This window comes from Eucalyptus grandis, chromosome 11 (genome assembly GCF_016545825.1).
Source record: "Eucalyptus grandis isolate ANBG69807.140 chromosome 11, ASM1654582v1, whole genome shotgun sequence".
NCBI lineage: Eukaryota > Viridiplantae > Streptophyta > Magnoliopsida > Myrtales > Myrtaceae > Eucalyptus > Eucalyptus grandis.
In genome coordinates this window covers 41,861,999-42,006,177 of record NC_052622.1, presented here as the reverse complement: position 1 = coordinate 42,006,177, position 144,179 = coordinate 41,861,999, and the positions used below count along the sequence as shown (strand labels likewise).

The following is a 144,179-nucleotide window of genomic DNA, read 5'->3' as shown; positions in this document are numbered from 1 at the left end:
CGACTTTTCTCTTCTGCCTTTTCTCTTTGGCTTTTATTTTTTTTTTAAAAGCAAAACGACGACGTTTTGCTCTTCAGTGCCATGTCAGCGTCGACAACGCCGACCGGCGCTGACTAGAATGCCACATCAGATTTTTCCGACTATGCATGGCTGGATGGACTGAACTGGAACAAAAACAAAATGTTTAGGACTAAATTGGCAAAAAAAAAAGTTTACTTCATTACTCGAAACCCTTTTAACCTCATCCAAAACACACTGCAGTTCCCCCCTGAACTGCTCCACAATCTTACAATCTCGACCCATGAAAAGTCCCACAATGCGGCCACCCTCAAGACGACGATGAAATAGAATTAGATAAAACTCCCCGGCTCCCACGTTGGCGGTAAATTCATCAATCATGCAACATACGTATCACACAAAAGCCAAAAGTATCCCTCCGAAACTAGATTTTTAATCCAGCACAGACATTTCAAGACTCTTTAGTCCATCACATTTCGCCTGTCCTGCACAAACTCCTGCCTAATCTCAAATATCCCGAGAGGAAGGGATCCGCCAATTCATCACCACTCTCTAATTGGCGACTCGAGACGCGAACGATTAGAAAACGTGACAAACCCCTCAAAGAATCTCCATCTGGCAACGGGCTCGCAGATCTAAGCGAGAAGGACGTACCTAGGGCAGAGACGAGAGGCTGAAGGAGGAGGAACTGGCAAGCGAACACGAAGAGCAGAATGAACGCCGCGCCGTGTAGAGCCATCTCCACGCGATGCCTTCCGTGGCCGAGGAGAAGGTTGACGGATTCATCGCAAGATTTTCGTTTCCCTGCGCGATTCGTGGTAGATAACTTATTATGGCGATTCCGATTCGGAGACTTCGAGAAGAGGAGAAGGCGAAGGGCACAAGGCAGAGGAATTTGGAGGACAAAGAAGAAATAGTTCTGTCGCTACTGAGTTTGTGCCGGGACGAGGGAGGAGGACTTCGCGAGAAGTTACACGTAGCTCGGGCCTATGGGCGAGCTCCACGTGGGCTCTGGTTTGTTGACCTGCCGTGATCAGATCCAATCAAGAGGTGCCACGGCATGGCAGGGAGGGCCACGTCAGTTGGCTTTGAACTTTCGTTAAGCAGCTCATAAGACCCGAACAGGCTTCTTATCCCCGATTAAATTTCATGGATTAGCACGCTTGGATCAATGTTGTTGATCAAAAACAGTGGAAAGGCCGAAGTTATTGAGAATGACCAGTATTACCTAGCAAAGTTGAATTTTGAATGTCCAAATATCTCGACTTTTTCTTTTGATAAATATATGCCTCGGAATGACCTCGGTGGATGCTTAAGAATGTGCAGGTTAAGAGTATTAACCTAGGACACATTAGAAGTCACTAGGAAAAATCTGAACTAACCAATGATGAAATTCTCCCGTTATGTGCTCGCAGAATGAAGTAAAAACATAGTCTATTAACCTTGAAATTGAAGTAAAAACATAGTCTATTAACCTTGAAATAAGGAAGGCATGAAAGGTAAAGCCATTGAATCCGAAGGATATTAGGTGTTGGAACCAAAAGGCAAATCAGATTAGGATCCATGACATGGTAAAGCTACCAAAGGATATTATCAGTAGCTAACTAGTATTTTAGCAGCTCTTTACGCAAATGACTGAGTAGGTTCCCCCTTTTCCTAGACTAGCACGCAACAAAATTGAGCACCATTTGTTTTTATATAAGTAATAAAACCTAATTCCAACATCCTAACCAAGTCAACTCACTTGCAAAGTGAAAACGAGAAATGATAACATACCACAGACTTTTCTTTGGCTTGAAAAGAGAATGCCAAACCAGACTTTTCATAGTTTGAAAAATTCAATTGCCTACACATTCTACCACTTGGCATGTTAGGAAGAAAAGTTCTTATAAATTTGCCAAGTCATCGTGGACCACTTAGGATTGAGGGTAGTAATGCAACAGTAGCATTGAATTTGACATCCATCAGATCGAATCTTACTGCTCCATTAGTAGAAGGTTGAGTAGAGAAGTTGTAATCCAAGTCTTCTTGAACTTCCATGATGCCTTCTAATGCCTTGATGACCATGGATATAGAAGGCCTCTTTATATGGTCTCCTTGCAAGCACCATGTGGCAATCCTCATCATATTCATCGCATGTAGTCCATTTAGTTGCATGTCATCGCTAGACTTATTCACAATGTCCAACAATCGTTCCTCTTCTGCCTTTATCTTAAATAGGCTTAGTAAATACATGTCTTCTTCATCTAGAGAGCGATCGAAGATCTATCTCCAAGATTACCACGCCAAAGCTGTACACATTGACCTTTTCAGTGATTGTTGCACTCTGCCACTTGAGGGCCAAATAACCAGGAGTTCATCTCATAATTGTGATGACTTGGCGTTGGTCCCTGTCGATCAACTTGGATAATCCAAAATCAGCAACCTTAGCATTGAAATTTACATCCAAGAGAATATTTTGGGGTTTAATATCTAAGTGAACTATCTTCTGTCTACACTCTTTATGAAGATAATTAAGTCCTTTTGCTATATCAAGAATGATCTTCTTCCTTTGTTGCCAATTGAGAATACATTCATTGGATGTGTAAAAAATCCATCTATCTAGAGATCTGTTTGACATGTACTTATAGATAAGGAGCTTGTGGGATTTCTGAGTGCAAAAACCCAAGAGTCTTACTAAGTTTATGTGATGGAAGCTGCCAATAGTCTCAACTTCAGCTATAAAGGATTTCTTAACCTACCCGAAACCATCAAGGCGTTTTACTACAACTTTTGTGCCGTCACTTAGAGTACTTTCGAAAACAAAATCAAAACCACCTTTGCCAAGCTTTTTACTGAATTCATTTGTGATGGTTTTCATATCGTTGTATGCAAATCTAGTGGGCATTCCAGGTACTTGATCAAGGTAATCCTCCTCTGTTTGATTATCATCTCTCTTTTGAACAAACAAAATTGTGGCTTTGATAAAAAACGTCATGGCAAAGAGAGCTCCAAGGCTAGACCCAAGTATTACAGGGAGATTGGTTGCTCATACGAGTGTCTACCGAAGTATAAGGAGCTTCATTGGCCACATTTTGTATTTTAAGGTAAGTAGTAGAATTATAGAAAAATGTTTCCCCGTGAACGTTTATAAGTGAAAACACATGAGTTGGTAAGTAACAACTGCTGCTAATGCGATCCGATTCATACTGAAATGTAGCTGTTTTGCATGAACGTTCTTTGCGTAGGCCTCTTTACAACTTGAAGCATCTATGTCCTCGAGATTTGGAGTGAAACTGAAATAGGTGACATTTTCGAGCTCCAAAAGACTTTGTTGTTGTGAAGCCCCACAAGACAATGGAACATTTTTGGAGCACCCAAGATTAGGCCGACTATCATCTACTCGTTGGAAATAGCTCATCCCCCAACTCGAAGTCGGACAACTACATTGACCATTGGAGCAAATTTCATATTGTCCACACACAGTCGGATAGTCACAGTCGTTAAGATACTTTTTGAAAAGATCTTCTTTAAAACCATATAACCAATCATACATTGTCAAATGCCCATTCGAACCCAACTTCATGTATTGTGCAGAAGATGCTTGAGGGATTGAAATCAAACTCCAACTCGAGGTAGAATTTGAGAACCTAGACAAGCTTCCATTTACAAACTCAACATATAAAAACTCAATGCTTGCATTCCAAGATGGGCCATTACTCTTGACATATCTTTGAGGAGGATTAGTCTCCACTTGAGCAAATAAACCATTGCCATTCACGGAAAGCTTAATCATACTGTCAACGGTCCAATTTGTCTCGGAAACACTCAACATCAATCTTTGCCCTTGCCTCAACTTTTTTCTGAGGACAAGTGAGTCGATTGGGTGATCAAAGGACTGCCAAATGGTTGCATTGTCTTTATCAAACAACATAAGGTTGCCCAAGTCTATCAAATTCAAGTCTACAACGGACTTTGCAAAAGTGTTTGTGGACCAAGCAACTGTGCCATCAGCATCCTTCAACACCAAGTCACCTTTGGACATGAGCTCCAATGTCACACCGATCCTTACAAGATTGTGTCGCTTGCCAGACCACACTACTTGTGGAATATCGTACTTAGCAATTAAGCCAATACCGTCAAATTGGACGATGAAAATGGCAAAGAGGTAAGAGTTGCAATTACCATTACAATAGAAGTCGTAGGCATAGGCAAGGTCCAGAGTTTCTTTGCCTTGAAGTAGAATTGCCTGCAAAATAGATCCGTCTTTAAATTGGAAGAAGGGAGTGTAAGAGTTTTCCTAATGTGGACTACATTAATTGATATTGTAATTTACCTTTTTACGGTTATTGTAAAACGGGGTTAGTCTAAGGTGAGATAGAAGGTTTCTTAATTAGTCTAATATGAGAATGACTAGTGTGAGCCAAGTTGAGCTTGGCCCGTAATAAGGGAGCCTGGTTGTAAACTTTATAAATAATACTCAAGTCAAGTATGGGGCGTTTACCTAGCGCTAAAAAGTGAAGGGACGTCTCATTGAACCAGTGATAGGGAGGACAACAGAGGAGAAGGACTTGCGCGTGGAACATCAGTTTTCCACTTCCGCTTCAAGAACAATGGATCCCAAAACAAGTGCGTTAATATTTCTACTCAATTATTTATGTTCTTGTTCTAGTTATGGAGATTATGGGATAATGTAATTTGCGTCCAACAGGGAGTAGTTGTTGTGTTATTCGTCCACCGTGTTGGAAGCATGGCGGTTGAATAATTATAATCTTGAGCTTGAGCATCAACAAAGTTTGAGAAGGGCGAAAGCAAAATGAAGGAAAAGGAAAAAAAGAAAGTAGGGAGATTGTAGAGTGAAACCATTGAGAGTGCTAGTATGAACAAAATAAAGGAGTTAGGGAAGAGAATAAGAACACAAGATTTATAGTGGTTCGGCTTAATCCAAGCCTACGTCCACTCTCCCACGATAACAGCCTTCTTGGCTGGATTCCAATATGCAATCAACAAGAGATTACAACTTCGAGTGCAAACACTTAGTAGATCACACTATCTCACTAAGTCACTCTCTTGGTATTTCTCTCACGATTACAAACGTTTAAGCTCTCAAGAGACAAGTATATGATCTAAAGTCGCTTAGACTTTGGAATTATAAATTCTACGCTCCGTCTCTTACTTGCTCATCGGTCCATGATCTCCTTAAATACTCCTCCACTTCCAAACTACCCGTTGGACAGCATCCCGGAGAATCGTCTTCCAATATACCCATTGGACAGCTCTGTATCTAGAAGATTTGGTAGCCGTTGAGTGACAAAGGTAAAATCCCAAATTGATTCCGATCGCCCATACAAACGAAATCTTGGTTTCCATAAGTAAAGCTTCTTCGTATAGAAAGATCTTGTCTTCAACATCCAATTGTCAATCAAATAGATTGAGTCAATCAAATCAATCTTGATATGGAATCCAAACCAGATCACTAGCCGTTGTATGATTGGGCTTGAGTTACGATTCATTGAATCTGGATGTAAAGTCTGAGTCTGTAGACTTTACAATATGAGTCTCTAGACTTTACAATCTGAGTCTCTAGACTTTACAATCTGGGTCTGTAGACTTTACAATCTGGGTCTGTAGACTTTAAGTCTTGAGTCTGGCAGTCTTCAGACTTTGAGTCTTGAGTCTAACAGTCTTCAGACTTTGAGTCTTGAGTCTAGCAGTCTTCAGACTTTGAGTCTTGAGTCTGGCAATCTTCAGACTTTGATAATATCCTTTACATGTTCTATTATCTGCATGGTCTATTACTCAACCATTAAACATGTTAGTAGCCTTTGATTTATTTTGTCATCTTCAAAACATCATAAGGGATTTCCCTAACAACCATGGCCTGCAGTGAAACTTTGAGTAGAGAGATGATTGAGAAATGGAAGAGAGGAGGAGAGAAGATGGAAATAAGAGACCAATGACTTCGAGTCAAGATGAAAGCAAAATAGGAAAAAGTAGCAAGAAAAGACTCACAAGTCTTCCTTTAATTTTTTGATTTTTTTTCTTTCTGGCGGTTTGAATTAAAAGGAGAGACTTGCAACCCGTCAAACAAGAAATGAAGTATGCATCTCTGCCCAAACGCAAAAAAAGTCAGAAAGACAAGAAGAACGGCCAAAAGCAAAAGGTCGAAATTGGTACGATAGAGGACGGAAAATGAGAAGGGGAAAAAATACTGGGTCCCAAATCTTACACGAAAAATTGGCTCAAAATCTACGATTAGTAGAATCTTGAAATTTTTTACTGGAAAGAGTATCAGAATTTTTTTTCGCTTATACATTATTTGATTTGACGTATGCGCACTTAAACAGTTTTTTTATAGTAACAATGGCAAATTTCCGGTGGGACGATTTCGTTGAACTTTTCTCCTTATAGAGGATTTAAAAATTGATCATACAAAACCGAAAAGTTTATCGGTCTATTACATTCTTTGCATATTACTTGGAAATTTCTAGTAGGTTTTTCTTCTCGAAGAACTTACTAACTTGAGCTCAAATAGTGAAGTTATTTTTTAAAGAGCATAAAAACTCGATATAAAAAGATTTACTTAAAAAATGCCTTGAAAACACTCGTTAAGCAACTAAATAAGAAAAGCAACTCACAATACATTAATTGTCATCGTAATATACCCGATTACACATTGAAGATCGAAGATCCCCTTAATAAAAATATTTAATAAGTACCCAGAATATTCATTAAAATGACCATAAATCAAAATAAAGTTTGTTGATATAAAATACTAGTTCAAGTTTGAAAATGTACCCTTACCTTCGCCATACATGAATATGGCACCTATACAATACACATCACAATCAATAGAGGAGCCACCAAGTGATCACCCCTCCTCGCCCATTTCTTTATTAAGAATAAGATCAACTCATCATTTGTTTTCCTACTAAGAAATTAACTTTGTTACTTTCTTCATCATGTTTCTTTGCATTTAATTTTATCTCGTTTTCTAAGATTGGTTAATCGAATTCTGTAATATATCATTGTTATTTATTATCAAAGGTTGTGTAAGCTATGTTGGCCGTCAAAGTGGCTTCCCAAGATCGTCGTAGCTAGAAAACCGAACATGTAGGAGGAGAATACAGAGTTTTGTGTACCTTATTTGGAATCCATCGTTCTTTATGCGGAATGATAATGATCCAACAGCAATCCGAGCCTTTAACACTGAAGATCTTCTCCTCTATGACCCTCAGTTCCTGGCTCGATGAGACCGCCACTCACAACTCACAGCTTGCCTTATGTGAGGTAAGAGAGAGTTCGTGGAAAAGAATGAGGACTAGAGAAGGGACCTTAGCGCTATTTATAGAGTTTTGGACGGGCCCTCTCATCACGGGCCAAGCCCAACTCAGCCCACACAATGCCAGGCCCATATTCAACTATTAAGAAAACTTTATGCCTTACCCTATTCGACCAACGCCGTAAAATGGTAATTACGATCTCAATTAATGTAAACCCACATAAAGAAAACTCTTACATTCTCCCACTTGGGCTATATTAACTGAGACTGTACTTTATGTGAGCACCTTTATGTTGATCTAGTGGCAATTCTTAATAATCAATCATATTCCATAAAGTCTCCAACACTGAATCATGGCGGTAACTGCATGTATTCATACAAAACCTTTCATGGTCACGAATGCTTTCAACTTTATTGATATAGATTCAATATGATTGTGTGGCAAACGGATAACACATCATAAAGAGTTTTACCTTATGTGTTATCTCCCTTGTCGGTCACTATTCTCTTACCTTAAATGTCACAGAAAAGCGGATGTGCCACTAGAGAATATCCTTATGGTTCTAATGAACCTACATATGTCTTATCTTTATGGTTAACCTTTCTTTATGTGTAATCAAGACATATGTTCAAGGCTGATAACCAGATGCCCCAGCCTTCACTCAAGGCTTACACAATACCTTGAAATTTTCATTATATATAATCAATTCAATATGGTGACCACACATTCATGAACACTTTATTGAATGTGCAACATATATAAGCTTTATTAGAGCAAAATCAAAACAACTCCCACTAAATAACAACATCCAATGATGCTCCTTAGCTCATGTCACGACATGTCGTTCAAGTACACAAGGGAAAAAAACATTAATTAGTGGGTCTAAAACCACATCATCTGTGGAAATATGCTCTACTGTAGTGCCACCATTATGTATTATTTATTTATGGTCATAAACCTAACCGTCATAAATCTAGACCCCTCGAGACCCTTATTGTTGTTGACAAACAACACTAAAGAGTTATTGTCTCGATACAACCGTATGGGTCTATTCATAGTCAACTCCTTAATGAGGTTCCGAAGTCAAATATCTTGAGCAGCAACTAAAAGGCATGCTATAAACTCCGTTTATACGATAGAAGATAACATAAATTTCTGTTTAACACTTTTCATAATACCGCACCTTCTACTAATACAAAGATATATTATGTTATCAACTTCTTGTTATCCTTATAGCTAGTAAAATTTGCATTCGAATACCCTACTAGCTCTAGATCCTGAACATATTTGTCAATATATGGTTTTCTTGTCCTTTTTAGAATCTCAAAACCTCATAGGCAACAATCCAGTGATCATGTCTTAGACTTGACCGATATCTACCTAAAAATCTCGCCACAAAAGCAATATGTAGTCTAGTGCAGATTTAAACATGTATGACACTTCTAAGTGCACTAGCATAAAGTGTATCATTCATTTGGATTTGCCCAAAATTTGAACAAGGACGATGTCAGATATTCAATCTATCAGCCCTAACAACAGCAACAACTCCTGGCTTATTGAATATTTTCAAAATACAAGCAGCATATGCAATCTAAGATAAATCTAACGTGCACCAAAAACAATCTCTATAGATCTCAATGCCAAGAACAAAAGGTACTTGACCAGGGTCTTTCGAGTCAAAATTCATCGACAATATCTATTTTATCTTATGTAGTAGTCCAATATTATTATCACAAGCAAGTTATCACTTACATGGAATCTGAGAAAACTAAATTTTCTTCCACTGATCTTGTAGTATATACACTGATGTACTCTATTCTCAGCAAAACTGAATGAAGTGATAACATTATAAAACTCCAAGCATCATTTGATCTATAGATTCTCTTAAGGCCATAAATAAGGGTTTTCAGTTTACACACAAGCTTACCTGAATCATCCGCTGTAAAACCTTTGGGTTATACCACATAGACTTTTTTTTTATTAAGGTATTCATTGAAAAACACAATAACAATCATATATCTAATGTAACTCCATATAAAAAATGAGTCTGTAATACTATATTCACTATGAAATAGTCTTTAGAAAAAGACTAAACTTCTCTCTGAGTGAAAACTTTATATTAGTAATTTGAATTTAAAATTCTCAATGTTTCCCTTGAAATTTCTCTTAGTCTCATACACCCATTTGCAGCGGATGAGCTTGTGACTTTCAACCAACTCAATAGGCTCCCAAACACTATCATATTTTATAAATTACATCTCGTCTTTTCATTATGTCTAACCACAGATCAGACTGAGGACAATAAACAGCAGTTGCACATACAAGTAACTAGTTCGATCACATAGTAGATATCGTAATTATGCTCTTATAAATAGACTATATAGTATGGTAATATAACTGAACATCTTTCGGTAACAGATCTCTTGAGTGGAGCTACTATCATTCTATCTAACGCTTGAGAGGCTTGAAAAACTTCATCAGGAATCGTATTAATAACAATATCCTGAACCTCACAAGCTTAATATATGGAGTAAAAGACTCCACAATTATCTGTATAGGGAAAGACAAAACCAAAGACACAATGGTCACCACCATACCATTATCTTTAATAGTCTAAGAGTAACTATCCTCTACATTTTCGTCGAACTCTAGATACTTTACTGTTTGTGATTCCACAATTCTTATACCTCAATTGGGATAATAAAACCTGATATCCCTTCAAATGATCTGGGTTTGATATCGAGTGGTTATGGATTCCAACTTATTTAATGTTGGATTATACAACCAAACTTCTGCAGGACGCTCCAAACCTTAAGATGATTTGAGTCAAGTTTACGTCCGATCCAAAACTCAAAAGGGAGCAAATGGAACACCTTTGGTAGTAACACGGTTTAATGCATATTGAGTTGTTTCGCCCCATAGAAAACCTGATAAATTAGTCCAAGTAATCATACTCACTGTCATGTTCATCATGGTGGAATTATGCCTTTCGGCCACACCAATTTATTCCAAGATTTTTGGATATAGTAAACTAAGTTACCATCCCAGAATCTTTCTAAGTATTTGACAAATGGCCATTTAAGCTATCCAGCATTGCCATAATTAAAACACTCACCACCATGATCATATTTGACAATCTTTAAGACTCATCCCAATTGTTCCTTAACCTTAATACGAAAGAATGAATAAATCTAAAGATTCAGACCTTTTTTTTTTTAAATCAAGAGAAAATAGTTGTCAATATTTCTATAAAACTTTACCATATATGGTTACCAATATCAATATGAATGACTCTTAATAGTTCAAAACTTCATACTGTAGTTTTCTTCTTTTTCTTAATCATCTTTCTTATACAATGCATAAGACTATTCTTCAGGTAAATCTCTATTGGAAACAACATTTTCAATTGTAAAACTACATACATATCCTTAGGAGATTAGCACAATTGGTACAATTTATTTGACCAATTATAGCATCCAACTTCATTTGACTTATAAAACATTGAAACAACATTGTTTTTTATCTCAAAAGAATAGCCGTACACTTCCAGACATGATACGGAAACTAAGTTTCATCTAAAGGAAAGTACATAAAAATGTTTTTCAACGTCAAATGCTAACCAGTACCTATAGTCAAAACAATATTTCCCACTAAAACGACGTTAAATGTTGTTTTAACGTCGTTTCCCATGATGAGTTATGATTTATTCTAATTTGGCTTCCTTAGATTTATGAATCCCTTTATGATAAACAACATAATTTGTTGCACCGCTATCTAGCCACCAAGAACCAGATGAAGCTTTTGATAGGAATTGAATTCATAAATAAATGCCAATGAATCATTAACTTTAGACTCACACTTGGACAATCAAGCTTTATATCATTACAATATCTTTATATGTCATATCTTCCCACAAAAAACAATGAATGACACCATTTCTCTTAAGAGCGATACCTTAAGATCAGATTGTCAGAAAGACCGATGGTTTCATGAATTCCTTCATGAATATGATTCTGGATTTCAAATCTACCATCCTTAGGACGTAATCCTTAACCTCATCAAAACCATCACACCTTATGTTGAAGAGTCATTGCATTTATACCAATCTCGGTAATAGACAAGACACATTTTCAAGCCATTAGGGCTTCTATCATCATTTTAGCAGTGTAGTCAGCTGATAAATCATTTTCAAGTGTTCTTAAATGGAATGCCTTATGGATGATGAACAAATTCAATTATCATTTCCTAAGCAGTAAGGAATACATTCTAATTCCATATAACTAACAGTAAGATTCTTAGCTTACTCAAAGCAAGAATAATATCAACATCTACCACTAACAGAAAATCCTCTTCACCACTTCAAATTTGACCAATAGAAACCTCAATAACAATGGAGTTGTCATTACAGATAATGTAACTTAATAATAAGTAGCATATATAATTGACACCATGTGAGTACTGTGTAACTTGAAAACCTTATAAGTACACATTCTGAGAGTTACATACATCATCATATAAACACCTTTGGGCAGAATACATGACATACAATTGTATACTCTCCACATGACAGCGGTCATGAGAATATATTATGACCTTTCGCGAATTCACCACCTTTGGGTGTATGAACCACTAGGGTCAGTCACTCCTCAACCAAATGCCGTACATGCATCTCTCCATGAACTAACACACAATCACCTCCTTTAGGAGTATGACCACACATTAGAACATGAGACATCCCAACAGAATACAAGATTGATGTTTCTCAAATCCAATCAAGTGTGCCACTTTGGCGGTCACAACCCAATTGAATCATTGAAACTCTCTTATAGCAAGGATGTAAACTTTATAACTCACATTTGCTTTATACATGTGATTTTAGACTGGATGACAGGGGCAATTCGTCACTAAAATCACATATCATGCTAATCATATTACTCTATTCATTAATACATAGTGAACCTTATCCATGTTATCAATGAATCGATACTCTACACATTCCTTATGTGATAATATACATGTGACCTTGCAACGTATTTCCAAAACCATAGAGAAATGCATGAAATATACGCAAAATTTACCCCAAAATCACGTACCTTAGGGTTTCACATGCATTTTCATATCCTTAAAGGCATCAAAAAAATTCAAATAAGCACACCACAAGATAGGAAATTCACATACAAGCACGTCTGACATCAACCACACGCTCAACGGAGGTCACACGCGCCCTCACACGCCGCTAGAGTGTGCGGCGCATGAGCGGCACGCGCTGGCGTACCGATCCGGTCCGAAAGCCGGTTTATTGGTCTGACCGGTCAACAATCAACCGGTTCGACCGGTCAATGGGTTGAACCAGTCAATGGTCAACCAGGTCGGGTCAACCCGGTCAACGATCAACCGGGTTGAGTCAACCCGGTCAACCCGGGTCGGGTTAATGGTGACGTCATTGATGACGTCACATGCCACGTGGCGGTCGCACGTAAGGCGGCTTACTTGACGTCACCACCGCGCGGCGGCCACGCGTCAGTGCACATGAGCGTTCGAGCACGCGTGCGAGCTGCATGGCGATCTATGCGTCGGCTCGCATGCGCGTGCGTACGGGCGCGTGAGCCACGCGTCGTCGTGCATGCGCGCGTGTGAGGCGGCACGGCGGCGCATGTAGCCGTTTCCGGCATTGTCTAGAGACGTTATACCCATCAAAATGCTCATATGGAAGAGTAGAAGCCGTTTATACAATCAAAATTCACTTTCACCGGACAAAAATTTACAAAAACAGGCGAAATGTTCCATGGATAGGTGAAATCCGAAATTCTCATCGCTCGCATATTTGGCCTCCGCCAGAGGCGTGCCACCCACTGAAACGCTCAGCTCGACGAGAAGAATCAAAATGTGTTTTCAAAATGAAGTTTCAAAGGGCAAAATTTATGAAAACAGGCCAAAAGCAACAGTTCGGGTTCTAGGCTACGAGGCTCTGATACCAAATGTTGGCCGTTGGAGCGGCTTCCCAGGATTGTCGTAGCTAGAAAACCGAACATGTAGGAGGAGAATACGAAGATTTGTGTACCTTATTTAGAATCCATTGTTCTTTATGCGGAATGATGATGATCCAACAGCAATCCGAGCCTTTAACGCTGAAGATCTTCTCTTCTATGACCCTCGGTTCCTGGCTTGATGAGACCGCCACTCACAACTCACAGCTTGCCTTATGTGAGGTGAGAGAGAGTTCATGGAAAAGAATGAGGGCTAGAGGAGGGACCTTAGCGCTATTTATAGAGTTTTGGACGGGCCCTCTCATCACGGCCAGGCCTAACTTGGCCCACACAATGCTAGGCCCATATTCGACTATTAAGAAAACTTTATGCCTTACCTTATTAGACCAACGCCGTAAAACGATAATTACAATCTCAATTAATGTAGCCCACATAAAGAAAACTCTTACAAGCTATTCTTATGAAAATAGTGAAAATTCATACAATTTTTTTCTCGATAAAGAGTGTGAATTATGTTACATAATCTCTTAATCTAATCTAATCTAAATATTTCACCCAAAAAAAAAAGATTCACTAATTATTAAAGAGCAGATAGGTATTCGAATATGTATCCCGCAAGAGAGAATACAGTAGCGTCTGGGCAGAGCAAACAAATTCTCTCCTTTTTTTTTTTTTTTTTTAATTGTCATCTCCGCAGCGCACCCAAATTCTTCTATAATCACCGTCTGGCCGGACAAAATCCCCCTCTCTCGCAGCAGCGACCTGCGATGGAATCGACCTCGAAGGTACTCTCTCCCGCGGAAGCTCTTTGAACTTGCTTTGATCGACCGCAGCCTCCTTTTAATTGATCGTTTCATGCATCATAAGAAGTTTTTCCTCCCACTGAGTTGGCGATCGCTGGGCTGAGGTCGGTTGATCCTATTGTGTCGCGTGGATGGCGATTCTAAACAATGTCTGTCGGTACTTTATTGTCATAGAAGTTGCTACTTAGAATCCTTCACCTCGTTGTTTTCATCTTTCTCCTAGGCTCTGCTAGAGCTTCGCTGTTATGAATACTTAAGAAGTTACACCATCATTTACGAGTTCCTTGCTCTCTCTATATATCTCGGTCTCTGTCTTTGAGCTGTAGTCAGGGTAGGTTTCTATGTGGGAATGGTTGAATATTACAATAGGATTACCTTACGCGATGATCGATTCAGATAACTGAAATATTATGGGTCAATTGATGCTACAATGAAGGTTGAAAGAAGGGAGGGGGGAAGGACGGGGGGTTGACAAGGACAGCTGTTGCTCTATGTATCTTTATTTCCAAATCTGTAATACGATTGCAAAAATGGAAACACGTGGATTAACACAACCAGTACTATTCATTCTAATTTTCTTCATCTAACATTCTCTTTCCATTGTCTTTATGCAAAATCAATGGCAACGATGATTAATAAATTTCTCAAGAGGAAAGCCAATTGCTTAGGCTTTAGACCATCATGTAACTTTCAAGAGTTCTCCAAATTAGCAGCGCCCACTGAGCGCAACTTGTGCTTTCTTCTGAACATCTGCGGGTTTATCTTGTCTAATATGGACATTTTTTTTCCAATTAGATACCCAAATAGAAAGTCCTTCTTTAGTCTTGAGAGTATATTAACATCTTCACATAGGCCAACAAGTATATCGCAATGATTATATATAATAAGTACCTGCGCAGAGCTTGTGGTTTTTCTGGTTTTCTACCAGTTTTATATCAATTCAAGTGGACGTAGTTTTTACTTAATCATTGTTTTATGATGCACATAATTTGATTTAGTTTTTCGTAATGCCTGAAGAATGTAATTGTAGAAACACTGAAGTCATTGAAAAAAGAATCACACAGGGTGTCATAGTGCTTAGACTAGGCTTATGGTATCTCCCAGCCCTAATGTTGTGAGGGTGATGGCTTGATATCATTGGTACCTAGAGTTAAATTGAATTACCTCTGGCATCGACTAGGTTTGCCTGTTTCTGTTGTGCAGTTTTGTTGGGTACGGGTGGTATGATTTTTCTTGCTTGACTTTTATTATATGGAGAATTTGGAAGGACATGTCTTCATATGCAGGTGAGGATTGTTGGATCGTGTGGCATCCACCTACATGAGTCTCTCCCTTTCTCTCTGTGAGAAATTCTTGTCTGAGTCCCCTTTGTCAGTCATGTTTGAATTGATAAATACAGGTTCTCAAGAGGTTATGTAGCCTTCTCTTCCTTTTTCAGAATAAAACAGGTTATATAATCTTCATTTTACTTTATTTGGTAGTCATGTTTAGTTAGATGATGATGACTAGTTTTAGCTTAGTCATAGCCTTTGCTATATACATTCTGAACTGCAGATGGCGATGCAGGCCCTTTTTTGATTCATCAGGTGATTGAAGAAGCTACCTACTTTGATTGTGTGATCCCATCTCCTGGACTTTATGATGCCCTGCTTGCTTGGAGTGCTTTTCAATGGTCTGGTGCTCGTAGAGGCTGCAGAAGGAGAAACTATCTAGCGACCACGAAGTGCAGAATGGACACCGTGTAGAGCCATCCTCTCCAAGCGATGCCTTCTATGGCCAAGGAGAAGATAGACAGATTCATCGCGAGATTAGCGTTTCTCTACGTGATGGATGATAGATAAATTACTATGGGACTCCGATTCGGAGACTTCAAGAAGAGGACAGGGCGAAGGCCACAAAGCAGAGGAATTGGAAGAAGAAGAAGAAGAAGAAGAAGAAGAAGAAGAAGATATAGTTCCGTTGCTACGGAGTTTGCGCCGGGAAGAGGGAGGACTTTGCGAGAGGTTTACACGTAGCTCGGGCCTATGGGTGAGCTCCATGTGGGCTCTAGTTTGTTGACCTGCCGTTATCAGATCTAATCAAGAGGTGCCACGGCATGGCCGGGGGCCACATCAGATCGCTTTGAACTTTCATTAACTGTGTAAGCACAAAGCAATTCCAGGACCAAATAGCACCCGAACAAGCTTCTTATCCCCGGTTAAATTTGATGGATCAGCAAGCTTGGATTATGATGATTAAAAACAGTGGAAAAGCAGAGGTTATTGAGAATGATCGGTGTTATTTAAGGATTGCAAAGTTAAATCTTGAATAATAAGATATTTCGATTCTTTATTATCGGCAACATTTGCCTTGGAAAGACCTAGACAGATCGTTAAGAAGCTGGAAATTAAGATTATTGACTTAAGATACATTAAGAGTCACTTGAAAAAATCCGAACTTACCAATGATGAAATTCCCCGGTTGTGTGCTCGCAAAACGGACTTGAAAGTAGCCCAATAACCTTGAAAAGAGGAAGACATGGAAGGTGAGAGCCGGTGAATCCAAAGGATAGTGTGGGAACTAAAGCGCAAATCAGATCTGAATCCACAACATGGTAAAGCTACCAAAAGACATTACAAGTAGCTGATAAGTCTCTTAGCAGCTTTTTACACAAATGAGTTGATTAGGTTCCCCCTTTCCCTAGACTAGACACGACAAACTTGCGCACGACTAGTTTCTAAATAAACAATAAAAACTAATAGCAATATCATTACCAAGTCAATTCCTTGCCAAGTTACGGCAAAGTCCACTCATTTGCAAAGTGAAAACGAGAAATGATATCATGTCACTTGCTTTCTTCTAGGCCTGAAAAGAGAATGACAAGCAGAAGTCTTCATAGTTTGAAAAATTCAAATGCCTGCACATTCTGCCTTTTTGACATATTGGAAAAAAAAGTTCTTATAAATTTGCCGCGTCATCGTGGACCGCTTAGAACTGAGGGTAATAATGCAGTGGTAGCATTGAATTCGATGTCCATGGGATCGAATCTTGCTGCTCCACTAGTGGAAGGCGGAGCAGAGAAGTCATAATCCAAGTCTTCTTGAACTTCCACGGTGCCTTCTAACACCTTGATGACCATGGACATGGAAGGTCTCTTTATATAGTCTCCTTGCAAGCACCATGCGGCAATCCTCATCATATTCACCGCATGCGGTCCATTTAGTTGCATGTCATCGCTAGACTTATCCACAATGTCTAGCAATCGTTCCTCTTCTACCTTTCTCTTAAAAAGGCTCAGTAAATACATGTCGTCTTCATCTAGAGAACGATCGAAGATTTTTCTCCCACACACTATCTCCAAGATTACCACGCCAAAGCTATACACGTCAACCTTTTCAGTGATTGTTGCATTTAGCCACTCGGGAGCCAAATAACCAGGAGTTCCTCTCATGGTTGTGACGACTTGGCTTTGGTCCCTGTCTATCAACTTGGATAATCCAAAATCAGCAACCTTAGCATTGAAATTTCCATCTAAGAGGATATTTTGAGGTTTAATGTCTAAGTGAACTATCTTCTGTCTGCACTCTTCATGAAGATAATTAAGGCCTTTTGCTATATTGAGAATGATATTCTTCCTTTGTTGCCAGTCGAGAATATATTCACTGGACTTGTGAAAGATCCATCTATCTAGTGACCCATTCGACATGTATTCATAGATAAGGAGCCTTTGAGATTTCTCAGTGCAAAATCCCACGAGTCTTACCAAGTTCACATGATGGATGTTGCCGATTGTCTCTACTTCAGCTAGAAAGGATTTCTTAACTTGCCCAAAACCATCAAGGCGTTTTACTGCAACTTTTGTGCCGTCACTTAGAGTGCCTTCGAAAACAGAACCAAAACCACCTTCGCCAAGCTTTTTACTGAATTCATTTGTGATGGTTTTTAGATTGCCGTATGCAAATCTATTGAGCATTCCAGGTGCTTGATCAAGGTAATCTTCCTCTCCTTGATTGTCATCTCTCTTTTGAATAAATAAAACTATGGCTACAATGAAAATCATCATGACAAAGAGAGCTCCAAGGCTAGACGCAAGTATTGTAGGGAGATGGCTACTCATATGATTGTCAATCTGAGTATGATTGTCAATCGGAGTATGATTGTCAATCGGAGTATAAGGAGCTTCATTAGGCAAATTTTGTACTTTAAAGAAAGTAGTATAACTTGGATAAACATACTCGGCAGCATTTACAAGTGAAAAGACCTGAGTTAGTAAGTAACAATTGCCGTTAGTGTGATTCCATTCATACTGGAATATAGCTGCTTTGCATGAACAATTCTTTGCACAGGCCTCTTTACAACTTGAAGCATCTTTGTGCGTGAGATCTGGAGTGAAACTAAGAGACGTGATATTTTCGAGCTCCAGAAGAATTTGTTGATGTGAAGCCCCACAAGACAATGGAACATTTTCGGAACACCCAAGATGAGGCTGCTGATCATCTACTTGCCGGAAATAGATCGTCTGCCCACTCAAAGTTGGACAACTACATTGACCATTGGAGCAAATTCCATATTGTCCACACGCTGTCGGATAGTCACAGTCTTTAAGAACTGCTTCGAAAAGTTCCTTTTCAAGCCCATAAAACCTATCATATATTTTCAAATGCCCATCCGAGCCCAGCTTTATGAATTGTGCAGAAGATGTTTGAGGGACTGAAATCAAACTCATATTCAAGGTAGAATTTGAGAACCAAGACAAGCTTCCGTTTACCAATTCAACATATGAAAACTCGATACTTGCATTCAAATTTGGACCCCTTGACTTGAAATAAATCTGAGGAGGATCAGTCTCCACTTGAGCAAATAAACCATCACCATTTACGGAAAGCGTAATCATACTGTCAATGGTCCAATTTGTCTCGGAAACACTCGGCATCAATCTTTGTCCCACCCTCAACTTTTGTCCGAGGACAAGTGAGTCGGTTGGGTGATCAAAGGACTGCCAAACAATTTCATTGTCATTAAACAACACGAGGTTCCCCAAATATGTCAAGTTCAAGCCTACAACGGACTTTCCGGAAGTGTTTGTGGACCAAGCAATCGTACCATCAACATCTTTCAACACCAAGTCGCCTTCGGACGTGAGGTCCAACGTTGCGCCGATCTTTACAGGATTGTTTCGGTTGGCAGACCACACTACTTGTGGACTGGCCGAAGCAATTGAGCCGATACTATCATCAACTTGGACGATGAAAATGGCAAAGAGGTAAGAGTTGCAGTTACCATTACAGTAGAAGCCGCAGGCAAAGGCAGGGCTATTAGCTTCTTTGGCTCGGAGAAGAATTGCCTGCACGATCGATCCATCTCTATGTCGGGGGAAGTCACTAGCTGCGTTATTTGTCCACCGTTTTGAAAGCGTGGCAATTGGATAATCATAATCTTGATCTTGAGCGCCAATGAAGTTTGAGAATGGCGATAGCAAAACGAAGGAAAACGAAAGGAAGAAAGAAGGGAGACCACAGAATGAAACCATGGCCTGCAGTGAAACTCTAAGCAAAGAGATGATTCAGAAATGGAAGAGAGGAAGAGAGCAGGAAAGAAGATGCAAATGAGAGGCCCACAGTTAACTTTGAGTCAAGATGAAAGCAAAATAGGAAAATTGCACAGGAAGTCCTTACAATAATGTGAACGGACTGTAGTCAAGCGTGATCTTGCAACTATTTCTTTAATTTTTTATTATTTTTATTTTTATTTTTTTGTGGTTTGGCTTGGAAGAAGAGACTTGCACCCCGTCAAACAAGAAACGAAGAACGCGTCTTTGTCCATACGCTCCAAAAGTAAGAAAGAAAAGAAGAAGGCTAAAACCAACCGGTCCGACCGGTGGTGTCTAGCCTAATCTTCCCTTTGTCACACCGACCTATGCGTGACGCATCCACCTGCCTTTCTTTCTTCTTCTTCCCTCTTTGTACTCAAAATTGGTACAACACGAAGACAGAAAACGAGAGGGGAAAAAAAGATACCAGGTCCAATATGTTAAATGAAAAATGCAATCATGCTCTAAATTTAGGTTGAGTTGAATCTTGAAATTGTTTTTTATTGGAAAGAGTACCAGAATTTTTTTTCGGGTTATGCCTTTTTTGATTCGACGTACACGCACTTAAGTGGTTTTTATAGTAACAATGGCAAATTTCCTATGGGAGGATTTTGTTGAACTTTTCCCTTTATAAAAGATTTAGAAATTAATCATACCAAATCGAAAAGTTTACTGGTCTATTGCATTCTTTGCATAATACTTGGAAATTTTCACTAGGTTTTTCCTCTCGAAGAACTTACTAACCGTGAGCTGAAGTAGTGAAGTCCTTTATTTTTTTATGGACCACTGGCTGTTGATATTAAATATGCTGTATTTCTGATGCTTATGCATTGCAGACGGTCTTATGTAATGCTCGAGATGTCTCAGGAAGTCATAGGCCTTATGTCGTCTTCTTTCTTCCTCTCAGCCTTCTTTCTGCTTGCGTACATTTTTTATTTTTATAATCACATCAGTTTTATTGTCTTGTCTTATACTTTTTTTGGATGTTATGTGCAGATTATCGTTTCGCTGTGCGATTTGCGATGACTTACTGTGGCAACTCTGATTCGGAGACTTCAAGAAGAGGAGAAGGCGAAGGACGCAAATGCAAAGGAATTGGAAGAAGAAGAAGAAGAAGAAATAGTTCCGTCGCTAGTGAGTTTGTGCCAGGAAGAGGGAGGACTTTGCGAGAGGTTACACATAGCTCAGGCCAATGGGTGAGCTGCACGTGGGCTCTGGTTTGTTGACCTGCTGCGATCAGATCGAATCAAGAGGTGCCACGGCATGGCAGGGGGCCATGTCAGATCGCTTTGAACTTTTGTTAATTGTGCTCGGCACCAAATAAGACCCGGACAAGCTTCTTATCCCTGGATAAATTTGATGGATCAGCACGCTTGGATCATGATGATTAAAGACTGGAAAAGCCGAGGTTATTGCGAATGATCAGCGTTTTTTAAAGATTGGAAAGTTGAATCTTGAATGCCCAAACATGTTAGCTCTTTATTTTTGGCAATCATATGCCTCGAAACGATCTCCATAGATCCTTAAAAAGCTGGTAGTTAAGATTATTAACCTAGGGTGTATTAGGAGTCGCAAGGAAAAATTCGAACTTATCAATGATGAAATTCTCCTGTTATCTTTATTGGTTTTAATTGTACGCTCGTAGAATGGACTAAAAAATAGAGCATTAATTTTGAAATGAGAAAGTCACGGAGGTAAAGTCATTGAATCCAAAAGATAATAAGTCTTGAAACCAAAAAGCAAATTAGATTTGGAACCATGACATGGTAAAGCTGCCAAAAGACATTACAAGTAGCTGACTAGTCTTTTAGCAGCATTTTACATAGATGACTTAGACACAACAAACTTGAGTATGATGAGTTTCTACATAAGCAATAAAACTTAATTGCAACATCCTAACCAACTCAATCCTTCGCCAAGTTATGGCAAAGTCCACTCATTGGCAAAGCAAAAATGAGAAATGATATCATCCCACTCTTTTTTCGAGGCCTAAAACAGAGAATGACAAGCTAGAGTCCTCAAAGATTGAAAATTCAATCGCCTACAGGTTCTACAAAGAAAAGTTCCCATAAATTTGCCGTATCATCGTGGACCGCTTAAGACTGAGGGTAATAATGCAGTGGTAGCATTGAATTCGACATCCATGGGACCGAATCTCACTACTCCGCTAATGGAAGGCTGAGCAGAGAAGTCATAATCCAAGTCTTCTTGAACTTCCACGATGCCCTCTAACGCCTTGATGACCATGGACATGGAAGGCCTCTTCATATAGTCTCCTTGCAAGCACCATGCGGCAATCCTCATCATACTCACACCATGTGGTCCATTTAGTTGCATGTCATCACTAGACTTATCCACAATGTCCAACAATTGTTCCTCTTCTGCCTTTCTCTTAAAAAGGCTCAGTATATACATGTCTTCTTCATCTAGAGAGCAATCGAAGATTTTTCTCCCACACAATATCTCTAAGATAACCACGCCAAAGCTGTACACATCAACATTTTCAGTGATTGCTGCACTAAGCCATTCGGGGGCCAAATAACCAGGAGTTCCTCTCATGGTTGTGACGATTTGGCTTTGGTCCTTGTCTATCAATTTGGATAATCCAAAGTCAGCAACCTTAGCATTGAAATTTCCATCCAAGAGGATATTTTGGGGTTTAATGTCTAAGTGAACTATCTTCTGTCTACACTCTTCATGAAGATAATTGAGTCCTTTTGCTATATCGAGAATGATCTTCTTCCTTTGTTGCCAGTCGGGAACACATTCATTGGATTTGTGAAAGATCCATTTATCTAGAGACCCGTTCGACATATACTCATAGATAAGGAGCCTTTGAGATTTCTGAGTGCAAAATCCCACGAGTCTTACCAAGTTCATGTGATGGATGCTGCCAATAGTCTCAACTTCGGCTAGAAAGGATTTTTTAACTTGCCCAAAACCATTAAGGCGTTTTACTGCAACCTTTGTGCCATCACTTAGAGTACCTTTGAAAACAGAACCAAAACCACATTCACCGAGCTTTTTATTGAATCCGTTTGTGATGGTTTTCAGATCGTCGTATGTGAATCTATTGAGCACTCCAGGTACTTGATTAAGGTAATCCTCTTCTGCTTGATTATCATCTCTCTTTTAAACAAACAAAACTATGGCTACGATCAAAACCATCATGGCAAAGAGAGCTCCGAGGCTGGACCAAAGTATTACAGGGATCATATGATTGTTAGCTGGATATAAGGAGCTTTATTGGTCAAATTTTGTACTTTGAGGAAAGCAGTAGAATTATAAGGGCTTGTTTCGTCAACGTTCATAAGTGACAATACCTGAGTTGGTAAGTAACAACTGCCGTTAGTGCGATTCAATTCATATCGAAATATAGCTGCTTTGCATGAACAATTATTTGCACAAGCCTCTTTACAACTTGAAACATCTATATGCTCCAGATTTGGAGTGAAACTAAAATACTCGATATTTTCGTGCTCCAGAAGACTTTGTTGTTGTTGTGAAGCCCCACAAGACAACAGACCATTCTCGAAACACCCAAGCTGAGGCTGCCTATCATCTACTGGCTGGAAGTAGCTCGTCGTGCCCCCACTTGAAGCCGGACAACTACATCGCCCATTGGAACAAATTCTATATTGCCCACACACCGTCGGATAGGCACAATCATTGACATACCCTTCGAAAAGATCGGCCACTTCTACCCCCCCAGACTCATACACTTTCAAATGCCCATCTGAGCCTAGCGTCATGTGTTGTGTTGAAGATGCTGAAGCGATTGAAAACAAGCTCCCATTCGAGGTAGAATTTGAGAACCAAGACAAGCTTCCATTTACAAACTCAACATATGAAATCTTGATACTTGTATCCCCAGTGTTAGGTTTGTAGTTGAAATAAATTTGAGGAGGATTAGTCTCCACTTGAGCAGATAAACCATCGCCATTAACGGAAAACGTAATCATATCGTCAACGGTCCAATTTGTCTTGGAAATACTCTGCGTCAATCTTTGCCCATGCCTCATCTTTTGTCCGAGGACAAGTGAGTCGGTTGGGTGATCAAAGGACTGCCAAACTGTCGCATTGTCCTTATCAAACAATACAAGGTTCCCCAAATCTGTCAAGTTCAGGCCTACAACGGACTTTGCAGAAGTGTTTGTGGACCAAGCAACCGTACCATCAGCATCTTTCAATACCAAATCGCCTTCAGGCGTGAGCTCCAATGTCGCGCCAATCTTTATGGGATTGTTTCGATTGGCAGACCACACTACTCGTGGACTTTCGTCCGGTCTCCTATATAAAACATCGACCGCTGGGATGATTAGAACAGCAAAGAGGTAAGAGGTGCAGTAACCTTTGCAATAGAAGCCGCAGGAGTAGTAGGCAGTAACTCCTGTGCCTCGGAATAGAATTCTCTGCACAAATTCACTATATTGGGTGGAGTGATTAGCTGTTGCGTTATTCGTCCACCGTGTTGAAAGCATGGCGGTTGGATGATCATAATCTCGAGCTTGAGCAATGAAGTTTGAGAATGGCAATAGCAAAACGAAGGAAAAGGAAAGGAAGAAAGAAGGGAGACTGCAGAGTAAAACCATGGCCTGCAGTGAAACTCTGAGCAGAGAGATGATTGAGAAATGGAAGAGAGGAGGGAAGAAGATGCAACTAATAGACTGACGACTTTGAGTCAAGATGAAAGCGAAACAGGAAAATTGCACTGGAAGTCCTCTCAATAAAGTGAATGGAATGCATTCCAGCGTGATTCGCATGTTGCGCATCAAGAAGAGACTTGCAATCTTCCTTTAAATTTTTAATTGCTTTCTTTTTGGTGGTTTGGGTTGGAAGAAGAGACTTGCAACCCGTCAAACAAGAAACGAAGCACCCGTCTTTGCCCAAATGCAAAAAAAAAAGAAATAAAAAAGTAAGAAATAAAAGAAGAAAGGCCAAAAGCAACCGGTCCGACCAGAGGTGTTTATCCTAATCTTCCCTTTGCCGCACCTACGAATGCGTGACGCATCCGCCTATCTTTCTTCTTCTTTCCTCTTGTACTCGAAAAAAAATACCTTTCGCTGGTTTAGTAAAAGATTTAGAATTTTTCTTTTCAAAGAGCATAAGGACTCGACATAAAAAAAGATTTACTTAGAAAGTACCTCAAAAACACTTATTAAGCAGTTAAATAAAAAATATCGTGACTCCCAATACATTGATTGTCATCATAATATACTCGATGACACATCCAAGATCAAAGATTCTCTTAATAAAAATATTTAACAAGTACTCAAGATATTCATTAAAATGACTATAAATCAAAATAAAATTTGTTGATATCAAATACTAGTTCAAGTTGTACCTTATTTGAATCAACCTACGCTCACTTAAACAGTTTTTTACAGAAACAATGGCAAATTTCTGGTGGAAGGATTTCGTTAAACTTTTCTCTTTATACAAGATTTAGAAATTGATCTTACCAAACCAAAAGTTTATTGGTCGATGGCATTCTTTGCATAATACTTGGAAAAATCCACTAGGAAAAATCCACTAGGCTTTTCCTTCAAAAGAACTTATTAATCCAAGCCGAAGCGTTGAAGTGTCTTGAAAAAGTATAAAGATCCAAGATAAAAAAATATTTACTTAAAAAGTCTCCGAAAACACTCATTAAGCAACTAAATAAGAAAATATTGCAACTCCTAATACATTGATTCCCATTGTAATATATCCTATTACACATCGAAGGTCAAAATCCCTTTAATAAAAATATTTAATAGGTGTCCTGGATATTCATTAAATTGGCCATAAATTGAAATAAAGTTTGCTTATATCAAATACAAGTTAACGTTCAAATATGTGTCCTCGCCTACGCCATTCATGAATATGGCACCCATGCAATACACATTATAATCGGTGGAGGAGCCACCCAGCGATCTTCTCTCCCTGCCTATTGTTTTATTATAAAAAGTATAAATCAGCTCATCATTTTTTTCTGCTCAAAAATTAACTTTGTTACTTTCTTCATCGTGTTACTTAGCATTTAATTTTATTTCTTTTTTAAAGATTGATTAATTGAATTCTCTAATATATTAACGTCGATTATTATTTGGCGATGGTTGTGTAAGCTATTCTTATGAAAATAGCGAAAATCCGTACAATTTTTTTTTCTCAATAAAGACAGTGAGCTATGTTACATAATCTCCTAAATTAATCCAATCTTAACACCCTATTTTTTCTCAATAAAGATGGTACCACATTCCATCTCACAAGAAACGACCACGTGACTTCTTTTTTTTAATCAAACTGTGACTTTCTTCTCCAAAATGCTCCTAACACTTTGCTATGCTCAATCACCAGGAAACCCTAGACCCACTTTCCACTCTAAGCTTAGCGCCCTAATACCGTTTTGCTCACCGACACCACTGACACAGAGCTGCTCCAACATCGATGCGGGTGGGCACTTCCGACTTCACGATCGTTGCTCCAGGCCGAACACGGCTCTCATTGCATGTGAAGTGGAGATCAATGATGTAAAGTTATCGTGATTCATTGGGTCATGGGGACAAGATAAGATTAGGGGTTAGCATATCAGATTGCCCAAACTGAGAATCGCTTGAATCGGACCAAACCGGCCAGCGTGATCTGGTTCCCAAAGGGATTGGTCCAATTCCCAGTTCCATAAAAATGGAACCGGTAATTGTTGGGGTTCATAATTCTAGGGTGGAACCAGAACGGATTGGACTAGGCGGCCGATCCATTTTTTTTAAATTGATTTTTAATTTCTTAAAGTAGCAATAAAACTTAAAAATAGTAACAATTATTGTATTTTTCTTAAATTTTAAATTTTCTTACTAAGTAATCCGTTTCATGGGACCGGACCGGACTAGACCGGTCCAGTTCTCGATCCTAAATCGATCCGGTCTAATTTTTTATCCTAAAAATTGGGAATCCATCCTTCCGGTTCGATTCCTAATTCCTAAATGCAACTAGATCAGATCGAATCGATCACTCTCGGGGAGAGAGACCGAGAGTGAGACAGAAAGCAGAGGTAAAATGGAATTTCTTTTTCCCTCTTTTGACAGAGCCCGGATTAAAGAATTAAAAAGGAATAAAGGTGGTCCCAGTGCTTCCCCGATGGGGAGAAAGTGGACCGCCCTCCGTGTCCCCGAGGAAGACGCAGCAAATGAAGTCGGGCATTTTCACTCAATCCAACGTGCACGGCACTGGTCAAAAGTTCCATTACGGTCCCGAGGAAGACGCAGCAAATGAAGTCGCATTTTCACTCAATCCAACGTGCACGGCACTGGTCAAAAGTTCCATTACGGTCCCGAGGAAGACGCAGCAAATGAAGTCGCATTTTCACTCAATCCCACGTGCACGGCACTGGTCAAAAATTCCATCACCTTTTGCCAGGGCAACAAATAAAGTCGAGAACAGAGAAGATTGCCGATGACTGACCTAAAACCAGAACAAGTGGAAGTGATTCACCATGACCGATGCTAATCGACGACTCATTATTTGATCGGGTTTGGACAAATCTTTTGCTATCAAGCGGGTTTGGACCAAATACAAAAACTTTTTGTCGGGGCCTGTAGCTTTCATGCACGATCTGGATTTCTTTAGGGTTTTTGATGTGATGAACTTGCACGAATCCGGCTCTTCTGAATCCAGGCTCAATCCAGCCCCGAAGTCTCATCATCAAGGCTTGGAGCTTTTCAATGCAAAGCCTAAGCCCAAGCCCAAGTTTCTCTGTTTGGTTCAATATTTGGAATGGACTTTAGGGCTCTAAAGTCCTTTGAGCATATGCAAATGCCTTTAAGAGACTGAAAAATTGGAGGTTTCTTAAGAATTAGCTTTTTCAAAACTCTACTTGGTTTAATGAAAATATCTTAACTTCCCATCTCACCATCATTTATTAGACGTAATTCCATTTTTGCCTTTTTATGAAGCAAAAACCCTAAGAACGCTTCTCTTTCTTCACTCTCCTCTCTCATGCCTCACGACTCCCCCTCTTCCATGCCTCAAGCCACATTCCCTCATGCTCACTGCCCTCGAACTCTCTTCCTCACACCGTGTTCCATCATGCCTACCACCCTCAAGCTCTCTTCCTCATGTGGCTTTTTCTCACACCCGCCCTCGCTCTCACCTCTCTTTCCAATATTTTTCTATTCATGTTGAGCATGATTTTTTTTCTTTTTTTTTTTTTATGTAGAAATTTGTATTAGTAATTGCAAATTTTGCTTATTTTCTTTAGCTACAAAGTGGCAATCTTCACTAGTGGTTTCGCAATGTCTCCTTGTTTTTGTGCTTATGCTGTTATTTGTTCATGTTAAAAATCATGGTTCAATTCTCAACGGTTTGTGACATTACTTGCTAGAACTAGAAACTCTGGCCTTGGAATGGAGTTATAAGGTTCCAAGATTGAGGATTTCATGTATTGTTTTGTACAGTGAAAATATCTTTTGCTCCCAGGGCTCATTTTTTCATTTACGTTTATCCTTTCAAAGTTATATTTAGTCACTCTAATGCCTACAATCCAAAATCTAAACTCATTCGAAGCAGGGAATTGTCTCGAAGCATGCAATGAACCATCACCTCAAAATGATGAAAGATGGTCGTCTAGAGAAATTGTTGAACTCAAATCGGTGGACCCAAATCCAAGAAAGAAATTTTCTTCCGATGAAGCTTCACCCCGATGACTTCCCTATTTATTTAAATATATTAGATCAAGGTCTTCCTTAAGGAACTGTCTCTAAACATAACTAGTGCTAATACTGTTAAATATCCCAAATTCTACTCTCATGACACCTTTATCCCAAATTAGCTTTTGTCTCATAAAAATCCTAAACTAGCACTCCATGACACATTTACCCTAAATTGATTTTTTGTGTCACAAAATATACCAAATTGGTATCTCTAACCCAAATCTATCATCAATCAGTATTAAGTATAATATTATGTTAAAATGCGTGCGTGTCAACACAAACAATAGATAACTGTAAGATAGATCTGACATGGAGAATGATAGATTCGGCATGAAAAATCTACGCATTTTATAGAAGGTAGATTGGATTAGGAGTAACATTTGGGGTCTTTTATGAGACAAAATTAGGTTGGGGGTAAATATATCATGAGGTATTAATTTGGGATTTTATGTGAGATGAAAATTAATTTTAGGTGAATTGTCATAGGGTATGCGGATTGGGTTTTTGTAAAACAAAATTAGTTTAAATAACTATGTCATGGAGTATGAAATTTATAACTTTTAGTGGAATTATCCCGTAACTCTAAATTGGAATGGATTGATCCCTCTCCATTCAAGGACTTCTTTTTCGCACTCGCCACTCATTTTTCTTTCAACCAAAATCTGTACTTTGCCTCATTCAATAACACAAGTTTTGTTCAACAAAAAGGAAAATAAATTAGTTTTAATGAGTTTTAACGTTGCAAATTAGCGATTGTTGAAAATTCTTACATTTTGTTTCAACTCTGCCTATCAAGTTCCTTGAAAGATTTTTATTATTTTCTCTCAAATTTACACTGGTTTCGTTAATTACATATGAATTCTCCCTACGTCATAAAATAACAAAAATTAACAATTTCCTAACTGTTATCAAGTCTTATATTTTACATTAACACATCATTTGAACTAAGAATTATGCCTTTGTTTTATTCTAGATAGGGAGATTTATTTGAAATATGATACAATTTTGCAAAAAAAATTATGCTGAAATATATATGTGTACTAATTTCCCACAAATGGAAGAACGGACGCTATTAAAACACACAAATTTGCTCTTGAATTTTATAGTGTGTTAGTCGAGTGTTCTTAGAGTGGTTATAATTGGACTCATAATCCATTGCCCTGCACAATTCGAGCCAAACTAATGCATGTAATCTTATGCCTATCTAATAAAACATCGCTTGTTTCTACCGCGTCAAACAACAGCAAAAAGAGGCTCGCAACTCTCATTTTTATTTTCAATTTTTTTGGTGGTTTGGATTGGAAGAGATCTGGTACTCGTCAAACAAGGAACGAAGTATCTCTCTTTACATACACAACACTCAAAAAAAGAAAAGAAGAAAGGCCAAAAGCAACCGGTGCAACCGGCGGTGTTTATCCTATTGCTCCCCCTTCACGCATCCACCTTCGTTATTCTCTCCTCTTGCGATATTTATAAAAAAGAAAAGAAAAAACACCCAAAGACTGCGCTTGATGAATACTCGAATTTGATACGGCACGAGGTACGGAATGCAAGAGGAAAACAAAAATGCTGTATCCTATTGTATAATATTGTGTTGCAAATATATAATAGAGAGAATAGAAAGATTGAGTAAAGAAAGCAGATAAATACTAAATACAGTAGAGAAAGCCATAGGAGAAAATTTTATTTCCAATATATCACTCTATATTTATGACAAAAACTAAGCTCATATTTCCACAATCATTATCCATAATTTTATGAGCAACTGAGAATACAAAAGTATCATCGATGATAATTTCATTTCGATCACAAATCTCATTACAATATGTAATGGAATTCTTAGTATTCCTAGGGTTGGTGTTCCTTTCATGGGTTTGTACCTCTTTAGGGGCAATAAGCTCTTTGGGAGCAAGCACAACACCAGGTTCTTGGAGCGGATTCTTGATTCTTTCATCTTTGTTTTCAAGGAACAATATCTTTTGATCCCGTTGATCTACCACGCTTCAAGTGGGGGGTTGATCCATTTTAGCTTGTCGTTCGAGAACAGCTATCCTAGTTTGAGCATTTGCAGCTGGAATATGAGACTTCGTTCCTTAGTAACATCATTAAATGTATCGGGAAGTCTATTGGCCATAGCCTGTAAATGGATTATGCACGCACCTTGTTTTTGCACTTAGGAGTCCTTGGGTCTAGTTGAAATAAAATTTTCTCATTCCAGGAGAAAAGCTTAACTGGTTTTGTTTTGTAGTCATAGAAGTTTTAGGTGTCCCAATTAATGGAAACATAGTCTCATCGAAATAACAATCTACGAATTTGGCGGTAAAAAGATCACCAATAGTTGGTTCCCAAAACCTAATGATGGAAAGTGAATTAAACCCAACATAAATGCCCAAATGGCGTTGGGAACCCATTTTTGTTCTTTTTAGTAGTGCTACAGGCACCTCTACTGCACAACCAAAGATGCATAAATGTGAAATGTCTGGTTCATAATCAAGAACAATTTGAATGGGAGATTGTAAAAGACTAGATGTGGGGTGCAATCTTATTAGGTCTGCTGCATGCAAAACTGCATAACCCCATGCTGTATCGTTGAGATTCATTATGGATAATTGAGTTCAGGTAATGATTTCGATATGTTTAATCAATGATTCTGCCAATCCATTTTGGATATGAACGTATGCGATTGGGTGCTCAACCTCGATTTCGAATGAAGCACAATAGATATCAAAACTCTTTGATGTAAATTCACTAGCATTATCCATCCTTATGCTTTTAATTGGATAATTAGGGAATTGTGTCCGGAGTTTTATAATCTGCGCAAGTAAACGTGCAAAGGTGATATTGTGCATAGATAATAGACAATTATGGGACCATCTACACCACTAGTGCCATAAAATATCGAAATGGTCCACTTGGTGGTTATATTGATCCACAAATATCACAATGAATTTTTTGCAGGAATTAAGGACATTCAAGATTAATCTTTGTTATAAAATGTTCAGTAATGAGTTTTCCTTGTGAACAAGCTTCACAATTATAATTTTTGGACAATAATATATTTGCATCATTTGAAGGGTGCCCTTTTTATATTCTAAATTATTCTACTTGGGGCAGTAAAGTGTAATATCAAAAAGATTTATTTTAAAAGTGTCTCAAAAACAATTCCTAAGCAACTAAATAAGAATATATTGTGATTCTCAATACATTGATTATCATCATTACATACCCAATGATACACCGAAGATCAAAGATCCCCTCAATAAAATAATATTTAACAAATAATTAAACTGTCCATAATCAGAATATAGTTCATTGATATCAAATACGAGTTATAGCTAGAAAATACATCCTTACCTTTGCCAAATATGTACATGGTACCCATACAAGACACATCACAATTGATAGAGTGGGAGGGCCACCCGGCAATCGCCCTTCCCTAACAATTTTTTTCAAAAATAAAAAAATCGACTGATGATTTTTTTTCTTGCTCAGAAATTAACTTTGCTACCTTCTTTTTCTTAGCATTTATTGCATTTTCTAAGGTTAGTTAATTGAATTCTCTAATAATGTCAATTATTACTTTATTGATAGTTATACAAACTATTTTTAACTTCTTTTTTTACGAAAATAGTGAAAATCCATACAATTTTTTACTCGATAAAGAGCGTGAGTCATGTTACATATTGAATTTAATCTAAGCTAATTTAATTTTTTTCACAGTTTATTCTAATCAAATTCACTTAATTATCAAAAAGCAAGAAAAGTATTTGGATACCTATCCAAAACAGCAAAATACGATAACGTCTAGGCAAGGCAACAAATTTTCTCCTCATATTTTTGAAGTCATCTTTACTGGGCGCCCAACTGCTTGTATAATCACCGTATGTTCGGACAAAAACTCTCTCTCTCTCTCTCTCTCTCTCTCTCTCTCTCTCTCTTTCTCTCTCTCTCTCTCTCTCTCTTTGTGGCTCTATCTTTAAGCTGTAGTCAGGTTAGCGAATTATTGATACCGGGAAGGTTTCTATGTGGGGAGGATTTAACATTTCAATAGGATTGCGTTATGCAATGATCGATTTAGATGTCATGCAATGTTTAAACTGAACATTCTGGGTCAATTGACGCTACAATGAAGATTGAAAGAAGGGGGGACAAGGACAGCTAATTTTCTTCCAAATCGGTAATATGATGGCAAAAATGAAAATGCATGGATTAACACAGCTAGTACTATTCATTCTGATTTTCTTCATCTAACATTCTCTTTTCGGTGTCTCTATGCAAAATCAGTGGCCACGATGATCAATAAATTACTCAAATAGAAAACCAGTTGCTCAAGCTTTAAAGCACATTGCAACCTCTCAAAGTCTCCACTAGGCAATGAGTTCACAGATCTAATCCAGAATTAGGAGTGAGCATGATCCGAGTTGAGCCAGTCCACCCCCTAACCCTAAGAACAATCCGCACAATGTTGATTCTCAGTTTTTAGTATCAAGAACCAACCTTATTGAGCTTGGGACCGAGGACCGGACCAACCCAGTGGATTTAGTTTGGTTTCAAGGTCAACCCAAGACCAATAATTTTTTTATTTCATTTTTTGTACTCCCTAAAAAGTCGACCGATAACCGGACCGACCCAATGGGTTCGGTCTAATTCCAAGGTCAACCCGGGACCAACTAATAAGTTTTGATTTCATTTTTAGTATTGTACTTCCTGAAAAGGCGACCAATGACCGAACCGATTCAATGGGCTCGGTGATAAGCGAGGTTAGCTAAGAGAGGCGAGCGACGAGCGTCGAGTGGGGTGAGCATTGAGCAAAGAGTGGAGAGCAACAAGCTAGGTGAGTATCAAGCGACGAGCGGCACGAGTGACCCAAAGCGAGCAAGACGAGTGTCAAGTGGCAAGTGGAGAAGCTGTTTCTTTTGATTTTAGCAAATTGAAGACTAAGAGAACATATAAAATACAAGAGAATAAGTACTAAAGGAAGATGCTGTGAGAAGTTGTTTATACCATTTTGGACGCCATAAGGATTCCTTATAAAAATGTTTTTGTCTTTTGTAAATTATGGTTATTGACGCCGTAAAAGATATTAAAAATATAAGTTATTAAAGAACGGTGTAAAATTACTTGAACTCCTCACTAATGAGTTGTTTAATGTTATTGACACCGTTTATTTTAGGGTTTTTTCTACATAAAAAATTATAAATAATATATTAGATATACAATATATATATATATATATATATATATATATATATACATATAGAGAGAGAGAGTTAGGGTTGTTTCGGGTTGGACTGATTCTAAACTCCCAGAACCGATGACCAACTTGCACAGTGCTGGTCTAGGAATCCCAGGACCAAAGACCAATCCAATCTCCCTGGGAACCGAATTAGGATCGGCAGGGTTGGGCTGGTTTAGGGCCGATTTAAGATTGACCCTAGACCGATGCTCACCCCTATCCAGAATGATGTACCTAGGGTAGAGACGAGAGGTTGAAGGTGAAGGAACTGGCAAGCGAACACAAAGTGCAGGATGCACAACGTGTAGATCCATCCTCACCACGCAATGCCTTCCATGGCCGAGGAGAAGATAGACAGATTCATCGCGAGATTATCCTTTCTCTACGTGATTTGCGATAACTTACTATGGCGACTCCAATTCGGAGACTTCAAGAAGAGGAGAAGGCGAAAGGCACAAAGCAAAGAATTGGAAGAATAAAAAGAAATAATTCCATCGCTAGTGAGTTGTGATAGGAAGAGTGGGAAGAAGTACACCCAAGTGCCAAAACATGGCACGAAGGGACACTTAAGTGCGAAAAGTTAAGAAAGTGACATTTAAGGCCAAAATCAGAGCAAAATTGATCACTTAAGTGCTAAAATCAGAGGATCACTTAAGTGCTAAAATCATAGCAAAATTGATCACTTAAGTGCCAACGGCAAGAAAATCCGGCCAAAATGCTAACGTGACGATTTTCCGGCAAAGCATGTGCAAAACGGCGTCATTTTGCACGCTAACATGACTAGACAATGCAAAAACGATGTCGTTTTGCTACCGACGTGGTAAAAAATTAAAAATTAAATTAATTAAATTAAATTTAAAACTAAATTTAATTAAATCATTTAAAAATAAAAATACAAATATTTCCAAAAATAATTTTAAAAAAGGCCAAGAGAGAAAGAAGGCGGCGAGGGTTGAGCCCTCATCGCCGCCACCGCCTACTCACTACCACCGGAAGGGCCGGCGACAATGGGGGAGGGTCGGCCGGGGTCACCCGGCCCTAGCAAAGGGTCGGCAACCGCGGCCAACAGGCGAGGGCTTGCAAGCCCTCGCCCCAGATTTGGGCAAGGGTTGCAACCCTCACTCAGCCCAGGCTAAAGGTCATGGCCCTCCCCAAATCTAATGAGGGTTGGCGGCCCTCGCCGGATCTAATGAAGGCTGTGACCCTCACCCGGATCCGGGGCAAGGGCTCCCGGGCCCTCGCCACCGAGTCGGCCAGGGTCGCCGGCCCATGGCCGTGGCCCGACGACCCCGTTGACCCTCCCCCACATTCACCGACCCTTCCCGGCGACGGCGAGGAGGCGGCGGCGGCGGAGGCGAGGGCTCAGCCCTCAACCGCCTTCTTCCTCCCTCCTCCTCCTCCTCCTCCTCCTCCTCTATTTTTTTGCTATTATTATTATTATTATTATTATTATTATTATTATTATTATTATTATTATTATTATTATTATTATTATTATTATTATTATTATTATTATTATTATTATTATTATTATTATTATTATTATTATTATTATTATTATTATTATTATTATTATTATTATTATTATTATTATTTAATTTTATATTAAAAATTAATCCACGCAAAAACAATGTCGTTTTTGCTTTTCTTTGATGAGTCAACTCTTTGACGTTACCATATAGGATTTTCGGCGGGGTTCACCGGAGATAACACTTAAGAGTCACTTTCCTAACTTTTGGCACTTAAATATCCCTCTATGCCAAATTTTGACACTTGGGTATACTTCTTTCGGAAGAGTGAGGACTTTGCGAGAGGTTACCGTAGCTCGGGCCTTTGGGAGAGCTCCATGGGGGCTCTGGTCTGTTGACCACCCGTGATCAAATCCAATCAAGAGGTGCCACGTCAATTTTTTTGGGTGTTGTTTTGAGGGGGGTGGGGGCGTTAGATCGCTTTGAACTTTTGTTAATTGTGTGAGCAGTTGGGGACCAAATAAGACCCGAACAAGCTTTCTATCCTCAATTGAATTTGATGAATCTATATGCTCAGATCAATGTTGATTAATGAATGTGGAAAATATGAGGTTATTGAGAATGATTGGTATTATCTAAAGATCGCAAAGTTGAATCTTGCATACCCAAACATCTTGGTTCTTTATTTTTGGCAAAAATATGTCCCAAGACGACCTCAACGGATCTTTAAGAAGTTGTGAGTTAAGATTATTGACCTAGGATATATCAAGAGTCGCTAGGAAAAATTCAAACTCATAAGTGATGAAATTCTCCTGTTATCTTTATCGATTTTAATCGTGTGCTCATAGAACGGACTAAAAATAGCCCACTAACGTTGAAATGAAGAAGACATGGAAGGTAGAGTCATTGAATCTAAAAGATATTAGGTGTTAGGAACCAAAAGGCAAATCTCATTTGGATCCACAATATGGCAAAGCTACCAAAAGAAATTACCAGGTGTTGACTAGTCTTTTAACAGCTTTTTGCACAAATGGTTCGGCAAGTTCCCCCTTTCCCTAGACTAGCACACAACAAGCTTGAGCACAACTGATTTCCACGTAAGCAATAAAACCAAATTGCAATGCCGTAACCAACTCAATCCTTTGCAAAGTATGGCGGAGTCCACTCATTGACAAAGTGAAAATGAGAAATGATATCACGCCAAATGCCTTTTTTTGAGCCTAAAAAGAGAATGACAAGATGGAGTCCTCATAGTTTGAAAAAATTCAATCACATGTTCTACCACTTGACATATTGGGAAGAAAAGTTCTTACGACTTTGTAGCGTTATCGTGGACCATTTAGGATTGAGGGTAGTAATGCAGAGGCATCATTGAATTCGACATCCATTCGACTAAATCTTGCTTCTCCACCGGTGGAAGCTCGAGCAGTGAAGTCGTAATCCAGGTCGCTTGGAACTTCCATGACGCCCTCTAGCACCTTGATGACCATAGACGTGGAGGGCCTCTTTGTATAGTCTCCTTGCAAGCACCATGCAACAATACTCATCATATTCACCGCCGTTGGTCCATTTAGTTGCATGTCATCGCTAGACTTATCCACAATGTCTAGTAAGTGTTCCTCTTCTACCTTCTTTTAAAAAGGCTCAGTAAATGCATGTCTTCTTCTTCTAGAGAGCGACCCAAGATTTTTCTCCCATGCACTATCTCTAAGTTTACCATGCCAAAACTATACACACCGATCTTTTCAATGATTGCTTTACTCCACCACTCGAGGGCCACATAACCAAGAGTTCTATCATGGTTGTGATGACATGGCTTTGGTCTTTGTCTATCAACTTGAATAATCCAAAATCAGCAACCTTAGCATTGAAATTTCCATCCAAGAGGATATTTGGGGATTTAATGTCTAGGTGAAATATCTTCTGTCCGCAATCTTCATGAAGATAATTTAGTCCTTTCACTATATCAAGAATGATCTTCTTCATTTGTTGCCAGCAGAGAACACATTCATTGAATTTGTGAAAGATCCATCTATCTAGAGACCCATTCGATATGTAGTCATAGATGAGGAGCCTATGGAATTTCTCAGTGCAAAATTTGATGAGTCTTACCAAGTTCACGTGATGGATGCTATCAATAGTCTCAACTTCGACTAGAAAGGATTTCCTAACCTATCCAAAACCATCAAGGCGTTTTACTGCAACTTTTATGATGTCGCTCAGAGTACCTTCAAAACAAAACCAAAACCACCTCGCCAAGCTTTTTACTGAATCCATTTGTGATGGTCTTCAAATCATTGTACGCGAATCTAGTGGGCACTCCAAGTACTTGATCAAGGTAATCCTCCTTTGCTCTCTTTTGAACAAACAAAACTATGGCTGTGATGAAAATCATTAGGGCAAAGAGAGCTCCGAGGCTAGATGCAGGTATTACAAGGAAACGATTGCTCATACAATTGTCAACCGAAGTATAAGGAGCTTCATTGGCCACATTTTGTACTTTAAGGTAAGCAGTAGAATTATAAAAAATGTTTTCTTGTCAATGTTCATAAGTAATAACACCCGAGTTGGTAAGTAATAATTGTCGCTAGTGCGATTAGAGTGATATTGGAATATAGTTGCTTTGCAGGAACAATTCTTTGTGCAGGTCTCTTTGCTACATAAAGCATCTATATCCTCAAGATCTAGAGTGAAACTGAAATACATGACATTTTTGAGCTCCAGAAGAGTTTGATTTTTTGGAGCCCAACAACACGATGGAACATTCTTAGAACACCCAAAATTAGGCTGCCTATCATCTACTTATTGGAAATAGCTCGTTCCCCTAGTCGAAGCCAAACAACTACATTGCCCATTGGAACAACTACATTGCCCATTGGAACAAATTCCATATCGCCCGCACACTGTTGGATAGGCACAGTCCTCGCCAAACCCTATGAAAAGATTTTCACTTCTTTATGCTCACCAACCAATTGTACACATACACTCTCAAATGCCCATCCGAGCCCAACTTCATGTATCGATTAGAAGATCCTAGAGGAAATGATATCAAGACAAAAAAAGCTAGAATATGAGATCCAAGACAAGCTTCCATTTACAAACTCAATATATGGAAACTCGATGCTTGCATTTGTAGTTGAACCTTCACGCTCGAAATATATTTGAGGATGATTAATCTCCACTTGAGCACGTAAAATATCGCCAATCATAGAAAGCGAAATCATATCATTAACGGTCCAAGTTGTCTTGGAAACACTCGGCATCAATATTTGCCCCTGCCTCAACTTTTTCTGAGGACAAGCAAGTCGGTTAGCTCATCAAAAGACTGCCAAACAGCCACATTGTCCTTACCAAACGACACGAGGTTCCCCAAATCTGTCATGTTCAAGCCTACAATGGACTTTCCAGAAGTATTTGTGGACCAAGCAACCGTACCATCAGCATGTTTCAACACCAAATCACCTTCGGACATGAGCTTCATTGTTGCTTCGATCTTTACCGGATTGTTTCTATTGGCAGATCACACGGCTTGTGGAATAGTGTATTCAACAGTTACGCCACTACCATAAACTGTGACGATGAAAACAGCAAACAGGCAAAGTGTTGCAATTACCATTACAGTAGAAGCTGCAAGCGTAGGCAGGGCCAGAACCTCCTTTGCCTCGGAGTAGAATTCTGCACAATCGATCCATCTACATGTCGAGTGACGTGAGTAGCTATTACGTTATTCACCCACTGAGTTGAAATCGTGGCAGCTAGGTAATCATAATCTTGAGCTTGAGTGTCAATGAAGTTTGAGAATTGCGATAGAAAAACGAAGGAAAATGGAAGAAAGAAGGAGGAGACCGTAAAGCGAGACCATGGCCTGCGGTGATACTTTGAGCAGAGAGAAGATTGAGAAAAGGAAGAGGGCAGGAAAGAAAATGCAAATAAGAGACCGACAACTTTGAGTCAAGACGAAAGCAAAACAGGAAAATTGCACAGGAAGTCCTCTCAATAATGTGAAAGGAATGGAGTCAAGCGTGATTGGTATAATTACATGGTGTCTTTCCCCTTTATTATCGCAATAAACAACTACTAATCCATATTACTATTCCTACCATGTCAAACAGCTAGGAGAGACTCGCAACTCTTTCTTTAATTTTTTTTAATTTAAAAAATGGCGGTTTGGGTTGGAACTCGTCAGACAAGAAACCAGGTACGTCTTTGCCCAAACGCAACAAAAGTAAGAAAGAAAAGAAGAAAGGCCAAAAGCAACCGGTCTGACCGGTGATGTTTATCCTAACCTTCCCTTCGGGTACCCATATATGCGTGACATATCCGCCTATCCTTCTTCTTTCCTTTTGTACTCGGTACGATACAATGACCAAAAAGAAAAATACTGTGTCCAAAATCTTACACAAAAAATGCAATCAAGCTTTAAACCTTTCATTAGTTTAGTTGAATCTTGAAATTTTTTTGTTAGAAAGAGTATCTATACCTTATTTAATTTGTCATATGAGCACTTAAGTGATTTTTTTATAACAACAACAACAAATTCCTGATGGGAGGATCTCGTTGAACTTTTCCCTTTATGAAAGATTTAGAAATTGATGTACTAATCCGAAAAGTTTACTGGTCGATAGAAATTGATGTACTAATCCGAAAAGTTTACTGGTCGATTGCTTTCTTTGCATAATACTTGGAAATTTCCACTAGGTTTTTCTTTCTGAAGATCCAAGCCGAAGCAACAAAGTGTCTTAAAAGGTATAAAGACCAGATTTATAAAGGATTTACTTAAAAAGTGCCTCAAAAACACTTATTAAGCAACTAAATAAGAAAATATTGCAATCGTAATATACCCAATCACATATCAAATATCAAAGATCCCCTTAATAAAAATATATGATATGTATACTACAAGTCCTAAAAATTGTCACAAAAGTACAGTGGAACCCTAAAACTTTCAAAAAGTGCAATTAAATCTTAAAACTTGTCAAATTAATGCAATCAAGTCCTTGCGTTAACACCGTCAATTTATCTAACGGAATATGCTAACGTAGCATTTTTAAATTTATTTATTTATCTTACGTGGAATTTTATAGTAAAAAAATTTAAAAAAAAAAAAAAATTTAAAAACAAAATTGAAAACAAAGAAAAATGAAGGCAGGGATTGTGTTGGGCATGACGCCGCTGCCACCCGTCATCAAGGGGGCCAATAAGGTTGTCAGCCTTAGGCGGCAAGGGGGAGGGACCTCGTTGGCCCAGTGAGGCCATCGCCAGCCTAGTCAAGGGCCGATGAGGCTCACCTAGATTTGGACGACGCCTCAACTTAGGCCTAAGTGAGGTTCGCCCAGATCTAGGCGATGCCTCAACGCCGAAGAGGGTCGCCTAGATTTGGGCGATGTCAATCCTCCCCATGACCGGTGAGGCCTCGCCAGCCCCAAGTGAGGCCTTATCGGTTAACCCCAGACAAGGGCCGGCATCACTTAGATCTAGGTGACCCATAGGGTGTTGTCTAGATTTGGGCTAGCCTCGCTCGACCTTGCTTGCGCCAATGGTGGCCTTGCCCGACCTTGCTCGGGGCCAACGGTGGCCTCGCTCGGGCTGGAGAGGGCTGCCCCCTCCACCACCTAGGGCCAACGAGGTTGTCGGCCCCCTCCAACAATGGGCGGTGGCCGCAGGCCTAGCATGGTCCCTACCCTTTTTCTTTTCTTTGTTTCCAAATTTGTTTTTGAAATTATTTTAGCTTTTTTTTTAAAATCTATTATTTAAATAAGATTTAAAAAAAGTAATAAAAATGCTACGTTATTTCGTTAGACAAATTGATAATATTAATGGAAGGGGTTCGATTGCACCCGTTTGACAAGTTTTAGAACTTGATTGAAATTTTTAAAAATTTTAAGATTCAATTGTATTTTCGTAATAAGTTTTAAGATTTGTTGTATACATATCCCTAAAAATATTTAACAAGTGATCAATATAAACATCAAAATGGCCATAAATCAAAATACAGTTTGCTACATCAAGTACGAGTTAAAGTTTGAAAATGTGTCCTCACCTTTGCCATGCATAAATATGACACCCATATAATATGCATCACAATCGATAGAGGAGCCATCGGCAATCGTCTCTCCCCGCCCATTTCTTTATAATAAAAGAAAAAGAATAGATTTTTTTTCCTACGCAGAAATTAACTTTGTTACTTTCTTCGCCACGTTTCCTAACATTCGATTCTAATGCGTTTTCTAAGATTGGCTAACCAAATTCTCTAATACAATAATGTCAATTGTTATTTTGTTGATGATTGCTACGTAAGTTATTCTCTATGAATCTATGAAAATAGCAAAAATCCATATGGTTTTTTTTTTTTTTCCTTCGATTTTGAGGGTGAACTATATACGTAATCTCCTAATTTAATCTAATCTAATTTACTAATCATATTCGACCAAAAGAAAAGATTCACATTGATTGGTAAAGTGCGAGAAAAGTATTCGGATACGTAGCCCAGAAGAGGGAATACGATAACGTCTCGGCAGAGCAAACAAATTTTCTCCTCTTGTTTTTCTCAATTGTCATCTCTGCAGCGCACCCCAAACCTCTTATATAAATCACCCTCTTGTCCGGACCCAAAGACTCTCTCTCTCTCTCTCTCTCTCTCGCTTGCATCCTCGCTAGCTTGCTCTGGCTCTCGGCGATTGCTCCTTGGCGCGGCGGCGACCGGCGATCGAATCGACCCCGAAGGTAGTCTCTCTCCCCCCGCCGCAGAAGCTCTTTCTAACTCGCTCCGATCGATCGATCATCGCCTTTAAGATTGTCGGTCTTCTCTTTTAGGCTATATGCTACATCTTTGCTGTTATGAATACTTAAAAAGTTACACCATCAGTTACAAGATCCTTGCTCTCTCTCTCTCTGGCTCTGTCTTTGAGATGTAGTCAGGGTGGTGGATCATCGATTCTGGGAAGGTTTCTATGCGGGGAGGGTTTAACATTACAATAGGATTACTTTACGTGATGATCACTTCAGATGTCGTGGAATGTTTAAACTGAAGATTGATGGCACAAATGAAAACGCGTTGATTAAGACAACCGGTAGTATTCATTCTATTTTTCTTCGTCTAACATTTCTTTCTGGTGTCTCTATGCAAAATCAGTGGCGACGATGATCAATCAATTACTCACATAGAAAGCCAGTTGCTCAGGCTCCAAGAGGCCTTAAAATTAGCAGCACCTATTGCACACCAAGAATGCCCACTTGTGCTTTTTTTCTGAACATCTGCTGGTTTATTTGTCTAATAAGGACATTTTTTTCCAATTAGATACTCAAATAGAAAGCCCTTCTCTTTGGCTTGAGAGTATATTAACATCTTCACATAGGCCAACAAATATAAGTACCTGCCCAGCGCTTATGGTTTCGTGGTTATGTACCAGTTTCATGTCAATTCAAGTGGACATAGTATTTACTTAATCAGTGTTTTATGATGCACATAAAAGTGTACATTTGATTTAGTTTTTCATAATGCCTGATGAATGTAGAGTTGTAAAAAATACTGAAGTCATTGAAAAGAAAATCACAGAGGATGTCATGGTGCGTGGACTAGGCTTATAGTATCTCCCAGCCCTAATGTTGCAAGTGTGATGGCTTGATATCATTGGGACCTAGAGTTAAATTGAATATCCTTTGGCATCGACTAGGTTTGCCTGTTTCTGTTGTGCAGGTTTTGTTGGGTACGGGTGGTATGATTTTTCTTGCTTGACTTTTATTATATGGAGAATTTGGAAAGACATGTCTACAAATACAGGTGAGGATTGTTGGATCGTGTGGTATCCACCTACTTGAGTCTCTCTCGCCCCCCCTTCTCTCTTCCCCCTCTTCTTCCTTCTTCTTCTCTCTCTCTGTAAGAAATTCTTGTCTGAGTCCCCTTTTCAGTCATGTTTGAGTTGATAAATACAGGTGCTCAAGAGGTTACGTAGCCTTCTCTTCATTTTTCAGAATAAAACAGGTTATGTAGCTTTCTTGGTAATTATTTTAGAGGCGCTTTGTTTAGTTAGATGTTGATGACTAGTTTTAGCTTAGTCATGGCCTTTGCTATATACATTCTGAACTGCCAATGGCGATGCAGGCCCTTTTTTGATTTATCAGGTGATTGGAGAAGCTACCTAATTTGATTGTGTGATCCCATCTTCTGGACTTTATGGTGCCCTGCTTCCTTGGAGTGTTTTTCACTGGTCTGGTTCTTGGGATATCAATTGATCTTTATTGTAGTAGGACTTTCCGATTTCCTTTGATCAATATAGATCTCCACAACTCCACTTAACTTCTCCACAGGGTTCTAGTTGTACATTACTACTGTCTGCTATTCAAAGGAAAGCCTATGACAATGACAATGAGGATTTTGCTGACTAGCCCTGGTCCTTCAGATCTGTGTGCACTCCTATGGAAGTTCCACTTATTGTGGCGACACTCTCCTGTAGTGTTGAGGACTGGGAGTTAGTAATCCTTTAACAAGAAGTGGAATAATGCTTTCCCGGCATGCTCCCTGTTAGAGGGCCTCGTGAGATCCAATTGAGTTTCCAATGAGCAATTGGCTTTTGCATCAGTTTGATCATTAATTCAAAATCAAGGGCCTGACGTTGTGAGATGAGATACTTATCGCCCTCTAAGGAGATGCATATGGTCTTGATTGTAGGATATATCCTATTGTTTAGCTAGGACTTCTCAGAACATTGGGTCTAACGGTTCATCAGATTTTGACTTAAACTAATCTTGCAGGGGCGTTTTCTATTAGCTTGACGATGGTTGTATAAAGGAAGTCCAGTTGACCATGTTCACAAGGCTCCCCCTTTCTAGGAGTTTCTCTGTCTCTTTGTATTAGTGAACACACGCTTGAAGAAAGATAGGGACCACCCTGACTCTGCTGGTGGGCTTTTTGATGGTTGTTTTGTCAATATTGGAGAGACACGTAGTTAATACTATGCGCTTCTCACGGAGAATAGATGTACCAATCTTACAGGGAATGAAAATGTGTGCGGTATTTGGAAATTTCGTTATTCTCTATGTAAGTTTGTCAATTCCATTATCAGGTTACTTAATAGCCTGCTTCTTCTGTCTGCACTCTTCATGAAGATAATTAAGGCCTTTTGCTATATCGAGAATGATATTCTTCCTTTGTTGCCGGTCGAGAATACATTCACTGGATTTGTGAAAGATCCATCTATCTAGTGACCCATTTGACATGTATTCATAGATAAGGAACCTTTGAGATTTCTCAGTGCAAAATCCCACGAGTCTTACCAAGTTTACATGATGGATGCTGCCGATTGTCTCTACTTCAACTAGAAGGTCTGTCACAATAGTAAATAACATGTATGAATTTCATATTACTTTTTTCGTTAAACTTCAAATAACTTAAGTAATCGACCATATTAAGTCCTTTTCCATTGGCCATACAACAACTGCTTAGCCAAGTTGGAACCCAGTTACAATGACATACAACTATTCTGGGTATAGTTTGAAGAATAGTATGCATCAACTTTCAAGCAAGGGAAATTTTGAACCGCAGGAAAATCTCAAAGTCTGCAGTCATGAGGTGCCACACAGAATTCCAATGCTATATCGCATGAGACATTTACAGGAACAGAATAATTGAAACTGCAGAAAAATTGTCTAATGAGAAAAAGGATGGTGAAAAATACCATCCAACTACCAAAACCTCACTAGAAAGAGGAAAATCATGAAAGGATTTTGAAACTGCAAAAAGAAAAACAAAAAGACTAATTCCTGTTGTGGGGGAAAGGGAAGGGGGTCCAAGGTTGTATCATCATTAGCTAGCAAAGGACATCAACCAAATGTAATACAAGACATCTAACAAGAATGAGCGAATCTCATATAAACACCAACCTGAGGGTTCCGTGAAACCCAATACATATCCCCATTGAAATCCCCACCAGCTATTTCATCGGCCAAGGAGCGCGGTCCACTAGTAGGGAAAAATATAGCATACTTTGAATTTCCAACTTTTGTTTCCAGAGCTTCCACATATGCAGCGTTCAAAACATGAATATCTCCGAAGTGCAAACCAGGATTGCGGTATATTAATACCTTCCCTGAAATTTGTCCACTGTCACTGCATTGATGATTCAAGCAAACTATTAAATAGTAAAGACACCCGAAATAGCATTATAACATCAAAGGCCAATAGGTAATTACACCTTTTCCCCAAAGTTGTGAATGTCAAACTCAAACATGGGTTAACAAGAACAGAACCAGAGGTGGGATGTCATCAAAGCAATATAACACCATTGATGTCTAAATCCAAGGACCACATATGGAGGCATGTAACTAAATTAAACATCTAAGCCCCAGACAAGCATAGGTACAGTTATTAATTGGCAAGCCGATTAAATGAATAAGCAAAAGCACTTACAAATGGCATTAGAAAAGTAGGATAGGATGATGATTATTTTAACAATTAAAAAAAAAAAAAACTATGCATATCTAATAGTTGTGAAGACTGACCTTTTACTTAAACCATAAAACATGATTTATTTGGAAACATGAACAATAGCAAATCTTTTAATCAGTTGCCTTATAAGACAAAAGACCTATAAAACAGAATACTCTAATGGATCGTAATGAAGATACTAATCAGTTAGAGCTGCTTGTTTACTAGAGAAGACACTATTTGCATCTCCCAGAGCATTCTCCACCATGTCCAAAAGAAATTCATTAGGGACCCCACCATAGCTTAAAAGTGCAATCAAAATCTTTGAAAGATATGCAGGCTTTGGTTTATTACTGCATCAATGAGGACCAAGGTCTAATCAGTTCTTCCGAAAAGGTAAAATTTGATGGCAGAAAAAGCTCCAAACAAAAAGCAATGGGATTTAGTAATTCACAAGAAAACATGTCCCATGTTCAAATTAAACTGCTGAAAGAACAAGAAAGCCGCTAACTTTTCAGTCTGTTTATGTAAGGGTCTTTAATCAGCTAACTCCAAAGGAAAAAAAAAAGAGCCTAAGTTTCTGGGACGAGAAAATTTTCTTTCCATGTAAGCTGTATGATTGTCTTCAATAAAAAAACATCATTAAATGAGGCAATTGTCTTCAATATATATATATATAAAATCATAAAATGAGGCAATGGCAAATCAAAGACTATTATCCTGGTGGTGGCAAACTAGAAAACCAATAAGGCACTAAACTTGCCACACCGATAATTTAGTGAATGTAGTTCATGCTAATGCAGAGGAGAACACACATACAAGCAGAAATGTCACATATAAAAGTTTGAATCAATAATAGATCATTACAGCTACTCTTAGGCAGGTATTATTATATTCTTTTTTACTAGGAATTGAATTCAAAAAATGTTTTGGAATTGATTCAAGTTGATCAACTGTATTAAGTATGAACACCTTATGTATGCCCAAACGTATTTATATGAAAGAGGAAAAATTGGTCCAAGTTCTTGCGGTTCTACTGTAAGTTTTTCTTGAAGAGGTGATCTAACCATTATAGCAAACAATGTTTAAGAAAATATTCAACCAAAGAAAAATTTAATCTACAACCTACGCACATGATTACTCTGCCCAGCTAGTGATAATTTTTTTTTCTATTTACTTGGATTAGGCAATCTCCAGAGCATGCTATTACTGCTTAACATATTAATGAGATGCTACTAGCAATTACCCCATGCCATCTACTTTTCGTGTATACAGTCCTACTCAAATATTTGGAAACAACTGCAGGCCACTAATGCAATCTTTAATTCAGATGACAAGCTATCATTAGCATAATACAAATCACCCAACCAACATCTACCTGAGATATCTTGAGCTTTAAAGAAGCGCGGCCATGCAATAATTTGCTAGGTTTCTCATAGGAATCGAATTCGATTCCATCATAGCTTGTCAACAGCGGGGCTTCATCATCACTGGTTTCTCCACCAGTGACCTACTGTTAGCATACAAAAGTGAAGCAACAACCTACCAAAAAAAGCACAAAAAAGTCAATTATTAACAGCACCTTATCTATGATTTTTTCCTTTTTCCTTTTTTCTCTTATGATAGTTGTTTTTAGGTGGGGTTGGTGAGAGAGCGAGAGAGAGAGAGACAGCCACAGTAAGAAGCAAGAAGAAGCAAACCTCCATTTCCTTGTTCACAATCTGGCCAAAGGCATCTAGCAAGACAACATCCAACGCAAAGTTCCTCCGACACGATGCCTGCAATTCAGTAAACCAATTGTCACTGCATATTGGAAGAAGGCCGTAGCTAGAGTGGCACCTGACTTTTAAGGAGCAAATTGAACATTACATATAAGGAGCCTATTGGGTTTCAAAGAAGGAAGAACAGACTCATACAACCACGCTGAATGTAAAACACCATTGAGTAAGCTTTCTCCGCCCATCTCATTTCCCAGACACACTTGGAAGGAAAGCTATGACCCAGTCAGTCAATCATTAATATAAATTCATTTTGGATAGACAATTACAAGAAATCTCCAATTCGCAATCTTGCTTTGGAAGCACAACGGGAAACAATTGGAAAAGCTAAAATTGCAACTACTTAAGCCATATCAGAAATTGATACTTTTTCCAAAGAGGCAAGCTTTAGAGCCAACTTTTTTCTATTGAAAGAAAAACAACAAAAAAAGTCAGAAGCTATTAACATAGAAATATCGCTTCCTGACGTCACAGAAAAAAGATTCAAGTTCGTCAAGGCAGTTCAACGACAATGCTTAACACTGAAGGTGACACTCAATTAGATTTTGTCAACAAAAAAAAAAAATGTAGTGGTGATAGGATTAAAAGGAAGATACGACTTACCTTTCCACCCACGATACTCCAGATACCATCACTACCTTCTTCTATGTCAGAAGGAGATGACTTGTCAATAGCTAAGTGTACAGGTGAGTCCAGGCATTACAGGAAAATATTCATTAAAGAAATCATATCCACATGAATAAGGTCAAACAAACTCAACAGAAGGTACCTTATAATGATCCTCAATGGATGAAGAAGGGTGCAAGACCTTTGGACTATATAAATAACCTTCTATACCATCATTAGTTCCACTGGTACTAACCAAACTTATTTTCCTTAAAAGGGCTAGATTCTCCATCTTTTAAGGCACTTAGGGGCTTCTCATCCACCGCTTCCCCGTCAATGTGAAGCCGTAAAAGTTAAGACTTGCCATGAAGATAGAACTTTGAGCAATTTACAAAGGGAAAAAGGCCCTAAGAGTAAGAAACCTAGGAAAGACAATGACATCATAAGATTGACAAGAGACTTTCGGTTGAGCACCATTTATGCAATCTAAAATTCTACTTTATCTCTTTCATCAGACCAACAATGAGACATAGACTTACATGAAATTTTGCAGATAACAATTCTTGTCCAAGATCCTCCAGATAATGCATGCAATTAGTTAATCACAGGCACTCCAATGAATATGAATAGAATCATACTCCATGTATGTACTCTATAAAAGCTTGTTCTTTTCAAGTCACATTGAAAGTGCAACAGTTCTACGTGCTATATGAATGTCCATCCAATACGCCTTACTTTTATGTATTTGAAGATCATGCACCATTCATACAATTCCAATTACATCTGAAAATGATTGGTTAAAGGTAAAACATACAGATAAAATGTTCAGTAACAACTTGCTTCAGCTCGACAGCTCGAACCAATAAGTGGTAAACATGACAGACATTAATGTGCTCAGCTATAGCCATAAAAATTTCAGCAGTTATCAACTCAAAAGGAACGAGCAATTTAAAAACCATGTGTAGAAAGAGTAATTCAGACACTTGATATACATACCTGACAGCCAACATGGACCCATTTTCCAAATGGAAACTCGCTATCTGAAGAAGTGTATGATTTTTCACTTGAAAAAGGAGAAACCTCAAGGACAGGAGATTCTTTTTGTGGAGGAAGCGGCGGCAGAAGTTGATAAGGATACAAATGATTGTCTCCCACTAGGCTACTAAAATGGTAGTCAAACTCGACATGTTTTCCTTGAATATGAAAGCAGGCAATTTCCATGAGACATAAAGCCAATCAAAGGAGTGTATGAAGTAACCAACAACTTGGGCCTAAATCTCTCAGACTTTGCGAGTCACTATCATTACTATTTTATACTCTGCCTCATAAGTTGATAAGGATACAAATGATTGTCTCCCACTAGGCTACTATACCAAAAAAATTGCCCAGAACCCAAATTAAAAACTTAACAATTGGTTGATAGACAAGTGCAAAAATCCTACATTGTTAGCATCACAACATCTGTCAAACTTTTGGATTTCACTACTTTTTGGTTAAAAAAAAATTACCACACTCTAAAGTTCCCTGCAGGTTTAAGATTAGTTCCACAACTAGCTAATGAGGTTTCATAAAATTCTACATGAACGTACTTTATGAGAAGTGAGAAAATTTGTGGCAACATCAAAAGAGGTTCTCAGAATCTGCATGGTACTACGCATGCTGAGGGGGAGAGCATGGACATATAACAATCGCAAAGTCCTATGAGAAAGTTCCTCATTTTGAGTGAAACGAGAAGGTATAATCCTTTCGTAGACCCACATGCTATTACATCTATCCAACACAACACAATTAATCATAATGCAATGGATCGAGGCATGGAAAATATAAGGAAAAATATCCATAATCATTTGGCAAAAAAGAAAAGAAAAGAGAGAGATCAAAACCTGCTATCACCACATGTACTGGAAATGTTGCATTGCTGTATTAGTGGAACAACACTTGAATTAAAATTGCCAATGTCATCACTAATAGAGCTGACACCAATAAACTATATCCGTGCTTTGGGGAAAAAATCTCAGTTCCTATAGAATAAGCACAAAAAATTCTATTCATTAAAAGGCTTCAGAATTTTATAAAATAATAAAATACGGGCTCGTCATACAAGTGCAGAGAGATAGAGATAAATGCATGCAGTTCGAACATATTGGTCAATTTACTTCATCTCTTTATCACACTGGTTTTCAGAATGGTCTTCCTAAACCATCTGACTATGCAGTTCTTATCAGGAAAAGGAAAATGAAAAAAAAAGAACAATCAGAAGATGTAGGGGCAAGTGACACCATAGATGGAGTCATTTGGCACCTCGATGTTGACTCGTCTCATCCGGGGATAATATAGATCACTTTTTGGGCTCATTATCAACTAAAAGGCCAACCCATTATCCCTCACCGCCTCAGCCTCCGAATCTAGATTATCAACCGCAATTACAACCCGTCAAGGAAGGCCCTTATCAAAATTCAACCAGCCACCTCGCATCTAGCAATCACTAAACACTATCATAACAATGTTTTCATGATTTCAATTAACAAGTCAAGGACAGGCCAAGAGGCTTAGAGCAAGACAGAGCCTGCATATCATGTCCTACGAGAGATGCCTTATTCAAATTAAAAAGTCTAAGCGACCCTCAGCATGTCCTGGCTGAATAATATTAGAAACAAAGAGAACTCATGAGACATAGTAAAACAAAAAAGAAAACAAACCTCTTGTCTAAAGGAGTTTATCAATTCTTCTTAATATTCTTGCATCGAGAATACCTTCACCGCCACATCCTGCTATTGGATTAAATGCAGAGAAAGTTAAAATCCAAAAAAAAAAAAAATCATCATCAGGAGATCGCATAGGTCTATACCAAACAGTGAGATAAAGTAAGAAGCCAAATGCATTGCACTAAATCTCCTCTTTCATTTAGCAAAACGCATAGGTCTATACCAAACAGTGAGATAAAGTAAGAAGCCAAATGCAGCGCACTAAATCTCCTCTTTCATTTAGCAAAATAAGTAAACATTTCTCCTGTGTTTCATGTCGGCAACATGAGTAAAATTCACTCCACCATCATGCATTACATATTATAAAGAGAACTTGAAGTCCGTAAGTGAATAGCATAAGTGTTGACACCTAAAATTTTGATTAGGTTATTAATTAGGCCTTAATTTCTTTTATATTTTCCTTTTTCTAGATAATAAATAATAAATAACAAAAACAACAAAAAAAATCAATAAAAACAAAAGAAAACAAAAAATGGCAGCTAGGCCCAGCCCCCTCCTTTTTCTCTCCCTTTCGCGGGCCCAAGCCCAGCCTCCTTCTCCTCCAAGCCCGGCCCCCTTCTCCTCTTCTTCTTCCTTCTTCTTCTTCTCCCTTCTTCTTCCAACGCCTCTGCAACTCACGCGCTCGAAGGCAACCTACGACCGAGGAGGGTAGGCCGACGTCGGCCGGAGATGACAGATCTCAGGCGCCATTAATGGCCGCCTTCAATGCCGAGCACGCTTTGTTGGAAGAGCGAGGATGGGACGCCGGTTCGGCCGCGGGTGTCCGTTCGGCGTGCGAAGACCGGCGGTCGAATCCCCGTCGATCGGCCGCCCCCTCGCCTATAAATAGCGGGGCACCACCTCCGTCGAAGGGCACGGCGAACTCGGAGATCTTCCCTTGAGAGACTTCAGGGGAGGATTAAAGAGCAAGCACGCGAGAGATCGGGTCGCGAAGCTCGAACGACCTCCCTCCGAGAGACTTCGGGGGAGGCCGGGCGCAAAGCGAGCCCGAGGGGGAGAGATCCGAGTGGGTGGAGGCTTAGCGAGAGGGAAACAGAGTAAAGGGGCAGATCGAGTGTGAGGGGTTGAACGAGGTCAGAGCGGAGAGAGGAGGTTCCGGAGGACCAGATCTGGGGAGCCGAAGCCTCGCCTTCGCCGACGCTGCTGCTGCTCCGCCACCGTTCCAACGCCGTTGCCGTGACCGATTCGCCCAAGCCGCACCAGATCCGGAGCTGAGGAGCTGTTGTCGCTACCCCGCCGTCGTCACCTGCACCTCGTTACAGACAGGTAACCGTAGCCGCACCACCGGTCGTGTCGTCGCCGTCGCGTCTCCCCCTTTCGAACCGTGCCGCCACTGAAATCCCCATCACAGACCCGTTGTCGCTTGTCCTCGCTGTCCTCATAAGTGGATTGTCGTCGTCGTCTCCACCGTCGTCACCGTCATCTCCACCGTCGTCGCCGTCAAGCCCGTCGTCTCCGCCGTCGCCGCCGTCCGCCTGGTGACGCCACAGTCCCTCTCATCAGCACCGCGAGAGAGCAACGGATAGAGGAGGCCGGGAACCGGGTCAATTCGCGGGTCTGTCGCGACCCGGTTTCCCTGTTTCCGGGTAGGGTTTCCCCGGGCCGGGTTGTGCGCGTGGGCCGGGTAGCTTTTGAACAGGAGTTTTTTTAAAACGGGCCAAGAGTGGTTTGGGCTTATTTTTTAAATGGGAGGAGAAAAAAAACCTGAGTCGGGCCCGTGTTGCGGGCCCGTCTGTGTCTCGGGCAGACGAAGCGGGTCGGACCCAACCGGGGATCCGACCCGGTTCGTTTTTTAAAATATTATTATAATATAAAATAATATTTTTAAAAAATAATAATAATAAATAGAAAAATAATTTATTTTCCGAAAAAAAAAAAAAAAAAAAAAATCAAAAATGTCCATATTTTCCCAAAAAAGCCAAAAAAGAAAAAAAAAAGCCAAAAAATGATTTATATTTTCAGAAAAAGATCCAAAAATCCAAAAAATGCTTTTTATGTCCAAAAAAATTAGAAAAAGACTAAAAATGTTTTTCCTCCAAAAAAATGCATGGAAAATCCCTTAAAAATCCAAAAAGCCTTAGGGTTTAAATAAGATTAGGTACCGAAAGGGCATTAGTGATTAACTAGTGTAATCAAGTCCCCGATCCTAATTTCTCTCGGTTACGCAGAGTGAGTATTTCTCCCGATATTTCGCTTGGGTTTCTAATCAACCCACCCCAAACCGATTAGTGGCGACTCCGTTTTAAAATTGACTTACGGGTTAAAAACTTGGACTATTAAGTCGTGAATTGGTGGACTTGGGAGAGTCCGGGCTTAATAAATTCAGCCGAGCCATTAGCCTCATTAGGCGCTCGTACCCGATTGCGGGCGCCGAAAAAAAAGAGGTCGCGACAGCTTGGCGACTCCGCTGGGGACTTTGAGGACTTAGGCCATTTTATCTTTGTTTAAATGCTTTGCTAACTTGGGTTTTTTTTTTCATGCAGGATAATAGCTTAATTTTTTTATTCTGTTAAAATAAAATGTTTTGTGATTATAAACTGTTGTGCATCTTTAAATGTTTTAAACACTACATGGCACACACAACCCGGCCACCGGACTCCGGGCCGCCATAGGTTTTAGGATGGTGTTAAGAAAGATACGGCTTCGGACGCGAGACTGCGTCATGAGGTTGCCTTTCTTTTCTCCGAATTTCTTAGCCGAGGTTAGGAGGGTATGCTGCTAACGAGAGACTGCGACGGGCGGATATCCTTTTAATCTCACCAAGCCTTCTCAGTTAGAAATCGAGCCACACGTCCCATGCGCATGTCTTTGTGCTTGCCATTTTTCTTTAAAAGCAAAGTTTTTTTTACTTAGTCTTTTTATTGGCTCATGGCAAAATAGGGTCGGGTTGTGTAACTCCCTTTCTTATATGTGATGGGAAAGATCGATATCCAGTTTATTCTTACCCCCAAGAAAGAGCTCCTCAGATGGTGGGATCAATTAGATCAACTTGGCCAAGAACGTGTCAAAGCAAGGATCGGCCATCTCCTCCCATTACTCCAAATCAACATCCACTCTGGGGTCATGCAAGCATTACCACATTTCTGGTGCCTGAAACATCCACCTTTATATTCGGCAAATTTGAACCGACTCCGACTTTGGAAGAATATAGTCTCGCCATAGGAATGCCCCCGGGAGGAGCTTGCCAAGCCACCGATCGGCATTGACCCTGTGGTTAGTCTATCACGGTTTTAAAAAATCATTCGGTAAAAGAAATTGTTCAAGCCAACAATAATACTTTCCGCTATCATCTTTAATTGAATGCTTTGAAAAACAATCAATGACCCAAAAACCAAGATCTTCCTCTTAGTGTTCTTTGGATTTATTATTTTCCCTATCGAAAGAATGCTATAAATCCTTCAATCACATGGGTGATAAATCAAGTCATTTTGGAGCAGGATATGTGAACATGGTTTTAGCCGAAACATTTTTATCCCTTAATCGTTTTAAGGAAAACAAAGAAAAATCATGAGAGCCGCCCAGAAATTTTACAAATGTGGTTCTTTTCCCATATCAAAGGATTTGGGCACCTCATGCAAATATTTGAAATCAAGGAATTCAAACACCCACTACAAAAGTTTCAAACCTTGGAAAAATATTCTCCCAATGAGGAATATTCTCGATGGATTAACTTGCTAAAAAACCCGGTCCCCGAAACATTCCTATGGCGAACTAAATGGTTCATTGCAGGAGAGGCGCGCTTTGCGCTTAATTACTACGACCCCATCCGTTTGCTGGGCCTCTCCGGAGCTACCTCATATTATCCATATAGGGTGGCTCGTCGATCATGTGGTCCCTCAAGAAATCCCACCACCGCTCAAATCAGGATTGTTCCGAATTCTTTTCACCCATGCGAGCTATGACTACTTGGAGGAGATCCGCATAATTCAGAATGCATGGAGTAAATGTCACACCAAGAAGATCATCATACCCGGAAGGTTGAAGGGGCAAGAAAAAGCTCATCATGCGTCTACATTCTACATCCTCAACCATATAATTCCCGAAGAGTTGCAACCAGTAATCCCCGATGTAGCTGATAAACCAACTCCTCAAAGACAAATTGAATCTCTTGAAAAAAGTTTAGAGACAAGCAGGAGGCACATATCAAAGCTAGTACGAAGGAACAAGCAGCTTCACAAGACTGGAACTTCCCATCGCATATAAAAATGGGCAGCGGGACTTTTGATGTGAATATTTCTAATGTGAATATCTAGGGTCGTTCTGACTTGTGTAAAAAGCCCTTTTAGCATTGTATAAATCTCTTGTAAATAAATAAGAAAGACTCGACCCTTGCCATGAGCCAGTTTTCCATGTGTTTCCCTCGTTTACGTTTTCTCCATTTTCTGTGCTGACAGGTAATCACATCATAGTCGTATTTGCCAAATCCAAAAGCTAGAATGGCTGAAGAAAATGTACCAAGCCGTGTCGAGATTATGGAAAGTGAAATGAAGCAAGTCTTCAATGTGCTTCAACAACTCTCAAAGCAAGATAGATTCCATCCAAGGCAAATTGGCTCCCGCCCCGGCCTCAATGAAGTATTGTTACCGCAATCGTCTACCCGAGGTGATCAAGGAAGAGATATCGATGATAACATGCCCGAATTGGAGGATGATGCGCACCAAATCATAGTCGAGAAAGCAAAGCCCAACGGTTTGTCTAAGGCTGAACATGACAAACGCCTTGAGAAACTTGAAGAGAGGCTAAAACAATTGCGGGGCCTCAAGATCCTACTCCAACAGACCTCTCCATCTACTCTAAGGTCAAAATGCCGGAAAAATTCAAAATGCCTGAGTTCGAGAAATACGATGGCACGACCTGCCCAAGAGCTCACTTGCAGATGTATTTGGTTCGAATGACCTAGTACATTAATAATGTACCTTTAATGATCCGTTGTTCCAGTCAAGTCTAGTAGGTCCCGCCCGAGGTGGTACATCACAAAAATATAAACCTCCTCGAAGCATGGAGTGAAGCAAGTGAAGCATTTCTCAAAGCGTACAAGTTCATAATGGATATTACCCCTTCTCGTGAAGATCTCGAGCGCACAGAAAAGAAAAAGCATGAATCTTTCAAAGAATATGCTATCAGATGGAGGAATCTAGCCGCCCAGATCAGTCCCGAACCAACTGATTTTGAACTAAGAAAAATGTTCATCAAAACCCTCCCCTATGAATACCGCAACCGAATGGTGACTACGATCGCCGAATCATTCAATCAACTCATTCCAGTAGGAGAGCAGATTGAGATAGGGTTAAGGGATGGCTGGTTCACTTTGAACTGCGCTGTCGCCAGAGAAGGCTCGCCTGAAAAAGACAAAGAACCCCGGTAGATGTCAATGCAACCTACACTGCAAATACCGGTCACCTCCCGACCGTTCAGACAAGCACAGGCCAACAACAGACCACTAGTCGTCAACCACCCCAGCGCTACAACAACAGAAGACAATTCACTCCACTTCCTGGATCTCTATCACAGGTTTTGGCAATCCTCCGGAACAAGAACCTCCTCTCAATTGAGCCAAAACGACCCAACGCTGAAAGCTTCTCCAGTTATGACCCGTCCAAAAAATGTGACTATCACATGGGAGAAGTAGGCCACTCAACTGACGAGTGTTTCATCCTTAAGCATCGGATCCAGAACTTGCTGGATACTAAGGCTTTCTCATTCCAAACTACAAAGCCAAATGTCCAAAGCAATCCGCTCCCCGATCACACTGACAAAGTAAACGCGATATTCAGTTCTGAAGCCAGCCAAATCAGAAATGTCAATGCACATATTGTTGACATCTATCGAGGGCTAGTAGAAACCAGGTATTATTCGAGCGATGAAATACCACCCTTAGCAACAATGAAAGAAAGGGTATCAAGAATGATAGAGGCAGGAATAATTGTGTACGCTGGCCACACCGGCACGGTCTCTACTATATCGCAAGTCGTCATCAATTGGGATGAAGAATTTGCCACACTAAACGAAAAGAGAGAGAAGAAGGATTCCACCCCACTTGAGGGCGTCTTTAAAGGGAAAGGAGCCATAGTTCAAGCATCGACATCAGAAACAGCTATAGTCATTGAGATCCCCCAGCCCTACAAATACGAAGGCAACAATGCAGTACCATGGTCTTACAACCTTGATGTTGGCTTAGTCACGAGATCTGGGCGAACCTATGCTCAAGCCAATACACAGCCCGCCAAGCCCGTCACTGACGAAGAAGCCAAGGAGTTTTTGGCCGTAGTTAAAGCCAGCGAGTACAATGTGGTGGAACAATTACGGAAATCACTAGCACAGATCTCTTTGCTGGAATTACTTCAGACATCTGTCAAGCACCAGAAATCCCTCATGAAGGTACTAAGCGAAGTACATGTCCCTGAGACGATTGAACATGACAAACTCAAGGAGTTTGTCAGTATCATCCTTTTAAAAGATCAAATGGCATTTTCTGATGAAGAAATCCCCGAGGAGGGTAGAGGACACACCAAAGGCCTCTACATATCAGTCAAGTGCAACGCATCTCACGTTGCTCGAGTACTGATTGACAATGGATCTGCTCTTAACATATGTCCACTAGCAACACTCTGTCGTCTTAAAATAGAGACATCACGAATCCAGACACCCAAGACTTCTGTTCGAGCATTCGATGGAACAAAAAAGGAAACGGTGGGAGAGATCGAGCTTGACGTTCAAATAGGCCCAACCATATTCAAAATCTTGTTCCAGGTGATGGATATCCCCACTGCGTTCAATTTCCTCTTAGGCCGCCCATGGATCCACGTCGCTGGAGCAGTACCTTCAAGCCTCCACCAAAATGTAAAGTTCGTGATTGGAGGAAAACTGATCACGATCCGCGGAGAAGAAGATCACCGCATCTACCATGAGACGGCCATCCCTTATGTTGAACCTAGTGACAAAAATGAATCCAGTTATCAATCATTTGAGCTTGTGTCTACTATACACGAAACTTGAGGGACTCCACCCCTTGTCCCCGAAATATCAAGCACTGCAATCATGGTAGGGAAAATCATGACTGGATACGGTTTTATCCTGGGTCAAGGGCTTGGCAAGGGAAACCAAGGCATCCGCGAGCCTATCAAAGCCTTGAGGAGACCTCACACCATTGGTTTAGGATATCAGGAGCAATACCGGGAAGGAAAGGCAAAAAAGAAGACCGGCCTTGTATACCCACGCCTTGAGGAAACCTTCCCAGGCCCTGCGAAGATGATGCATGAGGAAGAAGAAATGATCGGCATTCCAAAACAATTCAACCATGAAAGCTTGAAGTTTCCCATTTACTTGGGCATGGACCAGAAGAGCATAACCCAACCCGTACTTACAAAGAAAGAAGGGCCAGGTGACGTGACCACCATGTTTGGGGACCTTTTCGTAGGTGCCATTAAGAAGGAGCAGCTAGAAGAAACAGGCGATAACTTCTCATTCACCCAACTTCAACGTCAAGTCGATGAACTACGCGATAGCATATACCACTTGACAGAAAATTTTGTTCAAGCTGCTCGTACATTTCGCTCTCGTCACAATGAGGAGTTGGTAGCCAAAGTAAGTGAAGAAGACCCTATTGACACAATCTGGCAAGGAGCTCGGCTACCACAGTCCTCAAGAAGCACGCAGTCATATTCGCTTCTTCCTAAATCGATGGTCATTATTTTCCCCATCCTCCTAGAGCAAGGAATAATCTCTAGGGAACTGAGGCGTCCTACTCCCGAGTACTTCCTTGATTATAATCCATCCAAGTACTGTGACTATCATTCGGGCGAAGTAGGACACTCGTTAGATGACTGTATCATCTTGAGAGACAAGATTCAGGATCTTTTGGATGCTGGGGTGTTCATGTTCCGTTCCTCGTGGCTATGTTATGGTAAAGATGACTTCCTCGTGGTACCTAGCACCCATACCTTGCTCCCTGAGCATGCTAAGGAAGTGCATAGAGGAAAGGCAATCATGGACACTTTGGGCCAACCAAGTGGCAAATTCGACTATTATGTCAACTATTCAATTCCCAAAGGTTTCTATGACAATCGTCAGAGGATCGTCCCTGATGGATGGGGAGGCATGGACGACCTGAAATTCACAAAGCTGGGAGCACAAGGAGGCGTGACTGGAGACTGGTATGAAGACTTCTTCGTGGGCGCTATCAACGAAGGACCGTCAGGGGAAATGGGTGCAGGCCCGCTCGAGTAGAACCCTTTTTAATTCCCTTGCATACTCCCCTACGTGGGAGCCTGTACATATTTTTTAAAGTCTGGCTTGTTTTGTTTTCAACATCAGTTCCACTCAAGGAACTATTTTTTGAAATCACCTTGTAAATCCGTCTACTAATAAATAAAGTTGAAAACATTTTGAGGGCATGAGGAGACACACCAAACCAGCCCGTTGATGATAGCCAGCCGTCAAATGAAAAAAGAAATCTGAGGCCCGGGTCTCCTCATGTTTCCTTGTCCTAAATCTTCAAGAGCAATTTATCACCTTTTCAAAAGAAAGAAGCATGCATGCTACTAACCTTATTTATCTACTCTATGACGCAGGAATAATCTAGTAGCAGGTGAGGGTATGGGAACGGTCCAAACCAACACCGTAAGTAGCCATGATAGCAATTCTGAAGACTCGGATGATGATTTTGATGATTCCAACGAAATTCAATGAAATTGGGAGCGCCACGAAGAAGCAAGGCCCCCTACTACTGAAGACACCATCATTGTCAATTTAGGCAGCTGAAGGTCCAAGGAGATAAAGATCGCGCGAACCTTCCTAAAGAAGAAGCTGCAAGCTTAATTGCCCTCTAAAGAGGTATCAAGACGTATTCGCATGGACATATGCCGATATGCCAGGCCTTGATCCAATGATCGTGGAGCATAGCTTGCCAACCAACCCTGATGTAGCCCCCAAGAAGCAGCGACTAAGAAGAACCAAGCCGGAATTGTCAAAAAAGATTGAAGAAGAGGTAATGAAGCTCCTCGAAGTCTCACGATACCCCAGTTGGGTAGCAAACGTTGTACCAGTAAAGAAGAAGGATGGTCGAATTCGGGTTTGTGTTGACTACCGCGACTTGAACAAAGCAAGCCCAAAGGATGATTTCCCGCTACCCCACATAGACGTTCTTGTGGATAGTACTGCTGGATTCAAACTTTTTTCTTTCATGGATGGATTCTCAGGATACAACCAAATAAGGATGAAAGAAGAAGACAAAGAAAAAACGGCATTCATCACTCCATGGGGAACCTTCCACTACAAGGTCATGCCTTTTGGCCTGAAAAATGCAGGAGCAACTTACCAACGTGCCATGGTCACCCTTTTCCATGACATGATGCACAAAGAAATTGAAGTATATGTCGATGACATGATCGCCAAAACCAGACATGGAGAAGACCATGTGAAGACCCTAGAGAAATTATTCGATCGGCTTCGTTAGTTCAAGTTGCGCTTGAACCCGGCAAAATGTGTGTTCGGGGCAACTTCTGGCAAATTACTTGGGTTCATTGTGAGCTGTGAAGGGATAGAAGTAGACCCGTCAAAAACTAAGGCGATATTTGAGATGCCTCCTCCCTCGACTGTAAAAGAAGTCCGGAGCCTCCTGGGAAGATTAAATTACATTGCACGATTCATTTCCCAACTTTCAGAAACTGCAAAACCTTTCTTTAAGCTTCTTAGGAAGGATGCACAAATCAAATGGGATGACGACTGCCGGCTGGCATTCGAAAATCTAAAGCAGTACCTGATGAAACCCCCGGTTTTAGTACCTCCGACTCCAGGACACCCTTTGACTCTCTACCTTACCATCAACAGTGAATCCCTAGGTGCAATGTTGGCACAGAAGGGCCCCCATGATGGGAAGGAGCGAGCCATTTACTATTTGAGTAAAAAGTTCACCACGTCAGAGCAAAACTACTCCAAATCAGAAAAAACATGTGCTGCGTTGGTATGGGTGTTGCACAAACTCCGGCAGTATACCTTGCATTACCAAACATTCCTTGTAACTGAGAGTGATCCAATCAAGTATTTGCTTGGTCGCCCGGCCTTGGTGGGAAAATTGGCCAAATGGCAAATCCTGATCTCAGAATTTGACATCCAAGTGATGTCGCAAAAATCAGTTAAAGGTCGGGTGATTGCTGATATGTTAGCAGATTGCCCTAAAGAAGTACGCGAGGATAATTCCCCAGATGATCGAATTTCAACAGTAGAAGAGGACACATGGACTATGTTCTTCGACGGAGCTGTAAATTTGTCAGGTTCCGGCACCGAGGCGGTCTTGATATCCCCAAATGGCCAGCATTATCCTATGGCTGCAAAATTGATATTTCCATGCACCAACAATATAGCCGAATATGAAGCATGCATCCTCGGCCTGCAAGCGGCTATTGGAATGGAAATAACAAAACTAAAAATGTTCGGTGACTCCACATAAATTATTCTCCAGACTGTGGGCGAGTGGAAGACAAGAGACGCCAAACTTGTACCTTATCACGAATACTTGGAAGAATTGGTGGGAGAATTCCAAGACGTCTCATTTGAATACCTACCTAGAATTCATAATCAGTTCGCTGATGCGCTGGCAACGTTATCATCTATGTTACAAGTAACAGAAGGGTTAGAAGTGGAGCCTTTGAAGATTGAAGTCCTGGCAAGACAAGCTCATTGCATGACTATAATTGAAGAACCCGATGGGAAACCCTGGTATTATGATATCATGAAATACGTCCAGAAGCAGGAATTCCCTAAAGAAAGCACTCCCTCGGATCGAAAATACCTAATGAAAATGGCTTCGAGGTTCTTCGTCAGCGGTGAAAATTTGTACAAAAGATCATATGACTCGAGCCTCGTTAAGGTGTGTGGATGCAAATGAAGCCACACAAATAATGCAAGAAATACATGAGGGAGTATGTGGCCCTCACATGAATGGACGTATGTTGGCCAAGAAAATAATGAGATTGGGTTATTATTGGCTCCCCTTAGAGGGCGATTGTGCCCGGCATGTGCGAAGCTGTCATCGTTGTCAGATTCACGGGGACAAGATAAATGTCCCTCCAACTGAATTGCATAGTTATCTGAGCCGTGGCCATTTTCAATGTGGGGCATCGATGTAATTGGCCCAATCAATCCGAAGGCATCAAACGGGCACCGGTTCATTTTGGTCGCAATCGATTACTTCTCAAAATGGATCGAGGCCGCATCCTATGCAAGCGTAACTGCACGAAATGTTGTGAAGTTCATCAAACGTGACATAATTGCCCGTTATGGCATACCAGAAGCTATCGTCACCGACAATGGGTCAAACCTGAACAACAAGTTGATTGATCAATTGTTTTTTGAGTTCAAAATCCAACATCTGAACTCGTCCCCTTATCGTCCACAAATGAATGGAGCCGTGGAAGCCGCCAACAAGAACATCAAGAGAATCCTAGCCAAGACAGCTGAAAATTACCGCAACTGGCATGAAAGGTTACCCTTTGCACTAACAGCATATCGAACTTCGATTCGAACTTCCACTGGGGCAACGCCTTTTTCCCTGGTTTACGGCATGGAAGCGGTTTTGCCCGTGGAAGTAGAAATCCCTTCCCTGCGAATTTTATCCCAAGCAGGATTGTCCAAGGAAGAATGGACACAACAAAGGCTTGAGCAACTGAATATGATCGACGAAAAACGACTGAAAGCCCTCTGTCATGGCCAGTGTTACCAGCAGAGGGTAGCTCGATCGTTCAATCAAAAGGTGCGACCCAAGCACTTTGAGGTAAACGAGCTAGTCTTGAGAAAGACACTGCCAATCTTTCCAGAGTCCGAAGGCAAGTTCGCCCCAAATTACAAGGGTCCTTATGTAATAAAGAAGATACTCCCGGAGGAGCCTTGATCCTAACCGAGATGGATGGGCGAGAATTCTCTAAACCAGTTAATTTCGATCTTTGTGAAAAGTACTACCCTTGAAAGATGTTCATTGTCTGGCATTGCCAAGCACTTCTCTATCAGAATGAAAATGCCTATGCACCTTTATATACGAGTGATGTATTTCCACCATTATAAAAACGTGTGTTTGGTTGACTCGATGAAGAAAAATGAATGATAATCACCAGCATTTAAAGAAGTGTTGAAAATCAAATAGCAAATTCGATGGCATAACTTGAGCAAATAGACATTACCCAGGCAGACTCGTAAGAGTAATCCATGTCAATTTCGCCCAACTCGGTGTAAATGACGCGTCATTCAAAAGCCGGTCTGGTTAGAAGGAGCCTTCTGTCCCAGTCAACAATCTTAGAATCTGGAAGCTTCACTTTTTGTTCCAGACGCAGGCTCTCGCAAGAAGTAATTGCCATCAGAAAAATTACAGAATTCCACAGAAGGAAGGCGTTGCAAATCATCAATCACAAGGCCACAAATGAGGAGGGCCAATCAAAGAAAGGCATTATGCCAAAATAAAAAGGCCGTCATTGACATTCAAATATCCCTAGGAGTAGCAAATATAAACTTTGGAGAAGAGTAATTTGGTATCGTTTCCAATACTCCTAGTATCTGAACTCACCTTTGACATATTTTCTCCTATTGACAGGAAGCATAGGATTCAAGAAGCAAGCTTAATGATTAATTTGGACAAATCAAATGACCCATATCGATTTACCTAAATTGGTATGAAAGGAAGTGTCATCCAGGAGCCGGTTCGGTTAAATAAAAAGGAAGCGCCCTACGGACACCATCGGCGCCTCTAGCCGAGTGGTATCCGGGAAGAAGCAAAAAGGTCCGAAGTCGGGGGTTCGAATCCCCGACGCGGCAGTTAGCCGCTTGGTAAAAATATAATAAAATTTTTTGCTTCTCTTGCGCTTGCAAATTACGAGAAAGCAGGTGATCTAACGAAGCAAAAGACATAGGACTTCGTGTCCCACTCGCATTTTGGGTCCATCCAATCATCTGCAAAGCAGTGAAGGGTAATGTTGTATCGCTCCCAGTTGTTTAAACTCCTGTAAAAAATCGTGATTGACACATTCTTTCCTATCTGTTGCAGGATCACTTGACCGTAAAAAATGCGGATAACAAATCAAGGAAAGACATGTCAAACTCTGATAAGCTCTCCTAAGCAAAATGACATCCTGAGTAATCGCCAAAGCAAATGACAGAAAATCTTCAGGCCTCAACTCACAGTTTAATTTTGGCCAGACTAATTGATCTACTTGTACATCTTCTTTTCTGCAGGGGCAAAAGTAGAAAGAGATGCAAATCCATGATCAAATCCCCAACCCCGGCTGATCCTTCATGTCATATCCCTAATCAATAGGGATAACTATCGACACCCATTTGCAAATAACCCTTTTGATGTTCAAAATTTAACATATTTGGAAACACCATTATGTTAACTCCTAAAGTCGTCAATAGGGCCTTTTTTGAGTGAAAACCATTCACTTGTTTTGAAGAATTCAAACTCCATCATATTCAAAATGTTGCATGTCACTTCCAGATGAATTCTGCATGATGATTTTGTCTGTCTAAGTCACTGATTCCACTGAGGATTATTAGAATAGATAGCTAAGTGAAGAATACAAGATCGATTGAGCATGCTGGATGAGGCGCGTCAGAATGATGACAGGCAAGCTATATCCTACACACAGTCCCCCCATCTATACACTTGTGAGATGAGTGCAGAAGATTCCATGACTGCAGGGTAAAGAGTTCTCTCGCGAATGGTACGATGACCAAAACAGTGAGAGGCATTTCATTGCTCACCCCATTGAGCCCTATACACTGATGAAATTTCTGTCCTATCCCTGTCAAGAACCACCCCATACTGGGGCAGATCGGAGGCAAAGCAACATCACAAGGTGAGAAGAGAGATAGAAATTTTCTTGCTCGCACTTGCATCAATCTTCGGGTGTTCTTATTGCATATGAACACTCATGTTAATTTAAGTGCCCTAGAGTCATGAAGAGCAATTCTTTCTTTACGCACTTGTATCTATTGTATAACTCAATTGAGTCTGTAAATTCACCCTCACGTGGAGGCAAAGCAGAAGCTACTGCCATTTGAGCAGCATAATCAGAAGTGCCGGCAAAAGATGAAGACTCAATAGTCTAACAAAGGCGTTTGCTTGAACTTGTCAAGATCAACTCTCAAGCAACAAGAATGAAAAAACATGGGCATAAAAAAGCAGTGTACCTGGTAAAAGCAAGGTCAATGCCCATAAATGAAAACTGGAATAAAAATAGGGGCATGAAAAAGCAATGTGCTGGTAAAAAGCAAGGCCAATGTCCCCAGTCAAAAATGCAACCAAGAAAATGTTGCTGTTGTGGTCCATAGAACCTCCATTTGACAAAGTGAGAAGAAAGGCGGTGACAAATGCCAAGACAATCACCAGCTCTCACATTTTTACACATGAATCAAGTCTACATTGCATCCCATTGTAAAAGTCTCTTCAGACTAGGGCACTTCAATTAATGTAGGATTTCATATGTGCATAAGCATCGCTCGAAGAAGTACGAGCAAGATTACTCTATCTCTTTTCGCAGGATTCTCGACTTGCAAACCCGGAGATGATCGTGTGGCACTTCGTTCATGAGCCTTGACCTCGACGGTCCCATTTGATGAGCCATTGACTAAGTCTTCATCACAATTTCAACAAAGACCTCTCACATTGGTAAAGTCGTACCGTTTGCGAGAATACTTGGACCCCTGTTGACATGATGACAGTGAGATAGTGTGGTCCTTATAAATCCTACATCAATGGTCAGGATAGCCTTTTCCATGAGAGTGAGCGGAAAGTCCTTTCAGACTGAAAGTCCCTCATTTGGCATGCTCAAGACATCTACATTCTAAATGGAGGTTGTCTTTCAAAATTTTCCCCGGTGGAACTCAGATGATGCAAAACTGACAAAATTATCATGCATTAATCCCATTTGAACTCATGAATTTTCAGCATGTACAATCATGTGTGCATATTGTACAAATAGCATATATACTCTCAAAGATTAGAGATATTGCTAGGTAAGCATATCCCTATCCCCATTTGTCTTAAAGTACCCACCACTTGTCGGGTACTCTCTTTTTGACACTCGACTTATTCGAGTAGTCCCTTGAGTTTGGATGCTTGCAGGTATCCCCATTGTCTTTGAGTCGGCCACCGCTCGGATATCCCATTATCTTTCGAGTTGTCCCAAGAGTATTGATACTTGTAACCGACCAAGTATCCTTTTCGTTGAATACCGACACTGTCCAAATATCATTTTGTCTTCAAGTACCGGCCACCGTTCGATATCGACACTCTTGTCCCCAGTATTGATACTTGTGACCAGTATCTCTTGGAATATGCCTGCTGTCTAGGTATCCCCATATCATCAAGTACCCACCGTTGTCCAAATACTTCCTTTTCATGACACTCAACTGCCCGAGTTGTCCCCAAATGATATAGTAATTGTTCAAGCATTCCACTTTGCTTTGTGCATGCGCCTACCCGGGTATGCTTTCTTTCATCATTTGGACCAGCCTGAGTGGTCCCAGATCGTATCATCAAATACTTGTGTTCATCTAAGTATTCCAGTACTTTGTACACCTGCGGCTACCCAGGTGTTCCAACCCTTTTGAATGCCTGCGGCCATCCAGGTAAGCCTTGTGCTACATTCAAGTTTATGTTACCAGAAGGTGAGAGACCTTCATGAATATCTCAGGTACGCCTTCGATATTCCTAATTGCCAGGAGGTGAGAGACCTTCATGAATATCCAAGGTACGTCCTCGATATTCCCACTACCAGCAGGTGAGAGACCTTCACGTATATGCGAGACCCATCCTTGATATTTCCACACGAATATCTCAGGTATGCCCTTGATTCTTCCCTCAAAGTTTGTACCTGTGATCGTCCAAGTACCCCTTCGATGCTTGTGATCATCCAAGTATCCCCCAAGAGTTTGTACCTGTGATCGTCCAGGTACCCCTTCGATGCTTGTGATCATCCAAGTATCTCCAAAGAGTTTGTGTCTGTGATCGTCCAAGTACCCCTTCGATGCTTGTGATCATCCAAGTATCTCCAAAGAGTTTGTACCTGTGATCATCCAGGTACCCCTTCGATGCTTGTGATCATCCAAGTATCTCCAAAGAGTTTGTGCCTGTGATCGTCCAGGTACCCCTTCGATGCTTGTGATCATCCAAGTATCTCCAAAGAGTTTTTGCCTGTGATCGTCCAGGTACCCCTTCGATGCTTGTGATCATCCATCCAAGTATCCCCAAAGAGTTTGTGCCTGTGATCGTCCAAGTACCCCTCCGATGCTTGTGATCATCCAGGTATCCCCCAAGAGTTTGAACCTGTGATCGTCCAGGTACCCCTTCGATACTTGTGATCATCCAAGTATCCCCCAAGAGTTTGTACTTGTGATCCATCCAAGTACTATCTCCCAACAAACAGATGCCCTGAGAAAGGTCGGCGCATCTCCCGTCAAAGTGACCGAAGAAAGGTTCGGGTCCTAGACAAACCACTTATTGCTCTAACAGGCGACCGAAGAAAGGTTCGGGTCCTGGAAAAGCAATCTCCCGTCAAGGCGATCGAAGAAAGGTTCGGGTCCTAGACAAACCAACTTATTGCTCTAACAGGCGACCGAAGAAAGGTTCGGGTCCTGGAAAAGCAATTCCCGTCAAGGCGACCGAAGAAATGTTCGGGTCCTAGACAAACCAACTTATTGCTCTAACAAAGCGACCGAAGAAAGGTTTGGGTCCCGGAAAACAATTCCCCGTCAAGGCGACCGAAGAAAGGTTCGGGTCCTAGACAAACCAACTTATTGCTCTAACGGGCGACCGAAGAAAGGTTTGGGTCTTGAAAAGCAATTCCCCGTCAAGGCAACCGAAGAAAGGTTCGGGTCCTAGACAAATCACTTATTGCTCCAATAGACGACCGAAGAATGGTTCAGGTCCTAGAGAAGCAATCTCCTCATGCAACAGGTAAGATGACGCCTTGATACTTGCCAAAACTCGGGGTTCACACCCTATCTCACTCACTCCCGGTAAGTAACTACAGGTATCTTCTTATCTGTCTTAGTATATGTAATGTTATATTGCTCTTTTTCTATATAGGACAATAGGTCCCAAATAAAATATAATCTATTGCATATGTATAGACAAAATTTAGGTATCAGTTTGTCTTTGAATGCAACCTCTCGCGAACTCACCTTCAAAGAGGGGCAATTTGTTGACACCTAAAATTTTGATTAGGTTATTAATTAGGACTTAATTTCTTTTATTTTTTCCTTTTTCTAGATAATAAATAATAAATAACAAAAAAACAACAAAAAAATCAATAAAAACAAAAGAAAAGAAAAAATGGCAGCTAGGCAGCCCCCCTTTTTTTCTTCACGTGGGCTCGTGCGGCCTCCTTCTCCTCCAGCCCGGCCCCCTTCTCCTCTTCTTCTTCCTTCTTCTTCTCCCTTCTTCTTCCTACGCCTTGCAACTCACGCGCTCGAAGGCAACCTACGGCCGAGGAGGGTAGGCCGACGTCGGCCGGAGATGACAGATCTCGGGCGCCATTAATGGCCGCCTTCAATGCCGAGCACGCTTTGTTGGAGGAGCGAGGATGGGACGCCGGTTCGGCCGCGGGTGTCCGTTCGGCGTGCGAAGACCGGCGGTCGAATCCCCGTCGACCGCCGCCCCCTCGCCTATAAATAGCGGGGCACCACCTCCGTCGAAGGACACGGCAAACTCGGAGATCTTCCCTTGAGAGACTTTAAGGGAGGGGAAATCAAAGAGCGAGCATCGCGAGAGATCGGGTCGCGAAGCTTGAACGAGGCGCAAGCGAGCCCGAGGGGGAGAGATCCGAGTGGGTGGAGGCTTAGCAAGAGGGAAACCGGAGTAAAGGGGCAGATCTGAGTGTGAGGGGGTTGAACGAGGTCAGCCGAAGAGAGGAGGTTCCGGAGGACCAGATCTGGGGAGCCGAAGCCTCGCCTTCGCCGACGCTGCTGCTGCTCCGCCACCGTTCCAACGCCGTTGCCGTGACCGTCGCCCAAGCCGCACCGGATCCGGAGGCGAGGAGCTGTTGTCGCTACCCCCGCCGTCGTCACCGCACCTCATTACGACATGTGTAACTTAGTAGCCGCACCGCCGGTCGTGTCGTCGCCGTCGCGTCTCCCTCCCTTTCGAACCGTGCCGCCACCGAAATCCCCATCACGGACCGTTGTCGCTTGTCCTCGCTGTCCTCATAAGTGGATTTGTCGTCGTCGTCTCCACCGTTGTCACCGTCATCTCCACCGTCGTCGCCGTCAAGCCCGTCATCTCCGCCGTCGCCGCCGTCCACTCGGTGACGCCACAGTCCCTCTCATCAAAGCACCGCGAGAGAGCAACGGATAGAGGAGGCCGGGAACCGGGTCATCGCGGGTGCATCGCGACCTGGTTTCCCTGTTTCCGGTAGGGTTTCCGGGCCGGGTTGTGCGCGTGGGCCGGGTAGCTTTTGAACGGGAGTTTTTTAAAACGGGCCAAGAGTGGTTTGGGCTTATTTTTTAAATGGGAGGAGAAAAAACCCGAGTCGGGCGCGTGTTGCGGGCATCGTGTCTCGGGCGGACGAAGCGGGTCGGACCCAACCCGGATCGGCCGGTTCGTTTTTAAAATATTATTATAATATAAAATAATATTTTAAAAAATAATAATAATAAATAGAAAAATAATTTATTTTCCGAAAAAATAAAAAAAAATCAAAAATGTCCATATTTTCCCAAAAAGCCAAAAAAAGTCGAAAAAGCCAAAAAATGATTTATATTTTCAGAAAAAGATCCAAAAAAAAAAAAATGCTTTTTATGTCCAAAAAAATTAGAAAAAGACTAAAAATGTTTTTCCTCCAAAAAATGCATGGAAAATCCCTTAAAAATCCAAAAAGCCTTAGGGTTTAAACAAGATTAGGTACCGAAAGGGCATTAGTGATTAACTAGTGTAATCAAGTCCCCGATCCTAATTTCTCACGGGTTACGCAGAGCGAGTATTTCTCCCGATATTTCGCTTGGGTTTCTAATCAACCCACCCCAAACCGATTAGTGGCGACTCGTTTTAAAATTGACTTACGGGTTAAAAACTTGGACTATTAAGTCGTGAATTGGTGGACTTGGGAGAGTCGGGGCTTAATAAATTCAGCCGAGCCATTAGCCTCATTAGGCGCTCGTACCCGGTGCGGGCGCCGAAAAAAGAGGTCGCAACAATAAGAGATAGCCAAACGCTATTAGAGGAGTGAGATAAGTAGTACGTATACCATGAAGTGAGGTACATGCATGCATCACTCTATTAAACTAAATTTAACAGAGCGTGATAGACAGTTCCACAAGAACCTGAGAGAGGAGGAACGGCAGACTAAATATCAGAATGAACACTGAGAGAGTAGAGTTTATTACCATAAGCATCGCAAACACACGGAAACAAATATGACCAAATGATCTCAGAAGCAAGACACCGCATGAAAATAATCAATTGAGACCGGATGCATTTGCAGTGCATCTCAAAGCAAAGTTATTGGGGAATATACATATAAACATCAATATGGAAGAATAACAGATCTGGCTTTTCAAGGACTATCCATGATTTGCAACAATAGCACTCATTTTAGAGCCTTTTCGGAGTATGTCCTACGGCATAATGAATAGCCAAACCCAAGATTAAAGAAAACTACGGGCGAAAAGCATACTACTAATGACTTTTCAGGCATCGCTGAACTCCTATAAAATCCCTTCCGTCACCCCGTCGACGGAGAGAAAGAGAGAAAAGAGAAAGCGAGAAATTACCCGGACAAGCCGGTCTTGGATCGGAGCCGGAGGGCGCGGTGGTTCGCCGGTCACGCGGTGGTTCGCTGTCGAAGAGAGGGAGGGCAGACAGAGACGCGAGGAGAGAGAAAAAGTAAGGGACTGATTTCCCTGGCAAATAAGCATACTAATTTTTAAGTATTGTCAAGTCTCTATAATGTTGATTTCCTTGTGATTTCATGTATTAGAATCTTTGAGAATGTTGCTGAGTCCAAGGTATGTGCAAGCCTTCTGCTTTCTTCTTTCGTTGTTCTCATGTGTCTCTAATGTTTCTCTAGTACTTGCTGTGCCACTTTTCCCATGCCATACTTTATTTTGTTAATCAGAGCTGGATTACAGCTTTCCACCGAGGCTTTTTTCACAAAAAAATTGTGTGGCTGTTTTTGGTAAAATATATATTTTTCGGAAGAAATGCTGTTATGGTTTAAACCTTGTCCGTGTTTCAAATTTAACTAATTGATGAGTCAAGACTGAATAGATTTGGTACTCCCACAATGATAATATATTGTTATGCAGAGTTTCTTTTGAAGTTGATGCCACTTTGAGAAACTCTTTTTATACATCTAGCTCTTGGTTGTACATAGTTCTGTGAAGTATATGTGTGCAAACATGTGCCTATTGTCTAATCATTTTTCTGTTTTTAACACATGAAGGAGAATCAATGTGCGGTTCTGAGCTAAAACAGTGAGCTGCTGGATTCAAAGATATAAACCTTTTTGTTCTTTTTTGGGTAAGCCTGGATTTATGAAAATAAGTAACAGGACCTACGCAGGACCTGCCATAAGATTGTGCAATGACGTCTTCCATGTGCATGTGCGGGCATCTATGTTCTTGCATGTAAGAGAGACAGAGACTGTCCAATGTCGATGTCGTAGTCTACCAAAGTCCAGTGTCATAATAGTGGTGGAAAATGACTAGCTCCATTCCACCAATTATACTTCTGTAATTTTCATTTGTTTCCTCAATATCTAGTCTTATGGCACTCCCATCTATCCATCTATTGACTTATTTAAATTACTGTTAAATAGTGATGATGGTTTATAGTTGACTGTGTAGACTTTTAAGATCAGTGTAAGTTAGCCATTGATTTCTTCCAACAGAACAACTTTATGATTAAGAGCCTGTGCAGGGTTGGCTTCTTTTTTTTTTTCTTTTTTTTTTTTTGAGTCTTTAGTACCTTTGCATCGTCTTGTTCCTTATTTGGCTTTTGTTAATAGAGATGCTACAATTATCTGGAATTCTCTGGTATTGGTCTTTCGAATTAGACCACAGAACTAGGAACAAGAATTTGCTAAGACTTGCATGTTGCGCTTGAAGGGGACATTTAATTTTGTGATATGTTTGATAGCCAGAATGCATTATTTTAGTTTCTCTGTGTTGTAATGATTTATGGTTGGTCTCACGCTGATTTTCCCATCTCCAAGTTATAGGGTTGAACCTTGCTTGCATCAGTAGTCTTATGATTTGGTTTGGTGAATGCTGAACATTTTATCATGGGTATGGGACCCTTATGGTGACCCTTATGAGGGTAGTCACTGCTGGTCGCCCCTACCCATCCTTCTTGGCTAAGCAAAAAGAATTAATAGTCATCGCTTGAAAACATTAGATGTTTACAAATCTCTGTTCAGAAAAGGGGTTTGCTTCTTGTCCATTAGCTTGGGGGCATAGATTAGTCAAGATGCTAAAGTGGCCTCTTCCTGAAACTTATTTTCCGACACCGCTAGTTTACTGAGTTACACAAAGCATCATCACTAGATTCGGATTAATTTCTTTAGTCATAATGATTGAAGCTGTCATTATCCACTTCCCCTTAGCATACATCTTCCATTCTAGTAAAAATTACCTGGGCAGGTTGCTTTTTCACTCGGTGCAAAAGAACCTGTTGATCTGTTGCAGAGAAGAATTTCACCATTACTACGGAGCCATACCATTTCTTGTATAATTTCTCCTAATTTTGGACTATGTGCTCAGACAGGCACCAGAAGCTTAGCTACAAAGCGACTCCTGGGGATGAAGTTGAAGATATGTATGAGTTGTTGAAAGAAGTTAAACAGAAGATACCATCAATTGAGGCGGTATCTTCCAGGGCAATAACTTCTGATTATCAAAGGCTACTGGTGGAAAGTGTCTGTTCATGGTTAGGGCTTGTTTCTCTGGCATATTTATGGAAACAGGATCAGTCAATGCTTCTTCAAGAAAAGGTAAATTGTTTTATCATTTGATGTGGCATTAGATAGTTGTTCGATTTATTTTGACTTACAGGATTCCTTCTTTTGTTAAATCAGATACAATGGAATATTGGCCATCATGGTGAAGGTGAAACTTTTTTTTTAATTTGCTGCAGCTATTTCATTTTGATAATGAAGTGCTTCACTTTATGCTTTTTATGCAGATTAGTAGAGGTTTTGGGTGAAAACACGAGTTCTATAAGTTGATATATTTATTTTGTGAGGTGAAAGTCATGCCTAGAATGAGACTAATGAGGATATAAATTTCTTATGTATAAACTGACGTGGATACTATTCCACCATGCAAGTTTGCCATTAGTCCTGTTTGCCAGTTCATTACAGTGCATTTATTGATCGAAATTTTTATCATGCTTTTTTCAACATTTGAAAGTAGAATGCTATTTTTTTCCTGTATGGTTTTTAAGGCACATCTCTTACCTCAGAATATACTGCCCCTTCTTTCTTTCTTTCACCTGTCCCTTCTCACTTAGTGAAAGAGTCTGTTCACAATGAGCTCTTTTTGTGACATAGTTGCTGCTGAAGACATGTTATGCTTTGATATGTTTGAAAACAGTGTAGTAAAGTTTTTAGAGGGTGCAAATTGCGATGAAAGATGAGTTTCAGGTTGGCTAAAAGCCTAAATTCACGCAGTTAATGAGTCATTCTAGGTTTATTTGGCATGCCTGTGGATGTACTTGTGCTTTTTTAGCTGTCAAGTACGAATTGAGATCTAACATAGTAGATTCTTATCCAAAAATATATGTTTTACAATGTTTCTATTAGATGATTGTTATTTTTTCTTCTAAGACAAATGGATGTGACAGGTGGCGGCTATGGGGTTGAACCCTGAAAAGCATTTGGGGAAAGATATCTCTTTCTTGTACTCATACCTCCATAAATTGAAAGAGTTTGTAAGGAAGTGTTAATTACAAAGCATGTTGTTATCTTCTTGTTGTGCATCGACTGTGATTTACTGGCATTTTCTCACTTTTGAACCTCGGCCAGGTTGTATGGAATTAACTTTTGTGGAGAAGGAGGGGAGTACGAAACTTCAACTCTCGATTGTCCCCTCTTTGCCGTAAGTTTATTCTTGAATGCATTGTACAGTTCCTCCATTTTTCTGTTCATTGTGATTTCTTCCTTGAATGGGACAAGTACTCTCTATTCTTCCATTTTTTGTTGTTCACAATTTATTTGTCACCCATTTTTTGTAAAGGGATGTAGTGTTTATGAAAAGCAAATACTAGAATCCAAAATAAAAGGTATATTTCTGATATGTTGGGCTCTATGGTTGTGTTTACGTAGTTTTCTTCGGGAAATGAGTTACTATGCTTTTGGTTTTAGATTCTACTCAAACCTATGTGCAGTTGCTCAACACAAAGGCAGTCTGATTTTATTGTTTTAACCTCATTAGAACCTGTTGGAACCTGAAAATGTTGGCTTATAACATCGTACACAGCTTTTCCTTAAGATCTTACCCAATGGTGGGACTAATTGTTGAATAATTTACCCTAAAAATGAAAAAAGAAAAGAAAAAAGAACCCGTTGGAACCTGGAACCGACCCTAGAACCTGTGATAGGGTAGGTTCCAGGTTCTTGGTTCTAACGAGTAGGTTCTAGGTTCCAAAAAATGAGGAACCTGTACTTGAGGGTAGGTTCCAGGTTCCAGACAGAACCTGTAAGGAACCGGGAACCGCTCACCCCTAGTGGCCCCCCCTTTAATTGATCGTTCATGCATCGTAAAAAGTTTTTCCTCCCATTGAGTTGGTGATCGCTAGGCTGAGGTCGGTTGATCCTATTTTGTCGTGTGGATGGCGATTATAAACGGTGTCTGTCGGTACTTTATTGGTCATAGAAGTTGCTATTTAGAACCCTTCACCTTGTCGTTTCATCTTTCTCCTAGGCTATATGCTACAGCTTTGCTGTTATGAATACTTAAAAAGTTACACCATCATTTACAAGATCCTCTCTCTCTCTCTCTCTCCTCTCTCTCTCTCTCTCTCTCTCTCTCTCTCTCTCTCTCTCTGTGGCTCTGTCTTTGAGATGTAGTCAGGGTGGTGGATTATCAATATTGGGAAGGTTTCTATGTGGGGAGGGTTTAACATTACAATAGAATTACTTTACGTGATGATCATTTCAGATGTCATGGAATGTTTAAACTGAAGATTGATGGCAAAAATGAAAATGCGTTGATTAAGACAACCGGTAGTATTCATTCTATTTTTCTTTGTCTAACATTTCTTTCTGGTGTCTCTATGCAAAATCAGTGGCAACGACGATCAATCAATTACTCACATAGAAAGCCAGTTGCTCAGGCTTTAGACTATCATTTTACCTCCAAGAGGCCTTAAAATTAGCAGCACCTGTTGCACACAAAGAATGCCCATTTGTGCTTTTTTTTCTGAACATCTGCTGGTTTATTTGTCTAATATGGACATTTTTTACCAATTAGATACTCGAATAGGAAGTCCTCCTCTTAGGCTTGAGAGTATATTAACATCTTCACATAGGCCAACAAGCATATCGCAATGATTATATATAATAAGTACCTGCCCAGTGCTTATGGTTTTCTGGTTATCTACCAGATTCATATCAATTAAAGTGGACATAGTTTTTACTTAATCATCGTTTTATGATGCACATAAAAGTGTACATTTGATTTAGTTTTTCATAATGCCTGATGAATGTAAAGTTGCAGAAACACTGAAGTCATCAAAAAGAGAATCACAGAGGGTGTCATAGTGCATAGACTAGGCTTATAGTATCTCCCAGCCTTAATGTTGCAAGTATGATGGCTTGATACCATTGGGACCTAGAGTTAAATTGAATTACCTCTGACATCGACTAGGTTTGCCTGTTTCTATTGTGCAGGTTTTGTTGGGTACAGGTGGTATGATTTTTCCTGCTTGGCTCTTGTTATATGGAGAATTCAGAAGGACATGTCTTCATATGCAGGTGAAAAGTTGGATCGCGTGGCATCCACCTATATGAGTCTCTCTCTCTCTCTCTCTCCCTCTATCTCTCTCTATCTCTCTGAGAAAGTCTCGTCTGAGTGCCCTTTTCGGTCATGTTTGAGTTGATAAGAACAGGTGCTTAAGAGGTTATGCAGCCTTCTCTTCATTTTTCCAGAATGAAACAGGTTATGTAGTCTTCATTTTACTTCATTTGGTAGTTATTTTAAAGGGACTTTGTTTAGTTAGATGTTGATGACTAATTTTAGCTTAGTCATAGCCTTTGCTATATACATTCTGAACTGCAAGTGGTGATGCAGGCCCTTTTTTGATTTATCAGGTGATTGAAGAAGCTACCTAATTTGATTGTGTGATCCCATCTTCTGGACTTTATGGTGCCCTGCTTCCTTGGAGTGTTTTTCGATGGTCTGGTTCCTGGAATTTCCATTGGCCTTTATTATAGTAGGACTTTCTGATTTCCTCTGATCAATATAGATCTCCACCACTCGACTTGACTTTTCCACAGGGTTCTAGTTGTACATTACTACTGTCCACTATTCGAAGGAAACCTGTTACAACGAGTATGAGGATTTTACTGACTAGCTCTGGTCCTTCAGATCTGCATGCACTCCTATGGAAGTTTCATTTATTGCAGCGACACTCTCCCGTAGTGTTGAGGACTGGGAGTTATGAGCCCTTTAACAAGAAGTGGAATAATGCTTACTTGGTGTGCTCCCTATTGGAGGGCCTTGCGAGATACAATTGAGTTTCCAAAGAGTGATTGGCTTTTGTATCGGTGTGATCATTAATTCAAAATGAAGGGGCCTGATGTTGTGAGATGAGATAGTTATCACCCTTTATGGAGGTGCATATGGCCTTGATTGTAGGATATATACAATTGTCTAGCTATGACTTCTCAAAACATTGTTCGTCAGATTTTGGCTGAACTAATTTTGCAGCGGCGTTTTCTCTTAGCTTGACGATGGTTGTATCCAGGAAGTCCAGTTGACCATGTTCACAAGGCTCCGCCTTTTTAGGAGCCTTGTGAACATGGTGATCACCCTGGCTCTGCTGGTGGGATTTTTGGTGGTTGTTTTGTCAATATTGGAGAGACACGTACTTAATACTACGTGCTTCTCATGGAGAATAGATGTACCGATCTTACAGGGAATGAAAATGTGAGCAGTATTTGGAAATTTTGTTATACCTTATGTAACTTGTGATGAGTTTGTCAATTCCATCATCAGGTTACTCAACAGCTTACTTCTCCAGAGAAATGAAAAAGTCACTAAGGGTGCGTTTGTTTGCGTTTCTGTTTAAAAATTGTTTTGAGAATAAAAAAAAAGTGTTTCTGTTCTTGGGAACAATTTCTGAACAAAAAAACGCGTTTGGTAAACTTGTTCCAGAAATATAATAAGAATAGAAACATGTTTGATAAGTTTGTATAATTTTTTTATTTCTTTTAATATTTTAATATTTTAATTTTAATTTTTATTTTCTTTCTTATTTTTCCTTTTTTCTTTTTTTCTTTTTCCTTTTTTCTTTTTCTTTTTTTTTTTCCTTTTTCTACTTTTGCCGATCGCCGGCTCGGCCATGGCCGGCGGCCTCGCCCGCCCCCGGCGAGGCTCGGCGTCGCCCGGCCCGGCGATGCTCGGCGTCGCCGGGCCTGGCGAGCTCGGCCTCGCCGGATCGGGCGAGATCGAGCTCGCCGGCCTAGGCGTGAGGTCGGCCTCGCCGCGCCGGGCCGACGGTGACCGAGCCACACCGTCGTCTCCCTCCACCGCATCGGCGACCGCGCTCGACGCCTCCTCACCGCCACCGCACGGCGACCGCCCCTCCGCCTCACGCCCGATCGACGCATCAGGTCTCGAGCCTCCGTTCGCCACCGCCGCATCGATCTCACCGCGCCATGACCCACGACTTCGAGATCCGCTCGATCGTCGACCCCGCGCCGGCCACGACTCGACCGGCCGTCCTCGCCGCTCCGCTCCTAGGCGTCCGCCGCTCGAGACCCCACGGCCGAGCCCCGCACCGCAGCCGCCGCCGCCCAGCGACTCGCGACCCGGCTCCGTCACCCGCCGCAGTGGAGACGCTCGCAGCGGCTGTTGGCGTCGGAGAGGACGACGGTGGAGAAGCCGGATGGTCTCGAGACAGAGGCGGCTGTCGGCGCCGGAGAGTGGGAGGCGCCGGAGAAGACGACGGTGGAGACGCTTGCACGAGGAGAGGCTCGGAGGAGGCATGTTCCCTTTTTGTTCCTTTTTTGTTTCTGATTTGTGTTTCTTGTTTGTTTCTTTTTTTGTTCTGGGAACAAAAGAACAAAGGAATGCAAACGCGTCCAAACGCGTTTCTGTTGCTTTTTGTTCCCGAATAGAAAAACAGAAAAAGTGTTTAAAAACAAAAAAAGAAATACAAACAAACGCAGCCTAAGTCAAAATCTTACACAGTAAACCTTGATTCGTTCATAACTAAAACAGCAAGGGTTTTTTAGTGTGGCTTGGCATTCTCTAATATTTATACTTTTTCTGTCTTGGTATTCTGTTCCTTAATGTTAATGAATTAATGAGCCCTCTCCGTGTGGCTGTATGTACTTCTAGCTCTCCATTTGCCCAAATATCTGTTGCATGAACTATCGGGAAGAAAATGTTACAGCATTACGTAATTGTCTCTTACTTTGAGCTTCATAGTTATATGGAGACTACCTTGACATCTTTTAGGGGGAAACAAGCGAAGAAAAGAATGCTGCCGTGTCTCTTTACACTTGTTTTTTGGCATGGCGAGCCGAGACTGTGAAACAAGAGTTAACTCCTCTTTTATGAGCTGGATCCAGTTTGGGCTACTGTAAAGAAAGAAATGGACCACTGTTTATTGATATTGAATATGCTGTATTTCTGATGCTTTTGCATTGCAAACAGTCTTATGTTATGCTCGAGATGTCTAGGAAGTCATGTACCGTATGTCATCTTCTTTCTTCCTCTCAGCCTTCTTTCTGCGTGCGTATCTTTTTTATTTTCATAATCGCATTGGTTTTCTTGTCTTGTCTTTTACGTTTTGGGGACATTATGTACTGATTATCGTTTCTCTGTGCGATTCGTGATAACTTACTATCGCGACTCCAAGCGAAGAAGTTCCGTCGCTAGTGAGTTTGTGCAGGGAAGAGGGAGCACTTTGCAAGAGGTTACACGTAGCTCGGGCCAATGATGAGCTCCACGTGGGCTCTGGTTTGTTGACCTACCACGATAAGATCCAATAGAGAGGTGCCACAGCATGGCAGCGGGCCATGTCAGATCGCTTTGAACTTTCATTAAGTGTGCGAGGAGTTGCGGGACCAAATAAAACCCGGACAAGCTTCTTAGCATGCTTGGATCATGATGATTAAAGACAGTGGAAGAGGTTATTGAGAATGACCGGTGTTCTTTTAAGATCGGAAAGTTGAATCTTGAATGCCCAAACATCCCGATTCTCTATCTTTGGCAAACATATGCCTCGTAGCAATCTCGATGGATCCTTAAGAAGTTGGAAATTAATATTATTAATCTAGGCTACATTAAGAGTCAATAGGAAAAATCCAAAATTACCAACGATGAAATTCTCTTGTTATCTTTATCGGTTTTAATTGTGCGCTGGCAGAACGAACTAAAAATAGCCCATTAATCTTGAAATGAGGAAGACATGGAAGGTAGTCATTGAACCCAAAGGATATCAGGTGTTGGAACCAAAAAGAAAATCAAATTTGGATTCATGATTTGGTAAAGTTACCAAAAGACATTACTAGCAGCTTTTTCCCTAGGCTAGCACACAATAAACTTGAGCACAAGGGTTTCTACATAAGCAATAAAACCCAATTGCAAAATCATAACCTATTCAATCCTTTTGGCAAAAGTGAAAACAAGAAGTGATATATGCCACAGGCTTTTTCCTTGGCCTGAAAAAGAGAATGACAAGTTGGAGTCCTCATTCAATCGCCACATGTTCTACCACTTGACATATTGGGAAGAAAAGTTCTTCTAAATTTGCCGCGTCATCGTGGACCATTTAGGATTGAGGGTAGTAATGTAGCGGTAGCATTAAATTCGATGTCCATGGCATTGAATCTCACTACTCCACTACTGGAAGGCTGAGTAGAGAAGTCATAATCCAAGTCTTCTTGAACTTTCACAATACCCTCTAATGCCTTGATGACCATGGACATGGGAGGCCTCTTTATATAGTCTCCTTGCAAGCACCATGCAGCAATCCTCATCACATTCACTGCATTCGATCCATTTAGTTGCATGTCATCACTAGACTTATCCACAATGTCTAGCAATCGTTCCTCTTCTACCTTTCTCTTAAAAAGGCTCAGTAAATACATGTCTTCTTCATCGAGAGAGCGATCGAAGATTTTTCTCCCACACAATATCTCCAAGATAACCATGCCAAAGCTGTACACGTCGACCTTTTCAGTGATTGTTGCACTTAGCCATTCGGGGGCTAGATAACCAGGAGTTCCTCTCATGGTTGTGACGATTTGGCTTTGGTCCTTGTCTACCAACTTGGATAACCCAAAATCAGCAACCTTAGCATTGAAATTTTCATCCAAAAGGATATTTTGGGGTTTAATGTCTAAGTGAACTATCTTCTGTCTACAATATTCATGAAGATAATTGAGTCCTTTTGCTATATCGAGAATGATCTTCTTCCTTTGTTGCCAGTCGAGAACACATTTATTGGATTTGTGAAAGATCCATCTATCTAGAGACCCATTCGACATGTACTCATAGATAAGGAGCCTATGGGATTTCTCAGCACAAAATCCCACAAGTCTTACCAAGTTCATGTGATGGATGCTGCCGATAGTCTCAACTTCGGCTAGAAAAGATTTCTTAACCTGCCCAAAACCATCAAGGCGTTTTACTGCAACCTTTGTGCCGTCACTTAGAGTACCTTCGAAAACAGAACCAAAACCACCTTCGCCGAGCTTTTTACTGAATTCGTCCGTGATGGTTTTCAGATCATTGTATGCGAATCTATTGGGCATTCCAGGTACTCGATCAATGTAATCCTCCTCTGCTTGATTGTCATCTCTCTTTTGAACAAACAAAACTATGGCTACGATCAAAATCATCATGGTAAATAGAGCTCCAAAGCTGGACCCAAGTATTACAGGGAGATGGTTGCTCATAGGATTGTCAACTGGAGTATAAGGAGCTTCATTGCTCATAGGATTGTCAACTGGAGTATAAGGAGCTTCATTGGTCAAATTTTGTACTTTGAGGAAAGCAGTAGAATTATAAAGACTTGTTTCCTCGTCAACATTCATGAGTGAAAATACCTGAGTTGGTAAGTAACAACTGCCGTTAGTGCGATTCGATTCATACTGGAATATAGCTGCTTTGCATGAACAATTCTTTGCGCAAGCCTCTTTACAACTTGAAGCATCTATGTGCTCGAGATTTGGAGTGAAACTGAAATATGTGATCTTTTCGTGCTCCAGAAGACTTTGTTGTTGTGAAGGCCCACAAGACAACGGAACATTCTCGAAACACCCAAGCTGAGGTTGCCTATCATCTACATGCTGGAAGTAGCTCGTCCCCCCACTTGAAGCCGGACAACTACATCGCCTATTGGAACAAATTCCATATCGCCCACACACCGTCGGATAGGCACAGTACTCGACATACCCTTGGAAAAGATCGGCCACTTCAATCCACCCAGTAGAACCTAACTCATGCACTTTCAAATGCCCATCCGAGCCTAGCTTCATGTGTTGTGTTGAATATGCTAAAGGTAATGAAAACAAGATCCCCTTCGAGGTAGAATTTGAGAACCAAGACAAGCTTCCATTTACAAACTCAACATATGAAATATTGATACTTGTATTCCCAGTTGCAAGTGTGTAGTTGAAATAGATCTGAGGAGGACTAGTCTCCACTTGAGCAGATAAAACATGCAATTCACGGAAAGCGTAATCATATCATCAACGGTCCAATTTGTCTCAGAAATACTCTGCCTCAATTTTTGCCCAAACCTCAACTTTTGTCCGAGGACAAGTGAGTCGGTTGGGTGATCAAAGGACTGCCAAACTGTCGCATTGTCCTTATCAAACAATACGAGGTTTCCCAAATCTGTCAAGCTTAGGCCTACAACAGACTTTGCAGAAGTGTCTGAGGACCAAGCAACCGTACCATCAGCATCTTTCAACACCAAATCGCCTTCAGGCGTGAGCTCCAATGTCGCGCCAATCTTTATGGGATTGTTTCGATTGGCAGACCACACTACTCGTGGATCGTTTTCCATTCCCCCAATGTAAGAACTGTCAACTTGGACGATTAAAACAGCAAAGAGGTAAGAGGTGCAGTTACCTTTGCAATAGAAGCCGCAGGAGTAGGCAGCACTAAGTCCTGTAACTCGGAATAGAATTTCCTGCACGACCGATCCATCACTATATTGGGTGTAGTCATTAGCTGTTGCGTCATTCGTCCACTGTCTTGAAAGCGTGGCGGTTGGATGATCATAATCTCGAGCTTGAGCAATGAAGTTTGAGAATGGCGATAGCAAAACGAAGGAAAAGGAAAGGAAGAAAGAAGGGCGACTGCAGAGTAAAACCATGGCCTGCAGTGAAACTCTGAGCTGAGGATGATTGAGAAATGGAAGAGAGGAGGGAAGACGATGCAAATAATAGACTGGCGACTTTGATTCAAGATGAAAGCGAAACAGGAAAATTGCACAGGAAGTTCTCTCAATAAAGTGAATGGAATGCATTCCAGCGTGATTCGCATGTCGAGCATCAAGAAGAGACTTGCAATCTTCCTTTAATTTTTTTAATTGTTTCTTTTTGGTGGTTTGGGTTGGAAGAAGAGACTTGCAACCGTCAAACAAGAAACGAAGTACGCGTCTTTACCCAAACCCAAAAAAAAAGAAAAAGAAAAGAAAAGGGTAAGCAATAAAAGAAGAAAGGCCAAAAGCAACCGGTCCGATTAGAGGTGATTCTCCTAATCTTCCCTTTGCCGCGCCTGCACATGCGTGACGCATCCGCCTATTTTTCTTCTTCTTTCCTCTTGTATTCGAAAAAAAATACCTTTCGCTGGTATAGTCAAAGATTTAGAATTTTTTTCTTTTTAAAGAGCATAAGGACTCGACATAAAAAAGATTTATTAAGAAAGTACCTCAAAAACACTTATTAAGCAGTTAAATAAAAAATATCGTGACTCCCAATACATTGATTGTCATCATAATATACTCAATGACACATCGGAGATTGAAGATTCTCTTCATAAAAATATTTAACAAGTACTCAAGACATTCATTAAAATGACTATAAATTAAAATAAAATTGGTTGATATCAAATACTAGTTCAAGTTTGAAAATATACCCTTACCTTCGCCATACTGCCATACATGAATATGACGCACAATACACATTACAATCAACAGAAGAGCCACCTGGTGATCCCCCTCCCCGTCCATTTCTTTATTAAAAATAAAATCAACCTCGTTATTTTTTTTTTCCTACTTAGAAATTAACTTGGTTACTTTCTCCATCATGTTTCTTTGCATTTAATTTTATCATGTTTTCTAAGATTGGTTAAGTGAATTTTCTAATGTATTAATGCCAATTATTATTTTGTCAATGGTTATGTAAGCTATTCTTACGAAAATAGTAAAGTCCATACTATTTTTCTCGATATAGAGCGTGAGCAATGTTACATAATCTCCTAATTTAATCTAATTTAACCTAATTCACCAATTATGTTCGACCAAAAAAAACAGATTCTCTAATTATTAAAGAGTTGAAAGGTATTTGGATACGTACCCCAGAAGAGCGAATACAATAACGTCAGGGCAGAGCAAACAAATTCTCATCTCTTGTTTTTGTAATTATCATATATGCAACGAACCCAAATGCTTCCATAGTCACTGTCTAGCTGGACAAAATCTCTCTCTCTCTCCCTCTCTCTCTCTCCCTCTCTCTCTCTCTCTCTCTCACTTCCTCGCTAGCGGCAGCGACCTGCAATCGAATCAACCTCGAAGGTACTCTCTCCCACGGAAGCTCTTTGAACTCGCTTCGATTGATCGTCGCCGGGAGCCACCCCCCTCCCCATATCTCCTCTCTCTTTAATTGATCGTTTCATGCATCATAAGAAGTTTTTCCTCCCACTGAGTTGGATCGCTGGGCTGAGGTCGGTTGATCCTATTTTCTCGCGTGGATGGTGATTCTAAACAGTGTCTGTCGATACGTTAATGTTCATGGAAGTTGCTATTTAGAACCCTTTACCTTGTCGTTTCCATCTCTCTCCTAGGCTATATGCTAAAGCTTCGCTGTTATGAATACTTAACAAGTTACACCATCAGTTACAAGTCCTCTCTCTCTCTCTCTCTCTCTCTCTCTCTCTCTCTCTCTCTCTCTCTCTCTCTCTCTCCGAGTGGAAGGCGGGGGTAATGGATTATTGATTCTAAACAGTGCCATGTAAATCACACTCAAAATCGAGGATTAGTTGAATCTTGAAATTTTTTTAATTGGAAAGACTATCAGAGATTTTTTTTTTTTCAGTTGTACCTTATTTGAATCAACGTATGCTCACTCAAACAGTTTTTTACAGAAACAATGGAAAATTTCTGGTGGAAGGATTTCGTTAAACTTTTCTCTTTATACAAGATATAGAAATTGATCTTACCAAACCGAAAGTTTATTGGTCAATTGCATTCTTTACATAATACTTGGAAAAATCCACTAGGCTTTTCCTTCGAAAGAACTTATTAATCCAAGCCGAAGCATTGAAGTGTCTTAAAAAGTATAAAGATCCGAGATAAAAAAATATTTACTTAAAAAGTCTCTCGAAAACACTCATTAAGCAACTAAATAAGAAAATATTGCAACTCCTAATACATTGATTGTCATTGTAATATATCCTATTACACATCGAAGGTCAAAATCCCTTTAATAAAAGTATTTAACAGGTGTCCTAGATATTCATTAAATTGGCCATAAATTGAAATAAAGTTTGCTTATATCAAATACAAGTTAACGTTCAAATATGTGTCCTCGCCTACGCCATTCATGAATATGGCACCCATACAATACACATTACAATCGGTGGAGGAGCCACCCAGCGATCTTCTCTCCCTGCCTATTGTTTTACTAGAAAAAGTATAAATCAGCTCATCATTTTTTTCTGCTCAAAAATCAACTTTGTTACTTTCTTCATCGTGTTACTTAGCATTTAATTTTATTGCTTTTTTAAAGATTGATTAATTGAATTCTCTAATATATTAACGTCAATTATTATTTGGCGATGGTTGTGTAAGCTATTCTTATGAAAATAGCGAAAATCCGTACAATTTTCTTTTCTCAATAAAGACAGTGAGCTATGTTACATAATCTCCTAAATTAATCCAATCTTAACACCCTATTTTTTCTCAATAAAGACAGTACCACATTCCATCTCACAAGAAACGACCACGTGACTTTTTTTTTTTTTAATCAAACTGTGACTTTCTTCTCCAAATTGCTCCTAACACTTTGCTATGCTCAATCACCAGGAAACCCTAGACCCACTTTCCACTCTAAGCTTAGCGCCCTAATACCGTTTTGCTCACCGGCACCACTGTCACAGAGCTGCTCCAACATCGATGCGGGTGGGCACTTCCGACTTCACGATCGTTGCTCCAGGCCAAACACGGCTCTCATTGCACGTGAAGTGGAGATCAATGATGTAAAGTTATCGTGATTCATTTGGTCACGTGGACAAGATAAGATTAGGGGTTAGCATATCGGACTACCCAAACTGGGAATCGCTTGAATCAAACCAGACTGGTCAATGTGGTCTGGTTCCTAGAGGGATTGGTCCAATTCCCAGTTCCATAAAAATGGAACCGGTAATTGTCGGGGTTCCTAATTTTGGGGTGGAACCTAAAACGGATTGGACTGGACCGGCCATTCCATTTTTAATTGATTTTTTAATTTCTTAAAATAGCAATAAAACTTAAAAATAGTAACAATTCTTGTATTTTTCTTAATTGTTAAATTTTCTTACTAAGTAATCCGTTTCATGGGACCGGACCGGACTAGACCAGTTGTTCCAGTCCAGTTCTCGATCCTAAATCGGTCCGGTCTAATTTTTATCCTAAAAATTGGGAATCTATCCTTCCGGTTCGATTCCTAATTCCTAAATGGAATTAGATCGGATCCAATCGATCACTCTCGGGGAGAGAGACCGAGAGTGAGAGTGAGACAGAAAGCAGAGGTAAAATGGAATTTTTTTTCTCTCTTTTGATAGAGCCCGGATTAAAGAATTAAAAAGGAATAAAGGTAGTCCCAGTGCTTCCCCGATGGGGAGAAAGTGGACCGCCCTCCGTGTCCCCGTGGAAGACGCAGCAAATGAAGTCGGGCATTTTCACTCAATCCAACGTGCACGGCAGTGGTCAAAAGTTCCATTACGGTCCCAAGGAAGACGCAGCAAATGAAGTCGCATTTTCACTCAATCCAACGTGCACCCAACGTGCACGGCACTGGTCAAAAGTTCCATTACGGTCCCGAGAAAGACGCAGCAAATGAAGTCGCATTTTCACTCAATCCAACGTGCACGACACTGGTCAAAAGTTCCATTACGGTCCTGAGGAAGACGCAGCAAATGAAGTCGCATTTTCACTCAATCCCACGTGCACGGCACTGGTAAAAAATTCCATCACCTATTGCCAGGGCAACAAATAAAGTAGAGAACAGAGAAGATTGCCGATGACTGACCTAAAACCAGAACAAGTGGAAGTGATTCACCATGACCGATGCTAATCGACGACTCATTATTTGATCGGGTTTGGACAAATCTTTTGCTATCAAGCGGGTTTGGACCAAATACAAAAACTTTTTGTCTGGGCCTGTAGCTTTCATGCAGGATCTGGATTTCTTTAGGGTTTTTGATGTGATGAACTTGCACGAATCCAGCTCTTCTGAATCCAGGCTCAATCCAGCCCCGAAGTCTCATCATCAAGGCTTGGAGCTTTTCAATGCAAAGCCTAAGCCCAAGCCCAAGTTTCTCTGTTTGGCCTAATATTTGGAATGACTTTTGCTCCTAAAGTCCTTTGAAAGCATATGCAAATGCCTTTAAGAGACTGAAAAATTTGAGGTTTCTTAAAAATTAGCTTTTTCAAAACTCTACTTTGTTGGTTTAATGAAAATATCTTAACTTCCCATCTCACCATCATTTATTAGATGTAATTCCATTTTTTCTTTTTATGAAGCAAAAACCTGTAAGAAGATGAAAAAGAAAAAGAGAGACTGAAGAACACGAGATTTTGAGGAGAATATTTTCTGTATTCTGTATTCTTCAATGATCTAATCAATGTACATCTTGAGAAGTTATAATACAAGACAGTCAATGAACAAGGAAATGAATGATTCTAAAAATCAATCTATTCTAGATCTAATCTTAATTGATCTGTACAAATCAAATTAGAATCAATCTAATATTCTAAAGAGATGCGTATCTTCCAACACTCCCCCTCAAGCTGGTGGCTTGTATATGTCTAAGACACCTAGCTTGTTTAGAAGATATGCGTGTTGTCTTTGACACAGAGGTTTGGTGAAGATATCTGCAGGCTGTTCTGTCGTTCCAATTCCTCTTGTTTCAATGACTCCTTCTGAAATCTTGTCTCGTGTAAAATGGCAGTCAACCTCTATATGCTTGGTTCTCTCATGCACTATAGGATTTGCTGCAAGTTTTAAGGCTGCATCATTATCAAAGAATAGCTTTGTTGCTCCTTGTACTTGTATTCCAAGATCCTTAAGAAGACCCCGAATCCATACTATCTGACAAGTGGTCTTGGCCATGGCTCGATATTCTGCTTCAGCTGAAGATAAAGAAACAGTGGGCTGCTTTTTAGTCTTCCAGGAGAGTAAAGAATCTCCTAACTTGATGCAATACCCAGTGACAGATCTTCGACTCATAGGACAAGTTGCGTAATCTGCATCGCAATATGCTGTCATTTCCATGTTGCATTTTCTTGACAAGAGTATTCCAAGACCTGGGCATTTCTTCAGATATTTCACAACTTTAAATGCAGCATTAAGATGTGATTGCTTCGGACTGTGCATGAATTGACTAAGAGTCTGAACTGCATAAGAGATGTCAGGCCTAGTCATTGTCAAATATATGAGTTTTCCAACAAGTCTTTGGTAGCTTGAAGGATCTTCCAAAGTGAAGTCTTCTTCTTGAGAGATTCCCTTATCATAATCTGCGGTTGTCAATTTAGTGTTTTGTTCAATGGGAATAGCAGCTGGCTTGCAACCTGACAATCCTGTTTCTGAAATAATCTCCATTATGAATTTTCGCTGACTAAGCGAAATCCCTTGTTCAGAACGGGCAATTTCAATACCAAGGAAGTACTTAGGAGCTCCTAAGTCCTTAATGTGAAAAATTGCATGCAGATACCTCTTAAAATCTCTTATGGCAGCCTCATTGTTTCCCATAATAAGAATATCGTCGACATAAATCATCAAATAGATAGATGTCATACCTTTAGTCCGTGTGAATAAGGCATAATCATGTCGAGATTGATGAAAGCCCTGCTGTTGTGAGAGCGCTTGTAAATTTGGCATACCATTGCTTGGAAGCTTGTTTCAACCCATAAAGGGATTTTCGGAGGCGACACACTTTCTTCTCCCCCTGTCTCCGTAATCCCTGAGGAACGTCCATATAAATTTCTTCATCTAAATCTCCATGAAGAAAGGCGTTGTGGACATCCATCTGGTGTAAGGACCAGTTTCGAACAGCTGCTACTATCAAGAATGAACGTACTGTGACGTCTTTGGCAAGGCGGGGAGAAGGTTTCGTGGTAATCAAACCCTTCCCCATTGTGTGAAGCCTTTGGCAACTAGTCGTGCCTTGAATCTCTCAACGGAACCATTAGCATGATATTTGATCTTATAGACCCATTTGCAGCCAATTGGTTTGCAATTTGGCGGCAATGTGACAAGATCCCAAGTCTTGTTGTCAATCAATGCTTGTAATTCTGCTTCCATGGCCTTCTGCCATCTTGGATCAGCAGATGCTTCATCATAGCTGGTAGGTTCCTTATCTACGATAATTTACTAATGCAACATCTATGTTCTGATGACAAATTATAGAAGGAAACATATGATGAGACTGGATATTTGATACCTGGTGAGTTGAGTGCAGAACAGACATAATCTTTGGTCCAGGTAGGAGGTCGTGTAGCTCGACCAGAACGTCGTGGAGGGTCGACTCTTGGAGGTGAAGATGTTTCCCTCGTTGTAGTGGCGAAGGTTTCTTCCATTTCTTCATTAGTAGAAGGATCTGCAAGTGAACTTTCTGGGACATTTGCTGGATCCCGATCTTCATGAGAACCAGAATCTGCTACTGAAGGAATTACCTATTCATAATGATTAGGAGTAGATACCGACAACGGTATATAATTAAGATCTGGATCATCTGTCATGGGACGACGTGGAATTGTACTAGAGTCTTCATGTGAGAGCGTTTTTTCTTCGAAAGGAAAGACGTTTTCATGAAATGAAACATCTCTAGTCACAAGGAATTCCTTGGTAGATAGGTCCATGACTCTATATCCTTTCTGTAGGGTAGGATATCCCATGAATACGCAGCGACGTGCACGAGGATCCAATTTGTCTCGAGGGCCCATTATAGCTGCATAACATAGACACCCGAAGACTCTGAGATGTGCCCGCTCCGGTTCCTTGCCAAATAATACTTCAAAAGGTGTCTTCCCATTCAATACCCGAGTGGGCATTCGGTTGATGAGATAAGCTGCTGTAATGACACATTCTCCCCAATATTCATCCGGAACTTTTGCTTGGAATTTCAGGGCTCTAGCAACTTCCAGAAGGTGCCTGTGTTTGCGTTCAACTACCCCATTCTGTTGTGGGGTGTATATACAAGAACTTTCATGTTGAATTCCATGAGATAAATATAATGAGATGCAATCATGGCTGAAGAACTCCTTTCCGTTATCTGTTCGGATCCTTTTAATAGACTTCCCGAATTGATTTTTGGAAAGGGTAATAAATGTCTTCAAATGAGAATAAGCCTGGCCTTTAGACTGCATTAAGAAAATCCATGTTGCTCGAGAGCAATCATCTACTATGGTGAGAAAATAACGAGACCCTTCATGATTTGCTGTATGGTAAGGCCCCCATATATCGACATGAATTAATGATAAAATTTCATTGGCACGAGTATTCCCTAGAGGAAATTGATTACGTGACTGTTTGGCAAGGGGACATATGGAGCATTGCGCATAAGGAAAGAAAGTACTATGGCCCATTCTTAAGTGCATAATAAAGTTCTTTTCATTGGTAGTCGAATTACACAATGATGTTTGTTGACACCTAAATTTTGGCGACCCATTTAGATATTTAAAAAATTAGGGGTTAATTTTATCCCTGAAAAAATAAAATCACATGGCATATAGTTTAGGAACATTTTTGTTTATTTTATTGGACCGACAGCGAGTGCAAAATTTTTCACATATTCCGTTCAGATTCTTCACACATTTAGGCAATATACACCAAAGGATGTATTTTCAAGCAAAAAGGAAAATTTTGGATGGGATATTTGATAAATACAAAAGGTAATATTGCGCGGGGTGCAACGATATATTCAGTGGTATTTTGCATGAGCAAAATTAGAAAGTAAAATATACCACGAAGATCCAATTTTCGGCTTATAAAAGGGACCGTGTACGGACAAAGTTGAGGGGGAGGCCACACAATTGATACATACGGCCACAATTCTGAAAAAGAGGACTTCGGCACACAGAGAGAGCTTTAGAGAGAAAAAGCCAAAAGAAGAAATCATGGAGGCCTGCCATACACTGAATTGAGGAAAAATCGTGAGGGGAAGCTTTCTGTACAGTGAGTGCTCATGAAGCATCAAGAATCGCAGAGCACACATTGGAGAAAACACACGAGAACCGAGAGAGGAGAGGGAGCTTCGCCAAAAGCTCTTCACGGCCGAGACCTCACCGACTCCTTTGCAGTTGCTGCTTCCCGTCATCCGATGCACCTAGGACGACTTACCTTGCCGTGATCCCTTCCGACGAAAAGTCCTCGGAAGCTTGTCTTCGGCCACTAATCCAAGCTAAAGTCAACGTGGATTTGCGAGTCTCGCCGAGAAGCACCCCAGTCCAAGCCAAACTCTTCCATGGCCCCGCGTTTGGTTGTAACAATCGCGAGGTCACGAGTTCGGGCAACCGCGGAACCTATTTCAATGCTCTAATTCCAAGCGAAGCTTCTGTCCAGCAAGCAATCCTCAGCGAAATCCAATCACTACTCGACGAGGCCAAGACTTTGTGCCACCCACTGCTGTCCCCAGCGGAGTCGCCAAGCTGTCACGACCTAATTTTTCGGGGTGTGAATTACCTAGAGTTTGGCTAATGGATTGTTAAGCCTAGACTTAACTCGGGCTCTCCCAAGCCCATACCAATTTGCGACTTTAGGTTCAAGTTCTTAACATACAATTGATTTTCAATTAGGAGTCGCCACTAATCTATTTTTGGTGGGTCGATTAGAAACCCAAGTAAAGTAACGGGAGTTTTACTTTACTTCTACGAACCAGAGATTTATGAGTTCGGGGACTTGATTACGCTAGATTTCTCTAACGCCTTTTCGGTACCTTTCTCTTTTATTTAGAAAAAAATTGTTTGGCGGGCAGCTTGAATTGATTTTAAATTTAATTCTCTAACATGCGGCGATCATGCGGGTGCACAATCCATCAATTTAACACCCAAGAAAGCAAATAGAAAATGCAGGACTTACCTCGTAGCAACGAAAGCATCTGCAATGTTAATTCGAAATCCACATCAACAACCCTAAATATGGTTTCTAATTAACACGCAATTTCTCTTTTTGTTTTCACTTAATTAATGAAAATCATGCAATATGCAATGCAATATTAACTAAATGACCTAATTCTAATGACATGTAATTTCTAATTGACTAGACCTAACAACAACTACTAAATGGCATCCATTTCATGAATCTAATTCTAATGACATGCACATGACATTTTTATTTTCTTTTTCCTAGAGATTGAAACTAATTTATTCTAAGACATTTTTTTTGTATTTTTTATGAAATTTGAAATTAGAAAAATGTGAGAATTATCTAATTAGATTAAGATCCTATTCAATTTGTATTAGGAATTAGATTGAGCCAAATCCTAATTTAAACTAAAATATTATCTTAACCTAAATAATCCTAAAATGCAATATATCTAAAAATGCCTAAACTTATAATAAATTTTAAAAAAAAAAATTATCTAAATTAAACTAAGTGCAATTTAACCCTAATATGCAATGACATGCAAGATATGCCCTAATTCTACATGACAAGTGTATGATGATTTTTTTTTTTTTTATTGTTTTATTAATTTTCGAAATTTATAATTGCCAAATGATTAAACATGCAACCTAAATTAAAATCTAACAACCTAAATTGATTTATTTGCATTTTGATTTTTTTTCTTAAATAAAATTCCTATTCTAAACATGTAAACCCTAAGACATGCAATATTCTAATTCAAATATATCTCGAGATAAACAAGGCAATTAAAACAAGACAATTCATTCAAAATCATCAGAAATATCACACATCGTTTAGATCAAGAGATAATATTTCGCTAGTAAAATCGATAAATTGATCTTAAGCCTTAAAGATCAAAATATCAATTTTATTCCCACTTGATTAATTATTTCATCTAAAGCCTTATAGATGAAATAAAAAACCCTGGCGCGGTTGCGAATTAGGCAAATAACCCTAATCGGGAAATACGTCCATCGCTTATAAATGTGCATGTAGTATACCAATAGACGTATATTAGGCGATAACTAAATTAGGCGCGTATAATTTACCTAATTTTGAAGATAATTTCCAAATTCAGGCCTAACGCGATCGGGGTTGCGACGACTCACGCTTGGGACAGCAGTGGGTGGCACAAAGTCTTGGCCTCGTCGAGTAGTGATTGGATTTCGCTGAGGATTGCTTGCTGGACAGAAGCTTCGCTTGGAATTAGAGCATTGAAATAGGTTCCGCGGTTGCCCGAACTCGTGACCTCGCGATTGTTACAACCAAACGCGGGGCCATGGAAGAGTTTGGCTTGACTGGGGGTGCTTCTCGGCGAGACTCGCAAATCCACGTTGACTTTAGCTTGGATTAGTGGCCGAAGACAAGCTTCCGAGGACTTTTTCGTCGGAAGGGATCACGGCAAGGTAAGTCGTCCTAGGTGCATCGGATGACGGGAAGCAGCAACTGCAAAGGAGTCGGTGAGGTCTCGGCCGTGAAGAGCTTTTGGCGAAGCTCCCTCTCCTCTCTCGGTTCTCGTGTGTTTTCTCCAATGTGTGCTCTGCGATTCTTGATGCTTCATGAGCACTCTGTACAGAAGCTTCCCCTCACGATTTTTCCTCAATTCAGTGTATGGCAGGCCTCCATGATTTCTTCTTTTGGCTTTTTCTCTCTAAAGCTCTCTCTGTGTGCCGAAGTCCTCTTTTCAGAATTGTGGCCGTATGTATCAATTGTGTGGCCTCCCCCCCTCAACTTTGTCCGTACACGGTCCCTTTTATAAGCCGAAAAATTGGATCTTCGTGGTATATTTTACTTTCTAATTTTGCTCATGCAAAATACCACTGAATATATCGTTGCACCCCGCGCAATATTACCTTTTGTATTTATCAAATATCCCATCCAAAATTTTCCTTTTTGCTTGAAAATACATCCTTTGGTGTATATTGCCTAAATGTGTGAAGAATCTGAACGGAATATGTGAAAAATTTTGCACTCGCTGTCGGTCCAATAAAATAAACAAAAATGTTCTAAACTATATGCCATGTGATTTTATTTTTTCAGGGATAAAATTAACCCCTAATTTTTTAAATGTCTAAATGGGTCGCCAAAATTTAGGTGTCAACAATGTTTTATTGAAATATGCACTAGAAAAAATGAAATTACTTGGAAAATGTGTCCAAAAATAGAGGCCCTCAGAAAGATTACCCAAGCCCATCAGTCTGCCAGTCGAAAGGGCCTGAAAGAAGCATGTGTCAATATCAAAGAATACCCGACATGAGTTCTCCTTGCATACTCTTGAGACAGAAATAAGATTAAACTGGAATTCCGGCACATAAAGAACATTCTCAAGTGTAATTTGAGGGCTAAGTTTAACTGTTCCGGTCACATTCACATGTGTGATATTCCCATTGGGTAATTGCACGATGACAGGAGATATTAATCCCTCATTCAGACTTGTGAAAAATGCCTTATCACAAATAATGTGATCGCTAGCACCTGAATCAATAATCCATGCCTTTCTTGAAATTGAATTAATAAGGCAATGCGAGATACCTGAAAAACTTCCTCCTTTGTTGGAGGTTTCTAATTTCTGAAGAGCATGCATTAATTGTTGATATTGGCCATAAGAAATAGGTTGGTCGGTACTTTGGCTTGTAGGTCCAGTCACCTGATAGGCAGTTGATATTTTTTTCTCCTTTTCTCTGGGCCTTCCATGTAATTTCTAACAACTGTCAATCATATGGTTAGAACGTTTGCAATAATCGCAAAACATTTTACCCTTTGCCTTAAAATTTGGTCAGAAATTCTTTGATGACGTGGCAAATATCTGGCTGTCCGCTCCTTTATTTGCGGGATCATATCCACCATCGGATCCATCCATGCCATCGAAGCCAAGAAGACCGTCCGATCCACGCGGACGATCTGGTCTGTTTGATCCACGCGCGCGATTTGGTCCGTCCGATCCGCGGATTAGATCTCGGCGTCGATCCCATCCCTTTTAAAGGGCGAGTGAGATCTTCTCCACCCGAGAACCCTAATCCGCCTCTCCTTCCCTCTCGATTTAGGGTTAGGGTTTTCGCTGCGGATCCTTCTCTTCGCTCGCCGCGGGCTGCGAGAGCGATGCTGTCGCCATGCCTTGCATGCTCCGGCGACGCAAGACGTTGGCTCTCCTCCTGCACGGCCAACTGGTAGATCCGCCCGATCGGAGGGACAGGGTCCATGGCTAAGATCTGAGAACGAAAGGTAAGGTAAGTATCGTTCAAAATCAATAAGAAACGCGTAGCCTTTTCCCTCTCCTTGATTGAACGATACTGCTGTAGAGTCGATTCTGGTCCCTCGAGCTTTTCCTCGACGGCTTCCAGTTCGTTCCATAAGGATGAGAGCTTGTTAAAACAAGCTGTGACTGTCATATTCCCCTGTTTTAAGTAGCTCAATTCTTGCATAAGCGAAAAAATTTTGACACGATCAAGTTTCCCGTACATTTCCTTTATATTTTCCCACATCTTTTGAGCATCTTCTGTGGGTGGTAGTTCGGTTGCGACCTCTGGGGAGATGCAGTTGCCGATCCAAGTTCGGACGAGTTGATTGCATTTCCTCCAGTGGCGCACCAGCCGCTTGTCCGAAGGAACGGGAATGGTCCCGTCGATGAACCCATCCTTGTCTTTAGTCACCAAGGCTTGGCAGAATTCCTGCGACCACTTGGAGTAATTTTCGTGCTCGGTAAGTTGCTGACTGATTAGCTTCAGTTTAGGTCCGTCAGCGGTGGAAACGAACAGGGGGTCGCCGGATTCTGGTCGTCCGGTGAAAATTGATCCTGGAAACGGCAAAAAACCGGGTGAAAAATTCGGGTAGGGATTTGCTCCCATACCCGGATTTGAACCGGATCCATAACCCGCATTTGTTGGTCCCGAATTTGTTCCACCCGACCCACCGGTTGCGCTTGCCCCGCTTGCGGTTGGTAGGCTTCCGGCGGGTTGAACTCCTGGCGATGATGCGTTCTGGTTAGGCCCAAACAACCATGGGTTGTATTGAAACAGTGGCCACTGGTAAGGATGGCCCACTATTGGTTGGCCCGGAATGGGCTGAACCGAGTAGGGTTGCCCCAGAATTGACTGAGCCGGAGAATGATGAATTTCTTGAGTTTGGACAGGTGATTCCTGAGATCTGGTGACGTCCTCGGTGGGAACAATGTCCTGACCTTCGGAATTTCCATCCTGCGGACGCTCATTGGAGGCTGAAGGTAAGTTGTTGACAGGATTTGTCATTATAAATAAATTGAGGTTTCAACTTCGTGCAGGGTTGACGATCTTGGTAGAAGGAATAAAGAAAAGAGATTGAGGACTAAGAGACTGGACAGATGAAGATGTAGGAGTTCTTCAAAAGATGATGAGACAAAGAAAGCGGAAGCAATTCAGATCTTCAGAACCGCTCTGATACCATGTAAGAAGATGAAAAAGAAAAAGAGAGACTGAAGAACACGAGATTTTGAGGAGAATATTTTCTGTATTCTGTATTCTTCAATGATCCAATCAATGTACATCTTGAGAAGTTATAATACAAGACAATCAATGAACAAGGAAATGAATGGTTCTAAAAATCAATATATTCTAGATCTAATCTTAATTGATCTGTACAAATCAAATTAGAATCAATCTAATATTCTAAAGAGATGCGTATCTTCCAACAAAACCCTACGAACGCTTCTCTTTCTTCACTCTCCTCTCTCATGCCTCACGACTCCCCCTCTTCCATGCCTCAAGCCACATTCTTTCATGCTCACTGCCCTCGAGCTCTCTTCCTCACACCGTGTTCCATCATGCCTACCACCCTCAAGCTCTCTTCCTCATGTGGCATTTTCACACACCCGCCCTCGCTCTCACCTCTCTTTCCAATATTTTTCTATTCATGTTGAGCATGATTTTTTTTTCTTCTTCTTCTTTTTTGTAGAAATTTGTGTTAGTAATTGCAAATTTTGCTTATTTTCTTTAGCTACAAAGTGGCAATCTTCACTAGTGGTTTCGCAATGTCTCCTTGTTTTTGTGCTTATGCTGTTATTTGTTCATGTTAAAAATCATGGTTCAATTCTCAACGGTTTGTGACATTACTTGCTAGAACTAGAAACTCTGGCCTTGGAATGGAGTTAAAAGGTTCCAAGATTGAGGATTTCATGTATTGTTTTGTACAGCGAAAATATCTTTTGCTCCCAGGGCTTGTTTTTTCATTTACATTTATCCTTTCAAAGTTATATTTAGTCACTCTAATGCCTACAATCCTAAATCTAAACTCATTCGAAGCAGGGAATTGTCTTGAAGCATGCAATGCACCATCACCTCAAAATGATGAAAGATGGTCGTCTAGAGAAATTGTTGAACTCAAATCGGTGGACCCAAATCCAAGAAAGAAATTTTCTTCCTATGAAGCTTCACCCCGATGACTTCCCTATTTATTTAAATATATTAGATCAAGTTCTTCCTTAAGGAACTGTCTCTAAACATAACTAGTGCTAATACTATTAAATATCCCAAATTCTACTCTCATGACACCTTTATCCCAAATTAGCTTTTGTCTCATAAAAATCCTAAACTAGCATTCCATGACACATTTACCCTAAATTGATTTTTCGTGTCACAAAATATACCAAATTGGTATCTCTGACGCAAATCTACCATCAATCAATATTAAGTTTAATATTATGTTAAAATGTGTGCATGTCAACACAAACAATAGATAAGTGCAAGATAGATTTGACATGGAGAATGATAGATTTGGCGTGAAAAATCTACACATTTTATAGAAGGTAGATTGGATTAGGAGTAACATTTGTGGTCTATTAACGGCTTGATATCATTCCCTCTAGCATCTTCTGCACAATACATGAAGTTGGGCTCGGATGGGCCTTTGAGATTGTATGATTATGATTGGTCCGGCAAGCATAAAGAAGTGGCCGATCTTTTCAAAGATGATCTTAGCGATTGTGCCTATCTGACACTGGGGGCGATATGGAATTTGTTCCAACAGGCAATGTAGTTGTGCGACTTCGACTGGGGGATGAGCTATTTCTAGCAAGTAGATGATAGGTGGCCTAATCTTGGGTGTTCTGAGAATGTTCCATTGTCTTGTGGGGGCTTCAAAAAATCAAATTCTTTTGGAGCTCGAAAATCTCATGTATTTCACTTTCACTCTAGATTTTGAGGACATAAATGCTTTAAGTTGTAAAGAGACCTATGCAAAGAACTATTCATGCAAAGCAGCTATATTCCAATATGAATCGAATCGCACTAGAGGCAGTTGTTACTTATCAACTTAGGTGTTTTCATTTATGAACGTTGACAAGAAAACATTTTCCTATAATTCTACTGCTTAGCTTAAAGTACAAAATGTGACCAATGAAGCTCCTTATACTCCAGTTGACAATTGTAAGAGCAATCGTCTCCCTATAATACTTGGGTCTAGCCTCGGAGATTTTTTTGCCATGATGATTTTCATTGTAGCCTTAGTTTTGTTTGTTCAAAAGAGAGCAAAGGAGGATTATATTGGTCAAGTACCTAGAGTGCCCACTAGATTCACGTATGATGATTTGAAAACCATCACAGATGGATTCGGTAAAAAGCTTGACGAAGGCGGTTTTGGTTCTATTTTCAAAGGTACTCTAAGCGACAACACAAAAGTTGCTGTAAAATGCCTTGATGATTTTAGGTAGGTTAAGAAATCCTTTCTAGTCGAAGTTGAGATTATTTGTAGCATCCATCATGTGAACTTGGTAAGACTCGTGGGATTTTGCACTGAGAAATCCTGCAGCCTCCTTATTTATGAGTATATGTCAAATAAGTCTCTAGATAGATGGATCATTCATTCTTGATATAGCAAAAGGTCTTAATTATCTTCATGAAAATTGCAGACAAAAGATATTTCACTTAGAAATTAACCCCAAATATCCTCTTGGATGGAAATTTTAATGCAAAGGTTGCTAATTTTGGATTATCCAAGTTGATAGACGAAGATCAAAGCCGTGTTGTCACAACCATGAGAGGAACTCCTGGGTTATTTGGCCCTTGAGTGGTGGAGTAAAGCAATCACTGAAAAGGTTGACACTTGGTGTGGTAATCTTGGAGATGGTGTGTAGGAGAAAAATCTTGGATCACTCTCTGAATCTTTTTAAGAGAAAGGCAGAAGAGGAACGATTGTTGGACATTGTGGATAAGTCTAGCTATGACATGTAACTAAATGGACCACATGTGGTGAATAAGATGAGGACTGCTGCATGTTACTTGCAAGGAGACTATACAAAGAGGCCCTCCATGTCTATGGCCATCAAGGTATTAGAGGGCGTCATGGAAGTTCCACAAGACTTGGATTACGACTTCACTGCCCAGGCTTCCACTAGTGGAGAAGTGAGATTCAGTTGAATGGACATTGAATTCAATGCTACCACTACATTACCACCCTTAGTCCTAACTCCTAAGTGGTCCACGATGATGCTACAAATTTGTAAGAACTTTTCTTCCCAATATGTCAAGTGGTAAATCGTGTAGGTTATTGAATTTTTCAAACTATGAGGACTCCCATCTTGTCATTCTTTTCAGGCCCAAAAAAGGCCAGTGGCATGGTTTCATTTTTTGTTTTCACTTTGCCAATGAGTGGACTTTGCCATAACTTGACAAAGGATTGAGTTGGTTAGGATATTGCGATTTGATTTATTGCTTATGTAGAAACTGGTCGTATTCAAATTTGTTGTGTGCTAGTCTAGGGAAATGGGAACCTGGCGAATCGTTTGTGCTAAAAGCTATTAAAAGACTAGTTAGCTGCTGGCAACACTTGATATCTTTCAAAAGACATTGCCAGCAGCTGACTAGTCTTTTTAATAGCTTTTTGCACAAACGATTCGCCAAGTTCCCCCTTTCCCTAGACTAGCACACAACAAACTTGAATACGATCGGATCAGATTTGCCTTTTGGTTCCAACACTTCATATCTTTCAAATTCAATGACTCTACCTTCCATGTCTTCCTCATTTCAAGGTTGGTGGCTATTTTTAGTCCGTTCTGCGAGCACATGATTAAAACTTATAAAAAAAAGCGAGAGAATTTCATCACTAATAAGTTCGGATTTTTCCTAGCGACTCCTGATTAACTTACAGCTTCTTAAGAATCCGTCTAAGTCATCCCGGGATGTATATTCACCAAAAATAAAAAAACCGAGATGTTTGGGCATTCAAGATTCAACTTTACGATCTTTAGATAACACCGATCATTCGTAATAACCTTGGCTTTTCCACAGTCATTAATCAACATTGAAAGCATACAGATTCATCAAATTTAATCGGGGATAAGAAGCTTGTTCATGTCTTATTTGGTCCTGGAACTGTTCACACTATTAACGAAAGTTCAAAGCGATCTGACGAGGCCCCCTCGCCATGCCGTGGCACCTCTTGACTGGTTCTGATCATGGCCAGTCAGCAAACCAGAGTCCCCGTGGAGCTCACCTAAAGGCCGAAGCTACGGTAACCTCTCGCAAAGTCCTCACTCTTCCCGGCACAACTCACTAGCGACGGAAGTATTTCTTCTTATTCTTCCAATTCCTTTGCTTTGTGCCCTTCGCCTTCTCCTCTTCTTGAGGTCTCCGAATCGGAGTCGCCATAGTAAGTTATCAGATCACGTAGAGAAAGGATAATCTCGTGATGAATCTGTCCTCGTGATGAATCTGTCTATCTTCTCCTCGGCCATGGAAGGCATTGCATGGAGAGGATGGCTCTACACGTCGTTCATTCTGCACTTCGTGCTCGCTTGCCAACTCCTTCACGTTCAGCCTCTCGTCTCTACCCTAGGTACGTCATTCTGGGTTAGATCTGCGAACTCGTAGCCGGATGGAGACTTGGAGAGGTTGTAGTGGGCTCTAAAGCCTGAGCAACTGGCTTTCTATTTGAGTAATTTATTGATCATCGTGGCCACTAGTTTTGCATAGAGACACTGGAAAGAGAATGTTAGATGAAGAAAATTAGAATGAATAGTACTGGCTGTGTTAATCCATGCATTTTCATTTTTGCCATCATATTACGGAGTTGGAAATAAAGATACATGAAGCAACAGCTGTACTTGTCCCCCCTTCTTCCAATCTTCATTGCAGCATCAATTGACCCAGAATGTTCGGTTTAAACATTCCACGACATCTGGCCCTCCCCCTCTATCAATTGTGAAGTGTCTTGTATGGGTGCCATATCAATAGTGGCAAAGTTAAGGATGTATTTCTTAACTTTAACTCGTATATGATATCAGCGAACTTTATTTTGATTATGGACAGTTTAATGAGTATTCTGAGCATTCGTTAAATATTTTTATTAAAGGGATCTTTGATCTTTGATGTATTAGTGGGTATATCACGATAACAATTAATGTGTTGGGAATCACGATATCTTCTTATTTAGTTGCCTAAGAAGTGTCTTTGGGGCAATTTTTAAATAAATCTTTTGATATCGGGTCTTTATACTGTTTAAAGACACGTCATTGCTTCGGCTAGGATTAGTCAGTTCTTCGGAAGAAAAAATTTAGTGGAAATTTCCAAGTATTATGCAAAGAATGCAATCAACCAATAAACTTTTGATTTGGTCCGATCAATTTCTAAATCTTTTATAAAGAGAAAAGTTCAACAATATCCTCCCACCGGAAATTTGCCTTTGTTATTATCAAAAATCACTTAAGTGCACTCAGGATGTGTCAAATTAGTAATAACCGAAAGAATCTCCCAATGCCTTTTTTCAATAGAAAATTCAAGACTTGGCTAAAACCATTGAAAGATTTAGAACTTATGGTATAATATTTCGGACACGGCATTTTTTTCCTCTTGCATTCCGTACCTCGTGCCGTATCAAATTCGAGTATTCATTAAGCGCAGTCTTTGGTTTTTCTTTTTAAAAAAAATAAAAATAAATGTCACAAGAGGAGAGAATAAGGAAGGTGAATGCGTCACGCATATAATGTAGCTGCGCGAAGGGGGAACATTAGGATAAACACCGCCGGTTGCACCGGTTGCTTTTGGCCTTTCTTCTTTTCTTTTTCTGAGTTTTACGTATGTAAAGATAGATACTTCACTCCTTGTTTGACGAGTACCAATTCCAATCCAAACCACCAAAAAAATTGAAAATAAAAATGAGAGTTGCGAGCCTGTTTTTGCTGTTTTTCGACATGGTAAAGAGGCGATGTTCATTAGATAGGCAGTCTATCGGGATAACAGCCTAACAGAGGGGAAAACACACTACAATTACGCTAATCCCGATTTGAGTTTATAGCTGGGATGCGTTTATTTAATGAAAATTAAATAATTTGAAAAATATTTTTCTACTAATGATTGCTTGTATAACTTACTAGAATGAATGAATGAACGAAAAACATTTTTATTTTCCACGAAAATATTTCGATATAAATTGTCGTCCATGATAAAAAAATATTTTTAATTGACTACTTATTTCAAGAATACAAACGATCAATTTTTAGGAAGATATTCCCAAATTATCATTTTTTTCGAGAAACAAACGGAATATTCATGAGCCTTAAAACTTATTTTGGGCCGGCTTCCCCCTTTGCATAAGATAACATGCATCATCTTGGCTCATATCGTGCGGAGCGATGGATTATGAGTCTAATTTAACCACTCTAAGAACACTCGACTAACGCACTATAAAATCTATGAGCAAATTTGTGCGTTTTAATAGCGTGCGTTCCACCACATTTCCTTGGCCCACTGCACCAGAAACGCAAACAGGTCCGCGGATTGGCTTGCCAAAGCTTGTCGCTTAAATTATCTTCCCAATAATTGGTTGTCTAATCCCCCGCCTGCTCTACTAGAACTTTTAAGCACTGACGCTTTTGATGTATTCCCTAAACATTTCAAGAAGTAAATCTAGTATCGTATTTCAGATCAAAAAAAAAAAAAAAAAATAGCGTGCGTTCTTCCATTTGTGGGAAATTAGTATACATATTTCAGCATAAACTCTTCGCAAAATTGTATCATATTCCGAATAAATCTCCCTCTCTGGAATAAAACAAAGGCAGAATTCTTAGTTCAAATGATGTGTTAATGTAAAATATAAGACTTGATAACAGTTAGGAAATTGTTAATTTTTGTAATTATATGACATAGGGAGAATTTATATGTACTTAATGACACTATTGTAAATTTGAGAGAAAAATAATAAAAATATTTTAAGGAAATAGTCGATAGGAAGAGTTGAAACAAAATGTAAGAATTTTCAATAATTGCTAATTTGCAACATCAAAACTCATTAAAACTAATTTCTTTTCCTTTTTTGTTGAACAAACTCGTGTTATTCAATGAGGTAAAGTACAAATTTTAGTCGAAAGCAAAAATCAGTAGAGTGCAAAAAGAAGTCCTTGAAAGGATCAATCCATTCCAATCTAGAGTTTCGGGATAATTCCATTAAAAATTATAAATTTCGTACTCCATGACGCATTTATTTAAACTAACTAATAGATGGTAGATTTGCATCAGAGGTATAGATTTGGTATCTTTTGTGACACAAAAAATCAATTTAGGGTAAATGTGTCATAGAATGCTAATTTAGGATTTTTGTAAGACAAAAGCTAATTTGGGATAAATGTGTCATGATAGCATCAATTTGGAATTTTAATAGTATTAACATAGTTATTTTTAGAGACAGTTTCTTAAGGAAGAATTCGGTCTAATATATTTAAATAAATAGGAAAGTCCTCCGAAGAAAATTTCTTCCTTGCATTTGGGTCCACCGATTTGAGTTCAATATTTTCTCTAGACAACCATGCTTTCATCATTTTGAGGTGATAGTGCATTGCATGCTTCAAGACAATTCCCTGCTTTGAATGAGCTTAGATTTAGGATTGTAGGCATTAGAGTAACAAAATATAACTTTGAAAAGATAAACGTAAATGAAAAACAAGCCTTGGGAGCAAAACATATTTTCGCTATACAAAACAAGGCATGAAATCCTCAATCTCGGAACCTTGTAACTCGATTACAAAGCTCTGGTTCTAGCAAGTAGTGTCACAACCCATCGAGAATTGAACCATGGTTGCTAACAGGAACAAATAACAACATAACCACAAAACAAAGGAGACATTGCGAAATCGCAGACGGAGATTGCCACTGTAGCTAAGAAAAAAAAGCAAGATCTGCAATTACTAACACAAATTTCTACAAAAAAAAAAAATATTCATGCTCATTACAAACAGAGAATTCTTACTTGGGAAGAGAGGCAAGAGTGAGGGCGGGTGTGAGAAAATGACACATGAAGAAGAGAGCTCGAGGGTGGCGGGTGTGACGGAACATGGTGTGAGGAAGAGAGCTCAAAGGTGGTGAGCATGAGGGAATGCGGCTTGAGGCACAAAAGAGGGGGAGTCGTGAGGCACGAGAGAGGTGAGTGAAGAGAGAGTAGTCTTCTTAGGGTTTTTAGTTCATGAAAGGGCAAAAATGAAATTACATCTAATAAATGAGGGAAAATTGTCAAAAAGTCCTAAACCTATTGCACTTTTGCCAATTCAGTCCTAAAATTTTTAATTTTTCCAATTGAATCTTAAACCTTTTCACTTCTTGCCAATTCAGTCCATCCGGCCAATTTTGGCCGGAAAATGCTAACGTGGACGCCGTGAGGGAGAGTCGTGAGGCATGAGAGAGGTGAGTGAAGAGAGAGTAGCATTCTTAGGGTTTTTAGTTCATGAAAGGGCAAAAATGAAATTACGTCTAATAAATGAGGGAAAATTGTCCAAAAAGTCCTAAACTTATTGCACTTTTGCCAATTCAGTCATAAACCTTTTAATTTTGCCAATTAAATTATAAACCTTTTCACTTCTTGCTAATTCAGTCCATCCGGTCAATTTTGGCTGGAAAATGCTGACGTGGATGCTAGCGGTGCCATGTAGGACCATTGCTGGGTGCACGACGTGGACAATTTTTAATAATATTTTAATATTTTATGAATTTTTATGAATTATTTTTTTATGTTTTTTTTCCTTTTTTCTTTTATTTTCTTTCTTTTCTTTTTGGCTTTTTCTTTTGCCTTTTCCAGTGGCGGTGGCCTCGCCACGAGCGAGGAGGAGCTCTGGCGAGGTAGCCCTCGCCCGGGCGCGACCCAACAAGGGTTGCTTGGGCGAGGTCGATCCTTGCCCAAGCCAAGGCGGCCTCGCGAAGTGTCGGCCGGGCAACGGCAACGGCGACGCCGGGCGAGGTCGCCCGGCCATCGCTCGGCCAAGCTCGGGTGGCTTGGAGTTGTTGGCCGAAGACGATGAACTACGGCGATGAAAACGATGAACGACGGCGGGGTGAAGAGGTAAGGTGAGAGGCGCGTCTTCCTCGGTGGAGAAGACAAAGACAAAGGCAGCGACAGCGGCGCCGACATCGGAGGAGAGAGAGATGATTTCATCAAGGTGGGTGGCATCGGCCGGCGGGGCGAGGGCAAGGGCTGCAAGCAGCCCTAGCCATCGCCCGGTCGACGCCCGGGCGAGGCCGCCCGGCTTGGGCGAGGGTCGGCCTTGCCAGGGCAACCCTTGCGGGGTCGCGCCCGGGCGAGGGCTGCCCTCGCCGAAGCTCCTCCTCGCACGGCCGGGCCTCGCCTATGGCGGGCGAGGCCAGCCAGTTGGCTGTGGCTGGTGGTCGGCTATCGCCGGTGGCTAGCCACCGGCCACCGGAAAAGGCAAAAGAAAAAGCCAAAAAGAAAAGAAAAAAAGAAAAAAAAAAGGAAAATACATAAACAAATAATAAAAATTCAAAAATATTCAAAAATATTCAAAAAATATTCAAAAAATATTAAAATATTATTAAAAATTATCAACGTCAGCACCAACGGTCCTACGTGACCCCGCTGGCGTCCACGTCAGCATTTTCTGGCCAAAATTGGTCGGATGGACTGAATTGGTAAGAAGCGAAAATGTTTAGGACTTAATTGACAAAGTTAAAGGTTTATGACTGAATTGGCAAAAGTGCAATAAGTTTAGGACTTTTTGGACAATTCTCCCAATAAATGAGAGTGGGGCGGGAAGCTAACATATTTTCATTAAACCAACGAACTAGCGTTTCAAAAATGTTACCTCTCTATGTACTTCTAATTCTCTAGTCACCTAAAGGCCTTTGCATATGCTTAAGAGACTTTGGAGCCCTAATCTCCATTCCAAATACTAAACCAAATAGAGAAACTTGGGCTTAGGCTTTGCATTGAAATGCTCCAAGTCTTTGATGATGGGACTCTGGGGCTGGATTGGGCCTGGATTCAGAAGAGCCAGTCTCGTTCATCACATCAAGAACCCTAAAGAGTTACAGATCCTGCATGAAAGTTACAGGCCCAGATAAAAAAGTTTTTGTATTTGGTCCAAACCCGGTTGATGGCAAAAGATTTATCCAAACCCAGTCAAATAATGAGTCGTCAATTGGCATCGGTCATGGCGAGGCACCTCCACTTGTTCTGGTTTTAGGTCAATCATCGCGGAGAGGGTCCTGAGTCCGTCGTGGACGTAGATCACAAATCAATCGAATCTTCTCTGTTCTTGACTTTATTTGTTGCTTTGGCAAAAGGTAATGGAACTTTTGACCAATTCCGTGCATGTGGGATTGATTGAAAATGCTCGACTTCATTTGTTGCGTCTTCATCGGGAGTCTCGAGGGCGGTCCAATTTCTCCCCATCGTGGGAAGACCAGAGCCACCGTTTTTTCCTTTTTAAATTCTTTAATCCGAGCTCTGTCAAAAGAGGGAAAAAAACTTCCATTTCACCTCTGCTTTCTGTCTCTGTCTCGGTATCTCTCTCCCCACCTTATCTTGTCCCCGTAGCCTCATGAATCACGATGACTTTTCATCTTCTAATCTCCACCCGTGATTTGCGTGCATGTGAAATGCGTGCAATGAGTCGTGCTCGGCCTGGAGCAACGATCGTGAAGTCGGAAGTGCCCGCCCGCATCGATGTTGGAGCAGCTTTGTAACTGTGGTGCCGCCGAGCAAAACGGCATTAAGGCACTGAGCTAGAGTGGAAAGTGAATTTAGGGTTTGCTGGTGATTGAGCATAGCAAAGTGTTAGGAGCATTTTGGAGAAGAAAGTCACAGTTTGATTTAAAAGAAAAAAAAAAGGTCACGTGGTTGTTTCTTGTGAGATGGAATGTGGTACCTAAATACAAAAATAGGGTGTTAAGATTGGATTAATTTAGGAGATTATGTAACATAGCTCACCCTCTTTATTGAGAAAAAAAAATTCATATGCATCTTCGCTACTTTTGATGAGAATAGCTTACACAATTATCAACATAATAATAATTGATGCTAATATATTAGAGAATTCGATTAATCAATCTTAAAAAACGCAATAAAATTAAATGCTAAGTGACATGATGAAGAAAGTAACAAACCTAATTTTTTGAGCAGAAAAAATTGATGAGTTGATTTCTACTTTTTTTAATAAAACAATAGGTAGGGATAGGCGATCGCTGGGTGGCTCCTCCACCGATTGTAATGTGTATTGTATGGGTGCCATACTCATGAATGGCGAAGGCGAGGACACATATTTGAACGTTAACTTGTATTTGATATAAAGCAAACTTTATTTCAATTTATGGCCATTTTAATGAATATCCTGAACACCTGTTAAATAATTTTACTAAGGGGATTTTGACCATCAATATATAGTTGGGTATAGTACAATGACAATCAATGTATTAGGAGTTGCAATATTTTCTTATTTAGTCGCTTAATGAGTGTTTTCAAGAGACTTTTTAAGTAAATATTATTTATCTCGGGTCTTTATACTTTTTTAAGACACTTCAATGCTTCGGCTTGGATTAATAAGTTCTTTCGAAGGGAAAACCTATTGGATTTTTCCAAGTATTATGCAAAAAAAGCAATCGATCAATAAACTTTCGGTTTGGTACGATCAATTTCTAAACCTTGTATAAAGAGAAAAATATAACAAAATCCTTCCATCGTAAATTTGCCATTGTTTCTGTAAAAAAACTGTTTAAGTAGCGTATGTCGAATCACATAAGGTATAACTGAAAAAAAAAAAATCTCTGGTACTCTTTCCAATTAAAAAATTTCAAGATTCAACTAATCCTTGATTTTGGGCGTGATTGCATTTTTTCGTAAGATATTGTACTCAGTATTCCCTCCCCCCCTCCTCTTCCGTCCTCGTATTGTACCAATTACGAGTACACGAGAAAAGAAGACGAAAGATAGGCAGATGCATCATTGCATCACACATATAGGAATATCAGAATAAACAACACCGGTCGGACCGGTTACTTTTGGCCTTTCTTCTTTTCTTTCTTACTTTTGTTGCATGTGGGCAACGATGCGGACTTCATTTGTTGTTTGACGAGTTGCAAGTCTCTTCTTCCATCCCAAATCACCCCCAAAAAAAAGTTAAAAAATTAAAGAAAGAGATGCGAGTCTCTTCTTGCTTTTTGATAAGGTAGAAAGAAGTGACACGGATTAGATAATTATTTAATGGGATAACGATGGGGGGTAAGACACCCTGTCATCATGCTAATCACGCTTTGAATGATTTAGGCAGTTCACATGCTATTCATCGAAAGGACGTCACTGCATCCCATTCACATTATTGACAGGACTTCCTGTGCAATTTTCCTATTTTGCTTTCACGTTTTGACTCAAAGTTGACTGTCGGTCCGTATTTACATCTTCTCTCCTCCTCTCTTCCTCTCTTCCATTTCTCAATCATCTCTCTGCTCAAGAGTTTCATTGCACGCCATGGTTTCAATCTGCAGTCTCCCTTCTTTCTTCCTTTCCATATCCTTCATTTTTCTATCGCCATTCTCAAACTTTGTTGATGCTCAAGCTCAAGATTATGATCATCCAACCGCCATCCTTTCAACACTGTGGACGAATAACGCAACAGCTCCTCCCTTCACCCAATATCGAGATGGATCAATTGTACAGGCAATTCTACTCTCACGCAAAGAAGCTTTTGCCTTTGCCTACGCCTGTGGCTTCTACTGTAATGGTAACTGCAACTCTTACCTCCTTGCTGTTTTCATTGTGCGACTTAACGGTAGTGGCTTAATTGCTGATTACATCATTCCACAAGTAGTGTGGTCTGCCAATCGAAACAAGCCTGTAAAGATTGGCGCGACGTTGGAGCTCACGTCTGAAGGCGACTTAGTGTTGAAAGATGTTGATGGTACGGTTGCTTGGTCTATAAAAACCTCTGCAAAGTCTGTTGTAGGCTTGAACATGACAGATTTGGGGAACCTTGTGTTGTTTGATAAGGACAATGCGACTGTTTGGCAATCTTTTGATGAGCCAACTGACTCACTTGTCCTCGGACAGAAGTTGAGGCATGGGCAAAGATTGACGGCGAGTGTTTCCGAGACAAATTGGACCGTTGATGGTATGATTACGCTTTCCATGAATGGCAATGTTTTTTTTGCTCAAGTGGAGACTAATCCTCCTCAGATTTATTTCCAGCGCAAATCAAGTTGGAATAGTATGGGGGTTTTTTTTGAAAACGGAAGCCTGACTTGGTTCTCAAATTCTACCTATTATGGGACCTCGATATCATTCCCTGAAGCATCTTCTGCACAATACATGAAGCTGGGCTCGGATGGGCATTTGAGAGTGTATGATTATATTTGGTATAATGCGTGGAATGAAGTGGCTGATGTTTTCGCAAGTTATGTCGAGGACTGTGCTTATCCCACTGTGTGTGGGCGATATGGAATCTGCTCCAATAGGCAATGTAGTTGTCCGGCTACGAGTGGGGGGACGAGTTATTTCCAGCAAGTAGATGTTAGGCAGCCTAATTTTGGGTGTTCTAAGAATGTTCCATTGTCTTGTGGGGCTTCACAACAGCCAAGTTTTCTGGAGCTAAAAAATATCACGTATTTCAGTTTCACACCATATCTCAAGGACATAGATTCTCTAAATTGTAAAGAGGCTTGTGCAAAAAATTGTTCCTGCAAAGCAGCTATATTCCGGTATCATTCTAATCGCACTAACGGCACTTGTTACTTACCAACTCAAGTGTTTTCACTTATGAATATTAGCGAGAAAACGTTTTCCTACAATTCTACTGCTTACCTTAAAGTACAAAATGCGGCCAATGAAACTCCTTATACTCCGGTTGACAATCGTACTCCAGTTGACAATCGTATGAGCAACCGCCTCCCTGTAATACTTGTTGGGTCCATCCTCGTAGCTCTCATTGCTGTGATTTTTTTCATCGTAGCCATAATTTTGTTTGTTCAAAAGAGAGACGATAATCAAGCGGAGGAGGATTACCTTGATCAAGTACCTGGAATGCCCACTAGATTCATGTATGACAATCTGAAAACCATCACAGAACAATTTGGTAAAAAGCTTGGTGAAGGTGGTTTTGGTTCTATTTTCGAAGGTACTCTAAGTGATGGCACAAAAGTTGCAGTAAAACGCCTTGATGGTTTTGGGCAGGTTAAGAAATCCTTTATGGCTGAAGTTGAGACTATTGGTAGCATCCATCACGTGAACTTGGTAAGACTCGTGGGATTCTGCGCTGAGAAATCCCACAGGCTCCTTATCTATGAGTACATGTTGAACAAGTCTCTAGATAGATGGATCTTTCACAAATCTAGCGAATGTGTTCTCAACTGGCAACAAAGGAAGAAGATCATTCTCGATATAGCAAAAGGACTTAATTATCTTCATGAAGATTGTAGACAGAAGATAGTTCACTTAGACATTAAACCCCAAAATATCCTCTTGGATGGAAATTTCAATGCTAAGGTTGCTGATTTTGGATTATCCAAGTTGATAGACAGGGACCAAAGCCAAGTCATCACAACTATGAGAGGAACTCCTGGTTATTTGGCCCCCGAGTGGCTGAGTGCAGCAATCACTGAAAAGGTTGATGTGTACAGTTTTGGCGTGGTAATCTTGGAGATAGTGTGTGGGAGAAAAATCTTGGATCGCTCTCGAGATGAAGAAGACATGAATTTACTGAGCCTTTTCAAGAGAAAGGCAGAAGAGGAACGATTATTGGATATTGTGGATAAGTCTAGTGACATGCAATTGAATGGACCGCATGCCTTGAATATGATGAGGATTGCCGCATGGTGCTTGCAAGGAGACTATAAAAAGAGGCCTTCCATGTCCATGGTCATCAAGGCATTAGAGGGCATCGTGGAAGTTCAAGAAAACTTGGATTACAACTTCCATGCTCAGCCTTCCACTAGTGGGGTAGTGACAGTCGGTATGATGGATGTTGAATTCAGTGCTACCACTGAATTACTACCCTCAGTCCTAAGCGGTCCACGATGATGCCACAAATTAGAAAGAACTTGTCATGTGGTAGAACTTGTGGGCAATTTAATTTTTCAAGACTATGAGGACTCTGGCTTGTCATTCTCTTTTTGGCCCAGAAAAAGCTTTGATATGATATCATTTCTCGTTTTCACTTTGCAAATGAGTGGACTTTGCCATAGCTTGGCAAATGGTCGAGGTTGTTAGGATATTGCCACTAGGTTGTATTGCTTACGTACAAAGCAGTTGTGCTCAAGTTTGTTGTGTGCTAGTCTAGGAAAAGGGAGAACCTGCTAAGTGGTTTGTGTAAAAAGCTGTTAAAAGACTAGTCGCTTGCCGGTTATGTCTTTTGGTAGCTTTACCATGCCGTGGATCCATATCCAATTTGCTTATTGGTTCCAACAGGTGACATCCTTCGGATTCAATGACTCCACCTTCCATATCTTCCTCATTTCAAGGTTAATGGGCTATTTTTTAGTCCATTCTGTGAGCATATGATTAGAACCGAAAAACATAATAGGAGCATTTCATTATTGGTAAGTTCAATTTTTTCTTAATAACTCCTAATGTATCCTAAGTTTAATAATCTTAATTTCCAACTTCTTAACAATCTGTCGTGGTTGTTTTGAGGCATATGTTTGTAAAAAAAAAAAAAAAAGAATCAGGATGTTTGGACATTCAAGATTCAACTTTGTGATCTTTAGATAACACTAATCATTTTCGGCTTTTCCACTGTCTTTAATCATCATGATCCAAGCGTGCTGTATCATCGAATTTAACCGGGGATAAAAAGCTCATTCAGGTCTTATTTCGTCCTATAACTGCTCACACAATTAACGAAAGTTCAAAGCGATCTGATGTGGCCCCCCGCCATGCCATGGCACCTCTTGATTGGGCCTGACCGCAGCAGGTCAAGAAACCAGAACCCACGTGGAGCTCACCCATGGGCCGAGCTATTCCCGGCATAAACTCAGTAGCGACAGAACTTCTTCGAACTTCTTCCAGTTCCTCTGCTTTGTGGCCTTCGCCTTCTTCTCTTCTTGAAGTCCCCAAATCGGAATTGCCATAGTAAGTTATCTATCACCCATCGTGGATAGAAACGCTAACGTCACGATGAACCTGTCTATCTTCTCCTCGGCCATGGAAGGCATCGCTTGGAGAGTATGGCTCCATTCGGTGTTCATCCTGCACTTTGTGTTCGCTAGACAGTTTCTCCTCCTTCAGCCTCTACGGGCACCAGACCATTGAAAAACACTCCGAGGAAGCAGGGCACCATAAAGTCCAGAAGATGGATCACACAATCAAATTAGGTAGCTTCTTCAATCACCTGATAAATCAAAAAAGGGCCTGCATCGCCATTGGCAGTTCAGAATGTATATAGCAAAGGCTATGACTAAGCTAAAACTAGTCGTCAACATCTAGATAAACATGACTACCAAATGAAGTAAAATAAAGACTATATAACCTGTTTTATTCTGAAAACTGAAGAGAAGGCTGCATGACCTCTTGAGCACCTGTATTTATCAACTCAAACATGACTGAAAAGGGGACTCAAGACGAGAATTTCTCGGAGAGAAGGAGGGAGAGACTTATGTTGGTGGATGCCACACGATCCAACAGTCCTCATCTGCATATGAAGACATGTCCTTCCATATTCTCCATATAATAAAAGCCAAGAAAGGTAAATCATACCACCCGCACCCAACAAAACCTGCACAACATAAAAAAAAATCGTACGGATTTTTACTATTCTTGTAAGAATAGCTTACACAACCATCGACCAAAAAAAAAAAAAAATCGACAGTAATATTAGAGAATTCAATTAGCCAATCTTAGAAAACGAGACAAAATTAAATGCAAAGAAACATGACGAAGAAAGTAGCAAAGGTAATTTCTAAGTAGGAAAAAATGATGAGTTGATTTTATTTTTAATAAAGAAATGGGCGGGGAGGGGTGGTCACCGGGTGGCTCCTCTGTTGATTGTGATGTGTATTGTCATATTCATGTACAGTCAAGGTAAGGGTATATTTTCAAACTTGAACTAGTATTTGATGTCAACAAACTTTATGTTGATTTATAGTCATTTTAATGAATATCTTGGATACTCTTTAAATATGTTATTAAGAGGATCTTTTTCAATGTATAATTGGGTATATTATGATGACAATCAATATATTGGGAGTCACGATATTTATTTTACTTAGTTGCTTAATAAATATTTTCGAGACACTTTTTTAGTAAATCTTTTTATATTGGGTCTTTATGCTCTTTAGAAGGGAAAAAAAAAACTTCACTGCTTCAACTTGGGTTGGTAAGTTCTTCGAGAGGAAAAACCTAGTGGAGATTTCCAAGTATTATGCAAAGAATGCAATAGACCGGTAAACTTTTTGATTTGGTATGATCAATTTCTAAATCCTTTATAAAGAGAAAAGTTCAATGGAATCCTCCAACCAAATTTGCTGTTGTTACTATAAAAACCGCTTAAGTGTTCGTACGTCAAATCACATAAGGTATAACCGAAAAAAATTTCCGATGCTCTTTCCAATAAAAAAAAAATTCAAGATTCAACTAATCCTAGATTTTGGGTTTGATTGCATTTTTCATGTAAGATTTTGGACTTGGTATTTTTCCCCCCTCTCGTTTTCCGTCCTTGTATTGTACCGATTTTGGACTGTTTTCCCCCAAATATCCTCTGGAGATGCAAGTATCAAGATTTCATATGTTGAGTTTGTAAATGGAAGCTTGTCTTGGTTCACAAATTCTACCTCGAATGGGATTTCATTCACTCCAGCATCTTCTACACAATACATGAAGCTGGCTCAGATGGGCATTTGGAAGTGTATGAGTTCAGTATAGGGTGGCAAGAAGTGACTGGTCTTTTCAAGGGTATGTCGGGGACTATGCCTATCCGACAGAGTGTGGGCGATATGGAATTTGCTCCAATGGGCAATGTAGTTGTCTAGCTTCGAGTGGGAGACGAGCTATTTCCAGCAAGTAGATGATAGGCAGCCTCACCTTGGGTGTTCCAAGAATGTTCCATTGTCTTGTGGGGCTTCACAACAACAGAGTCTTCTGGAGCATGAAAATATCACATTTCAATTTCACTCTAAATCTCAAGCACATAGATGCTTCAAGTTGTAAAGAGGCTTGCGCAAAGAATTGTTCATGCAAAGAAGCTATATTCTAGTATGAATCTAATCGCACTAATGGTAGTTCTTACTTACCAATTCAGGTGTTTTCATTTATGAACGTTGACGAGAAAACGAGTCTTTATGATTCTACTGCTTTCCTTAAAGTACAAAATGTGGCTAGTGAAGCTCCTTATACTCTGGTTGACAATCGTATGAGTAAATCGTCTCCCTGCAATACTTGAGTCTAGCCTCGGAGCTCTCTTTGCCATGATGATTTTCCTCGTAGCCATAGTTTTGTTTGTTCAAAAGAGAGATGATAATCAAGCAGAGGAGGATTACCTTGATCAAATACCTAGAGTGCTCAATAGATTTGTGTAAGACGATCTGAAAACTATCACAGACGGATTCGGTAAAAGCTTAGCAAAGGTAGTTTTGGTTTTGTTTTCGAAGGTACTCTAGGCGACGGCACAAAAGTTGCCATAAAAAGCCTTGATGGTTTTGGGCAAGTTAAGAAATCGTTTCTAGCCGAAGTTGAGACTATCAGCAGCATCCATCATGTGAACTTGGTAAGACTTGTGGGATTTTGCGCTGAAAAATCTCAAAGGCTCCTTATCTATGAGTAGATGTTGAATGGGTCTCTAGATAGATGGATCTTTCACAAATTTAATGAAGGTATTCTCAATTGGCAACAAGGGAAGAAGATCATTCTCGATATAGCAAAATGACTTAATTATCTTCATGAAGAGTGCAGATAGAAGATAGTTCACTTAGACATTAAACCTCAAGATATCCTCCTAGATGGAAATCTTAATGCTAAGGTTGCTGATTTTGGATTATCCAAGTTGATAGACAACAACCAAAGCCATGTCGTCACAACCATGAGACGAACTCCTAGTTATTTGGCCCCCAAGTGGCTGAGTGTAGCAATCACTAAAAAGTTCGATGTGTATAGCTTTGGTGTGGTGATCTTATAGATAGCGTGTGGAAGAAAAATCTTCAATCGCTCTCTAGAGGAAGAAGACATGTATTTACTAAGCCTTTTTAAGAGAAAGGTAGAAGAGGAACTATTGCTGGACATTGTGGATAATTCTAGCAATAACATGCAACTAAATGGACCGTATGCTGTGAATATGATGAGGATTGCCACATGGTGCTTGCAAGGAGACTATATAAAGAGGCCTTCCATGTCCATGGTCATCAAGGCATTAGAGGGCATCGTGGAAGTTCAAGAAGATCTAGATTATGATTTCTCTGCTCAACCTTCCACTAGTGGAGTAGCGAGATTCGGTCCCATGGACATCAAATTCAATGCTACCACTGCATTATTACCCTTAAATCCTAAGCGGTCCATGATGACACAACAAATTTACAAGAACCTTTCGTCCTAATATGTCAAGTGGTAGAACGTGCCGGCAATTGAATTTTTCAAATTGTGAGGACTCTAGTTTGTCATTCTCTTTTGAGACTTAGATAAAGGCTTGTGGCATGATATCATTTCTCATTTTATTTTTGTAAATGAGTTGATTTGGTAAGGATGTTGCAATTAGGTTTTATTACTTATGTTAAAACCATTCGTGCTCAAGTTTGTTGTGAACTAGTCTAGGAAAAGGGGAACCTACTGCGTCGTTTGTGCATAAAGCTGCTAAAAGACTAGTTAGTTGCTGTAATGTCTTTTGATAGCTTTACCATGTCGTGGATCCAAATCTGATTTGCTTTTGGTTCCAACACTTAACATCCTTCGGATTCGATGGCTCTACCCTCCACGTCTTCCTTATTTCAAGGTTAATGGGTTATTTTTTTAGTTTGTTCTACGAGCACATAATGGGAGAATTTCATCATCGGTAAGTTCGGATTTTCCTAGTAACTCCTAGTGTGTCCTAAGTTAATAATCTTAACTTCCAGCTTCTTGAGGATCCATCAAAGTCATTCTGAGGCATATATTTACCAAAATAAAGAATCGAGATGCTTGGACATTCAAGATTCAACTTTGTTGGATAATACCGATCATTCTCGATAATCTCGGCTTTTCCATTGTCTTTAATCAGCAACATTGACCCAAGCGTGCTGATCCATCGAATGTAATGGGGGATGAGAAGCTTGTTTGGGTCTTATTTGGTCTCGGAACTGCTCGCACAACGAAAGTTCAAAGCAATCTGACGTGGCTTCCCCTGCCATGCCATGGCACCTCTCGACTGGATCCGACCATGGCAGGTTAACAAGCCATATCCCACGTGGAGCTCACCCATACGCCCGAGGCCCCGAGCTACGTGTAACCTCTCGCGAAGTCCTCGTCCCTCTTCCCGGCACAAGCTCAGTGGCGACGGAACTATTTCTTCTTCTTCTTCCAAATTCCTCTCTGCTTTGTGCCCTTGGCCTTCTCCTCTTCTCGAAGTCTCCGAATCGGAATAGCTATAGTAAGTTATCCTGAATCGCGCAGGGAAACGAAAATCTCGCGATGAATCTGTCAATCTTCTCCTCGGCCATGGAAGGCATCGCGTGGAGGGGATGGCTCCACACGGCGTTCATTCTGCACTTCGTGTTCGCTTGTCAGTTCCTCCTCCTTCAACCTTTCGGATGGAGATTGTTTGAGGAGTTTGTCGTGTGCTCTATTCGTACGCGTCTCGAGTCGCCAATTAGAGAGTGGGGATGAATTGGTGGATCTTTTCGTAGGGATCCTGTCGGGATATTCGAGATTAGTCAGGAGTTTGTGCAGGAAAGGCGAAATGAGATGGACGGAAGAGCCTTGAAAGGTCTGCTGGATAAAAATCGAGTTTATACTTGGCTTTTTTGTGATGCGTATGTTGCACGATTGATGAATTTACTGCCAGCGTGGGGACCGGAGAGTTTTATCTATATATTTCGAGCGTGAAGGTTCAACTATGAATGCAAGCATCGAGTTTCCATATGTTGAGTTTGTAAATGGAAGCTTGTCTTGGATCTCAGATTCTAGCTTTTTTTGTCTTGATATCATTCCCTCTAGGATCTTCTACACAATATATGAAGCTGGGCTCGGATGGGCATTTGAGCATGTGTGAGTATAATTGGTACAGCAAGCATAAAGAAGTGGTCGATCTTTTCACAGGGTATGTGGAGGACTGTGTCTATCTGACAGTGCCTGGGCGATATGGAATTTGTTCCAATGGGCAATGTAGTTGTCCGGCTTCGACTGGGGGAACAAGCTATTTCCAGCAAGTAGATGATAAGCGGCCTTATTTTGGGTGTTCTGAGAATGTTCCATTGTCTTGTGGGGCTTCAAAAAATCGAAGTCTTCTTGAGCTAAAAAATGTCCCATAGGACACAAATGCTTTAAGTTGTATAGAGGTGTATACAAAGAATTGTTCCTGCAAAGCAACTACATTCCGGTATCTTTCTAATCGCATTAGTGACAGTTGTTACTTACTAATTCAGGTGTTTTCACTTACGAACGTTAACGAGAAAACATTTTCCTCTAATTCTACTGCTTACCTTAGAGTACAAATTGTGGCCAATGAAGCTCCTTATACTTGGTTGACAACCGTCTCCTTGTAATACTTGGGTCTAGCCTCGGAACTCTCTTTGCCTTGATGATTTTCATTCTAGCCATAGTTTTGTTTGTTCAAAAGAGAGCAAATGAAGATTACCTTGATCAAGTACCTGGAGTGCCCATTAGATTCACGTATGATGTTTTGAAGACCATCATAGACGGATTTGGTAAAAAGCTTGGTGACTTGGTTCTAGTTCTATTTTTGAAGGTACTCTAGCCAACGGCACAAAAGTTATAGTAAAATACATTAATGGTTTTGGGTAGGTTAAGGAATCCTTTTTAGCCAAAGTTGAGACTATTGACAGCATCCATCACGTGAACTTGGTAAGACTCGTGGGATTTTGCGTTGAGAAATCCCACAAGCTTTTTATCTATGACTACATGTCGAATGGGTCTCTAGATAGATGGATCTTTCACAAATCCAATGAATGTGCTCTCTGCTGGCAACAAAGGAAGAAGATCATTCTTGATATAGCAAAAGGACTTAATTATCTTCATGAAGATTGTAGAGAGAAGATATTTATCTCAGACATTAAATCCCCAAATATCCTCTTGAATAGAAATTTCAATGCTAAGGTTGTTGATTTTAGATTATCCAAGCCGATACAAAAAGACCAAAGCTATGTCATCAAAACCATGAGAAACTCCTAGTTATGTGGCCCCCTAGTGGTGGAGTAAAGCAATCACTGAAAAAGGTCAACGTGTATAGCTTTGGCGTAGTAATCTTGGAGATAGCATGTGGGAGAAAAATCTTGGATTGCTCTCTAGAAGAAGAAGACATGCATTTATTGAGCCTTTTTGATAGAAAGGCAGAAGAGGAACGATTGCTAGACATTGTGAATAAGTCTAGCGATGACATGCAACTAAATGGACCGCAGGCGGTGAATATGATGAGGATTGCTGCATGGTGCTTTGCAAGGAGACTATACAAAGAGGCCCTCTATGTCTATGGTCATCGAGGTGTTAGAGGGCGTTGTGGAAGTTCCAGATGTGACATCCTAGATTTTCGATTCCGCTTTCAATTGACTAAATCGAGCATTTCATCGACGTGCCTATAGTACTATTCTCAAAGTTGATCACTCGTGAGGTAACTAGACTATCTGATGAAATCATTAAAGGATTTTAAAGCAAATAGACTTGAGGATTCGACTATGAATCAGCTGCTCAACCGTGCTCATCTATCGAGATCATTACGACACAGATATAAATCGATTAGAGATCAAAGATAGGTCGGTTCGACTGAGATGAGTGGTTAAACGTGGGTGATCCCACTAAATTGCAAAATTCTCATCGATCGACACTAGATTGATTTTTCTATCACTTTGGTACTTTGTGTTCGTATTTGAATCCTTGAGATTTTCACAACCACTGAGAGTCGCCAATGTGTCGAAGGGGTTCATTGTGGCTCGAAGAAAATTGACCATGGGTCATTGGCACTAAAAAGTTCTGAAAGCTACCCAGTAGCCTAGGTTACGCTAAAAACGCGTCGAAGTGAAATTAACTACGAATTTGAATCCGATTTCAGAAATTGAAAATTCTGTCATGTCACAAATCATTTTAGGAACGTTGACTCAATCTCAGAAGATTTTTCTACAAATCGAGATTTTTTGGGAAAAAGTTGTCATAGAGCCGTTTTTGTCCAGGAAAAATCGGGGACCATTTTTTATCCCGCAATTGAGATGCAAGTGGGATCAATTGGTGAGGAAAAATACTAATTTGATCAATGAGGTGTTGGTTGAATTTATAGAGGCTGGTTTGTGTTGAATTAAGAAGGAAATTAGGTCCAATTGAGGGAGAAACCCATAAAATTCGTAGCTCCCCCTTGCCTAGGACTTAGACCATTTCAAAGGTTGCAATTGAAGCATTGGTGGCTGATTTTGGTCCATGGAAGACAGCTGAGGATGGAGATTGGTCAAGGGGAGTTTGAAGCTTGGTGACCCCCCTTTGTCCCCTTATATCTTCCTCTCTCCCTCAAGTTGCAGACCAACCCTCCTTCTTCCTTATTGTGCTTTGAAAGCTTTAGAATTTCTAGAGAAAGCCAGCAACGAAGCTGCCCGAGCCAGCCGTCCCCACCGCACACTGCTTGCCGCTGTTCACTGCTTGCGACGCCACCGCCGCGCACGCGCGCGCCCTCTGCCTTGCCGTGCCTCACCGTCGCCCAGCCACGTCGCCTCACCGCCATCCTCACCTCCAGCAAGCTATTGTGGTCGCCTGTCCCACCACTGAAGCCGCCGGAGCTCCTACCGCCACCGCTTAGGTTCGGTTTTGCCCCCTCGGTCCATTTCCATCTCGACTGAGCCACTATCTTTCCTCTTCAGCCACCAACAAGCCAAGAATAGAAGCAAAAGTTGTGGGTTTCTAGTAGCCTTTGTGGCCCGTTTTGAGGACGTCCCGAACCCCGAAAGCTAGGCCCGCTTTGGGGAAAGTTGTCCCCCTTTGCATCCTCATCGATTTGAAGCGCTTGGATAGCAAAACAAATGAGTTTAACTCATTAATCCTCGCTTAGTATGTTAATTATGCTTAGGGGTTGATTAGTTTAGGCTAAGATAGATTATGTGGTTATTTAGATGTAATTAGTGAATTTAATTAATTACTGATGCATGTTAGGTAGATAGTTAGTGCGATTAGAGCCTAGACAAGCTATAATATTTAATTAGAGTGGTTCAGAAATTTTCCGGGCTTGTCCCAGCTTCCAATTAGGCATTACTGGGCCTAAGTTGATTTATTGTCATTTATTTATTAATTTCCGTAAGTATTTAATTAATTAATTATTTTCCAGAAATTCAACCAGGATGGTCGGTGACCAGAATTTCGTACTGATTGTAGTGGTGCTTTCTGTTTATTGGTCAATTGCATTCTTTACATAATACTTGGAAAAATCCACTAGGCTTTTCCTTCGAAAGAACTTATTAATCCAAGCCGAAGCATTGAAGTGTCTTAAAAAAGTATAAAGATCCGAGATAAAAAATATTTACTTAAAAAGTCTCTCGAAAACACTCATTAAGCAACTAAATAAGAAAATATTGCAACTCCTAATACATTGCTTGTCATTGTAATATATCCTATTACACATCGAAGGACAAAATCCCTTTAATAAAAATATTTAACAGGTGTCCTAGATATTCATTAAATTGGCCATAAATTGAAATAAAGTTTGCTTATATCAAATACAAGTTAACGTTCAAATATGTGTCTTCGCCTACGCCATTCATGAATATGGCACCCATACAATACACATTACAATCGGTGGAGGAGCCACCCAGCGATCTTCTCTCCTGCCTATTGTTTTATTAGAAAAAGTATAAATCAGCTCATCATTTTTTCTGCTCAAAAATCAACTTTGTTACTTTCTTCATCGTGTTACTTAGCATTTAATTTTATTGCTTTTTTTTAAGATTGATTAATTGAATTCTCTAATATATTAACGTCAATTATTATTTTGTCGATGGTTGTGTAAGCTATTCTTATGAAAATAGCGAAAATCCGTACAATTTTTTTTTCTCAATAAAGACGGTGAGCTATGTTACATAATCTCCTAAATTAATCCAATCTTAACACCCTATTTTTTCTCAATAAAGACGGTACCACATTCCATCTCACAAGAAACGACCACGTGACTTTTTTTTTTTAATCAAACTGTGACTTTCTTCTCCAAAATGCTCCTAACACTTTGCTATGCTCAATCACCAGGAAACCCTAGACCCACTTTCCACTCTAAGCTTAGCGCCCTAATACCGTTTTGCTCACCGGCACCACTGTCACAGAGCTGCTCCAACATCGATGCGGGTGGGCACTTCCGACTTCACGATCGTTGCTCCAGGCCGAACACGGCTCTCATTGCACGTGAAGTGGAGATCAATGATGTAAAGTTATCGTGATTCATTTGGTCATGGGGACAAGATAAGATTAGGGGTTAACATATCGGACTGCCCAAACCGGGAATCGCTTGAATCAAACTAGACCGGCTAGTGTGGTCTTGTTCCCAGAGGGATTAGTCCAATTCCCAATTCCATAAAATGGAACCGGTAATTGTCGGGGTTCCTAATTTTGGGGTGGAACCGAAACGGATTGGGACTGGACCGGCCGATCCATTTTTTAATTGATTTTTAATTTTTAAAATAACAATAAAACTTAAAAATAGTAATAATTCTTGTATTTTTCTTAATTTTTAAATTTTCTTACTAAGTAATCCGTTTCATGGGATCGGACCGGACTAGACCGGTTGTTCCGGTCCAACTCTCGATCTTAAATCGGTCTAATCTAATTTTTTATCCTAAAAATTGGGAATCAATCCTTCTGGTTTGATTCTTAATTCCTAAATGGAACTAGATCGGATCGAATCGATCACTCTCGGGGAGAGAGGTGAGAGAGAGACCGAGAGTGAGACAGAAAGCAGAGGTAAAATGGAATTTTTTTTTTCCCTCTTTTGACAGAGCCCGGATTAAAGAATTAAAAAGGAATAAAGGTGGTCCCAGTGCTTCCTCGATGGGGAGTGGACCGCCCTCCGTGTCCCCGAGGAAGACGCAGCAAATGAAGTCGGGCATTTTCACTCAATCCAACGTGCACGGCACTGGTCAAAAGTTCCATTACGGTCCCAAGGAAGACGCAGCAAATGAAGTCGCATTTTCACTCAATCCCACGTGCACGGCACTGGTAAAAAATTCCATCACCTTTTGCCAGGGCAACAAATAAAGTCGAGATCAGAGAAGATTGCCGATGACTGACCTAAAACCAGAACGAGTGGAAGTGATTCACCATGACCGATGCTAATCGACGACTCATTATTTGATCGGGTTTGGACAAATCTTTTGCTATCAAGCGGGTTTGGACCAAATACAAAAACTTTTTGTCTGGGCCTGTAGCTTTCATGCAGGATCTGGATTTCTTTAGGGTTTTTGATGTGATGAACTTGCACGAATCCGGCTCTTCTGAATCCAGGCTCAATCCAGCCCTGAAGTCTCATCATCATCAAGGCTTGGAGCTTTTCAATGCAAAGCCTAAGCCCAAGTTTTTCTGTTTGGTTCAATATTTGGAATGGACTTTAAGGCTCTAAAGTCCTTCGAGTATATGCAAATGCCTTTAAGAGACTGAAAAATTGGAGGTTTCTTAAGAATTAGCTTTTTCAAAACTCTACTTTGTTGGTTTAATGAAAATATCTTAAATTCCCATCCCACCATCATTTATTAGACGTAATTCCATATTTGCCTTTTTATGAAGCAAAAACCCTATGAACGCTTCTCTTTCTTCACTCTCCTCTCTCATGCCTCACGACTCCCCCTCTTCCATGCCTCAAGCCACATCCTTTCATGCTCACTGCCCTCGAGCTCTCTTCCTCACACCGTGTTCCATCATGCCTACCACCCTCAAGCTCTCTTCCTCATGTAGCATTTTCTCACACCCGCCCTCGCTCTCACCTCTCTTTCCAATATTTTTCTATTCATGTTGAGCATGATTTTTTTTCTTCTTTTTTTTTTTTTTTTTTAGAAATTTGTGTTAGTAATTGCAAATTTTGCTTATTTTCTTTAGCTACGGTGGCAATCTTCACTAGTGGTTTCGCAATGTCTCCTTGTTTTTGTGCTTATGCTGTTATTTGTTCATGTTAAAAATCATGGTTCAATTCTCAACGGTTTGTGACATTACTTGCTAGAACTAGAAACTCTGGCCTTGGAATGGAGTTATAAGGTTCCAAGATTGAGGATTTCATGTATTGTTTTGTACAGCGAAAATATCTTTTGCTCCCAGGGCTTGTTTTTTCATTTACGTTTATCCTTTCAAAGTTATATTTAGTCACTCTAATGCCTACAATCCTAAATCTAAACTCATTCGAAGCAGGGAATTGTCTTGAAGCATGCAATGCACCATCACCTCAAAATGATGAAAGATGGTCGTCTAGAGAAATTGTTGAACTCAAATCGGTGGACCCAAATCCAATAAAGAAATTTTCTTCCTATGAAGCTTCACCCCGATGACTTCCCTATTTATTTAAATATATTAGATCAAGTTCTTCCTTAAGGAACTGTCTCTAAACATAACTAGTGCTAATACTATTAAATATCCCAAATTCTACTCTCATGACACCTTTATCCCAAATTAGCTTTTGTCTCATAAAAATCCTAAACTCGCACTCCATGACACATTTACCCTAAATTGATTTTTCGTGTCACAAAATATACCAAATTGGTATCTCTGACGCAAATCTACCATCAATCAATATTAAGTTTAATATTATGTTAAAATGTGTGCATGTCAACACAAACAATAGATAACTGCAAGATAGATTTGACATGGAGAATGATAGATTCGGCGTGAAAAATCTACACATTTTATAGAAGGTAGATTGGATTAGGAGTAACATTTGTGGTCTTTTATGAGACAAAATTAGGTTGGAGTAAATATATCATGAGGTATTAGTTTGGGATTTTATGTGAGATGAAAATTAATTTTGGGTGAATTGTCATAGGTATGCAGTTTGGGTTTTTTTGTAAAACAAAATTAGTTTAAATAACTATGTCATGGAGTATGAAATTTTTAGTGGAATTATCCCGTAACTCTAAATTGGAATGGATTGATCCCTCTCCATTCAAGGACTTCTTTTTTGCACTCTCCACTCATTTTTCTTTCAACCAAAATGTGTACTTTGCCTCATTCAATAACACAAGTTTTATTCAACAAAAAGGAAAAGAAATTAATTTTAATGAGTTTTAATGTTGCAAATTAGCGATTGTTGAAAATTCTTACATTTTGTTTCAACTCTTCCTATCAAGTTCCTTGAAAGATTTTTTTTTATTTTCTCTCAAATTTACACTGGTTTCGTTAATTACATATGAATTCTCCCTACGTCATATAATAACAAAAATTAACAATTTCTAACTGTTATCAAGTCTTATATTTTACATTAACACATCATTTGAACTAAGAATTATGCCTTTGTTTTATTCTAGATAGGGAGATTTATTTGAAATATGATACAATTTTGCGAAAAAATCTATGCTGAAATATATATGTGTACTAATTTCCCACAAATGGAAGAACGGACGCTATTAAAACACACAAATTTGCTCTTGAATTTTATAGTGTGTTAGTCGAGTGTTCTTAGAGTGGTTATAATTGGACTCATAATCCATGGCCCTGCACAATTCGAGCCAAACTAATGCATGTATCTTATGCAAAGGGGCAAGCCGGCCCAAAATAAGTTTTAAGGCTCATGAATGTTCTATTTATTTCGTAAAAAGAAAAAAAAAAAAAAAAGAAGAAGACTAATTTGGAAATATTCCCTAAAAATTCATTGTTTACATTGCTTGAAATATGTAGTCAATTAAAAATATTTTTTATTATCGACAATTTATTTATAAATATTCTTGTGGAAGATGAAAATGTTTTTCATCCATTTTTGTAAGTAATATAAGTAATCATTATTAGGAAAATATTTTCAAATCATTTATTTTTCATTAAATAAATGCATCCCAACTATAAACTCAATTTGGGATTAGAGTTACCGTCTGCGCCCGCCCCCCCTCCCAACTCTCTGTTAGGGCTGATTGCCTACCTAATGAAACATCGCTTGTTTCTACCGCGTCAAACAACAGCAAAAGGAGGCTCGCAACTCTCATTTTTATTTTCAATTTTTTTGGTGGTCTGGATTGGAAGAGATCTGGTACTCGTCAAACAAGGAACGAAGTATCTCTCTTTACATACAAAACACTCAGAAAAAGAAAAGAAGAAAGGCCAAAAGCAACCGATGCAATCCGCCCTTCACGCATCCACCTTCATTTTTCTCTCCTCTTGCGATATTTATAAAAAAAAAAAAAAAAAAAAAAAAAGCCCAAAGACTGCGCTTGATGAATACTCTAATTTGATACGGCACGAGGTATGGAATGCAAGAGGAAAACAAAAATGTTGTGTCCTATTGTATAATATTACATTGCAAATATATAATAGAGAGAATAGAGAGATTGAGTAAAGAAAGCAGATAAATACCAAATATAGTAGAGAAAGCCATAAGAGAAAATTTTATTTCCAATATATCACTTTATCTCTATGACAAAAACTAAGCTTATATTTCCACAATCATTATCCATAATTTTATGAGTAACTGAGAATGCAAAAGTATCATCGATGATAATTCATTTCAATCGCAAATCTTATTACAATATGTAATGGAATTCTTAGTATTCCTAGGGTTGGTGTTCCTTTCATGAGTTTGTGCCTCTTTAGGGGCAATAAGCTCTTTGGGAGCAAGCACAACACCAGGTTCTTTTGGAGTGGATTTTTTATTCTTTCTTCTTTGTTTACGAGGAATAATATCTTTTGATCCTATCGGTCTACTGTGCTTCAAGTGGGGGGGTTGATCCATTTTAGCTTATCCTTCGAGAACAGCTATCCTAGTTGGAGCATTTACAGCTAGAATATGAGACTTCGTTACCTTAGTAACATCATTAAATTATCAGGAAGTCTATTGGCCATAGCTTGAAAATGGATTATGTGCCGCACCTCATTTTTGCACTTAGGAGTCATTGGGTCTAATTGAAATAAATTTTTCTCATTCTAGGAGAAAAGCTTAATTGGTTTTGTTTTGTAGTCATAGAAGTTGTAGGTGTCCTAATTGATGGAAACATAGTCTCATTGAAATGACAATCTACGAATTTGGCAGTAAAAAGATCAACAATAGTTGGTTTCAAGAACCTAATGATGAACGGTGAATTAAACCCAGCATAAATGCACAAATGGCGTTGAGAACCCATTTATGTTCTTTTGCTACAGGCATCTCTACTTGCACAACGAAAGGTGCGTAAATGTGAAATGTCTGATTCATAATCAAGAATGATTTGAATAGAAGATTGTAAAAGACTAGATGTGGAGTACAATCTTATTAGGTCTGCTGCATGCAAAACTGCATAACCCAACGCTGTATCGTTGAGATTCATTATGGATAATTGAGTTTAGGTAATGATTTGGATATGTTTAATCAATGATTTTGCCAATCCATTTTGGATATGAACATATGCGACTGGGTGCTCAACCTCGATTTCGAATGAAGCACAATAGATAGCAAAACTCTTTTATTTAAATTCACCAACATTATCCATCCTTATGCTTTTAATTGAATAATTAGCGAATTGTGTCTGGAGTTTTATAATCTGCGTAAGTAAATGTGCAAATGTGATATTGTGCATAGATAATAGACAATTATAGGACCATCTACACTATTAGTACCAACAAATATCACCAGGAATTCTTTACAAGAATAAAGAGCATTCAAGATTAACCTTTGTTATAAAAGGTTCAGTAAACTCATGGTAGCACTTGCCCGGGGCAGAAAGGGTGGTGGTGACTCTCCTGCTTCTCCAGGGTTTACTCCGCCACAAAGCGGCGCACGGAGGTTCCCTGGGTACCAAAAAAAAAAAAAAAAAGTTCAGTAATGAGTTATTCTTGTGAACAAGCTTCACAACTATAATTTTGGACAATAATATATTTGCATCCTTTGAAGGGTGCCCTTTTGTATTCTAAATTATTCTACTTGAGGCAGTAAAGTGTAATATCAAAAATATTTATTTTAAAAGTGTCTCCAAAACAATTCCTAAGCAACTAAATAAGAATATATTGCGATTCTCAATACATTGATTATCATCATTACATACCCAATGATACATCGAAGATCAAAGATCCCCTCAATAAAATAATATTTAACAAATCATTAAATTGTCCATAATCAAAATATAGTTCATTGATATCAAATACAAGTTGTAGCTAGAAAATACATCCTTACCTTCGCCATATATGTACATGGTGCCCATACAAGACACATCACAATTGATAGAGTGGGGAGGGCCACCCGGCAATCGCCCTTCCCTAACAATTTTTTTTCAAAAAATAAAAAAATCGACTCATGATTTTTTTTTTCTTTCTTAGAAATTAACTTTGCTACCTTCTTTTTCTTAGCATTTATTGCATTTTCTAAGGTTAGTTAATTGAATTCTCTAATATAATAATGTCAATTATTATTTTATTGATGGTTATACAAACTATTTTTAACTCTCTTTTTTTTTTTACGAAAATAGTGAAAATCCATACAATTTTTTACTCGATAAAGAGCGTGAGTCATATTACATATTGAATTTAATCTAAGCTAATTTAAATTTTTTCACAGTTTAGTCTAATCAAATTCACTTAATTATCAAAAAGCAAGAAAAGTATTTGGATACCTATCCAAAACGGCAAAATACGATAACGTCTAGGCAGGGCAACAAATTTTCTCCTCATATTTTTTGAAGTCATCTTTGCAAGGTGCCCAACTGCTTGTATAATCACCGTCTGTCCGGACAAAAATTATCTCTCTCTCTCTCTCTCCCAACTACTTGTATAATCACTGTCTGTCCGAACAAAAACTCTCTCTGTCTCTCTCTCTCTCTGTCTCTCTCTCTCTCTCTCTCCCAACTGCTTGTATAATCACTTAGCTTGGGCTCTCCCAAACCCATACCAATTCACGACTGGTCCAAATATTTAACATGCAAAAGATTATTAACTAGGAGTTGCCACTAATCGATTTATGGTAGGTCGATTAAACACCTAAATAAATATAATATGAATATTATTTTACTCATACGAACCAGAGATTAAGGGTACGGAGACTTGGTTACACTAGACTTCTCTAATGCCATTTTGGTACCATTTCTTTTAAATTTTCAAAAATGTTTTTGCCAGCAGTTTGGATTTATTTTAACATAAATTACTATCATGCAATGGGGTGATCACACAAATGCTCAATCATTATTAAACATTCAATAAATAAATTGTATCACACAAAGCTAACAATTTTTGGGTTTACTTGAAAATTAGAATTCTTTTTATAAAAATGCATTTTTAACTAAATGACTTAATTTTATTAATATGCAAATTCTAATTAAATGGGCCTATTAAGCAAACTAGTTATTATGCACCTCATGACCTAACTTCACTAATGAACAAATTATGATTAAATGATCCTATTATGCAAACTAGTTAACATGCACCTAGTATGTTTGTATTTTTTTTTTTATTGAAATTCATAATTAATAAAAACCCTAATTAAACTATCTAAAAAGGGATAATTTTCTAATTTATTCTAGGGATTAATTTGACTTAAACCTTATCCTATCTTAGAAAACTATTTTTTTTAAATGAGATAATTAAAATGTGCGAACATTATCTAAAACGCTAAAAAAAAATTATTTATGTCCAATCCTAACTTATTTCTAAAAATGCAATCCTAAAAATGTAATCCTAAGAAAAATTTTAATTTACTAAACTTACATGTCTGATTTACTAAACCTATATGCTCATCGAGTTTTGATTTTTGATTTTATGAATTTTTAGTATTTTTTTTAAGATAAGTAATTATTAAATATATATTAAATCTAAACTATCAACAAAATAAAGAACTAAAATAATCGAAAAAAATAACATGTTGTCTCACATGTTAAATTAACAATTATTCTAACCCTAATTATCACGACAAAGAGCTCAAAATAATTAAAAATCTAATCCGAAATCTTACGGATCAAATTAATAATTGTATTGATTTAACAATAAAAATACTATCAAAAAGCCCAAAAATTAATATAATTAAAAAAAATGATCCAACGTCTTACGAATCAAATTAATAATTATAAAAATTCTGGACAAAGCCCATCGCCTACCTGGGTAGCGCTGCTGGCGGCGAGCTTCTCCCCCTAATGCAAGAGGAGGAGTTCGATTTCGGGCGTCGTATGGCCTTTCGGGCTGTCCATGTTGGTATAATGCGCGGGTTCTCTAGGTCACAAAAAAAAAAAAAAAAAAAAAAATCTAGACAAAACCCTACGAATAATGCCTACAAAATTTATGAAGATTAACATTCAATATTACAACTTAAATAACTCAACAAAAAAAAAAATGCTATCAAATAAAATAAACAGAAAAATAACATGAAAAATAAAAAGAGCAAAGAAATAAACTAAACTAAAAAGGTGAAACATAAAAGTAAAAATAAAAACTACCTAGGGGGAAACGACAGTGGAAGGCGCCGGGCGATCGTTGGCCGGTCGTCGGAGCTCCGGCGAGCTGGCAGGCGCCGGGGCTGCTGGTGGCGCTGAGGGCAGGGGCGGTGATGGCGTTGGGCGCGGGCCGCTGGCGCAGTGCAGGTGAGCGACGGCGGCTATTGGTCGCGGCAGGGACCGGCGGATCTTGGGCAGAGGCGAACCGGCAGGCGTCGGGCGCTGGGTCGCCGGAAAGAGGATGATGGCGAGACGGGGGTGCCGGCGCGGGCGGCGTCAGGCACAAGCGCAGGCGCGGCGACGGCGTCGGGCAGAGCAGAGACAGTGGCGCGGTCGTCAGGGCCAGTGCAGGGCGTCGGGCGTTGGGTCGCCGGAGGGAGAACGGTGGCGAGTGGGCTGCTGCGGGGCGTCGGAGCGAGCTCGAGGGTGCAGAGGCGCGGCGGCGTCGGTTGCTGCAGAGGCGGAGTCGCGGCTGTGGAGCTGCAGACGTCGGCGTCGGTGCAGCGACGCCAGTGCGCGGCGCGGGCTATAGGCGCCGGGCTGAGGCTGGCGAAACGGTGACCGCCTCGGGTGGTGCGGCTGAGCGGCGGTGCTGCTCGGAGGCCGGAGTTGCAGCTTGAAGACCGGCGGTGCACGGACCGGTCATGCGGCCAAGGGAACCGACCGAGAAGATGAACAGTCGCATTTTTGCTTTTCTTTTTTAACTCTTTTTCTTTTTTTCTCACTGCTCTTACGTCGCTTCTGTCTCTCTTTTCTCTGTTCTGCAGCTGACTTTTTCCTCTTGTTGCACTTCTTTCTTTTCCTTCTGCAGCCTGTGAGAAGGATTGACTGCTTTTGGTTTATTCGACGGACGTGTGGGAGAGGTTTCCTTCTTCTCTCTTTTCTTTTTTTCTTTAGAACTCTCTTACGAATTCTTTTTTTGCAGAATTTTCCTTGAAATTTCTTTGCTCGAATTTTTTTATCCTCCACCCCCAATTCCCCCTTTTATCACAAAATTCGGTCCTTTTTATAGTGGTTCTGATTACCCTCTTCCATGACAATTTTCAAGCTTTCTTTTCCTGTTGGGTTAATTCATGGACTGTAAATTGGAGCAAAATCTTGCAATCGGTTTGATTTTTCCTTGAATGTTTTGATTACTTCCATTTTATCAAACTCGCTTTTTTATTCACCCGATTTCTCTGATTAAGAATTTGCTTCCACATTTATTATGATTTGAATATTCGGTAGAGCAAAGATGGCAAATCAGAATTTCTACATTTCATTCATAATCAAATCAGATTGATCCTCCCCTTATTTTCCTTTTATTCATTTTATTTGTTTTGATGCATTTTTTATGGGTTAAAATTAACCCATTTTTTTATGCAAAACATCCATGACTAGATCGCTAATATTTATGTGTCAATACTTGGATCAATTGATGCTACAATGAAGATTGAAAGAAGGGGGACAAGGACACTAATTTACTTCCAAATCGATAATATGATGGCAAAAATGAAAATGCATGGATTAACACAGCCAGTACTATTCATTCTAATTTTCTTCATCTAACATTCTCTTTTTGGTGTCTCTATGCAAAATCAGTGGCCACGATGATCAATAAATTACTCAAATAGAAAACCGGTTGCTCAAGCTTTAAAGCACACTGCAACCTCTCAAAGTCTCCATCAGGCAATGAGTTTACAGATATAATCCAGAATTAGGAGTGAGTATGATTTGAGTTGAGCCGATCCACCCCCTAACCCTAAGAACAATCCACACAATGCCGATCCTCAATTTTTAGTATCAAGAACCAACCTTATTGAGCTTGGGACCGAGGATCGAACCGACTCAGTGGATTCGATCTGGTTCCAATGTCAACCCAAGACCAATAATTTTTTATTTCATTTTTTTACTCCCTAAAAGGTGACCGATAATCGGACCGATCCAATGGGTTCGATCTAATTTCAAGGTTAACCAGGACCAACCAATAAGTTTTAATTTCATTTTTAGTATTGTATTTCCTGAAAAGGCAACTGAGAATCGAACGGATCCAATGGGCTCAATGACAAGCGAGGTCATCAAGCGAAGAGCGGTGAGCGTCAAGTGGGGTGAGCATCAAGCAAAGAGCGGAGAGCAAGAAGCCGAGTGAGCATCAAGCGACGAGCGAGAATGAGTGACCCAAAGTGAGCAAGGCGAGTATCAAGTGGCAAGTGGAGAAGCTATTTCTTTTATTTTAGCAAATTGAAGACTAAAAGAACAGATAAAATAGAAGAGAACAAGTACTAAAGGATTCCTTATAAAAATGTTTTTCTCATTTGTAAGTTATGGTTATTGACACCGTAAAAAACATTAAAAATATAAGTTATTAAAGAACGATGTAAAATTACTTGAACTCCTCACTAATGAGTTGTTTAATGTTATTGACACCATTTATTTTAGGGTTTTTTCTATATAAAAAATTATAAATAATATATTAGATATACAATATATATAAAGTTAGAGTTGGTTCGGGTTGGACTGTTGGAGAAATCTTCTTGAAGTGTTTTGAAGTGACAAAACGTTTCCATCGGTCTAGTCCGAAGGCTTGCGGACTACGATATTTAAAGTCCGAAGACCTCCGGACAGCCGGACTCAAGACTCAAAGTCTATCCTTATTGATAGTCTCTAAGGGCGCGTTTGGTAACGATTGTTTCCAGGAGCGATTCGTCGATCGTAACCGATTCTTTTTTATTTTGTTCCTGAACCGATTCTAAGCATTTTAAGCCGTTTGGTAATTGTCCAAAATTTCTGATTACGGAATAGAATTGTCTTTGGTACCGTGTTCATTAATTCTGTTCCAAATCAATTTCTTTTAATTTTTAAATAATTTTTTTACTTTTTTCCTTTGTTTTCTTTTCTTTTTTTCATTTTTTCATTTTTTCTTTTCATTTTCCTTTTTTTTCTTTTCTTTTTCTTTTTTTTTCCTTTTTCTTTTCTTTTTCTCATCTTCTTCTTCTTCTTCTGGCCGGCGACCTCACCGGAGCGTCGCCGGCCCTCGGCGAGGCGGGCCCTCGTCGGCCGAGCCTCGCCGGCAGCCGGGCGAGGCTCGCCTAGCCCCGCCGAGGCTCGGCCGAGCCAGATCTGGCGGCGAGGCCGAGCCCCACCGGTGGCCGAGCCGACCTCGTCGGGCCGGGCGAGGCTGCGGTGCCACCGGCGGGGCGGGCGAGCCTCGCCTAGCCACCGATGGGGCCGGGCGAGCCCGCCCGGCCACCGGTGGGGCCGGGCGAGCCTCGCTCGCCCGGCCCCGCCCGGCCCCCGCGAGCCTCGCTCGGCCCGGCGAGGCCCGCTCGGCCACCGGCGAGGCTCGGCCTCGCCGGATCCGGGTAGGCCGAGCCTCGCCGGTGGTGGGCAAGCCTTCGGCGAGCTCGCCGGTGGTCGGGCTTGCCTCCGGCGAGCTCGCCGGACCGGCGGCGGCGGTGGCGGACGATGGCGGGCGGTGGCGGGCGATGGTGGATGGCGGTCGCGAGATGGCCGAAGGGAAGAAGAAAATTTATTGATTTTGATTCTCAAATTCGTTCCCGGAACAAGAATCAACTTTTTTTTTATTCTTGATTCTGTTCCCAATCTGTTCCCGGGAACAAAAAATTTACCAAACGCGATTCTAGGCCGAAACTGATTCCGGGAACAAAGAATCAGAATTTGACACTATTTGGATGGTTACCAAACAGGCCCTAATCCGTTGAAGAAAGGTTATCCAGAACTGGATGTTTTGTCAAGGATTTAACCTTATCAACTGGAGAAGATCTCGTGGCTGGAAAAGACGTAACGGAATCCTTTGATTGATCGAAATTGATTCGATGATTGCCTAAATATTCTTGGAAGAATCTACTTATGGAAACCGAAATCCTGATTGTATGGGCGAACAGATTGATGGGCTATCGACACGTTCCTTTAATAGCTCGAACAATCTTCCTAATTGATTCCGTCCAACGGGTAGATTGGAAGAATTCCTTTGGTAAGTGCCAACGGGTATGATGGCATAAAGGAGTATATAAGGAAGACGGTCTTAGTTGTTCGAGGTGTGCGCGATAAAAGAATTCCAAAGTCTAAAGCTCCTTTTTGTTTAGACAATCACTTTGAGTGAATACTTGTATACAAAAGAGAGTCTATATTTGTGAGAAACCTTAAGGAGGTGTGGTAGAACATCTACATTGTGGAATCAAGGCAAAGCTGTGCTATAACTTCTCTTTTGATCATAGTGAAATCCAGCCGGTGGGCTGTCAGTGCGGAAGAGTGGACGTAGGCTTGGAATAAGCCGAACCACTATAAATCCCGTGTTCAATTTTCTCTTCCTTACTCTCTTTACTTTGATCGTACTTCATTTTCGTTAATCATAGTAAACTTCCTTTCTATCATTTGCCAAGAATCGCTTCCGTATCTCGATAAATTGTTTGTGCACCTATTCACCCCCCTCTAGGTGCTTATACTAGCTATCTCAATTGGTATTAAAGCTCGTGTGCTCACTTTGTTTGAAGTGTTTTACTTCAGAGTAAAAGATCCATGGCTAGTATGTTGGCTCCAGGGCTGGTAGAAGGGCAAAGCAACACGAGACCACCTTACTTTGATGGAAAGGACTACAACATATGGAAAAACAAGATGAAGGCGTTCTTAAGATCAAAGGATCCTCCGGAATGGGACGTTGTAGAAAAGGAATTGTTCCCAAAGCTGCTCCTGTCTCAGAAAGAGGAAAAGACTCTGTTGAGTCTAGCGAAATGACTCAGGAAGAGATAATCAAGAGACAAGCTCTTGATGCAAAAGCAATTTATTCTTTATATTGTGCTTTATCACCTACTAAATATAACAGAATATCTTCTTGTGATACAGCCAAAGAAGTCTGGGATAGATTACACATTACTTATGAAGGAACCGATCGAGTGAAAGAGACAAGAATCAACATTCTTCTCGGTCAATACGAAGCCTTCAGAATGAAACCGGAGAATCTATAACCGACATATTTAGTCGTTTTTGAGATATCGTGAATGGTCTTGAAAATCAAGGCCAACCAATTTCGATCCCATGAAAGTAAACAAGTTTCTTGCGTGGACTCTCCAAGGATTGGAATCACATAAAGACCTCAATCGTGGAGACCCAAAGAATCATGCCACTGTCGTCGATGAGTTGGTTGGGACTCTTCAATCCTATGAAGTGGAACGAATCAATGAAGACGAAGACCCTAAAGGTAAGAAATCTATTGCATTAAAATCTAATGATGATTCGATGTAACAGATTCGAAGACGACATGGATGATGAAGAACTTGCTCTTATGATAAGAAGATTCAAAAAGCTGAACAGAAAATGAAGAAAATTCAATGCAAAGAAACAAAGTTTTCAAAAAGCAAGACCAAGTCTCATGAAGATGAAGAATCAAACAAAGATGTAGTCCGCTTTGAATGTAAGAAAAGGGACACATCGACCAACCTGTCCTCTTCTAAGGAAGAAGAAAGGAAAACTGAAAGATATCGAAAAGCTCTCAAAGCTGAAACCTGGAGTGATACGAGTGCGAAGATAGTGATGATGAATATGCCAACATATGTCTAATGGCACAATCGGATTCGAATCAAACTCCGAGACCGATTGATTCGAAAGTGAATTCGAGGTAAGTAACTTTAAAATCCCTATTAAAGTTTCAAAATACATTGATGAATTATGTTTTAGTCTTAAGACTTCTCTTAAAAGAATTTCCGAACTCAAAAAGAAAATTCTGCTTTAAAACAACAAGATAATGCTTTGGAGGAAAAAGTGAAATGCTTAGACCAAAATGTTTCTTCTCTCAAAGAAAGTGAAAATAATCTTTTAAAAGAAAATGCATTCTTGAAAAATGATATTTCAAATATTTCCAAAAGATTTTCTTTAGGTTCTGAAAACTGGAGAAAATACTTTCTGCTCAAAGACCTTATTTCAATAAATGGATTGGGAATGATGCTGAAACCATTCCTTTAATCGATTTTCCTAAAGTAAAAGAAAGAATCAAACAAAGACCCACAAGAAATGCTTACAAAAATCATTTTGAAGGGAACTTTGTAAAACCGAAAGAGGTCGCAATGCTCTTAGATGTTCAAAATGCAATAGTGCAGATCATTTTGAGAAAGAATGTCCTATGGTTTGGAGACCTGTCAATAAAGTCTGGGCAAAAATCGTATATCAGACTAACTCAAAAGGACCCAAGAAAATATGGGTACCAAAGAAAGCTTGAGTTTCTTTTTGAATGTAGGTCACTATCAAGAAAAAAGTGAAATGGTATCTGGATAGTGGATGCTCTAGACACATGACAGGAGATTCAAATTACTTCATAAAGCTCGTTCAAGTGAATGGTGGAAAAGTCTCATTTGGAGGAAACATGACAAAGGAAAAATAGTGGGAGTTGGAACTCTAAAGATTGGGAACCTCACAATAAGCAATGTTTCTTTAGTTGAAGGGCTCAATTACAAATCGCATCAGTCGGCTTTGTGATGCCGGTTTTAGAATCAACTTTCAAGAGGGTATTTGTTCGGGAACCAAGTAAAGACTCTACTCGTCATTCATGGGTCGAAGACATGGGAATATCTACCTCTTGGACGTGAAACCAGATGAATCGCAATGTCTAATCTCAATCCAAGACGAAGCGAACTTATGGCACAAAAAAGCTTGGGCATATCAACATGAAACAGATAGCCAAAATCTCAGCAAAGAAGCTTGTTCGTGGTCTACCCAATTTATCATATCAAAAGTCCGATCTATGTACACCATGTATATTGGGAAAACATGTAAGAAATTCATTTAAACCAATAAATCAAGTTTCCACTAACCGTGTACTGCAGCTCTTGCATATGGATCTCTTCGGACCAACAAGAACACAGAGCATTGGAGGTAAGAAATATTGCCTAGTAATTGTGGATGACTACTCACGATTTACTTGGGTATATTTCTTGGCAAGTAAGTCTGAAACTTTCTCTTACTTTGAAAAATTTGCTAAGAAGGTTCAAAATGAAAAAGGGTATGTCATTTCAAGTATAAAAACAGACCATGGAGGTGAATTTGAAAATTAAGACTTTGCAAAATTTTGTGATGAATCTGGTTTTCAACATTTGTTCTCCTCTCCATATACTCCAGAGCAAAATGGAGTTATGGAAAGGAAGAATAGATCTCTTCAAGAAATGGCTAGAACTCTTTTAATTGAAAGTAATATCTCTTTACGATTTTGGGTTGAAGCAGTTTCAACATCATGTTATATTATCAATAGAGTCTTTCTAAGGCCTATTCTAGAAAAAAAAAACCCCTTATGAACTATTTAAAGAAAAGAAGCCAATTGTTTCATATTTTCATGTTTTCAGATGCAAATGTTTCATATTGAAAATGCAAATGATCGAGTTGGTAAGTTTGAAGAAAAGTCAGATGAAGGCATCTTCCTTGGATATTCAACCACAAGTAAAGCGTACAGAGTCTACAACAAGAAGACTCAAACTGTGGAAGAATCAATGAATGTCAAATTCCAAGATTCCATTCAAAATGAATCCATTCAGACTCATCTTGAAGAGGCGGCGAACCGCTCCGAACTCAACAAAGTCTAAATCTCAAGAAGCAGCTCAGATTTTGAAGGATCAGCAACAAGTAACTGTTGAAGATTCAAGTAAAGGAAGTGATCATCAATTAATCAGCAACTAGAAACATAAGTCTAGTCATCCCAAAGATCTTATTATTGGCGACATCAATGAAGGAATACGCACAAGATCCAAAAGGCGAGAAGAGTCTAGTGCCGTGGCTCTTATTTCTGAAACAGAACCCAAGAGCATAGAAGGAGCTTTATCCGATGAAAGCTGGATTGAAGCTATGCAAGAAGAACTCGACAATTCAAAATTAACGATGTCTGGGAATTAACTCCAAAACCGAAAGGTAAATCAGTTATTGGAGCTAAATGGGTTTCGGAAACAAGATGGGAGAAAGGTAAAGTCGTAAGAAACAAAGCAAGACTCGTGGCCAAAGGATACACACAAGAAGAAGGGATCGACTATGACGAGACTTATGCACCGGTAGCAAGGTTAGAAGCAATTCGTTTATTACTTGCATTTGCTTGTCATAAAAATTTCAGGTTATTTCAAATGGATGTCAAAAGTGCTTTCCTAAATGGATTCATCCATGAGGAAGTCTATGTGGAACAACCACCAGGGTTTGAAGACCCAAGGAAACCAGACGCAGTATTCAGACTCAAAAAGGCCTTATATGGCTTAAAGCAAGCACCTCGAGCTTGGTATGACAGATTAAGTAAGTTTTTAATTCAAAATGGATTTGTTAAAGGTAAAGTGGACACTACTCTTTTTATTAAAAGAGAAAGCAAAAGTTTTCTGCTTGTTCAAATATATGTCGATGATATTATCTTTGGATCCTCTAATGAAAGTATGTGCAAGAAATTTTCTAAGACTATGCAAGATGAATTTGAAATGAGCATGATGGGTGAGTTAACCTTCTTTCTTGGACTTCAAATAAAACAATTGGAGGAAGGAACTTTTATTCATCAAGAAAAATATGCAAATGATCTTGTCAAAAAGTTTGGTCGGACAATTGCAAAAAGGTGACATACCAATGTCAAGTTCCTTGAAGATAGACAAAGATGAAGAAGGAAGAAAGTTGATCAAAAGCTGTACAGAGTATCATCGGATCTCTTCTTTATCTTTTTGCTTCTAGACTCGACATTTTGTTTAGTGTTTGCATCTGTGCCAGATTTCAATTAGACCCAAAAGAATCTCATTTAAATGCAGCAAAGCGTATTATCAAATATATCTCATCAACTTCAAACTTTGGTCTCTAGTATCCAAAAAGGGGAGACTTTACTCTTCTTGGATATTCAGACGCTTGCACCTTGCTGGATGCGAGTCGATAGAAAGAGCACCTCAGGTACTTGTCAACTACTTGGAGGCGGGACAATGTCTTGGTTTTCAAGAAAGCAAAGTACGTAGCTCTCTCTGACAAACGAGTATGTAGCTCTCGGAAGTTGTTTTTCGCAAATTCGTGGATGAAACAACAGGTGAGAGACTTTGGAATTAAAGACTCATACACGGAGATTAATTGCGACAACACCGGCGCTATCAATCTCACCAAAATCCAATTCTACACTCAAGAGCGAAGCATATAGAGATTCGACATCACTTTATTAGAGATCATGTTCAAAATGGAGATGTTTCAATTCAATTTGTTGACTCAAAGAATCAACTGGCGGATATATTCACAAAGCCGTTGGAGAAAAATCAGTTCGAAACCATTCGTTCCAGACTCAACATTTTGAGGTATGAGGAAATCAAAGTCTAAAGACTTTCAGACTCAGACATACAAGACTTTAACTGTAAGTTAGTCTTGGTACGACCGTCGACCGTAAGTTAGTCTTTCTCTCTCTCTCGAATCTTATCTTGAAAAGGTACGATTGGTAACCGTGTTTTATTGCTATCTTTAATCGGCGTAATTTTTGCATCGTTTCCTTTTCCAAAAAGAAGTTATTTTTAAAATGACTATTTTCACGGAAAAAGACAGTTATTTAAAAAAAAAAAAAAAAAAAAAAAAAAGGCATCCTTTTATTTCCTTTGTGACGATTCGTTTATCTCTCTTTTTAACCGATCGTGCACCGTTGATTCCTCTTCACTTTACTCTCAAAAACTCTAGAAAGCATCAATCCTCCATTCCCGTTTGTCTTCTTTGTTTAATCTTCAAAAGTTGTCATCTTTCTTGGGAAAGTCAAGCAAGGAATCTTCCAAAAGCGAGAAAGATGTCATCTTCAAGAAAGTCTTCGAGAATCGCAAGCAGGAGACCACGGCGAATGAGTGAGGGGCCTACGTACTTCGATCTTACTGAAGAAGAAGTGTCTCCAGAACAGCAACCGAGCCCACAACATTCTCAGCAGCGTCATTCTCCTCCATCTAGTCCTCAAGGCGTTGATCATCAACAACAGGAAGAAATCATCGAGGATGCAGACCCTGTAAGAGTTCAAAAGCCCGCTTATATTTACAAGCTATATCGTGCCTTAAAAGGAACTCGTACTCCTTTGAACTATGTTGATGATTTTCTTAAAGACAAAGGATATAAGAACGAATATATCTTTCTCGCGAAAAATGGAAAGTTTGGGAATTGCTCGTAAAGGGGTGGCCGAGGAAACCCTTGCGAATATCCCAAGTGATCCTCGTGGATTTGGGGGCCGAATCTGTAGATGGGAATGATGATGATAATTTGTACAGCCTATTTCAACCGAAAATGGGTATTGCGGTTGAAAATCAAGGAAAAATGGGAGATTTGTTGATTGAATGAACAAAAGGATCAGTACTCGAAATTGCTGAAGCGTGGGGTAATAAACCCTAGGAGTGTGGATTTTGATTTTCTGGATCTTTGTGAATGTGAACTTGAGGGAAAAGTTCAGTTATCTTCAACTTGAAAAGTTCTCGCGCTCCGACACTACCGAGGCCTATCTTTGGATTAACGCATATTTCTATTCAAATCTTAGCTTTTTGGATGCGAATAGATTCTCTTTCAGCGTTAAAGACCAAGACTATGTTGTGGATATGAATATGCTGGCGGATGTGTTAGGAGTTGAAAGAGGAAGATATCAACCAATTAAAGTTTCCATTGCTCGGGCCACACGGAACCGGTGAAGGACGGGCGAACAGATGAGAAGATCACCTACTTAAGGATGAGTGCATTCAACATCTTGCTTCACAAGATTGTGATTAATTGCCTCCGACCGAAATCAACTTCCAAAACCGATGTTTCAAGTTCGGAGGCAAAAGCGATGTATGCCATCCTCTTTGGGAAAAAGTTTTCTCTCCCTTACACTGTTATGTTTCACATGTATAGAGCAATGATGAAGGACAGAGGTCAACTCCCTTACCCAAGCCTTGTTACAAAAATATTCAGCCTCCGCAAATCTTTTGTGTTCGACCATGCGATCATATGGTGGTAGGACTGAAAATGGTGACCAAAATGCGTCGAAGGAACCGAGAAAGTAGTTGGAAAAATTCAAGGAGAAGACTCCGCCAAAACTCATCAAATCTCTTCCGCGGCTAAAAGAAAAGGGAAGGAGCCCATGGTTGCTCCATCCAAGAGAAGAAGAGCTCTCCTCGTTGAGGATGAAGATGATGAGGAAGACATCACCATCTACGCAATGGCTTTAAAGAATTTAAGTCGTCTGTTCCACGAAAGAATCGGAACAAATGACAAAAGAAGCGAGAGGAGAAGGATGCGAGAGGAGAAGGAAGAAGAAGAAAGAGAAGCTGAAAAAGAAGCGAGAGGAGGAAAGACTGAAGAAGATAGAAGAGAAGAAGGAGAACTCGAGGAACTCTCTTCTCCACCGTAGGCATGAAAAGGGGGAGATCAAGAGAAAGGAGGGAAGTCTTCATATTCGATGCAAGTGAAGGAGTTAGTCGCTCACCCGCAGGACCCAGAGAGGATGTTTATGCCTCTCAATTTCCAGAAGAAAGTCATGAAGTTTCATCACCAAACCTGCGAGATTATGTTGATCTACCATCGTCTGCATTTACTCCATCAGATCGGGCCGAAGCAAGTACTCAGACTGATAATACAGCAGATTTTCGCAGAATCATGGATATTCTCTTGGAGATGCGAGGTCAAATTTATGCTTTGGGATGCGAGGTTCAAAACTTGCAGAATGCGGGTCAAGTTTCTTCATGTTCATTGAATGATAAGATCCAAGCCCTCTCTGTTCAGATTCAGGCCAATGCCAAGGGTGAGGAGATTGCACAAGGCGAAGGAAGACTTGAAAGGGTGGAAGGCATCGTTCAATCTATGGAAGATTTCCAGCTTGTCCGCGTTCCCAAGCAATCTTGACTTCATCTCAACCTTTTTAATGCTGACAAAAAGGGGGAGAGATGCAAGATTTGATCAAACTTTCAATCGTTAAACTTTTAATCGTGTGGACTGTTTATTGGATTGTTTTGTTTGACTTTGACTTTGTGTCTGGATGAGAACTGAACTAGACTTTGACTTGACTGCTTTTATTAACTACTATTGATATCTTATGGATGGCTTTATCGTATACTAATCTAACCTATTTTATGCTAACCTATTTTTTGTGGTTGCAGATTCTAGTGTTATTCATTTAGCCATTTATCTCTATAAGATATGCATATGTGTTTGAGAAATGTTTTGTAGGTCAAAGTTATCCAAATCTGCAGGAAAGTTTTGTCACCATCAAAAAGGGGAGATTGTTGGAGAAATCTTCTTGAAGTGTTTTGAAGTTGACAAAACGTTTCCATCGATCTAGTCTAAAGGCTTGCGACTACGCTATTTAAAGTCGAAGACCTCCAGGACAGCGAGACTCAAGACTCAAAGTCTATCATCATTGACAGATCTCTAATCCGTTGAAGAAAGATTATCCAAAACTGGATGTTTTGTCAAGGATTTAACCTTATCAACTGGAGAAGATCTCGTGGCTGGAAAAGACGTAACGGAATCCTTTGATTGATCGAGATTGATTCGATGATTGCCTAAATATTCTTGGAAGAATCTACTTATGGAAACCGAAATCCTGATTGTATGGGCGAACAGGATTGATGGGCTATCGACACGTTCCTTTAATAGCTCGAACAATCTTCCTAATTGATTCCGTCCAACGGGTAGATTGGAGGAATTCCTTTGGTAAGTGCCAACGGGTATGATGGCATAAAGGAGTATATAAGGAAGACGGTCTTAGTTGTTCGAGGTGTGCGCGATAAAAGAATTCCAAAGTCTGAAGCTCCTTTTTGTTTAGACAATCACTTTGAGTGAATACTTGTATACAAAAGAGAGTCTATATTTGTGAGAAACCTTGAGGAGGTGTGGTAGAACATCTACATTGTGGAATCAAGGCAAAGCTGTGCTGTAACTTCTCTTTTGATCATAGTGAAATCCAACCGGTGGGCTGTCTGTGCGGAAGAGTGGACGTATGCTTGGAATAAGCCGAACCACTATAAACCATGTGTTCAATTTTCTCTTCCTTACTCTCTTTACTTTGATCGTACTTCATTTTCGTTAATCATAGTAAACTTCATTTCTATCATTTGCCAAGAATCGCTTCCGTATCTCGATAAATTGTTTGTGCACCTATTCACCCCCCCTCTAAGTGCTTATACTAGCTATCTCAGGACCGATTCTAAACTCTTAGAACCGAGGACCAACCCGCACAGTGCTGCTCTAGGAATCCCAGGACCAAAGACCAATCCAATCTCCCTGGGAACCGGATTAGGAAAGGTAGGGTTAGGCCGGTTTAGGGCCGGTTCAAGATTGACCCTAGATCGATACTCACCCTTATCCAGAATGATGTACCTAGGGTAGAGACGAGAGGCTAAAGGTGAAGGAACTGGCAAGCGAACACGAAGTGCAAGATGCACAATGTGTAGATCCATCCTCACCACGCAGTGCCTTCCATGGCTAAGGAGAAGATAGATAGATTCATCGCGAGATTGTCCTTTCTCTACATGATTTGAGATAACTTACTATGGCGACTCCGATTCGAAGACTTCAAGAAGAGGAGAAGGCGAAAGGCACAAAGCAGAGAATTGGAAGAATAAAAAGAAATACTTCCATTGCTAGTGAGTTGTGTGATAGGAAGAGTGGGAAGTGCCAAAACGTGGCACGAAGAGATACTTAAATGCCAAAAGTTATGAAAGTAACATTTAAGTGCCAAAATCAGAGCAAAATGGATCACTTAAGTGCTAAAATCAGAGCAAAATTGATCACTTAAGTGCCAACGGCGAGAAAATCCGGCTAAAATACTAACGTGACGATTTTCCGGTGAAGCGTGTGCAAAACGGCGTCATTTTGCACGCTAACATGGCTAGACAATCCAAAAACGATGTCATTTTGCTATTAACGTAGTAAAAAACTAAAATTAAAATTAATTTAATTTAATTTAAAACTAAATTTATTTAAATCATTTAAAAATACAAACATAAATATTTCCAAAAATAATTTTAAAAAAAAAAAAGGCCAAGAGAGAAAGAAGGCGACTAAGGGCTAAGCCCTCATCACCGCCACCGAAAGGGCCGGCGACGATGGGGAGAGGGTCGGCTAGGGTCACCCAGCCCTAGCAAAGGGCCGACAACCCCGGCCGACGGGTAGCGAGGGCTTGCGAGCCCTCGCCCAAAATTTGGGCAAGGGTCGCAGCCCTCACACAGCCAGGCTAAAGGTCACGGCCCTCTCCTAGATCCAACGAGGGTCGGCGACCCTTGCCGGATTTGGTGAAGGTCGCGACCCTCACCCAGATCTAGGGCGAGGGCTCGCGGGCTCTCACCATTGGTCAGCCAGGGTTGCCGGCCCGTGGCCAAGGCTCGACGACCCCCGGTCGACCCTCCCCCACCTTCATTGACCCTTCCCGGCGATAGAGAGGTTCAGCCCTCAATTGCCTTCTTCCTCCCCCTCCTCCTCCTCTTTTCTTTTTTTTTTTTTTGCTATTATTATTATTATTATTATTATTATTATTATTATTATTATTATTATTATTATTATTATTATTATTTAATTAAATTAATTTTATATTGAAATTCGAATCCACACAAAAACGATGTCATTTTTGCTTTTCTTTGCTGCGTCAACTCTCCGACGAGCCACGTAGGTGAAAGAAATAATAAAAAAAATACCATATAAGATTTTCGGAGAGGTTCGCCAAAGATAACATTAAGTGTCACTTTCCTAACTTTTGGCACTTAACTATCCCTCTCGTGCCAAATTCTGTACCAAATTCGATACTTGGGGTGTACTTCTTTCGGAAGAGTGAGAACTTTGCGAGAGGTTACCGTATCTCAAGCCTTTGGGTGAGCTCCATGGGGGCTGGTCTGTCGACCACCCGTGATCAAATCCAATCAAGAGGTGCCATGGCAATTTTTATGGGTGTTGTTTTGAGGGGGGCGTTAGATTGCTTTCAACTTTTATTAATTGTGTGAGCA

The 144,179-nt window shown here is 40.1% G+C and overlaps 5 protein-coding genes, 1 long non-coding RNA gene and 2 pseudogenes across 16 annotated transcripts; 3 read left to right on the top strand and 5 right to left on the bottom strand.

Moving 5' to 3' along the window:
* Positions 1–1,920: 1,920 nt before the first annotated feature.
* Positions 1,921–2,905, bottom strand: LOC120289949 (annotated as a pseudogene).
* A 240-nt stretch (positions 2,906–3,145) lies between these two features.
* Positions 3,146–6,810, bottom strand: LOC120289948 (EP1-like glycoprotein 2). The gene is made up of 2 exons (XM_039305353.1): positions 6,802–6,810; positions 3,146–4,246 (listed from the first exon to the last, which is right to left on the bottom strand). Exons 1-2 carry the CDS (start codon positions 6,808–6,810, stop codon positions 3,146–3,148), a joined length of 1,110 nt encoding a protein of 369 aa, XP_039161287.1.
* A 10,213-nt stretch (positions 6,811–17,023) lies between these two features.
* On the bottom strand, positions 17,024–19,579 carry LOC120289947 (G-type lectin S-receptor-like serine/threonine-protein kinase SD2-5). Its single transcript, XM_039305352.1, has one exon. It carries the CDS (start codon positions 19,577–19,579, stop codon positions 17,024–17,026), a length of 2,556 nt encoding a protein of 851 aa, XP_039161286.1.
* A 2,133-nt stretch (positions 19,580–21,712) lies between these two features.
* On the bottom strand, positions 21,713–24,310 carry LOC120289620 (annotated as a pseudogene).
* A 17,346-nt stretch (positions 24,311–41,656) lies between these two features.
* Positions 41,657–76,535, top strand: LOC108956159. 11 transcript variants are annotated; one of them, XR_005547713.1, is made up of 6 exons: positions 70,557–70,592; positions 71,030–71,106; positions 72,348–72,577; positions 75,476–75,559; positions 75,896–75,981; positions 76,082–76,535. XR_005547713.1 is itself a non-coding variant. In XM_039304792.1 (6 exons), the coding sequence occupies exons 3-6, from the start codon at positions 72,401–72,403 to the stop codon at positions 76,319–76,321; spliced, it is 465 nt and encodes a 154-aa protein (XP_039160726.1). In that variant the 5' UTR covers positions 70,557–70,592; positions 71,030–71,106; positions 72,352–72,400; the 3' UTR covers positions 76,322–76,535. The 11 variants fall into 11 exon arrangements, 3 of the variants coding, with proteins under 3 accessions (XP_039160726.1, XP_039160725.1, XP_039160727.1); XM_039304792.1 differs by lacking the exon at positions 75,896–75,981 and adding an exon at positions 75,689–75,743 and having other exon boundaries at positions 72,352–72,577; positions 76,173–76,535; XM_039304791.1 differs by lacking the exon at positions 75,896–75,981 and adding an exon at positions 75,689–75,743 and having other exon boundaries at positions 76,173–76,535.
* On the top strand, positions 41,785–43,473 carry LOC120286294. Its single transcript, XR_005547716.1, has 2 exons — positions 41,785–42,811; positions 43,133–43,473. It is a non-coding gene; the product is annotated as an uncharacterized LOC120286294 (long non-coding RNA).
* A 2,988-nt stretch (positions 76,536–79,523) lies between the features above and the next one.
* On the bottom strand, positions 79,524–82,143 carry LOC104429746 (G-type lectin S-receptor-like serine/threonine-protein kinase SD2-5). Its single transcript, XM_018866843.2, is given in 2 exon segments — positions 79,524–81,486; positions 81,489–82,143. Coding segments are annotated over 2 exon segments (2,568 nt in total). The 3' UTR covers positions 79,524–79,573.
* Positions 82,144–108,016: 25,873 nt separating this feature from the next.
* On the top strand, positions 108,017–110,623 carry LOC120289354 (G-type lectin S-receptor-like serine/threonine-protein kinase SD2-5). Its single transcript, XM_039304140.1, has one exon. It carries the CDS (start codon positions 108,080–108,082, stop codon positions 110,621–110,623), a length of 2,544 nt encoding a protein of 847 aa, XP_039160074.1. The 5' UTR covers positions 108,017–108,079.
* The last annotated feature ends 33,556 nt before the right edge of the window (positions 110,624–144,179 follow it).

Coding starts and splice junctions, on each gene's coding strand:
- LOC120289947 (XM_039305352.1), bottom strand. CDS start 19,579: ATGGTTTCATTCTGTGGTCTCCCTTCTTTCTTCCTTTCGTTTTCCTTC.
- LOC120289354 (XM_039304140.1), top strand. CDS start 108,080: ATGGTTTCAATCTGCAGTCTCCCTTCTTTCTTCCTTTCCATATCCTTC.
- LOC108956159 (XM_039304792.1), top strand. CDS start 72,401: ATGTATGAGTTGTTGAAAGAAGTTAAACAGAAGATACCATCAATTGAG. Junction 72,578..75,475: donor CAATGCTTCTTCAAGAAAAG/GTAAATTGTTTT, acceptor TCTATTGTGCAG/GTTTTGTTGGGTACAGGTGG. Junction 75,744..76,172: donor ATTTTTCCAGAATGAAACAG/GTTATGTAGTCT, acceptor CTGGTCCTTCAG/ATCTGCATGCACTCCTATGG.